Source organism: Gavia stellata, chromosome 14 (assembly GCF_030936135.1).
Source record: "Gavia stellata isolate bGavSte3 chromosome 14, bGavSte3.hap2, whole genome shotgun sequence".
In the NCBI taxonomy this organism is placed as follows: Eukaryota; Metazoa; Chordata; class Aves; order Gaviiformes; family Gaviidae; genus Gavia; species Gavia stellata.
The window spans coordinates 6,074,806-6,218,984 of record NC_082607.1 but is presented as its reverse complement, the minus strand read 5'-3'; positions in this window follow the sequence as shown (position 1 = coordinate 6,218,984).

The following is a 144,179-nucleotide window of genomic DNA, read 5'->3' as shown; positions in this document are numbered from 1 at the left end:
TTTCTCAAGCAATTTGGTTTTTTTCCCCGAAGTTACCAGTTTGTGCAAAAATCACTTTGTCAGAAAGTTCCCTATTAGTCTTAGTTAAAAGAGTTGGCATCCTGCTCTGTTAAGTAATGCATAGCTTTGATCATCGTCTCTCCTAATGTGAAGAGTCTTCACTTAGCTCTTAATCTTTGATATTTTGTGGTGAAGCTTCTGCTATGGCAACGGATAATTAAAATGAAAGAACAATGCCCTGACTAGCTATCACTTCAGTTCTGTTTACAGAACTTTAAATTGTCTTTTCCTAAGGAAAGATTTTGAGTTCCAGTCCTTTAATTAGTTTGCATCTGTGTGTGTATGCACACATGTGTAACAGTAGTAATAGCTGCCAGTATAATAATATTGGCCCTGGAATTTGTAAATGTAATCTTTTGCTATTTACTCTCTGCCATTTACAAGATCTGATCTTTTAATGTCTAATGCGGAGATTTCCAGAACCCTGACCGGTTTTCTTATTGGTTTGGTATGTAAGCTAATGCTTCGATTCCTTGCATGCCTCAGCAGCCACAGGCAGATGATGTTCGTGTTTGTAATGCTTGTGAACAACTTAATTAAGCATTGTGAAGGCTTTTTTTTTTCCCCTTTTTTTTTATTTAAAGAAAGATTGCTGAAATGGCTACGTTTGATGAAGTATCTAACAGTAATGGTGTCATGGTCCCAGGTGGAACGTTCCATAAGCTAGAGACCCGGCAGCGCTTCAGAAATGCTGTGTCCCTGCTGGATTGGAGAGTTTTAACCATTTCTGCGTGGAAAAAGGCAACGCCAGAAAAAACACTATGAACTTTGAAACCAGTTGGAACTTTAAGAGCAATCACAGTGGGCCTCAAAATACTCCGGGGAGGAGGATGAGTTTTTCTGACTGTACAGATGGAAAATAGATGCACAGCAACTTAAGCGACACGCTAAAAAATTAAAGCGTTTGGCCAGGCTGGTTTTGAAGACCTTTCTTCCTCACTCACTGTCATTTGATTTAGTTGTGACCTTTTGTCCTGAAACCTGTGTAAGTGAAAAAGAAACCGCTCTTCTGTCAGAAGCTCTGTAGCCTTGAAAATAACAAGAAACACGGTTGCATTAATTTCTGTATGGTATGGAAAGGAAGTAATTTCTATATGATTAAGTTTCACGGTTAGTTTTGTGGAGTTCTTGATATTTTGAACAGTTTTAGACTCTGCTATTAATTTCTGCGATGATTGCAAGTTAGGTCATTTGAAGATTGCTTCCATTGTTGTAATTGGTAAGAGATTTCTTCACTATTTATTGGCATTTTTAATAGCTTTAATTATTGTGATTTTAGTGAGGACTTGGCAACAGTATCAGAGACAATTAGTATTTGACAGATGGGTGTCCCAGTAATCAGTATGCAAGAGATACCTGGGCAGATAAAAAGAACCTTGTCACATTTAAGCTTGCGTATAGTTTCACTTTACATAAACAGGTAGCAAACGCATTAGAAATCCTACAGGAAGTTTGCTGAGGTAAGACATTATTCCCTGCCAAGTAACACCACTGATATTTGATAATTACAATACAAAGCTTGGTTGTGTCACATTGAGAGAGACATTTTGTCATCAACCTAGTCATTACTATTAATGTGTCTTTGAATGCAGAATAAAATATAAAGCTTTAGCTCAGCTCTAACTGGTTTTGATCTGACACCAGTTTTTGCACGGTATAAATAAATTTTGTATTACTGTTGTTTCTGTGCTCAACACTCCCGTACAGCCAGTCAGTAACAGCAATGCCATTTGGCTTCCTTTTTACTTTAGGAATCATACAGTGTTTTTTCTGCCACCTTAATGTTATGAAGACCTTCCCCTGAGCTTTGGGAGAAACGGATTGTTATTACAGTAATTGGGTAGTCTATGACAACTTGCTATAATTTCTTTATTAATAATGTTTCTTAATATGGAAAAACGACATCTTTGTGTGTTTGAATTCAGCTGCCCTGACAAAGCTAATTGCTCCTCAGGAGATGCCATCCTGGGATGTGCTGGGAGTGTGAAAAAGAACAACTGCTGACTTCAGTAACTTTTTTTTTTTTCCCCAGCAATTTAACATTTTTCATATAATTAGCCCTGGTGGTGTTCTTAGATTAACAGATCCACTAATAATATTGTGCTTTAAAAGCTGCAAACGGAGGAGAACATAACATAGAGTATACTCCGAGGGTGCCAGCACGTTACACTGACAGGTTCGGTAAGTACAACATAGTTAACCTTTAACCTTCACAAATGCTTAAATACATTTCAAATACAGTCTTGATCATATATTGTAATTTTATAGGTTTGTGTTTTACTTGAATAATAGGATAATCTACTGAAATGAGCTTTCTGATGATTTTGATTGCAATCAGATTCTTTCTAAAGAGAAATTATAATTTGTCTGTGTCATCCACTTCATTAATTCAAAATCTAACTAGGGGAAAAAGGGAACACCCCATAAATACATCTGTCTTTATATATATATATATACACACACACACACACAAAAATATATAGAGATTTGGAATGGAGTTTTTCTCATTAGTCCAAATAATGCTTTAAAAGTCTAATGATCCAAATGATCTAATGAATAGAGAAAAGCTCTTTAACAGGGTAGGTAAAGTTATGCAAAATGTTCCAAGTGTCTGTCCCTTTTCTCCGGTGTTCTCTCGCCCTACCAGCAAGCTGTGGGTCGAGAGTTTAGCTCTGCCTCGCGAAGTCCCAAGGGGCCGGCGGGGGTTTACAGGTGAGGCCTTTGCTGAGAGGACGGCAAGGCGGGGATCTCCTTGGCTTGGGGTCTGCCTGGGGCTTTCCGTGTGTGTTTCCTTACCAGTTTCCTTCTCCTTTGTTCCCAGGTGCACGATGGCCTCCGCCCAGCCTCGACCGCGGTGAAGAGCTGTTAGGCAGCACGGGTCCCGGCTTGCCGGGCCACTGCCATAACCAGCGCCCGCAGAGCCTGAGCTGCACCGGGAGTCGCGTGGCTGCCAGGCAAAGGTGACAGCCAAAAAAACCAAAGCCGAGGCCTGAGACCTACCCTGCCTGTCAGGTCAGCAAAGAGCCCATGGCTTTCTGCTTGTACTGGCAAAATCGGATAGGCAGGGCTTATAGCCCTTTTGAGTTTTTCTTGTGTAATTTTCAAAATCCTCAAGAATTACAGTCTATTATACAGGGAAATGCACAGATTAATAAGCTCTTCCAAAGCCCTTGCAGTCCTTGCAAAGCATACTGGAGCTGCGAGGGGAGAGTCTTAGGAAAACCTAACGTACAATAAAGTGAATGAAACTATTCTGAACTTCAGTAAACAGATTTTGGAAATAATAAGCATCAGATGATTTGATGTGTTTGAAGTTACAACAGTCAGAGAAGTAGGAGGCTTAACAGCAAAACAGGTGTAGACTATGCACTAGGAAATGCTAGGGAAGGGATCTGTGTTCAAAAGGGTCTGGCAAGAGCCTGCTTGTAAAAGAGTCACGCTGCAGAAACCAATTACATGATGATTGTGAATAATAAATGAGCTCCCAGACACAGAAGTACGTTTGCTTGCCTTGTGTGAAGAGTTTAGGGGGCCTTAGTAATAAGGAACAAAGATTGAATTGGATTGAATCTTTAATTGGCATTAGCATGTCAGCTCAAATACCTGTTTACAACTTAATACAGACTTCCTTCAGCTCAAAGCAACTATCTTTGTGTTATAACACAGATCTATTAAAATTCATATCTGAAAGTCTTAACCAATTTGCTTTGGTGGAAATCTAGATTTGAAGTAATACAAGCATGGCTAGCAAACCCCACAGGTTTAAGGGGATGTTTACGTAGATGATAAGATGCTAATTTTATCAATGAAATGGAAAATGTAATATAAAACAGTATGAACAAGGTTATTTAGCTCGAAGGAGATGGGCTGGAGCAGACCATAGACCTTATTAACCTTAATTATAAGCCCTTAGGGTGCCCTAAATTCTTAGTCCATTAAGTATAAAATGCTAATCTGCAGGGGCTGTAGACTCATCATGTGCAAAATGATTTGAAAATGCAAATGGGAGTTAGAAGAGAAACATTCATCCACGTCTGATTAATTCTTCACTGCTTCTGTCTCTGTGGATATATGCTCCCTGGTGCCTAACCACTAGCAACTTGCCCACTTTAAGGCTTTGAACTTGTTGAAGGGCTCTGGGTGGTCGGGTGGAGGCTAACGTTCAGACCGTTTGTTGCAAAGAAATACATATGGCAGTGTTTTGGTGAAATTTTACCCCGGTTAGAATAGCAGAGGACTCTCAAGTCATTTCTAGTTCATGATTTGTTCGCTGTGTATCCTGCAGACCTACTTCTGTCTATTCCTGTTTAAAATGACCCAGTACTACCTGGCCGTCCGTATTTTACAACTCTTCAAAAAGTGACTCATTTGTGATGTTCATTTTCCAATTACATATTGTGCTTTCTCAGTGTGTTGTGTTGTGAAGTTTGCTTGTTTTAGTAATGAAAACTCAAAATGCAACATGGAAAGGAACCACACGAAAAAAAGCGCTAGAGAACATTCTCATACTGAAGCACAGAAATGTTGAAAAATGTTTAGTCTATGTTAATCACAGTGGTTTCTATGAAATGAATACTATTGACTTGTGGATGTTTCCCATATGAGAAATACTGAGATTAAGACTACTGTCATGGGCTGTTAGTTCTTAGTTTATGGAAACTGGCTCTGTGTATTGATATAAATGGATTTCAAGCTCTCTGAATATGAAAACATACAAATGGGACATATATCTTCACTGGTACTGACCTTACTATGATGAAAGGTTTGAAAAACTGTTTGACAAATACTGGTTGTCTTTTGTTTTATTTCTGTTGGCTTTTTTACTGAAGTGTCTTCAATGGGCAAGGATTTCTGGATAATAAATTTCAGTGAGTTGCTATTTCTCTGTTGAGGTGAGAGAGGGAAAAAAAACCCACCACACAGTGAAATTAAGATTTATTGCATACAGGCCTGACAAGCCATGATTTTCTTGGCAGTTGGTTACTCTGGTATACCTAATACCTAACATAAACCTGGAATTGTGAAAAAGTGGCACCAATCGGGAATACATTTTGTGTGAAAAGAGTGTGTATTGTCAGTGTTTTACAAATGGAGCATGTGTGTAATTGTTCCGTGGATACTTCTTACTTTGATTGAGAATATAAGGTAGAAAAATAGGGTTTGTAACTTTACAGAAAATCTTTTCCAGTTGGAGAGTACCATTCATACTAAATTAGGAAGGATAGGAAAAGGAAATTGTATCAAATAATACAACAGTTTAATGATGCTATAACAATCATCTTTTTTTTTCTGCAAACATTTACACATTTTGATAACTTCATGTATGTTTTAGATTGCTCAGTGTTCTCAAACACATCCGTCTAAAACTCACATACATAAACTCAAAGGAGATCTGCGAGACAGCAAGACCAACATTGACCTGTGCTTTCTTTTTGCTTTGCTTTTTCCTCAGAGAAAAGTGTACAAGGATGTTTATTTAGGTCCGTGTTTCAAGAAATCAGTCTACCTGTGCTGCAGACCTCATTATGAGTTTACTGAATCTGAGAACTTGGGTTTGCTTCTCAACCATTGGATTTATTTCTGGCTATTCAGATATACATCTAATAATCATTTGGCCCATACAATCAGTGTGTTTTCCATCCTGTGAATCAGACCTTTGTGTACCACTGTTTTAAAAGTGTCTCTAAGATTCCCATTACACCTGAATTTTTAAAACTAAAAATTTTACAAGAGACAAATTATGCTTTATATTTCTTACTTTCACCAGCAGTCCATTGCGAGGACCATTTTATTCTTTTCCTTCAGCAGCACATTCACCACATTGAAACAGTTTTCCTAAGATTTGCTTCTAATACGACCATTTTTTTTGCTAGGAGAATTAGCATTGAAACAATGAGAGTGATTTAATGCTTAAGTTGCACTGATTCTTCTTTAATAAGTGTTTCGTTTTTACCTATTTCAAATTTTCATTTCCTGTCATATTTTTCATATAATACAATAGCCATTTCATATACAACGCCTATCGTATTGATCAGTTCATACTCACTTTCAAAGATGACCTCGTGTAATTTCGTATCTATGAAATAGTTGATTGCATCTGATACTGCGGCTTTGCAGAAATAAGTTGCAGTATGTTTTACTTAGAGCTAGATTGTGACTTTAGCCCATTTCTGAGCTGTAGGTTGGACTAGATGATTTTCAGGGTCCCTTCCAACCCCTAATCGTGTGATTTGTGATGCCCTTGGGAGTCCTCCAGTCGTCTTTGAGCAGGAAATTACTTTTCCAAATTCATGTAGCAGACTTGGGTGTGTTGGCAGCTGGAGTTCAAGGTCTGGCCATTCCTGATCTAAGTCTTTTATTTGCCTTTTGATTTGAACAAAGAAAAGTCTAGAACATAGGAACAGTCATAATGGCTGAGACCAAAGGTCTGTTCTAGCTAGTGCCCTGTCTTAGCTGCGGCCCTGCACAAACGGAAAGCAAGGAAAGAGGACAAAGCATATGCAAATCTTCCTTCAATTATTCTTCCAACCTGCAATTACTTTCAATTCAAAGATCCTGTGTGAGATGGTTTTTTTAGGTAGTATCTTGACAGGGATTTTTCTGCCATGGTGTTTTCCAGTCTTACTTGACATCTTTTGCCATTAGATGAGAAAATACATTCATTGAGCATAAAGTAAGATAAAAGGGTGTTTTATTTTTTAAATTGTAAGAAGTCAGAAAGCTGTAATGCCAGTGGAGGTCTAGCTCTCCTCACATTAGGAAAATACACAGAGGAAAGTAACTTAAGTTGCTGTTTATCAGTTCAGATGTTTAGCTGTGTTTTATATGTAGGTAGTGGAGTTACAGAGATGCCTTTAGCAGTCCACAGTTGAATTGGAACAATTGCCTCTGGTAATAAATTGAGATAAAGGCCAGCTAAAGTGATGTTTGGTGTCCTTGCTTTGGAGTGTGAGGACAGCCAAACTGAGGATGTGGTAGTCATTCTCCTTTCTCAGACTACCCTCAATTGAGTAAGCCCTCAGTTTTTGTTTTTTCTGAATTGCAACCAGATTTGGGAAGAATGGATGCCATTTCAGCATATTTCCCTAAAAATAACAGTCTGAAGGGGGTAAAACACTCCTTTTGCATAGTCAGTGTTGCACATATATATTCAAAATGCAATGTATGGAAGGTGACTTTAGTTATGCGCTGCAAACGATTGGATATCAAGGGTTACTTTTTACCTTTAGAAAAATCTTCATTTATTACATTAAAATTTTAGAAAACTATTTTTTCATGCTGCAATAAGATGTTTAAGATAACTTCTTTTCTTTAGTGTAACTGGTCTGCATTAGAGTTACAACAATGTCATGTGAGTTCTTGAATTAAAATACTTTAGAGCTGTTCTTCAGGGCAACAAAAATTGTGAGGAATTAAGCATGAACTATGTACAGGCCACGTGCTGGCAGTATCTAACTGTTAATACTAGATGAATTGCAATAATACCATGGTTTAGGCAAGTTGATGGGACTATAGCCTTGAAATTGCTAGTGGAATAAAACTTTATATTAGTATAATTTCTTAACTTTCTTAATAGCTTCATTGCCGTCTGCTTTGTTCAGCTTTGTGTTGATTCAAAGTAGTTAGCACACATATATTCGAGTGAAGAAATTAATAAAAATATCTTGCTTTCAAACAATTTTAACAGAATCAAGGATGACCAAGATTAGAACATAGCAGCACCAGGTTAGCTCAAGATACTTGAGAGATTTTTCTGGTTTTGACAATTATAGCAGCCTATGATTGACTTTTGAGATGTGAGGAACAGGATGAACATCTGTAGTCCTGTTGAGCGAAACAGAAATTTTGAAGTTACTTAAGTATAACTCTGATCTTTTGAACTTTCGAGTGATCATCATCACCACTGTAGACATGGTGACCCATGCCTCCAAGCATGAACACTGAAATTCTGTATCCTTCCAGATGTCTAGTGCTCTATGTAAAATCCATTTGTGGTAGAAATACCCTAGAATAGGAAGTGAGATGTGGAACTCTTAAGAGACCAACATTTCTTCCACTATTAGTATTGCCTGCCAAGGTTAAATGATGTTTCTGCTGGTAATCGCTTCTACCTGTTGCTGTGAGACCAAGTCACCCAAGAATTACACAGAACCAAAGAGAGATTATATTATCCTATAAAGTTTATTCCTAGAGGCTGGTTGGCCTTTTTTGTTACTTCGGGTGTCAAAGATTGCCAGTGTGTTAAGTCTGCAAACTCTTCTCTCCTGAAGAATTTATATCCGTAATCTCAGCAAGCGCCTAACTTTACCCAGGTGCATAATCTTAATTAGGCCCAAATATACCACAATAGATGAGTTTTTATAATTTCACAGGCAAGGAATTAAACATATGGAGTCTTAGTATTTTTTTTAATATTTCTCTCTTGGTATTATGATTAGTGATTTCTTTGGGAAATAAAATTTGACTGAACTGCTTAAATAGACGTATTCTTCTTTACTTTCCCAAACCCACGCAAACTAGTTGATGGTTCCATAGGTTTACTTATCTAACAAAATCATGTGTGACAGAATACATGCACATCAGTGCAAGATGTTTTTCCTTGCTTTTTTATTTTAATTGTATCACTTAAAATGTTATTAGCTACTATAAACTTACTATCTGCTGTTATGTTTACAGCTCATTAGAGTGGTGGATAACTTATACATCAGTTTACTGCAAGGATTGTTCCCCCAAAGCTGAAGACTAAATATTTTATGTTGTCATTTTTATCCATGTCAGAGGTGATGCTTAATTATTAAAATAATTGCTTAATTCTTATTTCATTAAAATAGATTATTCTTTTTATGAGACAGGCAATCTGAAACCTTAATTCTCTGTTTTGTTGTGCATTTGGGCTTTTTAACTTGGGCTTTTTTTGCACTTTGTGCAACTTGGGCTGCTGTAATTGTGTGTAATTGTAATTTCAGCATTGTGTTCGATACATTGCCTTTACTGTTCCCCATGGTTTCCTCTACAAACGGTAATAGCCAGGAATTGTAAGAATTTCTCACATATTTCATTTTTGTTGTAAAGGGAAATCTCATTTCAAATTCTAAAAATTTTATGGGAAACTATATTCAGGAAGTATCCTCGTTTCATGGTAGATCATATATAACTAAAGTTGCAAACAGCTAAGGAAATTCATGCATCTGTAGAAATTCTCATCTATAGTATCTCACAACTCTTCTTAATGAAGAGAACTTAGAGAGTTATTTGCAGACAGCTGAGACAATATGAGCTATTGGTAAACACGAGCAGAGATCTGTCTATGTCAGATTTTGGTCTTTGTAACCTCTGTGGTTGTAGAATTGAGATTGTCATTGTAGTGTGCGCTGTATCTGCAATGTAGCTCTGTTGTCAGCCGTGTAGCTTGCACTTGCCTCTTTTTGATTCAAACTGATACTACTACCATGTTGTAGGTGTAAGTTCAGTGTAAGATTAGTTTCTAGGGCTCATCTCTGGATCTCGGTGGAAAGTCTTTTCATAGACCACACCTGAATACCTATGACTCTTCTAGGAATGATCCATTCTAGTTTCCATGGTCAAGTATTGCTTATGTAAGCATCAATGCCGTATTATTTGAGAGCAGCACTAAAATACAACTTTTTATTTTGTATCATTCTTCCCATATTTGAAAAATTGCCATTTCGTGTGTACAATAACAGTTTTTATGACATGTTAGGGCACAAATCAGTGTCTGACCTTATAAAGCAGTTTTATGTTATACACTTTTATAGGTGTAATATAGTATTGGAGACTTTGAATCATAAGAGGCTATGAAACTATGTAAAGAACATTACAACCTATCTCAGGTTTTAGATGGAAAAGATGAGTTGCATAATTATGAAGTTTTCAGTCTTGACACTTTTTGCCGCAAGATACCGTTTATGCGTTTCTCTTCCAAAAGGTTCCTTTGCAAAAACAGTTCAATTCTAAGCAATCAAAAAAACCCCTCAGAAATGTAGGGAAAACATTTTCCACAGATGTTCTATTAGAAAAGCTCATTTCAAGGCAAAATTCATCATTCATAAGCTGCGCAAGTTGAGGCACGGCTTCAAGCTGGCCCATGACTGGCTACAGTGCTTAGCAGGTTGCTTGGCGTGAGTGTACCTCTGCCTGCACGTGCTCTCAGAAGATGCTCAAGGATGGATTGAGCAAAACCGTGGTCAAGGGGCTGTTCCTATGGTCTTAATCGTAAAATTTAATGGGGAAAATGGAACACCCCAAAAATACAGAATTGAGTTCTTGTTGTTTGTCCAAGTAATGCTTCTAAAGCTTAATAATCCAAATTATGTAATTAATAAAGAAAAGCGCACGTGTGGTTGTTACACAAAGCTTTCCTAGTGTCTTCCGCTCTTCTCCTGTAACAGGACTACAGTAGGCAGTATAGACGAGACCATGCTGTTTTGTATGAAGTGGTAGAGGACAAGTTTTGCCATACTGTTTTTCCTCAGTATCAGTAAATGAGTTGTTACTGCCTTTTCTATTTACTGTGTATCTGTCTTCAGCCAGAGAAAAAATCAGTTAGTTTCTCTGAACTACTATTTAACTACTATGAAACAGCATGGAGCTGCTTCTACAGACCAGTCATTCCACAGCCGCTCGTTTGGTGGTCAGAGTATTCATCTGGGACGTGGGAGATGAAAATGTGAAGGCTCAAGAGGTCAGTGTGAAGGGCCTGAAGGAGTGTGCTAACCCATGAACGGCATGGTCAGTCAGGGGCCAGTTCGCTTGAGGGAATTGTGTGATCCTGCCTAATGTAATAGCTAACCTAATAAATAGTAAAGTGTTCATATAAATACAGCTCTGTAAATTTTGCCAGAAATGAGGGATTTTTAAGTAAACCACTTTGACTAATGAGGTTCTCTTGTGTCTTGATGCTATGATGCATAATGAAAATGTGAGAAAACTTCAGTGGGCTATGCAAAATATTTTGTTTTGCAATTGGCTTTTATTATATAAATATTTTGGATGGTAGAAATTTATTAGCATTCCCTCTCTGAAAATAAGATTCCTTTTAAGTTCTCCCACTTACTGTAATTTCTTAGCTATTTTTTAAAATCTTGGCTATAAATACATATATCTTTAGGTAACAATTAAAGTCAGAAGTAGAAGGCAGACAGAACTGCCACAGCCAGTCAAGCATTTTGAAGTATTCAAAAGCAATCCTAGCCAAAATAGTTACTACTGAAACACAACAGCAGGTTGTGCTGTTTTCTTAACCTGTTAAGATTTCATTTTTTCCGCTGGCAGAGCATGCAATGGTAATTTTGCATCAATTTTTTTGTGCACATATGTGGACAGATGTTCATAATTCACAAAGTTTGCTGGCTGTTAGCACAAATGATTTTGTTATGGAAACATATTTTTAGATAAGCAGACACTGAATCATTATGCTATCTTAAAGGCAATTACTCAAATAAGTAATTAGACAAAAAAGCCACAGTACTTTTATTTCCCAATTATAATCAAAGTGAGAGTGACTCAGTAGATATTTACTTTTACTAGGAACAGTGACTATATAGTAAGCCATAGCTTGCGTGATTCAGATTCGTGATTTTTGGCGAATATTTGGAAGTAACAAGTGTTTATTATTATGTTAGAACTGATTTGGTAATTAGTTAATTATGTAAATAAAAACAACAGCAACAACAAAAGCCAGCCTAGAAGTGAGTGGAACACGCAAAATCGTTAACCGCTGGTTTATCACGGCACATTTGTGGATCCCACTGCTTCTGCATGTATGGGAAGGATGAGGTAGAACCAAAATATTGCTGGGACAAAAATTCTTGGATAAGCCCCATGTGACTGCCATATTGTCTAAAGAGAGCTTATTTATTCTCAGCTAAAGTAAACAGCTGTGAATACGCCATGACTCTTGGTTTCTCCAGTTCATCACCTAGTATAATGTAGTTACTGCTCTGGATTTCTAGTTAATATCAACATTAAAAGCATTCAACCAAGATAAACTCTAAACATCGAGAAGTAGTAAACTAATAAATTTGTTTCTTGTGCTTACATTTTAAATCTGGCTCTCTGTTTTATATTTAAATGGACATTTTTGTCTTTGGGTTGGTGTTTTTTGTTCCCAGGACATATTTTTAGGAAACTCTTGGGCTTTCTTAAATACGAAATCCCCAAAGTGTTAGTGTTTTATTAATTTATGTTAGAGGCAACTTCATAGGTTTTTTTTTTTCACCAGAGAGCAGGGAAGACTCATTCCCCTGTAACCATGAAGATGTATTTCTGTGTCATATAGTGGCCTGTTACCTCCTTAAATGCTTCTGGTTTAATGATTATGAGTAAACTTTTACAAATCTCTCAGACAGAATAAATAGGATTTTTATTCAAGTATGCTGGAAGCATTTTTCCGTTAAACTTGTCTAGGTTCATTTGAAAGGGAGGATTGTGGTACTATGCTGTGACTCTTCAGTACTTTTTCCATGTTGAAATACTATTTCTCTGTACTTTTTCCTGATTTTCTTCCCTCTAAAGGTTAGTTTATTAGAGCTGCTTTGAGTGAATAGAAAGCAAATGGTGATATTAATCATATTTATAGTTTTAGGGCATCAGCAAGGCTTCTGTTATACATGTTACCTACTGGAAGTTCTTTTAGAAAGTCTCTATTTCATAGACGTGCAAGGATAAAAAAAACCTCACAAGATAAAGATTCCTGTTAAAAGAAAATACTGTGATTTTCTTTGGTTGCAGTTGTGTTCATATTTATTCAACTTTTTGAGAGCATACCAAGCAAAATAATCTGGAATGTCAGATACACGAGGCAAAAAATATAGAAACTCAGTGTTTCTTCCCCATTCAAACATCAAGTTATTTTAGCTCTGTCTCTGGCACAGTGCTGAAAAAGGGTAGGGGGGAACACCAGAAAAAGTGAAGGGAGAGGAGGGAAAGGGAAAAAAGGGACTGGGAGTGCAGCACCAGGCTTGGTTGATCATGGTACTGATTTCACACATCAAGTAATAAAGACAGCAATGTCTGTCGGAAATGTGAGATGAATCAGTAATTGTTTCATTGTGGCAGAGCATGAACTGATTTGTGGAAATAACAGCAAAACCTCTCATTGTTTCAAGAGGAAAGGTTTGGTTAGTTGGAATGAATGTTTGAGTATAAACAAGGAACCACATAATCCATGTGGAAAATTAACTTTCTTAAAAGGCCAACTTCAAAATTCCGTTGAAATAAGCATCAATGTAAAGAGAGCAATACGTCAGTCTTGAATGTTTCCTTACATACTTTATGGAGCTGTGGTATGTGTCATGCTCCATATCCCTGAATACGCAAAGAGACTTGGAATCTCTACAATACCCAATAACATACCTCTGTCTTCTGTCTGTCTGAATTTCATTAAAAATGAAATTCATTTTTAATCCTTGGAGTCTAGCTTAGAGAACAGAAACCCCCAAAGTACTGCATAAATCATTTGAGGGTGGATACACTGGTAAGACTCGTTATTTCTTGCCATTGTCCTGAAGCATTTTGGAGAAGCAGGTATTGGGCTAGCAGAAAAAAAGTGGATTAGAAACTGATGATGTGATGGGACTCCATCAAAGCCTGAAGCAGGTGTACCTAGTAGCAAGGTTTTAACCAATATATGTAGGCATCTAAATGTGGGTTTGCCTTTAAGAAATAAAGAATCCTTGAGATGTCTTTGCTTTTGGAAGCTGTAATAACCCTCCAAATGTGATTTGTACTTTAAAAGCTTATTTACAGAAGACAGACCACTGTTAATGACATTTGCATGAAAATTTCCCGAATGGATATTTAGAAATATGAAACAGGAATATAGTATGATGTAGTGTATGTAATGGCACAAACATTTCCATATACAGATGTATGATTTTTGTTGAACTCAGCACAGCTGACAAATCTCTTGGGGAAACACCAAACAGCTTATTCCACATACAGATGTCCCTTTGGCATCATATTATAAAGACTTGAAAGCATACTGTTTTACTGGCAGTAAAGCAGCAATAATGTTTTAATAGAATCTGAAAGGATAACTAAGCACCTCAGATGCCTGAAATAAAGGGATAATTGAAGTTCCTTTGGGTTTAAGCCTCAGTAATTTCTTACTTTATAATAACTCAGGTGATTGTTTATATCTAATGAAAGGCAATAAAATAAGAGCACGTTATTGATTGAGGACGTAAACGTTTGCTTGTACCTATAGTGTGTCTCATTGATACACATCATTGTAATGAAGAAACAAATTATTTAAATTATATCTCATTATGCTTAGTACAAGCCAGTAACTCACTTGCACAGAGACTTTTCTTAAACTTTGCAAAAATTCTGATGAGTATGTTGCAAAATAAACCCTCCAAATTATTTGTACTCATAGTTTTCTTAAAGTGTGATTATTGAAATTGTCAGGATTATTTATGTCAAATACTCAGAGCTCTAGAGTGAGGTTTCTACTGTCATATTTAAAAAATAACCTTTATTTTTATTGTTCTGAGTACCGTAGTCTTTATGGTTAGGCTCTTAAGCTTTTCTCTGTAGATGGAGGCCCTTCAAGTATACTGAGGAAGGCAGGCAGTTTCCACCCTAATCCAAGAGCTGACAGATGGTGTTTAAAGAAAAGCAGTGAATGTGATGTGAATAAGGAGCTTGATTTCCAATTTTAAGAACCAATTTTATGCCTTTAGATGTTTTGGTAATGGGTTAGAGTGGAAGCTCTAAAGGTGTCTGGTCATGGTCTGCTGGTCAAAACGTAGGTAGCATCATCTCCATCATCACTATGGAAGTCTGCATTTAAAATTTTTATTGTAGGTATTTAATCTTATCCTGCTGCAGTATAGAGAAACGTGGGATATATTCATTATGGAGTTAATACGGCAGAAGCTCCTTTGTTAGCATTGCCTTTTGGTGGCTGTGCTGCCAGTAATGTGACTAAGGGCAGAGTGTTACATGTGCCCTATCAACATAACGGCCCCATCCAACACCAGCAGAAATTCTCTTATCAGCCCAACTCGTATGAAAGACCTCGTTTTCCAGTTTAGAAAAAAACAAAAAGGCAAATTATTTTTACACTTCTTTGTGAAGTGCTCTCCTACCATTCCCCAAAACCTGAACAACAGAAGTGGTGACGTGCACTCTCCTGCACGCAGTGTCAGTTAGGTCACGAATCGCACTTCTTTAACGTGCCTGTTAGTCTTGAAGGGGTAATTACTACCTTTTTGCTCACAGGTTCTGTTTCTGATGTGGAGTAGTATATACATGAGAAACTTTAGAGAGAGGAACTAGCAGCCCTTAGTCTGTATAAACAATGATTTCAAGCTTTTTAGAGATTTTAATTTTTTTGTTACCTTTCCCAATGTAAATAAAAATCTGTGAACTGGGGCTGTTTTCATGTCTTGACCGTTGCAAATCTCTTGGACTTTTTTACCAAGAGAACAGTGAAATATAGGTGAAGAATCTTGTAGAAAAGGCATCAATATAGCTTGACCATTAGCTCTCTCCATAAAGTTTAGTAAGCAGTGGGTTTTTCAAGGGCGAACTTAATTTTCGGATGTCTGGAATTCCAGCAAATAGAATCCTCCTTCACTTCACTCCTCCTAATAGGGGGGCAAAAAAAAAGCAAGCAGATTCTGTGCTTTTTCATGAAATTTAAATTTTGAGACCGGTGTGTGAAGGGGGGTTAATGGAAAGAAACTGTGCTGAGGCAGCAGGACTGTGGTCAGTTACTGGGGATTCTTTTAAATCATACTGTCTGACCAGGGCTCTGGCAAAATACATTGGCATAATAGCAATGCCAAATTTCTACAGATAACTCAACGTTTAATCAAGCTAAGCTGTTATGACTGATTGAGGAAGAATTTGAGAAGCTATAATCCAAATGCAGCAGAAACACTTTTCAGTATTTTACTTGTGAAATGGTTCTTCACTGGAAAACTATTTCATATAATTGCCATGATATTTTCTGCCATGACAAGTGTGGAATCATTTGTCAAATGTTTGAAAAATAACAATATGAAGTCTTCTTTTGTAGTTAAATTGTATGCGTAAGATAACTGAGAAACAATTTTTTTCTAGAAATTGTTCTTCCCTCATTTGAGTGAAGAAGTATTTAGTTTTAAAATCATCATTTCTTGGCACACTTAACTTCTCTTCCATTCTTTGAATCTTCTAAAAACCATGTTCCCTGAAAGTTGGTCTGTTTATTACTCTATGCTTGATGAATCATACTGTGATGCATCATTTTGGGTTATTTCAGTGATAAGGAGTAGCGCGTAATACAACATTTTGAGTAGTTGGTGGAAAACAGTAGAATTGTTTTACTGAAGATAACAGACAGCAGCTGATAACACAGTTATCCTAGATGGGATTTATTGAAGGAGAAAAATCTTGTAAATAAGAATAGATATTTCAAGCCATAAACTATAACATCTAAGAGTATACAAATAAAGCAGTAGTTGGGTGATCTTAACAAGATATTTCTGCTATAAAATTATAATGAAGTTACATTTTAAGTTACAAACTGAGTTGGAGACAGAAGCCTTAAATGTTCAAATTTTCTCCAGCAGGAATAATTCAATTCTGCTCTTTCCTATTTCCTGAAAGTTCTTTCACTCATCTGGTTTTCCGGAGATGACAGGACAATTGTGGATTAGAGCCAGAAAGGCTACATCTCGGTGTGAATCTGAAGAAGAACCGGTACTGGATTTGCATGTCGGAATCGACTCTGAATGGGCAGTTAATCTGAAGAGGAGGCTTGTTCAGTAGATACTGCAGACCAGTTCCTACTATGTAGATTTAACAGTGGCTTCTGAACAGAAAAGGTAAATTGCTGTGTAAGGACTGCAGGAAAGCAGCTATACAGCTTTAAATACATCTATCTATATATATTTATTCTACACAAACAGTGTCACTAAAATTACGTAACAGTACATGATGGTATGGTATTAAAAAAAAAAAAATCGGGGAAATTTACTATGTATTGCAACTACAATAGCTGACCAGCTCCTGGTGATGAATGTTCTTTTTGTGTCAGTCACCCTGCCAAGCTCTGCAGGGTTTTTTTACTGAATGGACAAAAAATGCTGTGGACCAGATTACAATCAACAAACTTGATTAGACTTGTCCCTAATATAACGGTGATGAGAATCAGTTTCTTGTATGCTTTCTCTGGTGTCTCTTAGTAAATAAGACTAAACCTTACTAGAGTCAGCTGAATTTTTATTCATCATGTTACTCTTATTGCTCTGTATCCAGGGCTGGCACTGTGAATTAATGTAAATCATTCCTCTAGTGTATTGTTACATTTTGAGGTGTTACAGTCACACCCTCTCCCTCTTCTCTTCCCACCCCCCCACCCCCAATGAAATGTTAATTTTCTATCTAAAATACATACCTGTCAGTTGTCCTAGGCAGGCTGAATGCATTCTGAAGTGTGCTTGCCAATGATTTTATGCAACACAAGAAACGTTGCAGCATTAGTTGAATTTTAACACAAAAGTTCTTGGTTTTGAGGGCTCTCTTCTCTTAAGCAAGGTGATAAGCTTTCAAGATTTGCTAACAAAGTCGTCAACTCTATGTTATTAACTTTTATCTGAGAATATTTTAAGTACAATATTTTCTACTTATTAATTTTGATGCAGAAGAGAATTACCCACTATAAAAATAATACTTAAAAAATTCTTCACAGTGAGCAGCAGCAGAGAGTTACTTTCTAAGGAAAGACCTAATTTTTTTAATCACCACTCTTCATGAAGTTGTGGTATCTGTCTGTCCTCCTGAGATCATTGTGTAAGAGATACTCATGATAGTTTTTGGTGAAGAGGCCACCTAATGATATTTTTTCCAAATAGTGTTTGTCCTCATTGTGTATTTGAGAAGAGCAATTGCCTTTTTCCTGTCTTTTTAGTGTGTCACATAAGGGACTTAAAACCTGTAGTTTTAACTTCATAGAAATGTTGATGTCATGGTGTTACCTTAGAGTATCTCAAAAATGAGTGGTAGATATTAGGATAGCTTTCAAGTAACCCACAACACTCTATTTCTAACCTGGTATTGATCCTGATACACAGATGAATGAACATGCATGAATGTAATAAAAAGGTAAAATGTCTTTTCTCACTCGTGTCCGTGGGCTGATCTGTCATCTTCATACCACTGAGCCCAACGCATCTCCCCATCTGTGCAGTATGTGTTGGCATTGGATGGATAACCTGGCCAAAGAGGTTAATGCGGAGGTGGTTGTAACATAAGAGTTGGAAGTTGTGTAGTTGCTAGTCAAGTTAAATCAAATGCTTAGTTTTATCTAGACTGATAATTAAATCAGTCAGCTTTTTTTCCTGACATCAGTCATCATTTGTATCATTTCACTAAACTGAGCCAACAGGAATTCTTGAAGGGAGAATGGGATTGATCTGAATGCCATAAAAAGAGCATTTGCCATGTTGTTTATCCGCCACTCAGTGTCAATATTCAGAACCAAAAAAAAGTCATGATGATGGGATTCAGGCTTCCCAAGCTTGTGTACGAACAGAAAATGAGGCCATAGTTCTGCTCTTGATTTCAACAGAACTCTCTGGTACGGTTCTTGTATTGGTAACACCATCTTTCAGGGAATACTCAGCCACCCTGTGACATCCTGTTGGCTTGTTCAGTACAGTGAATCAAAGGTTGGACAGGAGTGCCTGAAAACTGCCTTGCACAGTGTATTAAATTTAACCATTTTGTCAAAGCGAAGGAAGAAAAGAGCACTCTCAAGGGGAAGTTCTGGTTGATATTTGGTCTGTTTATCAGCCGCTGCCGTGAAGTATGTTACAGGTTCAAGATGTAGTACAAATCACATCTATCCTGTGTATTCGTATAGTCTCAAAGCCACTTTTAACCCCAAATTTTCTTCCTATTGGAATTGTGGTGAAAGCTTCAGCTCGGATTTCTTTAACAGGTGTGTAAGCATGTGCCTCCATGCAGTGTGCCTGCCCCAGCCCTGTCGTGCTGCAGCACGGTTCCACCTCTGTGGGCACAAGCTCAAGGTATTTTTTGGCTGGTGAACTAGCAGTGTCTACTTGCTGCCTGGGTATAGGACACATGTCTATATGCATGTGTCTGGATTCATGTAGTGTGGGCTCAATGAGTATACTCAAGAGTGTAGGTCACATAATACCGTTCAGAAACAGCCATTGTAGAAAAGATTTTCATTAGAAATAATAAAATTATTGGATTTCAGTGGTTGCTGCACTCAGCATTATTGTCATAGTTGAATAAATATAGTTTTGACATCCTTCTTCCTGTCGTCAAGGCATGATATTTTTATTCTAGATAGTCTGGGATGACTGCCTAGAGTAAAATTGTGTTCTCACCTCTCATAAAAATGTAGTCTTAAGGGAGAAACAAGGTTGTGGTTTTAACTTCACTTGCTGGCTGTGGTCTTTGTTATTGAACTTGATCCTATTAGTGTTTTTCAGCCCAGTTTAAGCACAACAGAGCAGTGAGTAAATCCAAATTGAGGAAGTACAGTGAATTTTTCCTACCATGCAGGATTTCTTGAGATTGAGTTGGCAGGTGATGTTTTGTCACCAGAAAACCCAGAAAAAAGACTTAAAAGGCTATAAAAATAATTCCTGCCCAAAGTGTATTTTTGGTGACTGCCCAAATATATACTCCTCAGAGGGTGTCGTGGTTTAACCCCAGCCAGCAACGAAGAACCACACAACTGCTCGCTCCCTCCATCCCGGTGGGATGGGGGAGAGAATTGGAAGAATAAAAGTGAGAAAACTCGTAGGTTGAGATAACAACAGTTTGATAACTGAAATATGATGATGATGTAATGGGAAGGAAAATAACAAAAAGGGAGAGAAGTAAAACCCAAGCCAGACAAGGGATGGAAATGAAAACAATTGCTCACCACCCTCTGACCGATGCCCAGGCTGTCCCCAAGCAGCGGCCCCCGGCCAGCTTTCTCCCCAGATTATATGCTGAGCATGACGCCGTATGGTCTGGAATATCCCTTTGGACAGTGGGGGTCAGCTGTCCCGGCTGTGCCCCCTCCCAGCTTCTTGTGCACCCCCAGCCCACTCGCTGGTGGGGTGGGGTGAGGAGCAGAAAAGGCCTTGACGCTGTGTAAGAGCTTCTCAGCAATAACAAGAACATCCCTGTGTTATCAACACTGTTTCTGTTACCGAAAATCGTAATGAAGAAAACTCCAAACCTAACGCTAGTTTAGAAAGCCGACATTGGTTTATTGTGGCACCGGGTGCATGGGGGATTGCTCCTCCTAACATGCACACCCGGTTAAAATCATGACAGGTATTTCAAACAGTTAACGAAGTTAGTTACGCCTACCGATCCTACCCCTAAATTAACTGTTGGTTAATCCTTTTCCTACTTCATCTTGAATTAAAGAAGAACTATATCTTTACTACACATGTTCAGAGAGCAGGGGGCTTATTTGGGGTGGGGGCTTTTCTAACTAGGAGGTGTGGTTTTTAACATTATAATGAGATTATAATGAGGCAGATTAACCTTAGGGCACTGTTTTGGCACTCTCCTGTTTTTCTAAAATTCGTCCTTGCCTTAATTGTTATTGCTGGTTAGTGGAGAGAGTTTTTGTCTTTAATATGTCTAAATACCAGGTGTATTTGTTATGTAGTATCTTCTTTACATACTTTCCATTCTTTTTCACTTGTTTTTGACCTTGTGTTTCCAGATGTTCTATAATGTTTCCAGCACAAATCCAAAACACAGCCCCATACTAGCTACTATGAAGAAAATTAACTCTATCCCAGCCAAAACCAGTACAGAGAGCATGGAGCTGGACATGACTGAGTCACTCCGTCAGCAATTCCTGTTGGCACCGACTGAAGAAGCTGTTGTTGAAGATAGCCCTTTTTGAACATTCACTCCTTGTTGAAGAAGTATTTTATTTGAGATATGATGACGTTCGTAACAGTTCATTTTCTGAATCGATACACGTTACCTCCTAAATGGGATCATGCCTAGCTCCTTAATGTTTACAACTATCTTACTCATTCTAAACATAGAATGTAAGTTCTTCTGGTGGAAATATATATGTTAAGGTGTAGAGAATAGGTTTTTTTCCTAGCATTAGTGAACAATTAAAAAGTTTTCAAAGCAGTAAATACATTGTTTTCTTTATAGTAAGAAAGTAGAAGGGAGATGAGCAATTTCATTAGAATTTCTAAGCATTAGTTCATTTGGATGAACATGGCATGACTTCATTTGAATATCTGAATGTTAATTGCATTGACATTGTTATTAAAGCAATTAACTTATCAGCTATTTTTGACTATGGCTAATCAACTGCAATAAAGTAGTGTGGCATGAAACTTTATAGAGCTATATTCACAGAATGATGGTCAGAACGATGATCTATTAAAAAAGACAACAGGGATTTATTTATGAATATTAATTTTAATTAGTACATATTTGTTGAGAAGTAATTCGGCAATCATTCTTAATGGTATGTGATCTTGGCTATAAGCTGTCTGTATATACACACACAACTGTATGTAGGCAGAAGGTTTTATTAGAGAAATAAATTAATGTTTTAAGTATTGGTTTTGAAGAATAATTTACTATTTACCCATTAGGGAGAGTTGTTGGTCTATCTTAACACACTGAAAATCTAATTTTCTTTTAAAAAAATATTAATTATTCCTCCTAGCTGAAGAGGACTACATCATTAACCCCAGAGGAATGGTAATAAACAAAAATAGTTTAAAAGCTTTATTAAGTTCAATTAATTGGTTGTAGCAAACTAATTTTGTCATGCTTTGCTAGACAGTGTATTGTAAGTAATTTTGATGATCTCCAATTGAGTCGGGCAAACAAGCCTGCACGCCAAAGCAAAAATTGAATTGTCTTGATAATTACAAAAACCATTGGCCTATTTGGTATTTGTGATAAATGGGTTAATTAGCTACTTTTTTATTACATCTAGACTTTCAGTGCAGTAGAACAATGGTAATTTATTTTGCTGTGTAAACTAGTATAGTCAAAATTCTATTGTTCGGATTTGTTTGGGATAAAAATCTTTAGAGCTACTTGATTTAATATTAGATAAGTATGGCTGTGGATGTAGTTTTCATTATTTGCAGTTGGTTTCCGTAATTTATGGAACTTGTTTTTATGCTAGTCATTTTTCAGTCGTTTGCCTAACGGTAAAGCAAGCTTGGTCTCATTTCAAAGGGCCCATCCAAATGATCCTTAAGAAAAATGAGATACCGATTCTGTAGCTATTAAGTAGATAGCATATACATGGTGGGAGAGAATTTCTGGGAACCGATATGTTACCCTGGGGGGTGAAAAGTTTTAGCTGAGTGGTACTTGTAAGAAATTATCTAAACTGGTAGTCAGGTAAGCTGCTGGTTTCATTTTGTTGTTGTTGTTGAGCTTGAGCTAATTTACAGAGCTTTGAAGCAGATCACATAACAGGAAAGTCGTCATTTGAGCTCGGAGGAAGGTACCGTGTTGATCCAAAGTTTTAGTGGTGGGGTTGGTTTTTTGTTTGGGGTTTTTTTTGGTGTGGTTTGTTTGTTTTTCCAGGTCTCCCTAGAAACTGGTTTAACTTTTTTCCCAAGAAGTTATTCTGTTCTCCAAGGGAGCATATGCTGCTGCACCACCAAAACCACTTCCTTCGGTTCTGCTTAGAGAAAATTTTTAGCTCTGTTCTTGAGAAAAAAAGCATCAGACTGTAAAGGATTTACAAGAGATTTTCTTCTTCCTTTCCCACTTGTAACTGGACTATACTCTGAAGCATTTAGGAGCGTAAGCTAGGTACTCACTGAAAAATCTAGGAAAATGACTTTTTTTAATTTTAAAGTTTAATAGTTTTATTTGATTTGAATCTCTGCTGCTTAGCTGTGGTGATAAGATACACTGATTTTTGCCATAATGAAATGACATTTTTTTATTTTTAATGTTTTCCTTTTCAGTTTCGACTGCTCCCTTCCTAGCCACATCTCTGACTTACTGCTATCATCCATTCTGTTGTCTGTCATTTCCTTCTTCAGCAAAATCACCTTAATCATTGTTTTCTCCTTCTGGTATTTTCATCACTCTAAAATGCCTTGGCATGTAACAATTAGCTCGCTTTCTGGTTTTGTTTCCCAGATAGGAGAATTTGAAACTGAACAATTTTCTTTTTGAGTATACTTTAAAATGAATAGGTAAGGTTGTCATTACAGAACCTCCCCTTTTCCTTATTTGTGTGTTTGATTTGGTTTGTGGTCATTTGTACACACTGACGAAGTGTTTTGAGCAGTCTTGGTATACAGCTCTTCCTCTGACTCATACATAATTTGAAATACAAAAATGATTCATTCAGATTGTAGTTCATTAGAAGTCTAGTAATTAATCATTCTGATTATATGTCATCTTGAATTTGCCAAAATATTATTTCGATCAGTCATTTTGTTTAGTATTTGTTTAACTGTATTGGGCCATTACGAATGTCATATGAATTATAACTTGTTAGCTTGGTATCATCATAATCATTGTTCAGTAATGAATGGTGATCTTGGTCTTAGCAAAATGTTTTGAACGATGAAATAATTTGTGTCTTTCCTGCAATAGAACTTTGATATAAAACTAAAAAGTCGTGCATAATTTTTCATTCTGGAACATTCTGTATGCATACTCTGTTGCTTTTGATGGTTTTATCAGGGGGGGTTAGGGGTTTTGGGGTTTGGGTTTTTGTTGTGGGATTTGTTTTTCTTTTAGGTTCTTATTTTGACAGTAGGTCATGACAGTATGGCAATCTAAAAATAACAGAAAATGGAAAGCAAAAAGAAACATCAGGAGTGCTTGTTGATTTTAGAGGAAACTGTAGTCATTATTTCTTCCCCAGCTTCTTTTTGTCAGTAGGTGACATTATGTTTTCATACATTTGTTTTGATTCAGCGCAGTTCTGCTGAAAGACAGCCAGCGTGTGAAGGAGTGCTACACAGCAGAAAGTGAATTTTCTTAAACAATTTCTAGTGTTACATATAACCTGCTGGATGTGCACCACTGTTCTTTTTTACTTCTGTATGGGGCTGAGACAGTCCTCCAGTGTAAGCAGGTTTTTTTATCATGGCAAAACTTCTTGAGCAAGTCAGAAAATAAGGAGTCTGCCTGGTAGATCCCCACCGCAAGACTGGGAAATTGGGGAACAGAAGGGATGGCATAGCCCGTGTGTGCCACCTGTTTTAGAAGTAACCTGGTTAGAACCTGTGCTTCTTGGTGTACATCGTACATTGAGGAGCAATGGACACAAACAGCCTCTTTTAATCAGTTTCTTGCATACATGTAAAAAAGATGTTCGGTTATTTCATGTGACTGATTTTTCTTTCAATGGGAAGCAGGCTTCTGAAGCCAAGGAGAAATGGCACTTTAGTTTTCCCCTCTCTCTGTACATTCACATACTTCTTTAAAAAAAAAAAAAGTGATGCTACTCTTAGAACATTTATAGGCATTAGTATAGTATTTGTTATAAAGCTCTGAGTGAAAACATTTAATTTTATCAAAAGGTGTTACTTGTTTCAGTTTGGTATATATAGCTGACAACATACAAGTATGTTATGTCTGAATTAAGTTTGCATGCATGTTTATATGAACAAATAATGTGCCTTTTATGGTAGGAAGAGAATAACATCCATTCCCTTGAATATAAAAATTGAAATGGATTTATTGGATAATTTGGTCTGCTATCAAACACATACTATTTAAAAAAACTTCTGTATTTGTCAGGAAGTAATTTGTATTTTGAATATATTGGATAAGGAAAAAATGTTGAAAGGTATTCTCCAATGTTGAATAGAGAATAGTTAGAAATGCAACTCCAGGTAAATAAATTTATTTAATGGTATAGGTAAATCTAATTCTGTATTCTAGGAAATAAGTAGGATTGGGGCATAATTTTTTTTCTAGGGCTTCTTATCGCTACTGTTCTTTTCCAAAAAATTGTAAAAACATCACCGAACTGTTTTAAAAGTTCCTGCTGTGCTCTTAATTAAATGTGGTCTTCTATATTTAGTCACTCTTTCAGGTGTGGATCACATGGGCATATGTTAATGAGGACTCAAATACTTTAATTTGTAAAGACCTGAAGTCTCTCTTTAGTGCACTGTAAAAGCAAAACTGTGATCTTGATCACATTTTAACAGTTGTGTCTAAAAACAGCAGTCCCAGCTGTGACATAGTAAGGGTATTGTTTTCTGAGAAATTTTTACGTTTAGAAGGAATTTATTAGCAAAACAACATCCAAACAACAAAATTAAGGACCTGGATTATTACTTAAAATTTCAGCAACAGAATTCCAGAACACAAAACTCAAATATACAGCACTGTAAGCTAAAAACTTAGAGTATCTGCGGTGGGCTAGATGAAAGCTCTGTGCATTTAGTAGCTTTTCACCAGCAGTGGTCAACAGTAGATGCCTATGGAAGCACGTAAGAACAGGCTAAGCATATTTCCTGCTCTTCCAACTGTCAGGCATTTGTGGCTTAGGGACTTCCCCAACGGGATGTCATTTCTCATAGCATCCCCCGATGCAAAGACTGGCAATACTAGTAATCAGTAAATAAATCAATAGACTTACCTTCACCTGTGTAGGTTGCAGAGAGAGATTGGTTAAATCTCCATCCTTGGAAATAGTCAGAGGTCTGAACAGACTGAACTAACTCTGGAACATGTCTAACTCCGTTTGACATGTTGGTTAACATGATGTTTGCAGACTGCTCTATTGCTCCCTCCATTGTGTCTTTTTTCCCCGGCTGCTTCTTTGTTGTCTGTCTCAATTATAAATTCTCTTTAGCAAGTACTTCCACCGACTGAAATTACAGTGACTACACAACCGAGCCTTTGAAGTCTCAGGGCACTGTGGAGCTTGAACACCAATTAGAAAACTAGCAGACATTAGGCAAGCTTATTTCTACTGCAAATAGTTTTAGAGAAGTTAATATCAAGTTATGTGTCCTAACGCAATTGAATCGTTTGAGCCTGATGGGCATTGCTGAGCTGTGGGACTTTCTGTGGGTGAGTTATCGCGGACTGCGCGAGAGGGGCAGCCCGCTCGCTCTTCCTGCTTTGCCCAGTACATGGAAATGTGTATCGGTAAGAGCTATGAATGGTAACAGAGGCATATGTATATGTGAAAATAGTGTGTAGAAAAGCAACGTTTCTTGGCACGTAATTATTAGTATTCACAAAAAAAAACTGTAAAAGGGGAAAAACCCCACAAAACCTGTTGGTTTTTTAGTGCAGTGTTTATTTGAGCATAGCAACCAGGCGGGCAGTGATGTGTGGAGGTTAATTTTGGGAGGAACACAATGAAAATGGACTGGGCTATTTCCTGTCTTCGGACAGAGATTTGGGGGGAAAAGGTATGGCTCAGGAATTGCTGAACAACTCTTAATCCTTGATCCTGCATATAGTGAAATGTACTCTTCACGGAGGTTAAAGTTACGTAATAGGTTTCAGTTCGTCTAACAGCTCCCCGCTGTGAAAAGCCGCGGTTACGCGGGTCCCTGCCGGCCTTGCCCGCTGTGGCTCTTCCTCTGCGTCTGCTGCCGGCTGTGCAGTTCTGTCTCACCCTTGCACTGACTCTGGTGTTTGTCCATCCCTTCACAAAACCAATTCAGGAGCAACATAGCCTTTTTTTTTTTCCCCCAGGTTAGTTTTCCTGGATAAACGAACTGAATCAGCTTACCAGGGAAGAGCTGAAGTTCTGTTAATAACAAGCAAAAAATTTCATTTCAATTCACCCTGTTCTGATTCTTGTATTATTTCATTGAGCTGTGTTCTAAGAAGTCAAGTAAGATTAAGTCTCTGTTTCTGTTCCTCGCTTGTAACTGACCTATTGAGCTTCCTCTCTCCCACTTTTGATCCGTTCTCCTTGGAACAGGGACTGTTTCTCAGGGGATGTCTGGCACAGTAGGGTCTGGAAGCATTAATTTAGTGTAAATGACTGATTTCAGCAGTGACTGTAGAAAGTTTAGCCTGATGCTTGCAGTTGACAACAAAATAAAATGAACATTCTGTGTCTTTTTTTTTTTTTCTTCTTTTTAGGAGAATTGTGTTTTGAGATAATTAACAAGAAATACATAACCCTCTCCCCCTCCCCCAGAAACCTGTGTGTTCATTAAGTTTAATGGCATTTTTGAAAGTGATAGTATTTCCAGACACTCTGATTCTCTAAGAAATCTAATTACTTCTTTCTCCATTACAACTTTGTAAGGATTATTCAAATACTTTACAGTCCTAACTGCACAGAGCACTTTAATCCTATTGTTTGTAGATTGTCATTCTCCTGCCTTCTTTCTGCTTGCAGTCTCCCATCAGACAGTACAGGCACATCCTGGTAATCTCAAAATCCAGGAAAGTGCTATCTGGCAATCGATGTCTGCCTGCCCCCTCTATTTACTTTCCACTCCTTGCATATTTTAAAATAAAAGAACTAGACTCACAATCTTCTCTCTAGCACAGTACAAACTATGACTTAAGAAAACATATATAATTGCTATCTGTCCTTCGTAGTCCTGAGCTCGTCGATGCCATCTCTTCTCGTGATCCTTTATCTGCCTTCTGATTACTCCAAAGGATTCACCTGTTTGCTTTCAGACAGGCATGCTGCCCTGAAGAAAGTATTAACTGAGTAAAATAAGATTCCAATCTCTTAGCTAAAAGGGAAAAGGATATGAGCATTATCTCCAAGTAACGGGGCCTAAATCACAGCTCCTAAATTTCTGTGTAATGTACTAAAGTGGAAGTGCCGTGAATTTGCAAGAGCAGTAAGTCTCCATTTATTTCTTGCTCCCAGACCTCTCAAGAAGAGGCAAGGTCAGATTCAGAGCGTTCGTGCTCGCAAGTTGAAAGCTGGTTCTTACCACGTCTGGGGTTGTGGGCACTGTAGCCTGTTTGTGCATAATGGTTTGGCTATGGGGCAATACCAGTTATTTCAGGACAGTCCTTTTTTCAAACTTCCACAAGAATCGCAGGACAAGTTCTACTTCTCAAAATGTTCTTGACCCCTGTGCAATTGTTGCTTTTCGTATTTAATACAAGTCTGGAGTTGTGTGGGTACATAAACCTTTATGTTTATGCGTTATGTACATAAGTTACATGTATTTTAGTCTAAGAAAACATTGCCACCGTTTATGAGAACACTAAACAAGTGAAAAGAGATTCATGGAGAGATAGATGCGTAATCTTTTCTCTGAAAGATTATTTTTTTCTTTACAGAGAAAGTGCCATAGTCTGCTAATGATGCCCGTAGATCCTGTGTAGACGGCAGAACGTCTTCCTCTGCAGTAAAATTTACTCCTTTTGGATGTTACCAGTTCTACCAAATGACTCTCTTTATTGTCACCAGCGCTGCTGAACTGGTGCAGGAAATACTTTGGGATTTATGGAAAGTAATAAGGAAGAAGAGTTTCCAGACAAGTATTTGGCATTTTGCAAGCTTCTGTAAAGAAACCGGGAGGTGAGGTATGTAATAGTCACATTGCTCCATTTCTCATGAACTGTTTTGTGCTTCAGGAATCAGAAGTGTGTATTTGCTGTTCAGAGTCATCGTTTGCTGTCGCTGTGGAACTAATTTTCAAGCAGTAAGTGCCTTTCTCTGTTTCAAAGGGGCGTTTGCTCTGTAGCGCCACGTGACTGTTTATCACATGGTTGGGATTCACCGAAGCCTTTTTTGTGCCATCGTTTCTTACTATATTATTATATATAATTTCAGCTCCTGGGGTTTTTACCTGTTCTGCTAGAGCAAATTAAGTAAATCAAATCAAGGAGATCAATCCTCATTTCCTAGCAACCTTTGAAATTTGTTGGGGCTAACTGCCACTTTAGCCATTCTAATTTGCTTCTGTGTTTCTTAACTCCACTGTTCCAAAAGCAAAAGGATCTGGGAGTTAATAGGACTGCACTTTTTATAGTTCCACTGTTCATCAGCTGCATTTTGTAGCATGGCATGTCAAAAATTAACATATTTCTATCTGTGCTTCTGAAAAGAAGTGTTTTAAGCCCAGTGTGTGCTTCCAACTTCTTTCATTGTATGTGAACTTCAACCTCTCCCATTGCTTGACTAATAAACCAGTCTGTTTTTCCAGTTCAACAGATTTGTTTCACAAGTACATTACTGGGTGAGAAGCATTCGCAAGTAGCTTTGCTGACAGGGGAAAAGGCTGCCAGAGCAGATTTTAGAACTGGGGAGCTTTTGCCGCCTGTATTGTTTGGAGATTTAAGCAGCTAACAGACTGGTTAGTTGACTTGTTACAAGGCCTTCTGATTGCCATCTGCCACACACACCTTGCATGATAATTTACCAACAGGGATGAGCTCTCCAAATAGATTTACAGCTGGCATGTACTTTTTTACAAGAACTCACACCAGAAATGCTTTTATTTTATTTAATGTTTTCTTATAAGGCGTGAATCAGTCAAACACCCATAGTTAAATGTGTGATAACAGTGTGACTTGTTCTATGTTATATAAACACTGCACATTCAAACAAGAATCTTGTTTGCTGTGGATTTGATTCTTCCAAACAATGAACCCTTTTCCCGATTCAAAGGAACTTTCGTTTGTCACGGTGTGTACGTACTACTTCTGTCTTTTTTAGGGAATTCAGGTTAGTTGAACTCTTTTGCACTTTCTTTTGCACTTCTTGGGTTTCACCTGTTGTGCTGGACCAAATTAAGTAGGTAAGTTTTTTCTCCAAGCAGCAAAGAGGAAGGATTGTGGTTATCATCCATAATGGGAGAAGCGTTGTGAAGAGGCAGAGCTGCAGTAAATGGACACGTTTCTAGAAGTTAGCCAATCTGGCATCCCCTGTTGTAGCTTGTACTGACCAGTGCTTTTAATGGATGGAAGAAACAAAGATTAAAAAACATTTTCCTACTGAAACACTTTACTTTCATGTACAGATTATTCTCTAGTGGTAACAGAATAATTAAATTCCCTTTGTTATTCATTTTTTCTTACATATTAGTAAAGTATATGAATAGTATCTCGAACATCCCACAAACTTCCAACCTGTCAGACAATGGAGATTTTATTGAATTTATTTTTATTTTAGAAGTACCCTACTTTGGACAAGGGGTAGAAGGAAATGCTGTTACTTAAAAAATAGGGTTATTCTTTCATGGTTATAATTGGATTTTCAGTCCCGTGAATATGTGCTAAAGAATGAATGTTGAAAGACTTGATAGAAGGACAATATTTGGGATGCATTTCTGAACATCATGTATTTTTTGAAATACTACAAAGACACTACGTAAGACAACTTTTGCCTAACTGTTTCACGAGACTGTTGAAGCCTATAAATTCATGGAAGCTTCTAAGTTCAGTGGAGTTGATTTTGGTAAAAAATATGATATTTTATTTTCCCATCAGGACAAGCAACTGTTCCAGTTGTACCACTGAATATTCTTCCTGCAATCAATGTTAAAAGAAGGGATTAATGTTTGCCATTTATTCTGCTCTACTTAGCATAATTCATTATCTATCAGAAATATAGTATCTCTTTTATTTGACATTTTCAATATTTTATGTTGTGACTAGATGTCCGTTGTGCTTGGGTTTCATTGCTGATGTGGGCTACAGAAAGATGAGGAGGCTTGTATAATGGACCGTGTTTAAATTACTCTATACTATAAAGGTAGGTGGGTTTATATACCATAAAGTATAGCTTGCTATCTTTCACGGAATTTCTGATGGGAAAATTAGGTTACCTCAACAAAACCACAACCTAAAATCATGCAGTGTGAATCACATTCTTTGGTAGTTGTGAAGATGGCAATATGAGAAGGTTCCAGGGATGTCAGTGGCCTCATATTTGAGGTACTTGGTAGTATAGTGGTATCATGTAGAATAGAAGGAGTTAGAATTTTTTTCTCATTTTTCCTTTTAAATGAGAAGTGCTAATAATGCTGTAATGCTGCCACACATTTTTTCTACTTCAGTTGCTTCAAGGACATATGTCTGACTATCAAAATCTGTCTTAACCTTTCATTAAGAAAAGAAAAATTGTTTTATAGGAGGCAAGCATCTGGCCTAGAATTTCTTGTGATTAGGAAATAGTCAACATATAGGATTACTGTTTTATTTCTTTCAGTGTCTGTATTTTCTTTTAAAGCTAGATAAACTCATCTATCTGTTCTTCTTTCTTCCTTAGCGTTTTTGTATGATCAGAGCTTTGAAGCTGTCCCTGTGATTCTTTCATTTTTTATTTTCCAGTAAGCTGTAGGGCATAGTAGACTGGTGTGATATTAATGGGCCTAATTGAGATAAAGTTTAATGGTTTTTTTCACACACTTCATCATTAGGCCAGTGGCACATTTTATTGTCATCTTTTCTCTGTGGTCGTTACGTTAGCTGGTCCTAATTATAATTAAATGTTTCAAGGCTAGATAGGATAACACTTTTTTTTTTGATGCCTGAGTTGGTTTTTTGGGTTGGTTTTTTTTTTCCCTCCTTCTTTTTTTCCCCACCATTATAAGGGGTTTAATTCCATCCTGCTTACCATCAGCTGGAACAAAATATTTCTATTTACAAACTGTTTTCATTCATCCAGTTCATGGCTAAACCAATTTGCATATAGCTCATAAAATCTGTTAATCATCTTTGACTAATGTTTAAAACATACTTTAGGCAATCACAGGAATGACTGTCATAAATATATCTCATAGACAATTCTAGCCTCTTAAACCCCGTTATATTGAGGAAGGAATACTTCTTTCATTTCTGAAATGGTCAATCATGACTATAGTGATCCTTAAGATACAGAAATAAAAAATTTTCCTGATTTACCCCCATGCTGCTAATTCTGACTATTTGTATAACAGTATAGCTGTACAAGTTTAGAGAGGATAATACCTCCTAGTGGGTAAATTTACTTTTTAAACCTGCAACTGAATGCATCTTGTGCAGTCAGTCCTGGTTTTCTTGCACTTATGTTGTCTGTGTAGTAGGATGGTTGAATAAAAAATGTGAGGTGTCTGTTTCACAGTAACAGAATTACTTTTCTGGTGAATATTAAGATAATATTAAAAAGGTGCCTTGAGAACAGCTGCTGAATTCATGAGAACTGAAGGGGTTTTTAAGATGCATACTTTTAAAATATTACTGACGTATAGTCATTAGTAGCAGTCTTATGTTAGTTCCATTGTACAGACTGGCCATTCATTGTGGACAGTAATGCAATTCTGTCTTTAAAGCAGATTACTAAATGTATTAAGGATTAAACTTGTCTTTGACCCTATGCAGAAAAAAACAAGTCCAGTGACAGATAATATATGAACATTTAATGAAAACATTAGTAAAGGCTTACCTGTGCCAATATGAGGCATAATGATTATACCTTTCAGTAGACTTGAAGAAATAAATAAAATTACAATCTTAAGAAACTTGCAGGAGTTGTACTGAGTATGTCAGCTGTGTCCTTTAGCTCCCATCATCGTTTGGACGTGTTGCAACAGCCAGACTTTGCAGTGTATCAGAAAGAGTTAAAAGAAGATGAAGAATACAGCCAGAGAAATGCTACTGTATTTCAACACCACAAAGTATTTTTGTGTATTTCCTGTAGTTTACAATTTCAAGACAAGAAATGATGACAAAAGATTTTTGGTCAAATTCTTAAAGAGGCCACATGACCTTACCCCTGTATATCCTATAAGCATATTTATTGTTGCTATCCTGTGTACAAAGACTGCCTTTTAACACATCTAAAGCAAAGCAGCTTTCTCCAGGTTCTATCAAACTCAAGCACTGTGAGTTTATGTTCTATATTTTTATTTGCTAATGCTTAGTTAAGTTCCCCAGCTAGACTGGCATTTGATAGATCCTTCCTCCGATGACAATAGTGGTGATAATGTCAATAATCATTTTAGGGAAGAGTTTATGCTTATAGTATATTAGTGGAGGTAAGGCTGTGTGTGAGTAGTATACAGATATCAATACTGTTGCGGTTCTTCCAGTTGAGTGTAAGTTCATTGTCTCCTTTTTAATTTCTTATTATGGCAAATTATTATTTCTTATTATGGCAAATTATGGTGTGTGAGCAAATACGATAATCCAGTTCTCTTTCTTTTAGTTGTTTTCTTGGCATCCACATGGATTACTGAAAGTTTAATTTAGGCAATACAGTGAAAACTGGAAGTGAAAGTAGTCTTGGAGAGCAAATCTGAAACAGGAGGTGACACTTCTGACAGGTATTCATAGCTCAGATCTAAACTGTAAGCAATGATTCTGTTTTCTTGCACACTTTTTAAAAAATCTGCAGGTATTTCTGGGCAACATTTCCAGGACACAACAGCTAATTATAAATATGTTAAATGTAAAATAAATAGAAGTTAGCTTTTCTGGAATAAAATGTAACAATCAGATTAGATATGGGCATCTTCAGAATATAAAGATGTCTTTTTTGCACTTGGGGTTTTCCACAAATGTAGCTTTGATTTTTAATTCACCACCTTTATTTGTCAGGTTTGTTTGCAGCTGCTGTGTACATATTAAGTCTGAATATGGTGCGTTCCATACTTCCAAAATGCAGTCGTATGCATGGCTTGAAACTTGGTTTCAAAGCGGAAGGTATTGAGGTCTCAGTATTTATCATGGTTCATCTTTTGCAGTGCCATCTGGTGTCAATTAAAAGAATAGTAAATTCCTTGTTTTCCAAGTATTCTAGCTGAAAAATAAAAAGAGAATGAAATACAACTGAAGTTCAGTATAAAACCAGCCTAAATTTTATATTTCTTTGACATGTATTTTAAAAAAAGGAGGACTTGGATTTTAAAATAGTCATGGAAATTTATCATTTGTTACTCTTTTGAAGTATTTGTGGTTAGCCCTATTTTGTGTGACTCATTAGGAAATAACCTGGGAAATACGGTTTGTGGAAGTCAGAAGGCATTTTGGATTTCATTGATAACTTGGCCTGCACATAGCTTCATGGCGCTATAGTAACCGCCTTCAGTTTCTACCTTCCAAAAAATAAAATTTGCTACCTGAAAGAGTGATAAATTTTATCACTTTCCATCTTTACTTTAAATATTAATTAAAAACGAAGGGTTTATTTTGTCCATAAGGTTTTAATATCTATGATGTGAACATCTAGTTGAATTTTTGCATGTGGGAAGACACCTTGGAACTATAATGTATTATTTTGTCTGTTCCTTTGACAGCAAATTTCTCATAAAGAAAAGCATACCTGTGACAGAATTCTTATTATTCCAGAATATTTTTCTCAGATGTAGGTTAAATATAAAGATATCGTGGCGATGCATTGTTAGCTGACATTGGCTAAAGTAGGCTGTACCACCTGATAGCGGTTAGCCAAATGAAGTTCAAATGAGTACGTTGTCTGGAAACTTCCTATTTTGCAAGATTGGAATATTGGTGACTGGGTTGGGGGGGGTAGTACTGAAATTCATGCCAACTTGGATATGCTTGGATATGTATATTGGATATGTATATTTACGGATTTCAACACTAATACCATCTGGGATTTCTGCCTGGAGAGCCTCTTCCTATTTTTTTGTGGCCTCAGAGGAACTTGTTCTTTTGAGGTTAATAAAAACTAAACCAAAATATCTGGTTCCTTGCTGATGATGGAGGTCTTGGTATTGCTTTATTCTCAATCTAGCAGACGGTATTTTAGAGGACAAAAGGACTTGCTGCCTGTGCAAAATCTTGATTTTGGTACAACTCTCACTTGAGCTTACTGTAAAAACTTACTAAGCAGATTATTCTAATTGAACTGATTGACCCAGTCCTTTGTCTCTTTCAATTTATCCTTAATGTAGCCATCAAACTGTGCCTTAGAAAATGTCTAATTCTGAACTGCTAGCACTTGGGAGACATCTACCTTGATTCCTAATACTTCTAAGATTTGTGGTTGGGGTAATTAGATTAACTTAAAATGGTCATTCTTTTTGATTAGTCAGAAACTTAAAAAATAGCACCAAAGAGTAGGACCATTTTCAGAGGTTAAGCATCAACATTAACTGTTTCATTTTGCTTCTCTGGGCTCGATCTAGATTTTATCCATCAACGTCACACACAGATGTTTATATTCTAGCCTGAAATAGGATCAGAACCTATTCCTGCTTCATTTTTCTGACTGTCTTACATCATTAATAGTTACCGTATACGCTTGAGGTCAAGGAGCTAATGAGAGCTGCACGGCTTATGCCATCTATCTGTCTGCTGTTAGTACAAGTCACATCTGCTGCACTGGTGTTATTCTTTTCACCAGCACCTGAATCCTCTTTAGATCTATCTTACAGTCTTCCTTCTATGTAGAGTTTGTAATGGTGTGACTTGACTTGCTGTAAAGGTTTGGGTGGTTGTTCATTTAGATCAGATGCAGAATTCACGAAAAGGAAGATGGAAAAAGCTATGTTTCTGTCAAGGTCAGTGTAATAATGGTGATGATGATAATAAATGCACCTGCTAGGCTACCTAGGTAGAGTTTAGCAAGGCTTTGTGCTTTAAAGTCTGTTGTCTAGGCTTACAAAAACATAGATACCTTGAAAAGCAGGTAGGTAGAGTAATTAACTCCCATTGGAATAAATACAGGCTCGCCATGAAGCTTTAATAGAGAAAGGAGAAGATTGCTGTCTGTATCTTCAGTCTCTTAAAAACTTGACCCTTCCCTTTATTTTTTTTTTTTTTCTCTTGTATTGAGAAAATCTCTTTGAGCATGGTAAGATTTGGGAATTTGGGGAATGTTAACTTTCAACCTGTATCTCACCCTTGTTGTAACCTAAGGTTGTAGCAAGAGGAAAAATACAGTAGACCCAATTATCCAACTGTAATCACATATAATTACGCATTTCATGTAATGTAATCAAGCATTTCATTTTAGCTTTTATTGTTATTTCGTATCAACAAATTGCTTCTTTCCACTCTTTTCTGTTTGCCAAGAGATGGCAGCAAAGGATTGAAAAGTAAATTTAGTTTATGTTGTTCGAACAAATAATTATCTACCAAGGAGCAATCAAATATCACTAAAGGCATGTTTTCTTCATCTCAGCAATATAAGATACATTTTTAAAGATGCTTTTTAGTGATCAGAAAACACAAGAAAAATAAAACTTGTCATTATTTTTCAAGGTTGTTTTTAAGCTCATCTATCTGTTGATGTGTATACTTCAGACTGAAATTCTTTCTAATATAATACATTAAAGAACACTGACATTCTGTCATCAGCATGCACAAGAAATGAATCATACTCTTTGTTTTTTTCACTAACATCTATATTTCAGATAAGCTTATGGCACATGACAGTTTCCATGGAATTTCCTGACATGAAGACCCAAATTCACAAACGCTTCAGGAGCTTGGCTTCCTGCATGAAGTTCCCAGCATATTTTCCCATTCTGCATGGATGCTCAGGAAGGAAATTTGCAGTAGCCAGTATTTTTGATTGGAGAGCCATAGGAGTAGCTGAGAAGAAACAAACAAAAGATACACACGTGAAATCCTGTTACTCTCCAGAACTGAGGTGCCTACCGTCTACCACAGAAGAATTACCTTCACTGCCTGGACAACCTTTGGTGAGAGACTTAAGGCAGCATGAGTAACCAGAGCCTGAAGTTGTAGGTGAATTCCAGTACTGAAAGCGTTGTTGCAGGTTGGCTGATCTGTATAGCTCATACACTCCCTAGCTTGGTGGTGTGCCACGCTGCTGTGGTTGTACTCCTTCCAAACAAAAGCTAGACTTTCTGTAAAATAATGCGTTATTCCATGTGCCTGTGTAAATTTGGACTAGGACTTTTGGACAGCTAGGGATTGCTGCAGGGCTGGGACATACTTTCTGTTGTCCCACAGCCCTTGGAAGACTATGCTGTGCTTTGCTTTCAGACTACAGGGGTAGATGGTGGTGGTTCCAGCTGGGTCTTATGTGATTGCCAAGTTCATCAGTTGCCAATCTGTTTTGGGCTGGTGGAACTACTGCTTAAAGCTGCTTTTGCTCTTTCTCTGATCACTTTTTTCTTTTTCCTCTTTTTTTTTTCATTTTTAATCTCTCCGTACCCAGTGCCTTAACTGCCTTTTCAATCACCCTAGTCTTTCCGTGCTGCCTCTCTGCTTTCCCTCATCACATACTGCTGCTCTCCTGTTTCTGCTGTGTCTTTGTCGCACTCCCAGTGCTGCAAGGAGGCACTAGCAATATTAGAATAATGATGTAATTACCTCTTTAGTTCCCTTTCACATCCTTACAGCTGCCAGCTCCCAAGAGCAGCAGATCTTGCAAGGAACCAGCAAATCATGGTGGTGCTTACTGCCTTGTGCTCTGCCCTTGTGCGGTGCACCAGTAAAATCGGTGTTGGATCTGCTGAGGTACCAGTTAGAACAAATTCCCAGAAGGTGAAAGATTCAGTTTTAAATAGGCTAGGGGCACGCATATTCACATATTCCACCTCCTGGGAGAATGCCCAAGCCATGATTTTAAAGGCTACTGTGTCATTGGTAAAAGAAATGTAATATATTCCTGAGGTGAAAAACAGGGTACGAAAGTAGTGAGAATATATACTTGTACGACAGAATACAGTTCTACTCTGTTCCAGGGTCCATTTCTGTATTTTATCTAGTAGTTGCTTGACTAACCCAACTGGCTGTGATTTAAGTACCAAAGTGTAAGAGTTAGACATGTGATGTCTTTGAGGAGCTGGGCGTTATAGCGGTGTATTATGCAAAAGAGACTGAAATACAAACATGATGTAACTCAGTTAACATCTGTATCCTAAGAAATCTTTTGAAGGTTTGCTTTAAAGGTAAGGCAATGTTAGCTTATATGTCTTCCATGTGTAGATTGTTCTCTATTCAGTTCAACAGAGAGCTGAGAGAGTGGTGTATTTTATATAATTTTCCTTAGTATGCATTTTCCAGTAGCCCGTATAGGACCAGGATAATGGCTTCTAATCGGAATGTTAGCATTGAAATTATTATTGTGCTTGACAGAAAATGAGGACTAATGACTAAAACATTGATAAATTGAATAAACTGATATGTCGTATTTAATTTGCTTACTTGTTATGTCCTGTAGTGAAATAGTCACGTCTGAATTTGTACCATTATGTCTGCAAATTGCTCTTTTTTTTTGGTTATACAAAGTATCTTGCTTTGGAAAGACATGTCATAACATCTGAAAGTTTCATTGCCGTCTAAGCAGATATATACTACTACAGTTATTAAATATGATATTTCAATCTCGCTACTTTGAACGTGGTTCAATTTTCAGAACCACAGAAGACGTTGGGTTTTGTTCACCTTACACAGAGCTGATACTACAGAAGAGAGGGAGGGGTGGGAACTTTCCAGTTGAGTTTGCAAAACAGTGAGTAAGTGGGAGTTGATACAATCTGTTCCAGAGTATTTGTTCATTAGTGTGAATGTTCATAATAGAGGAGATGTCTTTTTTCTCATAATGCAATTCCATCCATAAATGTGTAAACTTGTAATTTCTTAGTTTGTGAGAAAGAGATGCCTTAAATATACTTAGGAAAAAGTTCTGATTGTACTGTGTAATAGATTTACCATTACATGAGGTCTATACATGTGGCTGTATAGACCTACACAGCTATACAGCTGCCAATAGTGCTGTCTTTGAAGGAGGGCTCCAAGAATAAGAAATATGAGGCACATATATAGACATATATTTGAGAGGCCTGATCTAATAGTGAACCACCCAAAATGAGAGTGGCTCATCTTGAAAACCTACTTCAGCCTTAATCATTTTTGCCTGAAAATATGTTGAACAGTAATGTAAACTTATACCAGTTATAACGAAACATCATTTTCTTGGAGATAGAAACAATAATTTAGATAAATGATCTCAAATGTTTTTAACAGTTATTGTTTTTAAAGGTTACAGTAGAAAGAATAAAAGTTGCAGAAAAATATATAGCAAAGTAGGATGAGGGGGGAGGTAACAAAGAGAAGGGAAAGAAACATGACGGCCTGTGTGTGCTGGGTGGGGGTAAGATGCATTTGAATTTCCAACATCCCCAATGGCTTTATTCAGCAGAAATGATCTGCATCTCCTTTGTATAAGTAATATCTCAGTGAGCCTTGGAACAAATCCTCACACCCTACTGACTTTTAATACTTAGCAGAAAATGAGTTGCTGAATAAAAGATGCGACAAGTTAAAAGGGTCTTTTCATTGGGAGTCAAAATAAATGCTGCAGAGAGTTGATGCTTTTGCTGTCAGGAGCAGGTGAATTACATTTCCACTCTCATCCCATCTCATGCAACTGCTTACAGCTTTTCTAACACATACCTGGGGATCTCTCTTCATGTGAAACTTAATCCATTTATGTGGAGGACAGTTAAGAGACTAGTCTGCTGCTCATTAAGGAATGTAAAAGGAAGCCTAGGATAAGGAACACGTTTTAAAACAGTACCCAGGAGAGGACAGAGGTAGGCAGGGGATTGGAGTGTGAGTATTAAAACAGTTTTAACTGTCATTATTTTTTATTAAGCATTGAGAAGTCTGAGGAGACTTTATAATAGTAAAGATGTAATTCTCTATATGGTTTAGGGGCCAAGAGAGAAGATTTGTTTTAAAACACTGGAGTGAAAAAGAGTTGCATCGTGTTTCCAAAGGGATAGAAAAGATACAAAAGGGCGGCTCTGAAAGCTAGTAAAGTCGTTGATTCCTGCCCTATCCCCTCCTTTAAGCAAACATTAACTGAAAGCCCCAGAAAGGCTTTAATATTTTGATAAGGGTAGATCTAGATCAGGGTTCAGCTGTGCTCAACCAGCAGTTGTGCAGAGCTCACCTCATGGAAAACATGCTGGTAAGGTGTCTAGAAAATTCCTTGGAGAAAATGAGTTTCAGAAATCAGTAGTTCACTGAAACTAGATTGTAAACATTTATGACAAGTTAAAAGAGTTTCTATGGCAGGTTGGCAGCCTTATGCCACTGAGTTATTGCATGAAAATAATGCATTCTTTTACTCCTGTAGTAACCTGCAAACACTTCTTTTAAATATGTTTTATTTATTACATCAAATTCTTATTTTCCTAATCCCAAATGCCAGTGTTAGAAGTCTCTTGTGACAAGTATGAATGAAGCATGATCTGCAAAAGAACTAATATTTTTAGTACTTAAAATTACCTTGTATCTGTTGTATGTTGCCATAATGCAACAGTTCACTGCGTCGGCAGTAGTAAATCTGGATATTAAAGACAGCTTTTCGTCCCTGGAATCCAGAACAGATCAGTTTTATTTTAGATAGCACTGATAGCACTTTTCTGGCTAATGAAAAAAAAAACCAAAACCACCTCTAACAAAAACCCCCCATGCTTTATTCAAATTAAATTTAGAAATTAAATTTATATTAGTAGAAGGAAACATAGACAATGACATTTTGTCTTCTCAAAAAATATAATTCCTACAGAACTATTGTTTAACTTTCCTTTAAAAAAAAAAACCAGAGGCTGAAATCTATATGTATGTTATGAAATGCATTTCAATGTGTATGCTTTATCCAGTAGACACTGGAGTCTGTGGCACCCACACCGCGTGGTTGATTTGTGAACATAACTCTAGTATGTTAAAAATGCTTTAGATTTGCATGACCTCAACCCTGTCAGCACAGATTAAGTCTGCTGTGTTTCACATGTGGTTTCATGTCCTGCAGTCAGTATAGCTAACCTGGAGCGTGGGAGGAAGGAGAACACACACAGAGAAGCCATAGAGTCTGATGACTATTGTTGAGGCAAATTCACATTTTAATTGCATAGAAGAAGGACTTAGAAGACCCAATATTTAACAGTAGACTTGGGAAGAGTCAAGTCAACAGCAGAGGCTTCCAGCCTAGACCACCAAAACACTTTGTTGCAGGTTTCTTAGCTTGGCAGGCTCATCCTCAAGGCCTTGCACTGTGAATTTTTTTTCCCCCCAACCTTAGAGTTGCTGCAGGTTAGTGAACAACTTCATTCTTTGTTCCTTTCTTCTTTTCCCTGGGTCTTCCTCTTAGAGTAATTGTCTATAAGTAACAGAGTTTGGTGCCAGATAGCAACAATAGCAGAAAATTTCTAGGAAGTAATTAGCTCAGTAGAGTTTTTTTTCCTCTTCCTGAAAAGACTGACTGTTTCCTTTTTAGATGAGAATTTGCAGATCCAGTTTTGTAGTGGGTAGCAATTCTGAAATAATGTTATAGTTCAGGGATATGTTTTAATTGACCCATGTACAGGAAAAATGAGTGTGAATTCTAGAATCTATTGAAAAGCCATAGACATACAAAATGGAGAGATAATATGGTTGCCATAGACACAATTTCATATTCTGTTCTCTGTTTACTGCATTGATAACTCCTTTATTGAAACCCAGAAAAAAACAACTGTGGATGTTCTGAAAAGTCTGTTGTCCTTGCTATCATAAAGAGACTATTTTCAGAGCTCTTCAAGCCACTAATTACCATAAAGAGATTGTCCCACAGAGCTCCAGTTAAATATTTGCATATGCAAGAATATGTTCAAGATCAATATGTAATAATGATATGCATAGGAAGATTTCATAGTCAAATTTAGTAAAACCAGATGGACTTGCTATATATGGCTAGTAGAGATCTAAAGTTAGTAGGAAAGGTGTAATTTATGTAGATACACAACAAGAATGTAAGATTCCTTATTCTTCCTTATCAGGAAGACAGTATGCTAATTCATCCGAAGTCTGCTGCTTTCTTCTTTTGTACATAATACCTAAAATGTCAGTAAGAGTTGATACATATGTGCATGTGGAATAGAGAAGCTTTTCTCATAGTTTTGCGTGTTATTCTACTAGTAAAATTCTCCATCAAATCACGGAAAGATATAATCTGTTCTCATGCTATTTGGATATCATCACAATATCGACTAAGCCCTAGAAAAAGCCCTTCTGTTTATTGGAAATAGAAGTGAGATAGAGAAAGATTTTTAAAATATCAAAGGGGAGACTTCTTTTTCTCTAATACAAAAAGAGAAAAACAGACCATTCATTTTAAACCTTTGGTAACTGGAAGCTTGCAAGGGTATTATTGCTTAAGAAAAATTTGACAACCCAACATGTAGGGATTTAGTAGGTGACTCCATTAACTCTAACGGGAGCAGTTCAGCTAATCTCTGACATTGCAACTAGACTGCTGACAAGCTCAGCTGTTCTTTCAGATGAGAGAACTGTGGCAACTGAAAAGGTGATAGTCACACAGTGAAAGATGGTGTCTGAAGAAGAGTTAGACAGGATTTTTTCATTAACATTAAAGAGCTCTTGCTATTCATTAGGCAACTTGCTCTCAAGGCCATGTGAGAATTGTCACTCACTATCTTCTCTTAAGAAATGTATGTATCGTATAGAACTGCATTTTATCTGTTTCCTTGGGGAGTTTCTGCACAAAAGCAAAATAAAGGCAGTTTGGAATTTTAAGTAAAATAATTTATTTTATCCTAAGTTTTAAAGTGATTGACTAGAATTCAAAGGCTTTTAACTGTTACACTCAAGTTAGCGTACCATGTCCTGAGCAGTGGTGGTGGCAACATTCATGTATAAGAGGCTGCACCAGATCTCAACAAAAAAGCAGTTTCAACTTTACAAGGCCAGGTTCACCTTCCTGATGCCCTTGCACTATACTGTGTTTTCCTGGCGTTATTCTCCACAGCAGCATCGCTCTGACACGTGGTAGGGTTAGTCCTCGGTTGTAAAACACTCTGTCAAAATAGTAGTGGTTTCTCGTTACACAAGTAATGTTCAGGAGGGCTGAAGATGAGACGCTTATCTCAGCTGTGCAATTAATTATGTGATTGCTCAAGACAGCAGCAGAACAAGCAGCTGGCCAGACAGAAATTTTGTGGCCCAGTTACCAATGTCCAGTCTATGCAGGACTACCGGTCTTCTGCCTTTTGTTTTGACCTCTAACAGGCTGCTGTAGAATATAGGTGGTCAAAGCAGGAAACACTTAAAATACAGAAATCAAATGGGAATGCTTCAAAATACAGACATAAGAAATAGATTGCCTTCCGGTCCTTCTTTAAACTATGGCTAAAATACTTTCCTAATTAAAAATGCGTAATAGATGCTTGATAGAAGATACCAAGTAGATAAAAGGAAGACACTAAGTGGTTATGAATTGAAGCCATCAGTCTTTGCTGTGACTTCAGTAGCAGAACTCCACCATGTGCATTGATCATCAGTACCAGTCTTGTGCTTGACCTTTCTACGTAGAGTTAATAAAGAATTAAGAAATGGTCACAGGGAGAGTGCCTTGTGTGGCCGAAGGAACGGGTGCATCTTCAAGAGAACAACCAAGAGTACAGAGGTATAAAAAAAGATAAAGCCTTTTCTAATTCAGAAGCGTTTTGTTCAGTAAGTTACCGCCCAGATGAGTGAGGGCATGCCATGTTTGCTCAGGATTACATGGCATCACAGAGTTGCACAGTTGCTGTGAGAATTATGCAACACAGAAGTGTTTCTTCTGCTCCTGCTGCTTTAAAGTTTATTTTGAAGTGCACCAAACTTTATTCCTGTCTGAAGTGTTCTTTGGTAATAGCAAAAGGGAAAATACTATTTCTGAACTTTTTTTGTATAGCTTATAATTTTGGAGAAGTCACTAACATTGTCTTGCTTACAAACAACTGTGACCTTTTTATTCTTCTGAAAGTGTTCCTAGCTAATGAGCGGCATTTGTTGTTACCAGTCTCATCTCCTATGCAAACTAGATTATCCTGATGGGATTCTGCTCGGTTTATGCTTTTAAGGAATGAACTTGTAGGAACAGACAAGAGAAATGAAACTGAGAATTAGTTGGTTTTTAGAGATACATTCAGGACTGCGTTTCTTTGGCAAGACCCGATTAAAATTAAAAATGGGGGTTTTCCCCCCCTTGCTTTCTTCCTTTTGGTCCTTCATCGCATTCTTCCTTTTGAAGTGGCAGCTACAATTATAGGGGTGTACATGTAGTCAATATGGAAACTTTCACCAAAATGGAGTCCCAGAATTGGAAGGAATGCAGAAAATCACAGAATCAATCAGGTTGGAAAAGATGTGTATGTCACATTAAAGATGGTCTGGTGCTAATTTTACCATATTTTCATTTTGTTTCAGATATTATTTTGGGTATGTTGCTTGAAGGTTATATAATCATTAAATCTTTCATCTAAAATTGTGATTATCTAGGAGTAGAGTAATAGGAAATTATTCTATCTCAGTAGAATTACATGAATACGTGGATTGCTATTTAATTAAAAAAACGTGTCAAAGATATTCTGCAACGTATAAGCTTATACTTTCAGTGTTTAGGAGAAGTAAAATATCCACTCTTTATGGGGAATAATAAACCTTTATCTAGATACAGATTACTACCCTCCTCCATTAGTCATATCTAAGCTTTTATTTTAATTTCCGTTGTCTTTACCACTGCATTTAAATGTGGAGCTGTACTGTGATGTTCCGTTTGTTTTTTAATTGGCTTTAATTATCTATTGTGTAGGACTTAATCAATTCTATTGGATGTTATCTGCAGGTGCCTACAGTAAGGGCGTATTACATTGATTTTTCATTTTTCACATCAAACCAACTGCATACATATAGTTGTTGCTGTGTTTGCCATTGACAACAGGGTTATTTACAGGCACTCAGTCAAAAATGTAACATGTATCAGGACAATTACTGGACAAAACTCCATAGTATAGATTTATTAGACAGCAAATAAGAAAATAGTAACTTGTAGCAGCTGACTATCCAAGATGAAGGATTCAGAGGGTGTGGAGAGCTTGGGAAAAGCATTCTACATCAGTGTAAGAGTTCTCCAGCTGAAGGCAAATGTCTGCCAAGATACTGTGGTGATGAGTGAGGTATGATGCTGCCTCCCTTTTATGAGTATTCTTACGTGGGCGAGTATTTGATTTTCTCAAACTACAGGTCAACATAAAATCCTTCATGTTGAAAATTCTATAAAACCTGTAAAAACAGTTACATTCCAAAGGTAGGGGACTTTGAAGGTAGATGAAGAAAATGTATCTGAATACTAATCGTAATTTAAAATTTAGTAGTGCGTTTGCACTGCCTGCAAAAAAAAATACTGGGCAATTCATCTTAATTGTGAGGAAAGGTAAAAGAGGTAAACCTGAAAAGGAAGATACAATGTGTAGGCAATCCTAACATCAAATGTAATCCTGTCATCATTCACTGTAGTTTGTCCTCTAGAGCATTGTGTCACAGAACCTTATCTATATTTTCACTTCAGGAATTGCTGATTCAGGTTCAGTTGTCAGTCTGAACAGAGCTTTTTGGGGAGAGAAGTTTTTGCCTACAGTTTGGAATTGGCCACACTTGAAAACTACCCTTGTGTCTAAATTGAATATAACAAGTTCTAAAGAGCCTATTCTAAATTGTGCTTCCTAGTTTCTGTTCCCCCAGAGAGCAGTACTCTATGCAAAATGGATCATTTTTTCTCTTGTGGTAATTGTTTATCAAGGTTTCCAAGGTAATCTTAGAAATCTTAGATTCTCTCTGCAGTCTTTTTTCTGATGGTGTGGTCTATACAGGGAGTTAGGTATTATCAGTTCTGAGATTTTTTTTTTTCCCCCCCTTCATATAGTAGAGGTTAATAAACATCTACAGCCCAATTTTGCACCCGTTTTTTTTCTGTTGGTGAACACGAAGTGGATTGATTAGAGTCACACAACCGTTTGGGAGTGTAGCTGTGTTCTGACTGAAGAAAAGGGCTGTAATCAAGCAGGCTGTCAGTAGACACTAAAGAAATGCTGCAAACAATCCTGTGTTTGTGTCAGATTTTCTTTCTAGGCCTAGCTCTGTTCTTTTAAACCATGAATAACTTCTTTTCTCTTGCTTTAAGTTCTTAACAAACTGTGGAGAGGTTGGAATGGTTTAAAAGCCAGGTTTTACATAAAATCACCTGTTTCAATTGACTATATATAATATAATATCATAAGGAAGAAGATAATTTTGGTAGTATGTAAAGACTTGCTTGGCTTGATTAGGAGTCCAGCAAGGGTTTTTTCTTCTTTGAGATATTTTGGACACCAGTGAATTTCCTTCGAAGGTAGTCAGCGTTGCCTGTGAGTCTATGGAAGTGATTTCCCTTTGTCTTTGAAAACACATCTGTACAGCCAGATGTAGTCTGGCCCATACGCTGAATTGCTGGCTTGCTCGAAGTAGGTTTTACCTTGCATCTTTTAGAGATGCACTAGTTCTACCCGGTCTCTTTGTAGGAGTGCTGAAAAAGAAATCTTTTTTAAGCTCCATTCATTTAGAAAGATCAATGTCGGGGAGATTTCCCTGTCACAGAGAAGCCTCCAGTCTCTGCTCGCTGTATACCCTTGAACAGCGTTAAGTATTAGGTTGCATCAGTATAATGCATTACTCTTTCTGATAAAAAAAGCGGTGCATTTCATTGCTTAAATGGAATTTGAATAACACTGTTGAAATCAATAGTAGCTTCTTATCCATATAAAGATAATTGATCTTTTTGAAGCTCTTTAAATACAATGAGTATTTGATTGTTTCCTTCCATTGTTCAGCTTAACATGTTAACATAGTAAAATTAAATGTTGCTTGTAAAATGACTAACGTTCAGCGGGTTTCACTTTTACAACGCTTCTTTGTGGTCTGTTTTAGCAGATTAGCTGTAAATGAAGGTAAGAGCTGCTGCGTTGAAATGGGCGATATAGCAAGCACTTTTCTTTGCGGTATGCAGAAATCAGTCACTTCTGTGATCTCTGGTCATCCTAGAATATGCACTTCACGCTCCAGCATTACTGTTTTTCTTATTTTCTAATGTTAGTCAGATACCTGCGTTAGTCCCTCTGTGTCTATCTCATCTGAAACTTAAAAGTTTGGGACTGGAGATGCATAGTATCTTTTGTATTTCAAATATATATATATGTACAGCTTAGTCCTGCATTGACCCAGGAATGTACAGTTCACTGCGTAAGTACGTTAGAAGCATGAAGCAGAAGTAACCTAGGAGATTGGTGAGAGCGCAGGTTTTCAGACTCTCTTTTTCCCTGTGATGATACAGTAAAGAAACGGCTTCAGCTAGTGTGTGATGGGTGCCGTCCTCTTCCTACTCATGGCGTTAGTTCCTGCTGGGATGTAATGAAGTACAGAACAAGGATCTGCCTCGTAACATTGCTAAGAGGCACCTTTTCTTACATACCCTATTTCTTTCAAGGTGTTCTATGGATTTTTAACTGTTAAGACAGTTAGAGAAAATCCCACGTCTTGTTTTGTTTTAAGGTCTGAATTTTCATTTAATTTATATTTGTGTATACTGAACAGCGAAGTTTGATGTTGTGTATTAGAGCAGAGGGTAAAGATCTTTGAAATTTTCACAGTGGACCACTTCCCGTAAATAGCTGCCAATGTTAACCCATTCGCAGTTTCCCAAAAGAGTGCTATTTATTTTAATTTATTGTGATCAGTTAACTACACCTCAAACTTCTTGGTTTGCTTTTGCTCTCCGTTTATCTCAATCAATCAGTTGGTTGTTAAACTTAAACAGAATGTACCGTGATCAGAAGTAGAGCTCTATCCATCTGCACTACAACTACTCCGTATTTTGTATCACTTCTTAGGTTTGAAAAATTATATGGCCTTTAGACTAAGGGGGTGAAAATGTTGTTGAAAGTTTTAAATGCGTGTTACAGTCTGGAATGGAAGGGGAAAGGAAGTCTTTTCTATGCCATACATGCTGAAACTTTTATCCAAAGATTTTCTATTTTTATCTAGTACTAATAAATTTTACATTACCTTTCATCCCACTGCAGGTGACAAAATTTATCACATATGCTCTGACAGAGCCTATGGCTGATGAAATGGTCTTGTTACGGAACTATTGATAGCTGATCACTGTTGCCTCACATGTGTTCTGTCAGGGAAGTCATACAGTTACTAGCTGGCCAGTGAAAATACTGCCCTACTTCATTTCCGCACAAACATTTTGAACCAGCATAGCAGCAAATAATTTATGTGTAGAAGACAACAGAGCTTCAGAACATGCTGCAAAATGTATTTGCTTAAGTGCAGAAAGTGTTGGTGAACAAGTAAATATAAAAAAAGAAGCCAAAATTAATTATTCACTGGATGCTGTTCGAGGTCACTGGATATGGGAGCCCGGTGGAGATGAGGTGGGCACAGCTCTCTGTTCCCAGGTCCAGCCAGGAGCGAGGCTGGACGCGTGTTTGCAGGAGGTGCCCAGGCACACACCTTGCCGAGCAGCTCAGCAAAGGCAGAACCATTCGGCACTCACGCAGGCGCAAATAGGATCAAAAGCCTCATCTTGGTCCCTTCTCTGGCTGATCAGGCTGAAGTCTGTTAGTGGGACTGTGACTTTTACATATGTATGTGTACGCTGTGCATCTCTTCCGTTGCTGGCCGTGGTCAGTCCAGCCTGTGGCTGGCCCCTGCACCCTCGGGCTCCCCAGCTGCTGGCGTCTGGGCACATGGGCGCCCGCGGCCCCGCTCCAGTGCCTAGTCCAGAGCCAACTGGTCGTTACAGAAAAATTCCTGTACAACTGAGCAAGCTAAAAGGGAGCTCCAGGCTGGCCAAGAGGCGTTCAAACGAAGGCTGCCAAGCCTGATACCCGAGGCCTTACGAAGTCAGCACACAGCTTGTGGCCTGTAACTAGCAATGGCAATACTGTACTTCCTGGGCTGCAGGGCTGCACGGTACAGTATATACAGGCAAGGTAAGGGGAGCAATAGATCTCAAGATTATAAAAGAATGCCTGTTCTGTTGGAAGTGGGAAATTTTGCCCAGAAGCGTACCAAGCAGCTTAGTAGTTTCAGAGAAGCATATTCAAACATGTACTGCATTTGGCACTGTAATTGACAACAGATTTCACTAAAAACAGATGCTACGCAGCGTACTGCAAACTTGCTGGGGAAGGTAGCGTATTTGTGATAGCATGGTTTAGCAGTGTGGATTATTTGGTCTTTAGAAGTAACCAGAAATGAGCCGGTCCTATTGCAGCTCTTTTTTTCAGCTTGCATTGCAAATCCAGTGTGACCTACGCAGAACAGTTTGCTGGATGATGATGAGCTTTGCTATAAACAGGAAAAAGCAGTGGTTCTGAGGGTTTTTATAATGTTTATCAGTAGGAAAACAGAAGTGGCAATTGCTTTTAATTGCCCAATAATTTTATTATTCAAAAGATGGAATTTACAGGAAGCAGCTGCAGTTGTAACTGAACCAGCTCTTTTAATGTGTTCCTGTTTTTCCTGTATTATATTATCTAATGGCGATAAGCTGCTGGATTCAATCAAATTTTCAAATACAGTAAGAGTTGGATTTATCAAGCCCTCGGATGAATACTCCAGTACTCTCACTGAAAGAGACCTTTCTATATTTGATGGCTCTGAATTGTCTATAGAAATCCCATTCCTTATATTAAATCAACTTTCATTCTTTGTTGTCTCAGTACACAAGAATCTTGAGATTCGTAACCTATTTCTGTTCGGTTTTTCTCCCTTTGTAGTTTTTCCACCCGCCTCTATTTTCTTATTCAGCGTGTAAGAAAATGCAACCCCACAATGAACATGCACTCTGAATTAATCAGCTACTTCCTATAAATACAAATAAAAGACACCAAGATCAAAATGAAAAGCAAAAAGGAGAGGACTAGCTACTGTCACACCTGTAGTGTGAGTGTTCCTAATTTTAAAAGATGTTTTAAAAGGTACTAGAGTTCCTGTACTTCTGAACGATGTCCACTGTCAATGACGCTGCTCTTCATGTGGCAAGGTCCCACACCACCGAGTTGTCTCTGAGGGTCGCGCTGAGCCTAAAGCAGACGTACGGTTTCCTTTAAGCATCAGACCATGTTTGAACGACTGTGAACAGCTATTTAGCTAATATGACTAACAGAATATAACTGACTCATCACAGATGACCAAAATTGTCAGTAGACCACGAATACCCCTCAGCACTTTTGAGATAGTGTTGACTGTAACTTGGCCTGCTCAACAGTGAAGAAACGAGGTGCCGGTTAACGTGCATATTCATAATTCTTTCCCCCCATGACAGCTTTTGTCTAACGTTAGGCAAATGGAAATGCTCCCTGTGTGATCAGGGATGACTATTTGCAAGAGAAGCAGAATTTGGTGGAGCTGGCTTGTTCATTGCAGACTAAGACAAGAGTTTACTGTTCTTGCTACCACGCTTTTCAGGGATTTCTCATAATAGTTCTGATTTGCTGCCCTTGTCTTGGTGAAAATCCCATTTGATACAATCTTAATTCACAGCTGGCAATAGAGGATGGAGAACGGCAATGTAACCTGTTGCACACCAAGCATATACTAAATTTGCAGCTTAAATATAAAAGATGGGAAAAGGAATATTTTAATTTGCTTATCCTCAGGTAGTTACAAGTTTATTTAAAAATAACGGTGTTCATAGTTTACCAAACTTAAAATCTTGTGCGGTGGTATTCTTATGGAATGTGAGAAAGGTAACGGTTAGCATCGTGTGCCATGTTCTTCAAGCAACTTACCTATGTTCCACATTAATATTGAATAGGACTCCAGAGAGATGTGTCTGTGCATTTTGTTAATCTGGACAGGCAGTTATAAAACACTATTGTAATTAAATTTCTCTCTTCATTTGAATGGTGGAATTAAACAAATATTTTCCTTTGGAGAAAAGTAACAATTTGATGTTAATTGCTTCTATGTGTTTCTCAGCATTGTCAAATAACCTATTGTAAAAGCTACTTAATATTTCCAGGGGAATGCCATATATTGCATAACTTATTTCCTTTGCTGGTATTTCATTTGATGGTTAAACGGTAATTGGAATGAAAGGAATAAAGAAGCACTTGTGGGTTGGGAACCGCTCAAGGGATTGAGAATCTAAAGCAGAACAATGATTTAACATTTTTTCTTTTGTTAGGCTTTTTCTTTTCATATGTGAATTACATGCAAGTAAGAGAGATTATAGGGAGAGAAATAAAGGGAGAATGCAGAACTCATTTAGATCAAACTCTCTGTGCCTAATAAGCAGACAGAAAATCTACAAACTGTCTAATCTTTACAGTTTATTCTTAGCTTTCTTAGATGTTGTAGAATTCACAGAATCATTCTGAGAAAGGAAATTAGCCTATTAAAAATGAGAAAGCACAAAAACAAAGCTTCAGCATCATAGAGATGTGGCTTCTAGTTACTGTGGAAGGGGCAATCAATAGAAAAAGCAGGAAAGGAAAGAAAGCATCCGCAGCAGAGATTTCCTGGAATGAAAAATGTGCTTGGATTGTTACTTTATTGAATTTTGCTGCTGTAGGACATATTAAAGGACAAATCAACTCTCAAGCATCCATCCAAAATATACAAGGTATTTGCATGTGAAAAATGTCTGTAAATATATGTTCGTTTCCAAATACCCAGTATCAGGAGAACTTACAGCTTATGTAAGAGGCAGTAGAGCTGATCACTTAAAATATGTATGTATGTCATTTTTTAAAAGGTGTGGCTGGGCAATAGGCAGGAAGGTCTCATTTATCTTGTCCTGGCTGCTGGGTTTTGAGTCAAGGAAGGTGTATTCAGGGGAGAAACTGGTTCTTTCCTGAAAACAGCCAACCATATTTAGCTTGAAGAATTTTCCTGGAGTACAGAATAGAATGGGCAGGGAGACACAGAGTAAATTGTATTCAGGAATCTGGCATCCTAACTAGAAGACCCCTACGAGGATCAGGGCGGTTCCACCTCCAGGCTCTGGGCATTTTGGAACCTGTAGAGAATTCCTGAGCCAGGAGTTACAGGACTATGAATCAAATGTTTTAGTGGAGACATACTCAGCTGTGCCTGTGGCTGTCTTTGAAGGGCAGATGAAATTGTCAATGACGTTAACCTATCTGATTGTTCAGTGTGAGCTGTGAATCAACCAGTGTCACCAGATCTTTTTGAGGTGCAAAGTGAGATTTTTCCCTACCTTTCTGTCACGACTTGAGTCTGTCTTCCCTGCTGAATACATGCTGATTTGTGAAAACAAACCAGCTGTGTTGAAGAAATGAACTACTCCTCTTCCAATTTATCATAAACCCAAAATCATTAACCCTGTTTTTCACTTAGGCAAAAACCATTTCCAGATACTTAGTGGTTAGTTATTTTACATAAAAAATTAAAAGATACTGGTAAAAGTCAAAGAAAGATATTGTTTCAAAGTGGAAAACTGTAGATATCGCACTGCATAATATATTTGAAGTGTGCTCTATCTTTATTTCAGTGTTCTGAAAAAGAATAACCCTGACTTTTTTTGGTGTGAGTTTTTCTATTAACTGAATTCTGTCAATTTGACAAATGAGTGAAATTTTGCTGAGCCAATTTTGCATCTTTCTAACCAATGAAAGATGTGACTGGTTTTCTTTGTCCGCCTTTACTCTTAGTCGGTATGGATTTGGGCAGTACCTGGTTACAGTTCTTATTTCTGACTGCCTTGTGAATATTCCTGGAGGTAGACACTTTTCTGGGGTAGTTGGTTCCTCAGACTAAGTGTTTCAAGCACTGGAGCTATTGCCAGGGCTGCTTTTTTTTTCCAAATTTCACCTCATTCTCAGGACTGAAAACTTCTTGCATGTTTTCTTCAAGGGCAACATGACAAGACAACCATGAATACAGGCTTAGCAAAGGAAGCTCGTCAATACAGGGAGTATGTCAGATCATGATGGAACATGCTTTGAAAAATATTCTTCATAAAACTAGTCATGCTGCTTTTGTTAGTGTTCTTACAACAGACCTTACGTGGTTTTTGACTTGATCTTCTTACATGGTCTGATATATGAAGAGCAGTCAAAAAGCTCTGCTTTATTAAAAGGCAAAGCAAAACAATCCCTACCCTTCCCCATTAAAAAAAAAAAAAGAGAGGAAGAAGCAGCTCTAACTGGCCTGTTTTATATTTCATGTGATTAGCTGGAAGAGCTGTAGGCTGCACCACTCCACAGACTTGTAGCACCAGCTTAGTTTCTGTACAGATTCATCTTTACTTAATATTCATATAAAACCTATCTATGTATGAAAATAGCCAGCCCTGGTGATCCTCGCTGGCATTGTCACAAATCTTCTGGCATAATCTTTCCGAAGTGTCAACTTCTGTCCTAGCAAATGACTAGACTAATTCAGAGAGTGTACGTAAGGATCGCACTGCTCTTCAGAATGTGAAGTCAGAGTTTTTGAAATGCAGTAGTATTCACAAAACACAGGAGCCCACAGTTTGATATGCAAATATGTGTCTGGTAGGCTGGGATTCCATTTTTCTTCTTCTTTGATATGGAAAGTTGCTTTTAACTTAAATGATACTATTTATTTACTCGATAACCTCCAATTTCTGAATGCCTAAGTGGATCACAGAGAGACATCTTTGCTTCGGCGAAATGGAAGGAGGCATACCTCAAACTGGGGCATTACTGGCCTGCATGCAAATCTCCACATTATTCTTGGCATATTTTATGTGAGAACTGAGAAAAATTAGATATGTTGGAGCATTTCTTCTCCTTCATTAAAAAAAATACACATTGAAATACTTTTAAGGATTTCAATTAAGTATATTTAGACTTAAATTGAAATGTTGCTATTGTATTTTCCCTCCGTATTCACCTTTTAATTGGATATAAGAAGCGTATACATATTTAATCATATACCTTATTTTAGTAAGAGTATTTTCCAGAGAATTTTTTTTTATCACCACTTCTGTCACTTTAAAGCCTTTAAGTCCATCAGGTATTTAGAATACTTAACTTGTTTTTCTGTCTTTTAGTGTTCTAGTAACATAACTAAATACCCACCAGATGTTCATTTGCACCTTAAAGTGAGCGTGGATACAGAGCCAGAAAGGTAAGAGCCGGGAACATAACCCTCTGTGCTTGGATTTCACTCGCTCACGCAGTGAACTCATGTAGCTTTCATCGCCGGCTTGTACTTTTCAGTCTCGCAGTTGTTATTTCATTAGCAAAGGTTATTTTTCTTCAAAGCTTTACCCTGCTCAGTGCGTTTTTTACAAATTATTATCTAGACTGCTGCACCTTTTACAAATAAATACTCAAGTCTAAAAATATAGGTTAGCAATTAAAGAATTAAGTGTGGTTTACAGTTTCCTTTTAGGTCTTTATCCCAGTATGTCTGAAAGCTTTTTTGTGCTACAGCCAAATTTGGAATAGCTCAGTCACCCATTGTATGTAACAAGTAAGAAATTTGAAAACGGAAAAACTCTGAATAGATTGCAGTAGGTCAGACTAGTTGTACCTGGAACCATTATGCAGATAACTGTGTGGCCACGACTTCCTCATCTCAGAGCAAACAAAGACTTGGTCAGAACTTCTCTGTGAAGCAGGAGGAACGATGAGGAGGAACGATGAGGAAAAGATTTACAAAAGCTGGTTTATGAAGTTCTGTGCCTTTGGAAATGAATAGCTTGGGTTTTTCCAATATTTTTCAAAATAATTGTAATTGGCGTTTGGAACAACAATTCCTCTCTCAAATAGGTTAGGGCATTCTTGGTCTTTGATACAGCCGTAGCCGTACCCTCACAACTGGTAATGTGGATCAGATCATTAGGTAGAAGCAGGAGGTACTGAGGCCGCTACGACAACTCTAAACGCAGTTCAGGGTTTCACTGTGTTCCCGCGGCGCAGCAGCCCCATCGTGCATGTGGTTCAAAGCCGTGACGGACCTGTTACTGAGGTGGATCCTTATGTTCCCACAGAGCCCACGAGTCGGGGAGTTCCGTTCGGCTCCTTTGGATGGCACTTTGCATGCCCCAAACCCACCGCGTGACCTCACCTAACACACGGGAGTCAGAACCATCAGGGATTTTCTTAAAAACCGCCATACTGCTCTCAGCCGATATATTGGTATAAACACAGCCGTATCCTTACAGATGTTCTGTGTAACGTTGAGCATGGACAGGGCAGACTGAATTTATATGGGACGCAACATCCTCTTTCTTTCCTAGCAAACCTTATCTAGAAGCTGCCTGCTTCTTGGTGAAAGGAGTCCATTTGGGTTTACACCCGTCTTTAGGTGAGGCCAAGCCTTTTATGTTTTATACATTTTTCTTAAAATTCAAAACCGTATTGGATGTGGGTAGATTTCAAGGGGGGCTGTAGAAACAGTTTGGTTTGTGAAAGAATTAGTTCTTTTCTGCTTTGATATTTTATTTGCCTTGGTGGGATGGATCTGTGTTCTTGTTTTGACATTTTACAACTAATTCATTAAGAAGTAATGTAACTTGTAAAAAACCACAGTAACTTGTAAAATTGGCAGATTCCCTGCTATAGAAATAGGTATTGTGCCCTAATGGAACTGAAGACCTTCATATAACTGCTTACGCATGTGGTGGAAAATGAATGATGGAAATGTATTTGAGCCTTTGTAACTACAACATCTAAATGTGGGGTTATATTAAAATACCCTCCATTTTGCAGTAAGACTGTTGTAGTCATGTAGTTGAAGTATTCTTTTATAGGCTTGTTTTTTCTACAGACATTTCTTGAGCAGCTTTATCTATTCATTTAAGGATAGCATGAGCAAGAATTTGGGCTGCTGTACCTGGAGGCAGGAGCAAGAACTGGGATTCAAAATTGACCAGGCAGGAAGCAAGACGGGAGGAGTCGTCTTTGATGGAAGCAGAAATCAAGATGGGCAGTGGTTCAGAGTGGAGCTGAAGCAAAGATAGGACACCGAATACTGACTGTTTGGCCTCAGGGCTCCTCCATACTACAGAGGTTCCCCTGCAGGAGACCATCTGACTCACGCTCTGAACACAAATCTATGCTGATCACTGCACGTCATTGAAGGCAATAATATATATACGTGTGTGTGTGTGTGTATATATATATATATATATATATAACCTGTCAGCGATAAGGCATTATGTGAGTACTACAGGAGGAAGTCTTTGCACTGGAAGGAGAAATCTCTTTTAAAAAGTAAATACTTAAGAAATCGTGTTACTTCAAAAGTAGGATACTTGAATGCTTCAGATGTAGGATAACGGCAACACTGGACATTGCTCTGAGTCTAATCCTGAAGGAGAGCAAACACAAAGTGTGCAGGAGTTTGTGTCAGGAATTGGCCCAATCAGGTGAGAATAGACCTTGGGTCACCTTGCTGTTTTGGTTTTTTAAACACGCTTGTGGGTTGATCACACCTATTGCTAACTAGGTTAATAGGAGTTGAGAACAGTAATAGGAAAATAATCCTATACCCGCCTGATCAAAGGAGACAGTAAACTAGCACACTCTTTCAAAAGTAACACATTTAAGCTTCAGGTGCTGGAAGATGTCCAGCAGCAGAGGGGGATTCTCCGTCTGTTGCGACGCGTGGAATTACCTGCCCAGAGGGTGCGTGTGGCGCAGGCGCTAACAGAAGAGGTTCATTCTCTGGCGGAAAGAGTGGCTGAAGTGGAGCAGCTAGGGAATTAGAAGCTCTTTACAGGGATGTTGTGGATATGAAGATACTGTGTGTGAAGAATTTGTATCTTCTAATACTAAAAAAATCAAAATCCTCCCGTATTGTCTGTAAGTTGTATCTAAGTTCCCTTCACTGTCTGTAACATTCAGTTGTCTGACTTCAGCTGGCGGCTGCCTCTTTTGCAGGGCTTTCAGGTTTCACAGGAGCTGCATTTGTGCCCTCCTTTGCGTTTCGAGATTGGGAGAGGGATTTGGGTACAGCTTCTGAAATAGGTGATTGAACTAGCAATGTGAGAATGGGCTGAAACTGAAGAACAAGAGTAGCTCCTGGAATCTAATAGTTTTGCCAGTCTTGAGCTGGAAACTGAATTTTGACTTTATAGCTGAAGTTGCTTTGAGATAAGTCTTTCAATCTTCCTTTAAGAAAATTGGACTACCAAAATCTCACTGTCGAAGTCCTTCCCCTCTACCAAGGGTGTGTGCTACATGTTTTAAGTAAAGGGTTTCAAATTTTTTTTGTAAAGTCTCATAAATGTTCCATATGTCACTTTCTCTAAAATTATAATCTATTATCTCACTCAAGTGGAATAATAATGCATTGAAAAAACTAAATTTGTCCCAGGTGCCCCAGCAGGTTGATTCTTCATTACGTGTTAATCGTTAATGGCAATTTTCCATGGAGCATCTGCCAGTTCTAGTGAGCAGAGCTTCCAGAGATGATATTTTAATTTTAAGCATAGGTGCTAACAGAAGATAAAGAGTGGGGTTTTTTTTAATCAATACTTACTGTATGAGTATGTGTATAAACTAGCTGGGCATAGATGTTATTTCGAGCAACAGTACAAAATACTTTGATTTATAGACCTTAATTAGAACAGCACAAGAACAATTTTTTAACTTAGTGGAATGCTTATATTTCTGAAGTACTGAGTCTTCGCTACACTATGGGTAAGGCAATGACAATTATCAGCTGAGATACTGTACTAGTATTTTCATGTATATGTATATACTCATTAGTAATATAGTAATACTATACAGTATTAGGGTTAGGATTAGGATTAAGTTCAACTGGCGTTGAGGAATTTCACTGTGCCACTTTGCTATGACATGTTATAAGCTTGTATTTCAGTTCTTGGTTCAAGGTAAAAGAACTGGTGAAAAAAATACTAAAGTAGGATAAAAATTAAAATACTCTTCAGTTTTTTGAGCTGTGCTATTCAGCACCATCCACACTGTAGATTTAAATGAACTTGGTTAAGGTGACTGCATGTATGCCTTCACTTTGTCCCATGAATTTCAATTGGCAGTTACAGTATATTTTATAAGTACATAAATGGATAATGGTAAGTAATAATTGTTTTGAGAACATAAAAATAATTGAGGTTTACTGCATTTCTGAGTCCCTCTGGGATCTGTCTTTGGGCTATGTCTATATTGTGATCTGTTCAAGTTCTTTATGCTCTCACATCTGAGTGTGTCTTTGGCTGTGTCTGAATTCCATCTCATTTAAGAAGATTTGAGTGGGCAAGGTGGGAGGAAGCAGTCATTCTGTCTGTCCTGAGCCCTGACCTGTACAGTTATGTGACCAAAATCACAGCAGGCCAAGGCATAATCTTCATGTCTCAGCATGCCCTCTGCTTTCCTTGGGATGAGAGTTCATGCTACAGGACTAGTATCTATCTGAATGTTGTGAAAAAGTATACTCCAAGAACGTATTAGCAAAAAATATATCTTATTTTCATTATATTATTAAAAAATGCTATACCTGTATTAAACAATGGCATTATAGCAGATACATTTACCACGCATATTAAAACTGTTTTTTAAATTATGTCCAACTAATTACCCAGGTAAGGAACAAAAGGAGCAGTGGGTTCAGGATGGTAATTCCAGTGTTGTGCTAACTACTTTCCAAATACATGGAAACAAACACAAATTATTTTCTTGATGGTCTTCAGTCTAAATGGGCAAAGCAAATAGCAGATTGGAAATATGGATCTAAGAGAGATGGAGAGCAACATGGTATGATGGCTTGTATTGATGGGAGACATTGAGTCTGTGGTTACCGTCTTCAAGTAAGGCTCACTTGCTGATTATTTTTTTTTTTCCGCCGTAGAAAGCTGACTCATTGCATAGACAAAGGTAAGGGCACCCACAGATGAGCAGTTAAAGTAGTAGCACTGAATAGAGCCAACATCTGATAGGGATTTGAGGAAATGTGAATAAGCAGTTATGGGCAGCAGCTTTTCTGTCGCAGTTCTTTTGTAGAATAAATTTTAAGTGGAGGACAATAAAACAACTGAAAAATTAAGATACATTTAAAAATGTGATATCTTTTTCTGTGTAATCTAACATATATATAAAGGTGCATAAAATAAAATAAAATTTTTTTTTAAAAAAAAATTACTTGAAGAGGCTCCTGATGAAAAGAGTATAACGATGTTACTTGATAAAAATTCAAACTTGGTTCCTGATTGTGTCATCGAAGCATGTTCTATTTTCCAGTACTACATTTCTTTTACATCTTTCATGTTCAGCATCAACTTCTGCTGTGAACCTTGTTTATATTGTAGAATTTATAAGCAAGCTTTGCTGTTTAAATGACCCAAATAATCAGGAAACTGGTTATGTAGAACATGTTAAAGATGATGGGAAGAAAAAGCAGAATATATTAGTCCCTGTTTGTAAACTTCTACGTGTTTTTTTTAATGATAAATGCGTATTTGAGTTGAATGTGATTCAACCTGTGATAAATATGGTAGTATTTTCTTCATACATGGCCAATTTCCCTTGAAAGTCAGGAAAGCAGTGTAGTTTTCTCAAGCAAATACTTTTGTCTTGTAAAATCTTTTTTTCACGTGAACGCAATCCAGACTAGTGAATTAGAGCCATATTAAAAAAAATGGGCATTCAGTCTGCAGGTGTTAACAGTTCAGTTTTCACACTGTCTGAATAGAGGAAGAAAGGCTCTTCATTATAAGATAATAAATACCTTAAGATTTTCAAATAATTATTCTGCTGAAACCCAACACAAAATTTTGGGAAGGCATCCATGACAAAAACTATCAGTTCCCTTTTTCCTATTTGCTATATAATTAAATGCGTATGATTTTATCCTGTCAGGAAGACAGCAGCCAGTTTGTTCCCAAGTTCTGAATGTTTGTTTTTGATACTCAAATTAATCATTGGGTTTGGCTTTTCGCAGTCTGGTTGAAAAGAATCTGATAGGTATCTAGAGCGTGTATTTATGCAAATCATATTTATGCAAAAAAACCTGATTCTGTTTCTGGTTCATGCAGTTTTGTTATGTTTGTAAGGAACGGGACAAAGAAGCGGTATAACCAAAGAGAATCAACTGTGGGAATATAGAAGTTATCAAGATGAGCTGTTCAGGATAGATCTCAGAGCAATCATATCTCAGATAATGAAGCTACGTTTTAATTCAGATTTCCAAGAGTGGCTTCCAAGAGTGGATTTCCAGGGTAGAACCTGACCATGGGGAGTACTCTATGCAGTCAGGCTTCTGGATTCCTATTTTTGTAAGCTTTTATAGGAAAAATGCTGGAAGATCTTGTAATTTGTACCTCAGTTTGGCTGTTCAGGTGAAAATGCTGAATATAATGTCATGATTAATAGGAGGGGCTATAATGGTAAGAATTATGCATGTGCATGTGGCAGTGGTGGGGAGTCTGGAGGGAGTTGTTTTTCTCTTCAGTAGTCCAATTAGTTGTTTTGGAAGGCAGATTCTTAAAAGTAGCATTACTTTTATTGGTCAATTAAACTGTTTGTTTGCTATAAAATTGCAGGATATAATAGCAACTCTTTGCTGTCAAATCCTAATTCAGAATTGAATACCTCACAGGACTCGAACTCTAGGAAGAGTCCTGCATGTAATGTGAAGCTAATGGTGTCTGATGGTTTGATAGTCTTCTATGATTTTGCCAGTATATTTATTTCTCTAAGTAAGTGAGCAGTTTAAAAACATTGTAGAAAAGTCTGTTGTCCACTGTTAAAACTACAAAGGTCTAGTAATACGAAGGGCATGGTATGATTATGATAGTGATTGCTTGGTCTCTGAGCTTTCTTTTCAAGCAAAGTTTGAGCTTGTGACATTTCCACATTATCAATTAAGAAATAGACTGTACAGATGCAAATAGAATAACAGCCTTACTGAAGAACTGGACAGGTATTTAAAGAATACTTAGATATGTTGATTCTCTGTTGAGTAAGAAGGTGCTTTTATAGGGGGAAGGCTTAGGATTTCTGAGGTATCAAACAGTTGCTTACACAGTTACTCTAAAATGTTGACAAACTTCCAAGGCAGTTTTTGCATTTGGCTGTAAACTGGAAACTGAATTTAAAGTAAGAAAAATCAACATGGAAAAAATTAACCCTTTGAATTCCAAATGATGATGTCACAGTTACTATGAATTTATCATTTGGCAAACCCTACGGTGGGAAAATACAGTGCAGTGTTTCCCACCAGCTCTACTGCTGCTGTGCTCATGGAGGATGAACACTGCAGTAGTAATTGGGTTTGTGCAGGGACTCCAAACGTGTCAACAAAATTGCAACTAGTCATGTTGCTTTACTTAGTTTTGCTGAGTACTGAGTTACAACTTTATTATCTTAAGTTCTAAAATGCTTAATACTACAATATTTTTATTTACATTGGTGTCCCTGACTAGAAAATGTCATCAGCTCTTTTGCAGTCCTGAAGTCATTACATGTCTGTAATGCAGAAGAGACTAGAGTAAACCTAGATTAATCACGAACAAAAGGGATGATGCTCATGTTTAAAAAGAAAAAACAAAAGCCGAGTACAAAAGTTAGAACTGTTTTGGCTACATCCTTGTGCAGAATACATGAGTCCTGAGAAAGGAGCCTGCTGTCTTCCATTGACATCGTGAACTAAAGCGATGTACACTCCAATTTCTTTGTGTTCCAGGAGTTTTATGGATTCATAAAGTTCTTTCATAGAATAAGCAGCTTAATGGAATATTACCTGAGAATGTTTCTCAGGTTTATGAGACACACAATATGTTTATGTGTTTCTCTAATGTTTCAAAGATCATTTGGGTTCTCATACAAAAGGTATTATATTTTTGAAATATTTTTCCATATACTTTTTGGTATTTCAACAATGGCCATTTCTTGTGAAATTTCCTGTCAAAACCTGGAGGCGTCAGATGTTTGTATAAATAATCAGACTAAGAGGAAAACTAAGGAAGGAGACTTTCTTCTATGAAAGAAACTTTATTCTGCCAATGGCGTTTTTAGCCCAACGAACATGAGATGTGTTTTATTTTGTTTTCAATATTCTCTTTCTCTCTGTACTGATGAAGTAATTTTATTTTCCAGACAATGTTGTGGACAGTAGTGTTTGAAGTCTAGATGAGCACTCTCTTGAGTTCTTGTTTAGAAAAACTGGATTCCTTTGTGGACATGGTCTAAAATAGAATTAATAGGCTGAAGTCTTGTTGAAACTGCTGAATTCCTCTTCCACGAGATTTTGCAGGTTAGCTGCAATGGCTTTAGAAGCAATAGCTTTTTTTTTTCTCCATTTACCAATATAGTATCCAGATACAGTTGCTAATGATTTTGTGTGTGTCAAAGACTGTATCTATTTCAGGTTTTTTTTAATATTTACCTTGCTTTTTGAAAAGTACATGATTATCCTTGGCTCATTTTCAAATCCACTGTATTATTCTTGCATAATAATTAATCATTTTTGTTCTCTGATTTTCGGTCAGTGTTTGCAGGTTGCTGTTTGATATTCTTTACTGTATGTACCCTTTTTAAGTATCATATAATGTGACAGTGATAATAGGTTCTGAACAGGAGTAAGTGGTGGCAATCCATTTTGAAAGATTTCTAGCACAATGGGAGATGATCTCTACTAATCATGGAGGGCCACACTTCAAATAATTTTGTTCACCAGGGGTGACTATTTATTTTCAATCTTGTAGTGGCTGGAGCTATTTATCATTTTAAAAATGTTTCCATCATAGTATTGGTCTCCTGCTGTTGATCCAACAGATCAAATTGAAGACCTCCTGTATTTTTTGCATTTAAAGTAAATTCAGTAGGAAGGAGACAAAAAAGATTCTGTAGTCTTCAATGAAAAACTGTATGTAAGTAGACCATATCCTTATAAAAAGTAATCTTCAAAATTAAAGAGGCTAGAGCCTTTAAGACCTATAAAAATATTTTTTAAAAGATGAGTTGTGGAATTTATGGAATACATCCTGATGAGCTTGAAATCACTCTTTGACTTTTTTTAACTAAAAATATCAAAATCTCAACCTCTCTGAATGGAATTCATTATATAGTGTAAATCAATGCATTTTTACACATCACTAGATCATTCTGCACTCAATGCGCAGAGGTTTCTGAGACCAACTCTTACCAGTTCTCCTGGGAATTAAGTGAAGTTCCAAATACAAAGAGTAGTTCCTAATACAGATGTATCTTTTCCAGGTTGCAAATACAACTATCCTCTCTACATCAAGAAGGAAACTCACCAGGGTACCCTGTGCGGATAGCAAGGCGCAGGCTTTTCAAATCCATTTAATGAAATATGTTTGTCCCAAATTCCATGTCATTTGTTCAATCCGTCTTTGTAGAGATACACTCTTATTGCCTTTGTTTAAGAGAAGAACCACTCCATGTAAAGATTTGTGTATATATACATTATGCAACATCTTTGTATTTTATTAGCAATACAGTTTTCATATGGCAAAAACACTGATCTGGGTAGTAAGTAATATATTGAGACTAGGAAATGCAACATTTACTTAGCCACTTCAAGTTTTAAAAAAGAAGTCTCTCTTTTTGTAATTAGTAATTTAGTAATCTCAAATTTACACTTCATTGCTAATTGCAACAATGTTTTCTTTCCCTGCACTGCATTTGTGCACACACCAATAAGTCTACCAAAACATCAGTTTTCAGTGAGTTACATGCTGCTTGGCATTTTCTGAAAAACCTTTTCTTTCCATTTAGCTCAAATACATTTTACAAATAACTCACCATAATTTTGTGAGCCCTTTTTTACATTCAACTTCACTGGCTACCAATTTAATACTCAAGGATTTTTAGTTCTTCTTTTATTATTTCTACCAATAAAATAAGTAACGTTACCTTTTCACAACACCGTTTCTAGTATTGTCATTCTGTTCCTGAGATGTTGATGCTGATTTTCAGGGTCTCCTAGGTTAACTTACACTGGGAAAAAGAGTGATGCACTAGCTAACTTGTACTGTCTTCAGTGTACCCAAGCCTTAGAACAGAATTGGCAAACAAAATCCCATTTTATCAAATTTCCACCCCTCATTAGTATTAAATTCTAAGGAAGCTGTTCTGTCTGAAATGTTGATAGTAGTTGAACAGATTTTTAAAAAGGGAAGAAAAAAAAGTAAAACACCACCCTCCCTGTTGCTCAGCAGAACTTTGTTCTTTGTTTTCATAATTTAACAATACATTCAAGCATTGTAAGCTTAAAAATCACTTATCTGCCAGCTTAGAAGACTATATACAATAGTGTTTCTTGGTATGATCTCTGAAGTCAGCATCTCCTATGCTTTTTCTCCACCATCTAACCTAGGAAGCTTGGAGATTCTCTTCTCCCCAGCTGTTCAGACACACTGTTAAGGTTTTTTTATCCATTTTTCGGTTTCTTTTCTTGCACAGTACATCGGTTCTGCATCATTTCTGAGCCATTTCTATGACGCTCTATCCATTTTTTTCATCTAGTCTTAGTTTGTCTCTTAGAAACCAGATTCTTTTTAGAAAATGTTATGCTCAGCTCATATTGTACAATTCTAATAAGTATTTCTAGATTCTTGCATTCAAATATTAGTTGAAGCCAGATCCACAGGGCATTTTGTGATTGGGAGGCAGAAATGGAAAACAGTCTGCCGGATAGTAATCAAACACTTTGCTTTCTTCCCTGTCTGTTCAAATAAGGAGCAAAAAGCAACATACTACATTGTCTACTGAGCAAAATGTACAATAGTCCCAGCCTGTGAAGTGAAGCCTCGCAGTGGGTCGCTCTTAAAAGAGAACCCCTATGCCTGTGCTACAGAATATAGAGTCTCTGCCATCAGATACAAATTCATAGACTCCTGCCAACAGTACAGGTTATTTAGGAAAAAAAAGAAAAAAAAAAAACCCTGATAAAGAATGAAAACATCCAGAAATCACAATGATGTTACAACTCTAAAGCAAGAAAGAGTTCATATACTTGATGTGCTTTAGAATAAAATGCAGTAGATGATAACACAGTAAACTTGTTTCTGCACAGAGGAGGAAAATTGAAAGATATTCCCAATAAACATTTGAGTTCTTGAGGTATAAAGCAATATGTTGAACAAATATAAGGCTTGTTCATACATCATAAATATGAACTCTAAATATAATCTACGCTCACAAGCTACCTGATGTGGTAAGAGTAGCAAGTAGGTCTGGTGGTCGGTAGAGACAAATTAGTACTAAAGTGTTATTCCTTTGAATTAATTAGCTTGTTGCATTAGTTAACTTGGAACGTCATGGGGGATAAGTTGTAAACTAAGGTTTCTGTAGAACAGAATATCTCCAACACTCTCAGCTCTTTATAAAGCAGAGCCTGGGAATCCTTCAGGAAAACTCTCATGATGTGTCTGGGGAACAGAGCTTGTTTTTATCTGCCCTCATTCCACTTCCAGGAGTGATTCGACACCCTCTGTCCATACAGCTGCCTTTTGGCTCAGACCTGCTTTCCTTGTTACTATTTTATTTACTCATTCCTAACCCCCCCCCCCCCTCCTCCCATGTCTTGTAAAGTTTTGGTTCGTTTCTAAACCTTAAAACAACAGCATACAGATCTAAAGGGAACTGGATCAGTAAAGAAAGAATCCTTGAAACGGAGGAAGAACAGAGGAGGCCAAAATGAAAAATTACTTTAGAACTTGCCAAACCAGAATTTGGAAATCTGGAAAAGAGTTACCTAAGAGGGATATAGAGACAATCACAGAATCTACATGTTTTTTGAACACCTCCAGTGATGGTGACTCCATGATAACATTAAGGTTGGTATAAAATAGTGAATTATCCTCTACATCCTCTAATCCAATAAAGGCATCCACTATTAGCCCCACAAGAAGCAGGATAATGTGCTAGACTGATCTTGGTCTCACACAGTGTGACTCTTTTAATGATTTATTCATTACTTGCTCACTCTCATTCCATTCATTTGTCTCTGTTTAAAAGCTACAGTAACACCACCAAAAAAAGTAACAACAAATAAATCATGGAGAGGTAAGGGTACAATCAGGGTATTAGGTTGAGGTTTTTGCATAAGGAACCTTTAAGAATCCACTTGGATATTATTTACAGAATTGAGAACGGGTTATCATTCAAGCTATTTCAGTGTAAAGGCTTTCAAAATGTTTATCGCTCATGTCTAATGAATCTTAAGATTTTTTTTTTTTTATTAGGACTCCATCCACGGCATGTAAGTCCAGCATTTGTAGTTTCTTTGAGAGAAAGAAACTACTTTGCCATCTGTATGTGAAGTATTCAGAGCAGCAGCCTGTTACCCTAGCCATGCTTCTACTTCAAGCACTGGAATTTCTTCCTTTGGCTGTGGCTGCATTACATGTCCACCTCAGCATGCCAGGTAAGTGCTTGCAGCTCAGTAGAACTGGAATATTTATTAACTGGCTGTGGAAGAAAAATGCTCATTTGTCTTGATAATTCCATCAGACGTATCTTTTATCCTTGCTACAGATTCAGAACTGAATTATTGAGGGATCTGAATGGTGCCTCAGCTCTACTCTTGGAACAGGGCAGAAGATAGTCAAAATGTACGTGGAGATCCAGTGGGCAGGATCTAGATCTTCATGGGATTTGTGAGTAGAGAGAGAAGACTGTCTGTACATGAACAAGACATGTAAAACAGTAGTAAAAATCATAATGAATAACAATTTCATTTGCCCTCTGTCACCTCATAAGATTATAACCAAGGTACTGTGTGTAGATCGTAGTGCTATGCTGGTATTAGCCATGGATAGCCAAGGAAAGAGTAAATCCGCTTTGTGGCATCCAAGCATAGAAGTAAATGTCTGAACTATGAAACAGTGACACATGGTGAGAAACATGTTGCTTGGGGTTGCCTAGCAATAATTCATTATGGCTACTAATAGAATGATAGCTTTGCTATGAAGAGCTTTAAGAAAGGGAGGTGGGTAGATGCAATGGTATAGTATAACATAGGGAAATTAAAAGGAAAAATAATCTTTATCAAAAATGACAGGACTAAGCAGAGAAAGCCTATTGCAGTGGGATGCTGTAAAATAATATAATCACAAGTTTAGCATAGGAATTTGCCTCGGGGCAATTACTGTTCAGTCTAGTTGCATAGGAATAACTGGCTTTAACCCTAGAATTTAACCCGAATTACAATGAAAAGTGAAAATGCTTCATTATTCATATTAGCTTAAAGTAAGGCATTTTGAATGAAGTAGTTTTCATCTGTATTACCCAGCTTAAATGCCCAGTTTACACGCGTAAGAGAAATTAGTAAGTTATGAACAATGGTTAATTATCGTATCTTGCACATTACCTGAAGCTGGAATAAAGGCTGCGTGTATGTGCGCTCTTATAGACAATAAAGCGTATGTATAGGCTCGCGGAGGTGCCATTCTATCATTTTGTCACAACTTCGTGCTCAACTACATTTTTTTCCTGCTTTATGCAATGTGGAGCACTTACTGTTTCAAACTGTTTTCATTAAGTATCTGCTGTGTTTCCTTCCTGAGAGAATGGCATTTCAGTTCCTGAAGTGGTACCGGTACAGATAAAGTGCTTTAGTATCCTGTGGAATAAAGCATGTTTTACAAACATGAAATGGTAATTAAAGACCACTGGTAACTTAATGGTGACCATTAACTTAGTGCATAGTAGTGAGCCACACGGGAGTCTTTTATATCTGCCTCTTTTCAATTTTTATTTGATTTGTGTTTTTATTTGGTGTTCCAGAAAGAATCTGAAAACAGGCCTCTGCTCTGAGGCTGGTCTGGAACCATACTGGCGGTTCCCACTCTAGAAGTAACAAAAACATATACGACGTTCCAGGCTTCATGCTCAATTAACTATTGCTCCTGCGATGTGGGGTTTTTTGGGGGTGTGTTGGGCTTTTTCTTTTTGTTTTGTTTTTTTTTTCCATAGGCGATGGTCACAGCAGGATTTTCATTTAATACTGAGAATACTTTAGAAGAGAAATCATAAATAAATGAGTGGTCTAAAAATCCTAAAGCGCTTCAAGAGGTGTTAAGAGTTTTGAGGGGTCTTTGCGACATCCTGTAGTTGTGTTTTAATTTTTCCAACCTTTATGTTTCTCTTACCTCTTTCTTTCAGTATATGAGCTCTCTACTACAAGTGTTTATGTATCTCATAATTTTTCAGAGTATTTTAAGTTCCCTAATAATCTACAGTATAAACTATCAATATAACACTATATTAAAATTTCCCTCAAGTATCTTTATATGTGAATATATTATCTATTTATATGCATTGCGTGTATTAAAATTCATATATTTGTATAATGGACCATGCATGGAGTGCTACCATCTACTGGAGTGCTGGAATTGCAGGGCGGATGTAGACTCGGACACCTGAAATCTCTATGAACTCTCAAGAGTTTCCAAAAAACGTAACTTGTAATCTTTCCATGTTATCAGCGCAGTTAGGTCGTGCTGTCATTTTAAACTGTGCTTTCAGAGAACACCTTTGTTTGCTGAAGCAAAAATAGTATTTCATGGATTTTTGGACTGTCCACGGGAAAAGCTAGATCATACGGCAATTCAAATTAGCTTTAATTTACACAGTATTGTGTAAACATAGATCCACATACAGTCGTGTCCAGTCATTTGCATGTTCCCCTTCCTCTGCAACTATATGTCTTGATCAGAACATGTTAAATTGCTGCCTATCTGTTTCAGTTTGCTGGGAGGGAGTGGTGATAGTCTTTGCTGTTTAAGATGGATGGTTCACTTGTTGTTCACAGGAGGAGAAAAAATTTCCAATCATTCTGCACCACTGGAGTCTGGCATGAGCTGCTGAGAAAAAGGAGGATAAATGCCATCAGAAAAAAGGCAGATGTGAGGGTGCTTCCCAATGTAGAAACTTACTTTTACTAAAACAGGTGGCTAAAATGCACAAAATGCCAACCTGAAAGTGATATGGCTTAGAGACTTTACCTTGTTTTAAATAATCATTACGAATAATTTAGCACAACTGACACATTTAGGTTTTTTCCAAACCCCTCACATATTGAAGTCATTCAGTCATAGCAGTCTCAAGGTATGTAATAGTTTATTTTCTGCTCATTATGGTTTTTTTTCACTGCTTGGAGAAGTGCTCTTCTGTGATCATATGTTAAGTAGTGCCATGAAATTATTTTGGGTTAGTTGTTGCCATAAATGTAAAAATTTCAATTCCAGGGCAGCACAACTTTTCCTGTCTTCCATGCTTCTTGTAGAGAAAGCTCTGAGGATGTGGGCGAGTGGTTTGGGCAAAAAAATGCAGTGTTGTAGCAGGCTTTAATCTCTATTTTCTGGCTCTAGCCATGATTTTGTGAGTGACTTGTGGCAAGCTGTATCTGTTTTCTGTGGCTGAAGTTGTTTGCTGCAGAGCAGGAGGAAGGGGGCAATAGTTTTCCCTCTTTTATTAGAGTGCATACTACTCTGCTCCTGATAAGGCATTGTTATTAATATTATTGTCTAATTCACCAGTTCAGTCCAAGGATTAAATCTTGATCAAAATGAACTGTATCAATATGTATGCAAGAGAAGCATTTTAATTACTTGAAAATACGACGAGAAGCTTCAGGGTTGCCATTTCCTTTGTCATTATAGGACAGTGCTTCTTTAATCGTCTTCCTCCTCCTTCCCTTCAGCTACTTGAGGTTGCACTTCTACATCCTGACTTACGATGAAGTATTTTACACAGTGTACTGTGTCTCAACCAGAAGAGGAAAGGCTTAGATCTGGGGTTAGTGGTTTCCCAAATAGTACTGATATGTGTGTCTGTCTGGGGGAGAAACAGTCAAACTAATGAAATCTGGTTTTGCTATTTCTTTCCAGTTTTACTGTTCTAGTGAATGTAGTGTTTGTTGCTTCTTGTATGTCTACGTCTTCTACCAGATGCTGTTGCTAAGAAACAGTGCTATTATAAGTGATCCAAATAAAAGAACAAATTCCTATTAAATTCACTGTCAAAAAGGAGGGGTTATGTGCATGGTATCAGGATTCTTGTTTCATTAAATACACCAGATCGTTAGCTTAGCTTTCAATTTATATGTTCTTGATATAACGGTAGATGAAATCTACAATGTTGAGTGTTTGGGAGAAGATCCCAACTCAACGTATGTGAATGATCCCTCCAGCTGAAAAGCCCATGATATGCTTTAAAGAGTTTATAGCTGTCTGCTGGGGAAACAAAGCCTCGTATGAGTTACAGAACAGCAGAACTCTGTGAATAACTGCTTCTTTTGGTTCCTTAGCTGAAGCAAAATAAAAGAAAACAGGAATGGTCCAATGTGACCTGAACCTTGAAAAGGGTGGAGAAGTTGACATTTAAAAAAAGAAAAATATTTTGGCTCAAGTTTAATGTTTTGAATGTTTTTTCCTCAAAATCAAAAGAAAAACTGCATGCCAAAACAAAATATCACAAAAACAAATCAGCACATCACGAAAATATAGGAAATGTGTTTTTCCAGGTAAATCTCCTTGGCAGAGTTGTCATTAATTAGCAAAGAAAAAAATTGTTTAGCATTAAATGAATGTCTAATTAAATAAGTGCTACCCTGAAACATCTTCTGAATAAGGGAGAGTGCCTAGTTCTTAGAGATCTTCTGAATGCTCACCTCAAATCCTCAGATTGTGGCTTAGTGCGTGGATGGCAGCAATGCTTTTGGAGCCAAAAATGATGTCAGTGATTTCTCCAGAGAACTTGATTACAGAGTTCCATAGTATTTTCCAAGGCATAGGTAATAAATTACAGTATTCATATATTAATGAAATTTTGTAGCATTGCTATAAAGTATTTTTTGCTGTAATTTCTGTTTGACTTGGATTGAGCCTGAACTGTCTATAGTGAAATGGAATAGACTATGTGCAGATGAAGCTAATTAAATACTAGCTGTCGTTCTTCGTTTTGAAGCCCTGAGGCTTTTTTTCAGCTTGCTGTCTCAACTTTGATTATTAAAATACGTATGGTAGTTCTCACCCCACGTTACCTGTGAGTGTTTGTCCTCTTTACTAATTAGATGTCAGGATGTCAGTGATTAATGTAAAATCATGAATAAATTACAAATTAAAGCCATACATATGTATAGAGCCATTTAACTAATTAAAATGCCATGCAGCACGAAGTACACTAGTGATAACCACTTCTGACCTTTGAGTTGGAGCTTCATTTGCCTGGAATTTCACTGATTGATTAGGTAGATGATAATAGTCAAGTCAGAGTCATAGCTGTAAAACTCATTTGTCACAACAAAGCAAAAGACAATCTCCATCTGTCATTACTGAAGAGAGTTCAACAGATTTGATCTATTTTTCAGTCCCGTACCTATTTGTCATTCAGCATTTACATAATAGGGGAAAATATGATTAAGACTGTAGTCCCAAATAGTGATTAAGACTTAATCATGACAAAAACAAATGGGTGAAAAATAGAGATAGATCTGGGAAAATCGTGCATTCTTGCTTAAATATGCCTACCTACTTTTTTTTATTTTTTCATAGGAAGGAGGTGATGAGAGATGGACAGAATGCAGTTGTAATCATTCCTGGTATACCTGAATTAGAAGGAAAAGTAACTTAGGAAAGAAACTGTTGCCAGTGCTTAGGTAGATGCATCTCTGGGCTTTCTTAATGTCCTGGAGGGTTTTTGAGCCGCACCCAAGTGCAGTGGCAGTGGCTGAAGCCTAGGCAAATTGATGATTAACAGCTATGGGTCATAGAATCCAGTCAGAGCTACATATTCCTATGCTACTTTTGCTAGGTAGCACCACTGTCATCTTGTCTACTTAGCCATTCTGCAACTTCAGGGAGCACAGATCTCATGTCATGGGTTTTTTTGAGGGCTTTTCCCTGAACGGGTGACTGTTGTTTCCACTTTGTCTCATCTATTCTTTATCAGAGCCATTATGATTTTTTTATCTTGTGAGTTATGTTTTGGGTATTTTAAGAAAGGGGGAGATTTTGCTCAGAGGCCAACCTAAAGCATTTTGATGTTTCTGTTTCTTTTGAATGAGAGATTAAAAAAAAAGAAGCAGCCAACATCAAAAACACCCCTATCCCCCAAACTCAGGAAATAAAATACATAGCTTCCAAACAATATGGGCTCTCTCCGTACCCCAGCTGCTCTGTAAAATTGTTTTTTTGTTTGTTTCTACCCGAATATCAATTTCCCTGAGCAGATGCAGGGCTTTCAGGATCTGTGCCTTATGGCTGCTCTGCCACCCAGACGCTACAGGACCCGGGAACCCAGCCCAGAACTTCCAGGCTTCCAGCTCTGCAGCAGGGAAGCCCCAGGAGTCCTGGATTCGACCCATAGTTTCAAGGTTTACAGGTTTTCCACTGCCAACAGAGAAATAGATAGAGCAATGGCTTCCCAGGCTCTTGGCCGTTGGGTTCCAGGGTGGGGAACTTGGGGAACCGCAACCAGTTCAAGGGAGCGCAGCACAGGAGCACCTCAGACGGCTGTAGCTGTGGAGTAGCCATCAGCCCTGATCTGACCATGCGTCGCTAGCAAAACCTTGGTATCGGGTGGGAGTACTGAGCATCTCTTTCCTGAATTCAGTTCCGCTCTAGGTGCCTAACAGCTTCTGTAGATCTGTCCTTCAGTGGTTCCCACTTAGTCTCGTGGCAGGGCTGCTACGTAACAGACCGGTTGCATAAGTCCAGGTCCCTATATCACCTTGACTGGTCCCATATCTGGTGGGTGCTACAGCTCCCTTGCAACCCAAAAATGGGGCATTGCAGAGGTAGGGGAGGCTATGTATACTCTGATGTGGGTTCAGTTAGGAGTCTGCGCCTAATTTTACCAGTATAATTTTATAGAGGTGCTTTTTGTCAGATTCATGAGGGATCAGTGTCTCCTTAAGAAATAATCTGTTGGAGAATCATGGTTCTTTGTTAAAACACAGAGCTCTCAGACACACAAAAACCTTCCCAGTACCAGATCCAGGATTTTCCAAACGTCTGGTCGGTCAGCAGAGCTATGAGAAATGAAATAAGTAATATAAATAAATTGAAATAAATCTCTATTACAGATCTGTCTGAAACTTAAGAGTCCAAGATGAATGGATTTAATTAGCTCGGGACACTTTGGTTTTCCTATAACTCACATGTGTCAACTTTACAACATGCAGGCCCTGAGGCCATCGTTTGAAGTGAGTCATCTTTATTTTACAGTGTTTAAGCTGGGCATATATTCTGGGTTTTGTGATACTCTGTAAAATCTGACGGATTGTGACCGGGGGCTTTGTTTTCATACCTGTAAATAAACGAAGAATTGTTTTACAATATTCCAATAAGTCTATTTTACGATCAGTCATGAAAAAGCCCAGAGAACCATTTTTAGAACAGGCTGAGGCTCTGCATTTTTATGCTTTCAGTTAAGGTAATGGGAATTCAATAGAGTCCTGTCTGAAAGGATATATCCTACCGGTGGTGTAAGTGCAATAAGGATCAATTTGATAGGCTTTAATTACTTTAGTGCTCATCTGGTGAAATTATTTTTTTTATTCTTATTGTGAACTGTGTATTACAGATCTAGTGCGTACGCACAAACCTAGACCTCTTTCCTCTTTCAGGCTTTTAAATAGTGCTACAGCACAGAAGGTGCATCCAGCAGGGTGGGGCGTGGGAAGACACACGGCGTTGCTGGGAACTTTGAGTTCAGGTCATCCCCACTTGGGATTATTTACTTTTTCTTCCTCCAGGATTATGTCACAAGCGCTTTCCCTTAAGAGGACAGGGCTTGCAACAGATTTCAATATTGATGTGAATCTCAAAATGCATGAAATGAAGACATCAGCCGGGGCCAGTTACATTGCACGCTATCAAATGGTACTGAGAAGACCTGAGCTTCCCATTCAGAAATGATATTAAGAATCCCACTTGTGAGAATATTTGATTTGCTTTATAAAAGGCTGTTCAGAAAAAGAAAAAGACAAGATAAATTGCTAGTTTTATATAGCTGTATAGACAAATTAAAGCAATAGATTCTAGGGGGCTGGAAAATTGTCCTTGCTCTTTGGCTTCTGTCCACGTATATTCTTTGAGATCTTGTTTATACTGGGGATTTGCTTCCACTTCAGTCAAGGACAAACTGCTGTCAGAATAGGTAATCTGTTGTAAATGCCAGCCTGTGTAGGGTGTCCCATTACCACAGTCTGTCCTCTAACTTACTGTGGTTTCAGGGAGGAGACATTTGTGCCAGTCCAAGTAGCAAACTTCATTACCTGCACTGAGACTGGGGTCAGCGGGAGGTTCTGAGCTGGGTAAAAATATTGCTGCTTACGGCTGTTTGTCACTGCTCTGTCTCAGCTCTGCCCTGGAAATGAGTCAATGAGTCCCCTCTCTCTCTCCTCCCGTTCAGCTCTGCTGGTGTAGCAGCACGTGTGGCGGTTCCCTAGCTGGGACGCACGCAGCTGCGCGGGTATATTTGCAGGAGTGGCATTCTACCACGGGAGAGGAGCGATGGCAACGAGACGCTTGGGGTGGCTAGTAGGCTCAGCTGCAGGCAGGACTGCTTACAGTCCAACCCAGTCCAAAACTGCGTCGTACAAATAACCCGCTAGCTGCTAGCTATGGAGCCTAGCAGTATTCTTCCTAATAAAGGCTTTTTAGAGGCAGCAAAGGAAACTGTTGCTTGTGCCTGCATCAGTATTTTAAAGGAGTCAGAATGAACAACTGTGAGCAAATAATCTTACGGTAATCTGAAACACTTCTCGGATGATATCCCTTCTTGTCTGTTTGCAGAGCAGAACACCAGGCTTCTGAAATGGGCACTTTCATTGTCTCTAGTAAGGAGTAACATCTTCAAAGTGATGAGCTTTTGCAGAGGCTTCCTATAGAAGAATTCAGTTTGCCACATTCATTCTTTTTGGTGTTAATTTGTTTCTTTCCTCTTTGCCAAAAAGCGTGCATAACAGCTTGGAACGCTGGAACCAAAGAACAGATAACTTTGAGGAGGTATAAAATGTTTTCATTCTCCTGGTTCAGATGTATAAACCAAGCTTCCCTTGGGGGGGTGTTTTTCCTTGTTAACTCATTTATAAGATAACTGAAGCTACAGGTGTTCAGCTTTAATAAGGCATTAGTGAACAATTATATAAGACACTAAAAATAAAGCCAGAGTCTTTGCAGGAAGGAAATGAAGACTGAGTGAAAAAATACTTCACAGCAAAACTGCACAATCAAATAAGGGAGACTTTTAGAAAGTAAAATTGTTGGATAAAATCTCCAATACATATAGAAAGGATGTTGTTGAAAGAAGGAAGGACTGACTATATATTTTTACGTGCAAGATATGAAAAGACACCGATAATATATAAAAGAATAACTGGTGCTAACAGTACTGATAAAATCATTTTCTGCTTGTATTAAAATGTTCTTTAAAATATTGCTTTAAAATAGTGCAGAGCCAGCTTTCCGCTAACAGGGAATATTGTATTCCCTTGATTTATGAAATCTCATTTCAATTGCAAACCACTGGCTCTTCTGTGTTTGTGCCTGAGCACTGTATAATTCTGCAGACAGCTCAACTAGCCACATTGCTAAGAGAAAGAGGAAATTAGATGTATTAAACCTGAAGAATCAGTGACATTCAAATAAGGATTTTGCTCTTGTATTTCTCATTTGTTAGAAGGCAGTTCCTAATAAAAATTCTAACATGTCTTAGCCTTGGAAACAATGATCAGTTTTATTAACCACAACAGAACAAATTTAGGACAGAGGTTCTGACACTTTCTTAATTATAAGAAGATACCTGGTGAAGTGCTTGGCTCCCATTTGTCTTTATCTGAACGTACCTTTTTACTCTTCATAGTTGTATCACACTCCATCTCAACTTCAACTTTAATAAGAAATGGTAAATTGGACCAATGGTCATCTCTCATATGAAATTCCTTTTAGAATTTGTTTTGTAGTGATACAAAGTTAAGACAGAAGGAGGTGGGAACTTTAACAGTGTTTACTGTCATACAAGTGCAAGTCCTACCTGTGGGATAACTTGTGCTCGTAAGCCACTAAATAAGTTTGTAAAGTCATCCGTAAATACCATACCCAAGATCACATAAGATGCTGTACCTCAGTAGTTTATTCATGGGACTGTAGTTAGGTAACGAAGTGGGTTCGAAGTGGCTTACCACTTATCTATTAGATGCTTTCAGGCAAAGTTAAGGACTGTGTAACAGGGGCATGAGTTGTGCAAGACGACTGAAACTCTTCAACGTATCTACACGGCTCTGAAGACAAGAGAATGAGTCATTGTAACGAGTTAGTGCACATCATTGTCCAGAGTTGTGAATACAGTCTGCAGCTGTGGGAATACCTCTGCGGTGCTGCTAACAAAAGGGCTTTGTGGTAATTTAAGAATAGAAGGCATTGCAGTTTAAGATGAGTGGACAAGTGCAACATTTGCTATGTTTCTTAGTCATTCCCTAGCACAATAGAGAAAAAATGGTTGATCTTTGTAGGTCTGTGAGAACTACTGATACTGGACTTAATACCTGTCTGTTATTACAACAGACGCGAGGCATTGTCCAAATGTTACAGTTATTAATTGGACTAAATTGTAGTAAATTTTGATGGTTTACTTCTGTTTAAGTTAGCCTTGCCATGTGTTTTAATGCAGGCATATATTTATATTCCTCTACCTGTATTTATGTATATGTAAGTAGAAATAATATATATATGTGTGTGTGTGTGGACACAGATGCACAAACACACACACACAGAAGTTTCTCTTTTTGATTTTGCAGAAGATGCATCTACTTCTTGTTAATACTAGAGACTGTATGGTAATAAAGCTTTTTTTCTTTTTTAAAAAATGTTGAAGGCTGGAATTGGGCCACTGTTTTTTACGTAAGTCTCTTTCAGAGGCAGTCAAACTTAGAAATATTTGGCGGCTGTACTTGTCTCTCTTTGAGAAGGTAGGAATCACATTATTTCCCTTAAAAACTGGTTGTGGTTTTTGTTTTTGCTGGCTAAGTTCTTAACTTGGCAAGCTAATATTTCCTGTGTTAATTCTGAAAATTTGTTCTAGGGTATTCTTTGTAATTTTCATATTTAATGCCATTTGTAGATACGCAGTTTCATTACGGAAACAGAATACCTTTTCTTTTTCCCCGCCTCCCCCCCCATACCCTCCTGCAAGTTTGTTAAAAGCTTGGATATATTCTAGGATTATTAATAGCTTTGTATTACTCCCTGTAAGTCATAGCCAAACTGAGAAAATTCAGGCAGCTTGAAATAAGCGTGAGAACCTGGAGGTAGTGTTAGGTACACAGGTATTTTTAAAAGGTAAGTTAGGTTTGGATGAACATCTAAGATAGTTACATTACACTGGGAACAGAAAAGCAATCTGTTAACTGTTACTTATGTCGTGATCCCCTCCTCTTCTGTAAAACCTGGAATTCTGTGGAATTCCGTTTTATATTCTGTGGGTTTCTCTTCATTTCTCTTCATTCTTCATTCATTTCTCTTCATTCTGTGGGTTTAATCTTCATGAATGTAAAATCTCAGCTGTCTCTGTTGCATGGGAGAAGGGCTTTAAACCCACACTCCTCATTGAGAAATTGAAAATTAATTGTGTTTGGCCAATTTACACCTGCACGTGTTTTTCTATGGCATGTTAATGCTCTAATATGTATTCCTTTCTGGTTTTCCTTTCACTTTTTCATTAGGTTTGTGTCTATTAAATTATTTATCTTATAAAGTTTGTATTAAGTATATGCAATTTGTGGTGTCACTATAGTAACAAATCTGACAGATCCTTAAATTGTGGAATTTCTTACTTCTGTGTCTCTGCTTATTGCAATTAGAACTTTCTGTAGCTAATGAAACATATGTGATTTGTTTGTTTATGCCTGAGGACTGAATTTGTTGCTGAATAATGCAAAAACATATGCAAGGACAAGTATAGTAAATGGAATTAGGAATGTGTGCATAGAGGATGTGTGAGCAAAGTCAATTGAAAGAGATGTTAAAGCTTTGGCTCCAGCTCTACCTGCTCAGTGCAGGTGGAAGCATGTTTATGTTAATACTTGTGCGCCTGTACCAGAGCGGAACTTCACCAGAGGCTGCACAGGAATGGCTAATGTTATTTGACAAAAAATTAGTACCTCATACGGGTTTTTACCTTAAACGGAATTAAAAGCAGCGATCCGAACGGCTCAGACATCGATGGGCTATTTGGCAAGGTACGAACATGTGCTTTCCTGCCCCGTGCGTGCTGTGCTGGCAGATTCTGAGCAGAGTACTCTCTATATGGCTATCTAGAAAAGACAGCAAATGAACATTCACATTTCGCTTTCAAGTCTGTTAATATTTGAAACCAGGCCTACAGCATAAATATTTCGCTAAAGTCTGTTTTGTGAGACTTCAAGGCAGCTTCTTGTTTAGGAAAAGGCTAATATAATTCTACCCAGGATCAACAATTTGAATTTCTTTCCCTGACACATCTAATCATTACTAGTCCACGTGTGATAATAGTAATCTCCTTTTCTAAAACCTGATATTTTTCAAGCAGTACAGATAAGAAGAAGGGAAATCCAGTTTGTTTAATTAAAAGGTATCAAAATGCTGCAGACTTATGTTAGTGGATTAGATTTTCTCCCAGAAATAACTTCAGTGGAATTGCATCGTGAATGAATGTGGTCCAGTTCATTTTGTAATTATATTTTGAAGGGAGTGTAGAAGTAGGGAAGAATGGAGTCTTCTATCCATCTCGTATAAAAAATTCTGCCTTTGATGTTTCTTTGATTGAGAAACTGCTCTGAGTTTTAGAGCAGCATAGTGGTGCAGAAGTTGCATTTCCTTCATCCACAACACCTGCTTCTCTCCGGCATCTGTAGTGATGTGCGGTGTCAATACAGTTTTGCTCTTAAACTTTGACAGATTCAGTATATAATCTCTGCCCCTGCAGACAGTCTTCAGCTCTGCTGTCCATGTTGAGGAATTAATGCCACACAGCTCGAAAATTTGCCTTGAGCGTGTCCTGGTAATATTTGACTGGCCTGTCTCTCAGTCATGCGCAGGATTTTAAATGGCCATATAGAGATAGCTCTGAGCAGCGTTTATCCGACATATGCATTGAATGCCCACACCAGCACAACTAAGCTTGAAGGATCACTGGTTCAATGCTTAATATTTTACTGTGAGTTTAATTTTACATTGGCTATAATATCAGCCAGGTATCCTCCATGGGGATTGTATTGTTCAGCTAATCAACTAGCAGAAATTAATTGAAAGACTTTGTGCATGGTTATGGATACAGAGTGATTTTTCTTGCAATAAGGAGTTCAGCTAAGTTCTGGAGTACAATGTAGCTCCTGTTCATTTAGAAAGGCACTCTCCTAAAGTATCCTGAAGTCTTCATTCTCTTATACAGCACCTCGTTATATATTTACGCACAAAAAAAATCAATGCCCCTGGTTTTACAGATGCAAACCTACCTTCTGTATTTGAAGAAACTTCAACTGATGCATATGCTTTCCAAAAACAACCTAATGAAAAAAACCCAAACAAGCTTTTAAGAGCCTATTCATAAAATTATTCATATGAATACATAATACTACTGATCATGGGGTCTGATGAATAGATTGTTTCCCTAAGAAAGTATGATTAAAAACAGTGCACATTGGACAGTATGTATTTGTAAACAATAGCTTTGATGAGATGTTAATGCTGTCTGTAAAGAAAAGGTCAGTGGCTTTTTAATGCCAGTTTCCCAGAGGAATGGAAGTCCTGCCTTGCACAGTTCAAATCTTTTGTCTCATAATTTAATGTCTAAGTTCTTATTAAGGAGGAAGAGTACCTCCTTACAGTCTCTTTTCATCAAACTTGGAAAACACAGAATTATTTAGGTACTGAAAATGGGTCCTTATTGCTAGGAAACATCTTTGCTCAATAAATTAATTGTATCTTATATTTATTAATAATATAGGCAATATGCATTACATGGAGAAAATGGAAGAAAAATAATTATGAGCTCCAGATGTCTCACAGAGATAATAAAAAGGGCAGGGCAGCCCGCTGATACCCACTAGGTATCTATTACCTTGTTTTAATAACAACCGGGTATTTTCTTCCAATACAAGTGACCTGGAGGGGAAGGCCTTTTCCTAATGGGTAGCAGATATACTTACCAGAAACTAAAAAATTATTGCAATTGAATTGCTTTGAGAAACTTGCTTTCTGATTTGTGAAAGTGATATTTGTCTGATAATAATCTCTGTTTCAGTGACCTCACCTCAAACAAACAGAAGTAGTATGTGAAAATATTCATTACTTTCAGGCAGGTTTCTACTGCTAGGATGTTTGCGGAATGAAATAAAATTAACTATGATGGATGCTTCTGTGTATGATGACAAACTTCTCTACATTAGTGAAAGTAAGTTGGCTGATACCTAGTGAAATGCCTATTCTAGATATATCACTGTTTCATTGCTAAGAAATAATACTTCTTTAATAGTTTTAGTGGGTTTGTGCCATTAGTGTCTTGTGCTGGTGACTACTTTAATGCAAAGGATTTGTCTTCCTTCCTGCCTTTTTTCTATTGTTTTCTCTGAGGGAAAAATAGAGAAGAATCGAAAATAAAAGGCTGGGGTTTTTTCTTAAGGAAATCCACAGATACACATTTCACAGTAAACCAGTCTATCCAGGTTATTTTTTTATTTGCATAGAAGATCACGCTGGTGAGTGTGCATGTATATTTATGCATGTACGTATGTTTGTATTTTAACATGGATTATGAAGGAGAATGTAGTAGTTGGTGCCCCATTGCCTGGGAAGGGAGTTACTCAGAGTAGGTATCCCCTAAGCCATAAAGTTGTATCTGCACTTGTTTCACCAGTTAAGTCCAAGTATCTGAGACCTTCTCAAAAGAAAAGTGTTTACTGGTTTTGTTTTTTAACTGGGACTATTTTATGCTTTATTATTTTAGAGGGCAAGCGTGCCTCTGATCACATGCCTTGTCTCCCGTTCTGGCTGATTTCCCTTGTCTGTGCGTTGCCCGAGGCTATTCTACCCCAGGTGGGCGTCAGATGTTGAGGTTGCCTTTGAGTTTCAGTATTACCATGCATCAGATCACAGAGTCCTCATCTACTGTGGCATGGAAGGCAGTTACTTTCCATCCTGAATTAAGACAGCTTGCATATGCTTTGAGCTTTAATTATTTGAGTCATATTGAAGTCATTAAGAAGATGTAGCCTGAAGTTTTATATGCATATGTGGGCAAATGTTTGCAAAATCAGATTCTAATTTCACAAATGAGTTTTTTGGTGAGACTTAAGAGACAGGCAGTTTTATAGATTGAGGGGAAGGTGGAAAAAAGAACAGGTTTTCGACAAAACAAAAGATTAATAGAAACCATATGTAGGACTCTCTAAGTGATTCAGCAGGGTCTAGACAGTTGCCCTTTCTTTCTGTTCTAATGTCATGTGCAACAATGACAGAAGCCATATGTGAGCAGCAAATAAACCCATCCGAACTCATGTCTTCTCTGTTTAAAGTTTAATCAGTCTGCTTTAGCTGAAAGAAGATGAGTATTTAGGAGTGAAAATGTCACACAAGCAGCATATCAGCATCCTATACCGCGAGGTATGTTATGAAACTCAAATCATATTGTGTGTGTTAATTCCTTAATGAAACTGGGTGAAAACAGCAACTCCAAAATCTCTAGCTATCTTATGATGGGTACATCTCAGTATTAATTATTCCATATCCTAACCTCTCCCTGTATTCTGATTTTACTTCATACATTCCATGGTTTTTTGACTGGATGTATTTCCTCGTCTTTTGTTTCTTTTTAACATCTTCCTGTCGGTTTTTTTCAGCATGCTTTTTCCCATTAACTTCTGTTATTGCTGATAGTTAGACAATTGGGTGTGTTTCTCAATGCTTTGTCTGCCTGCCTCTTTTTTACATGCTAATCTCAAATTTTAAAGGAAAACAGAAAAACTTTACTGCCTGTTTAAAAAATTGCCATGAACAGTTACAATTCAGGAAGACATAAACTTGTTAGGAGCTTCGATTCCATTTTCAAGACTGATTTCAGCATGAAGAAACCCATCTTTGCTACTTAATTTTTCCTGATTAGACTGTTCTTTTAGGTAACATTTGAGAAAGACTGTAGGTTTGAAAATCTGTTGCAAAGGATCGAAAAAGAAAGAAGGAAAAAAAATAAATCATTAATTCCTCAAAGTTCATACAATGATGCCATGATTATTATTTAAAAGGGAGGGACATAGAAGAAAGAACAGAAAAAGTACTCGTTCTCCTATGAGTTGTGTCCAGTACCAAGTTCTCAGTCTTTAAATGGCCTGGTTTGGCCTTCAGTTTCTCATGATCACAAAATCTGGTCTTCAGTTGCCTGCCTGCCGTACAGAACTGTGAATACTTTCTTTATCCTGGAGTGCTGCTTTCGCAGAAACTTTCTGGCATGGGTTTTTGCATTTCCTGTTAGTATCATGCCGATATCCTTGCGCCTTTGTCAAATGAGGTGAGTGATGTTTTCTGGCAGACCGGAGTAGTAATATAATGCAATTATAACTCATACTTTGATATTTCCAAACTATTACAATTATGTTCGCTAGTTAACACTATTTTTTTTAACAGTGGTGGAGAAAAGTAAGAGGTAAGTGAGGTGAAGAACGTTGTTCTTAATAGTGCTGTGAAATTTTAGGTGCATGAAATGGAAATACCATATTTGGGGGGGGAAAAAAAAATCTTTGAAATGACTGTGGGGTTTTTTCTGAAAAACTGCATTATGGAGCGTTGGATGCCATCAGGGAAAACTGTTTTTTTAATTAGCATCAGGTTTTATAGATCTTGCCAGAACTAACAGTTTGTCAGTCAGTAAATAAATATTTGACTCAAATGTAATCAGTGACTTCAGTGTTTACACATTGTATAGCTGTCATAATATTGGGAAATTAGATTTTTCCTAGGCCAGTGCAAGCCTTAATGTTCAATCCGTCACAAAGCTTAGGTAGGTCCTGACACGCTTTTAAAGATTTATACTGTAACAGTACATTTAGTAATGGTAATAAACTGACTAAATATTATATTTCACTGTAATGTGCATTTGCAAGGAGTTATACGTTATTCAGTCACTACGTAAAGAAAACACGCATAGATAGCAAGACATGAGATCTCTGAATTGGTCTCACTTTTAAATCAAATTATGTGCTATGTTAACAAATGGCAGTATTAACTGAGGCAGAGCAGAATAATTCTGCCAAAGTAAATGCTCTAAGAGCTGAACTGTTTTCCTTTGTATCATTGCACCTTTTTGTGTAACTGGTCTAAAGAGCAAGGAGACTTTCTGCTCCTTGGCTTTGTGGATATAGTTCCATTTCCTTGGGATTTATAATTGATCCAGCTTTTCACTGCAAAGTATTAAGAAATTCAATTAATCGTAAACAACTATAAAAATACTTTCTTATTGGAATAAGTTTCTTGGTTTTATTACCGAGATTTGGAGCTCGACTCTAAGGACACACCACAAGACAAAGCACTGAACTAATCCTCGCTATTGGGGAACTGTTTCCTTACCTAATGGCAGAAAAGTTCTGCCACAGCCTGAGGTGGACTTTCACACTTCTGCAATATTGTATATGTCATGTTAGGTGGCTGTCGTTCCAAAAAGTGTCAGTAGTTTTCATAACAACTACTTCCAACTTTTGGGAAATAATCTTTTGGACTTCTTGAAAGCCTGGCTTTCAGTAACTGAGCTTACTAATCGAATATACATTTTAAAACACTTATGCAAGTGAACAGTACTGCTGAAATAAAGTTTGTCAAAAGACTAAGTAAATCTGTCAATTTAGAACAAAGAAAAATGTCCAAGAAACTACAGAAGACGATTTTTCCCTTAACACTCTAAAAGGGTTTTATTATCATATGGAAAATATTTTTTTTTCCCCAAAGCTAAAGAAGTGCCTCATTTCTGTGGATTGTTTGTCTATACTGCCTATATCCTTCTTTCTCCTGATGAAATTTCCTGCAAGTTATGCATATTCTTATTAAATGTGTGATCAGACCCTAATATTTATTTCAGGTAATGGAAAAAGTAGCTGGAAATTGGATTTCTGTATTTTGCAAAACACACAGAAAATAAATTATCCTCTAACTTATTCTAATCTTTGAGCACTAACCTTTATATTATTTACAATTCAGGAATGTTCCAAAAAATCTCATTTAGTGAATGAAATTATTTTTGAGAGGTTTATTGTCAGTTGCCTTGCTGCTTGCTTGGGTAGCTCATGTCAGCTCCACTTTCTGTCTATAAAGGCTTCAAAACTAGAACTTTGATTTTCTCAAAGGACTTCAGAAGTCTTTTAGAAAAGTTTACATTTTCTGTTGAAAATAATAATCAGGTAAGTTTTATTTTAAAAAACCCCTTTGAACACATTTGACTCTGCCTGTTTCCCCAGGACAGTATATGGTAGAAATTGTGAAAAGGAGTCTGTAGATATCTGCTGCCTAATGCTACTGAGGAGCCTAGCTTTGCTTAGTAAGCTGCCAGTCCAAGAACAGTCCAGGGCCCTGCAATTTACTTTAAAATAAAATACATTTCTCTTGATATCTGTACCATTTTTTTGGTGGTGAAAACCATCAACTATAAACTTTGTCTTGGACATATGAATAAGTAGTACTTCACTAATTTTCTTCAAAGAGTTGAAGACAACTGATTTTAAGCAAGTCAATATTTTTGTGTAGTGTTAATATAAACCAATAAAGTAAGCTAGCCTTTTGTTATCAAGAATGGGTAACTAGGGCCTTTGAAAAAATCTCATATGCCGTGAGATGAGAAGACTGGGACTGTTTATCTTATGGAAAGAATGAATAAGAGGGGGCACACTAAAAGAAATCACAATAAATAACTGTGTGCCTAGGTAGATGAGTTTATTTGTTTAGGGCTTTATTCACTCTTTCTAACAAAATAAGGCATCCAATCAATTTGAAGTATACGAATGAAAGTAATTTCTTTACCATTTCCAATTAACACATTGAATTCAGTGCTGACAGAAACAAAATGGGGACTGTTTCTTAAGATTCAGGAATGGGAGTTGACACAGGGCAATGCTAACATCTGCATTTCCCACCTCACAAAATGTCTAGTACTTCTACAGTATGATTAATCCTGTTATAGAAAAGTATTTTACAGGAAATATATTTTCTCGCTACATAAGCAATGAAAAACTGAGGCAAAGAAAAGTATAGAGACTTCTCTTTAGCAGTTCAGCTTTTACCTGACTTGACAGAAGTCCCAGGCCCTGAGATCTAGTCTGGTATTTTCCCCATTGATTTGGGAGAAATATGGACACTCTGCTTCAGAAAACAGCGTAACATCTCACCAGTGTTGGCTGGAAGGAATGTATAAATGGAGCAACTTAACTTGGAACAATCTGAACACTGTGAACTTTCCTTGGAGACATCTGCGGTCGCCTGGTTTCCCCAAAGTCAAATGGATCCTGGAGGACCACCACTGGTTGGTGGTTGGGAGTGGTGGGACTGTGCTACTAAGCTTGGGAAAAACCCACCGAGCAAAACCCCACCTTGTTACTACTGCAAATAACGGTACTATGTCCATTTCCACATGCTCTTTCAAGGCCTGGTATCGTTAAATATACCGTGTGCCAGCTGGTCTAAAGGGGGCATTTTGTACCTCACTGATGCATTATCTTTTCTTTTTTCCATCTGGTAAGAAATCCTTTGTCTTCTTTTTTCTCCTTCTGTCCCCTTCTTTTAAGTAACATTTTAATTTGATTTTTCAGTCTAATTGCTTCAAAAAATTGAGCCGTTTTCTTCAGAATTGTAGTTCAGTTGTGTCGTTTTGCTATGCTACTCTGTTTATCCAAGAAGTTCGGTAATAGGGATTGAAATTGTGTGAGATGGAGTTGGAGGCAAGAAAAGCAGAGTGCTGAGCAGCCAAGTAAGTCAGCTGAGAATAAGGCATAATAAACTAGGAAAACTTAGAGTGAGGAAAGAGGAAATAAAAAGGGAATTAGAGGAGTTAGTTGTGATGGAAGACAACAGTGAAGAAGATAGAGAAGCAAACAAGAGGCAGTCAAACACACTGGCATGGGTAAAGAAAGTATTTAACATCCTTTGTCCAGCAAATATTTGCTGGTGTATTAAGAAGGCCAGAAGATAAAACGGCTAACAAATCTGAACTCCCAAAACATCCTGTAGCCATAGAAAAAGAGAATGTAGTCTGGATCAATGCTGGTAGGTGGATACCATATTTTCCTGCCAAAACCATAATCACAGGCTCTGTCTTTATTCCCTTTTCTCCCTTTTGTGTTATGAATGGCTGGCAAGTATGTTTTATACTTAAGATGTTTTTAGAAGGCAGCAAAAGCCCTCTTTAGTTTATGTTTTATTTTGCTGATCACGCACAGTGTATCTTAGCGTGGCAATATTCTCTTCCTGTGAATGGTTATTGTGAACAATTATACACCTAATCATTAATTGCTGTCTTTAAACTGCACTTTAATTAGTAGGTTTCACTGATAGTTTTACGTTCCCTAGATTTGTTCCTTGATATCAGTAGTGACTGAGTCCTAAATGGCATCTGTAACTGGGACACTTAAACACACTGGGCTCCCATTCTGCTTCCGAAATTGAGCTCTTTGTTTCTCACTGTGCATTTGTATAGGTGGTGACTTATCTTACTTGTTAATGCAGAAGGCTGATAGAGCTTAAGATAGTCATAATATTTCTCAAGATGCTGCTGCAGTTCAGTGGAAACAAATGCAGTAATCTATCAGGAGGCCAGACTATCTTGTTTTCATAAGCCAGGATCACTACTGAGTCATCTCACCTATATGTTCATTTATCATTGCCTTTAACATTCCCTTTGTTAAAACAGAAATTAAACATCATTAACGCATTAAGTGCTGTAACGTGAATGAAAACTCTCTGCAATGTAGATAAGATTGGGGAGAAATAAAAGGAAATCAGTGTGTGGTGTCTGATGAGAGCAGACAATGGAGCCTAAACATGCAAGACAGAAAGCTAAGCTTAAGCAAAGACAAAAGAACCAAGCCCATGGTTGCAGTTCAAAGCACTGGATGCAAATTCAGGCATCCTACAAAATGACGAAATTATATTATTGTGTCTGGAAAGCAGCCAGCAGTATTCTGCAGTTGTTGGAAAGGAGATGAAGTAATCCCTGACTAAGGATTGCAAGAGTCTCTCTATGAACATTGAACCATGCAGGGGAAGAAAAAAAAAAAGAAATTGAATTCAGAGTCAAGGCCACACTGTCCTGTACTTGGTTTTATTCTATATGTAGTAAGGGATATCAAAAAAGAGATTTTCATCTATGTTTGTAAGATAGCCTTCCTGGAACATTAAAAAGACACAAAAAATTGACATGTATGAGAATGCCCTATACACCTCTATGATCTAAACCTGGGAGATCTGTATTAATGGTTTTTTCTCAAATACAGTGTTAAAACTCAAGGAGACAAATCTTGTGCTCTGACTGCTGCTTTAGCTACCTAAATCCAAAAATTGTATACCTCCACTGCCAGCAGTAAAGTCCCCTTGATCTCCAAATTGTCCTTCTTAAATCTTACCAATGTCAGAAGCTAGGTGACTCTCTCAGACTTCAACCCCCAGTTCCTTTGTCACTAATACAGAACACAGGAGCAATTTAGCAAATATATTGATGAAGTATATATAAAAATAATAAAGAACAAAAGAAAACTGTTTTTGTTAAAATTAAGGAAAAGTGCCAATGAAAACATTTTGGATACGTCTAGCCAAGTTAAAGATAAATTTGTGCCTTAGCGTGTAATAAATTGTGTGTCATATAGCGGGGCACAGGAGGAGTAGTCACTTGTATATATCTACATTGGGTTTTGTACTTTTTCTTTGATGTATACACAAGCAGGTTTTTTTATCAGTCTCAGGTCTGCAGCAGCAAACTATTTTGTATAAGAAAGAATAATTCTGTTCAGCTTTCAGCGTTATGATGGTGGGAGGCGCAGGTTACAGAATACATCCGTTATTTCAGCAGGTTTAGCATTTTGTCATTGAGCAATGGTTATCACGTAATGCTAGCTTATTTACCGTATTTTTCATTTACAGTGTTTAACTTTTTTTTTCCTCTGGCACCGCTTAAATGGCATTAATTTTAAGACAACCTGAATATCTACTAGTGAAGACTTCATATTAGCATGTAACATACCAGTGATGTGAGGAAAATTTGATTGAAGTTTCTACTGCTACCTTCAATGAGGTAGGAAAATTCAGAAATCCAGATTATGCAATGTTACGTAGACAAAACAAAAAAAAAAAAAGTAATATTAGTAAGGAAAATCTTAAATATTTTTTTCAAACAAGTGCAATGGAGAAATTAGAGGAAGTTTACTACCTCTGTTTGACCACAGTGTGTGTGAGAACACAATGTGAACTGAAGTATCTGCACTGAATCATCCTGCAGTTTCAATTACTTCAGCTCCTTGGTCGTAGATGGGAGTTGAGACTTTAGGATCTGACGACGTTCAAACCCACATGAGTTTTACCACTTGACTATATGAACCAGTTAATCCAATATATCTTATGGTGTAGCTTTACAAAGCAAAAGCTAATCTGTAGTAGTTGCCATTGTGTTGCTTTTACTCCACAGGAAAGAGCAGATAATCGATCGCTCAGAGTAGGTGGTGTGCCTTGCATTTACTGCATGAGAACAAAATGCATATGGGCAGTTACTGTAGGGTGGTTAGTGCCCCATGTATCCGCATTTTGCATTTTGGCTATTTTAATGGTAACTGAGTATGTAATGCTTCCAATTACACTAGGGAATGCCTAGATTCCTTAGGTTCAAAAATGAGAAGTCCTTTACAAAGGTCTCTAGTTGTTGGTTCTGTTACATAGGTACTCATGGACCAAGTGCTTATTTGAAAAAAAAAAATATTATTTGGATCTTAGCATCGGGTAATATTTGCATGGGGGATAGAATCTCTTGAACAGGGTTGTTGGTTGCTGTCTGGGTGGTAACAGAAGTCTCTGTTGCAGGGGTCCTTGCAATGACATGTTCAGCTCAGTTGTTCTGCTGAATCCTTTTATTCAGCTGGCCAGTCATCCTACATACCAATCCAGCACATGCATGATCTGTAGCTATTGATTAGCTTAAACTGCAAACTAAACATCTAGCTATCTGAGCCATATGCAAAAAGACTGTTTTACTATTTCTGCATCTGTGAAACACTTTCTGCTGTTTACAGATGTCTAACCTATGTACCGTCTGATCAGTTTTGCAGTGGGAAGTTTCTGGAAGGGCCAGACGCTCCATCAAGGGTGTTAATCAACACATCAAAGCATGGAAATTTGTGTGGGCCCAGCAGAAGCTGCAGGAGGGAATCTTCATTACTGACCGAAATTCCCAACTGGAGAGCTGCTTCACCTATTACTCAAATACTTAGTGCTGAAGGTGGTTAGGAGTTCACTCAAGCGTCTGGTTTGGAGGTGATCCATTGGCTCACCTATGCAGGCAACTGGCCTGGGGGTTCCGGCTAGTTACAGCTCTAGGACAAACTTGAGTTTCATACTTAAATCTCACTGACAACTTCCATTCTGTAGCTCTGGCCACAGTTATGTTGAACTTCCCTGGAATTTGGAGATCATACGTGTTAATGCAGAAAGTAATTTACAGACTGCTGAACTGTTTTCATTCACTGCCTGTACATTCATTCTCTTTTCATTCGCTACCTGTATATTCATTCTCTTGTCATTCACTACCTGTATATTCATTCTCTTCTGATCCGTATCACATCAGCAATGCTGTCTTTGGGAAATGATTGTATAGAGAAAAGTTGATTGTACTTACAATAATTACGTGTCCAATGTCTGTTGTTATTAATGCAAGTAATTTTCATAACTCACCATGCATCGTACTGAAAACGCGCACCTCAATGTCATCCTAACAAAGATCTGTGATAGGGTGAGGCTTTTCAATTCTGCCGATGATGTTTGTTAAATTAAAGTTTGTATTTCAGCTCGAAGTTAGTTGGCGCATAGTGACACTGAAGACCAATTACTGTTGGAGTTCCTGTTGTGATGTTTTGTTTCTTAGCCTCTGAAAGAGTGAAAAGAAAAAAATAGTAATTAGTTTTATAAGTGTCATCGTCCATTTCTTTCTTAGCTTGATCAGTCAGAAAAAAGAAAACAAATTAAGTAGGAAGAGAGATGAAATTAGGGAGAAGGCACTATTGACATAAAAGGGGACATGGAGTATTATCTTCTGTGTTTCCTTTGCTAGGCAGTTAGTGGTACTACAGTACAGTATCACAGCTAGTAGCAGGGGTTTTGGTGGTGGTTTTTTTTTCCAGTCATTACATTAAACCAGTTTGTTTCTACAATAAAAATGATAAATAATAGCAGAACCCAATATTGCTTTATAACCAATCCTCACATGCTGTAAATGCACAGATATTTCAACTATTGTGATTTGCTGGCCAAGCAAACATATATTGCAGCTTGGAAGATTTCTTTGTTTTATTATTTTCAAGCACATTTATCAGGCATCTTTAGGCAAGGTATTATCACTTGTCTGTGGCTTACTGATGAGATTATCGTAATTGTCCTTTTTGACAGTTGCTCTGTTGGCCTCATACATTATACCTGATTCTGAAATTAATTTGTCTTGCCATGCCCAGGACAAGATTGGGCATAGTTTAACTGAAAGTCTTAACAACTGAACTTAACGGCATGTAACATATTACTATTATTATTATTATCATCATCATCATCACTAGCATTTGTCTTTCTTTCATATGAGATAATATATCTAGAATTGATTAGTATTTTGTAGTGTAAGAATGGACATACCTGTATCTCTTTTCATGTCTGTCAAGGAAAATATCTGTGTGTGTTTCTTCCTGAAGCCCATACGGCTTTTATCTAATGGTTTCATTTACAGCAATGCGTTGCTTGGAGAATTTCACTATTACTGATAGCTCTTTCATAAATCCAAAATAGGTATTTCTTTTTTCTTTTGGAAATAGTGATTTGCATCTTTGTTTTCAAAGATTAATAAAGCAGAAAACGTAGCAAGAATGTTTATAAAGCAAAAGCACTAGAGCTTGTAAGTGATTGGGAAAGGATAGAGTTGCAGGGGTGGAGTACTGCTTCACCAGGGGAAGATCGTTTACTTAATCCTGTGCTCCTAGTCTGCTTTAGTGACTGAAAGTTGAGGTTTTGAACAGGCATATGGAGCCAAAGGCAAAGTGTGACCAAACATCACACTGCAGAGGTGTAGTCGTAGATATTTGTGAGCTTTCCTGCAGGCAGCTTTTCTTCTCCTGAACCCGATGCCACGGGCTCAGGGTCTTTCTGCTGACTCTGTGTAATTAGTCTTTCCTTGGTTTTGAGAGAGCAGGATCTGTTTCACAGATTTTCTCTTAAAAGCTTAGCTAAAATGATTTCTGGTTTGGTTTTTTTGATACAACTTAAGGGGAATGCTGGATGTTATCTCTGATGCAAGTTTTCTTGTTTGGGCTGAAGTGACACCATCCTGGCTCTGAGAAAATTGGCATCAAGATATTCCAGAGCTTCTCTGAACTTCACTCTCTTTCCCCTATGTTTGATTCCTCCTGCAGTCCTGGCATTTACTGAACTTCTAACTGAGAAACAGCTTCATGTGACTAAAATCCAATCTTGTATTCATTCACTGTACAGCTCAAAGTGCAAGCGGTCAGCTCAGCCCATCAGTTGGTTTTGCCCTCTATCTCTTGTCAGCATTGCCGTCTGTCAGGGGGTCACCTCCCAGTCCCTGAGGAGCAAAGTGCCCTCTGTTAGCTCTGCTGGCCTGTCAGATTTAGTCACTGGGCTCTTTGCAGTAAGTTGGAGTGAATTTGCATAAATATTCTTTGTCAGGTTCTTTGTTTTCTCTTGATGAGTTGAAAAAGATGTTTGTGGCAGGGCTCTCACCTGAAGATATTTTCTTCTTAGTGCAAAAGCCACCGCATATCTCCAAATGTTTGTAGTCCCTGTGAGTATTTGGACTTTTCCCATGCTAGCACATTTGTCTTGGCCCAGAAGAGCTCATTGCAGCCTCTTAGCACACATGTGGAAACTGAGGGAAGTGAAATGAATTGGTTAAAGTCATGCAGGAGGCTGTCATAAAGCAAGTCTTCCAGATTTCTAATTTTCACACTAATGTTCTGAGTTGGTGGATGCTCCTCTCCTCCCTTGTGTATTTTCTAAGCAAACCTCCTCTTTTAAGCTATTTCCAAAATATCCTTTATTGCATGTACAGGAACCCCTTCTGTAACCAAGCTGACAAAGTATCTTCTTTCCTGGCTAACAGTTAAGGTCATTTGTATATTTGTTCTGTCCCAGTTGAAACTAATATCCTTTTCCCCCCACTACTCTTCTTGCCGGCATCTGTCTTTCCTGGCTGCAGTCCTTCTGGATTCTAATTAGGCTTCCAATGGCTTGGCTCAGGGTGTAACCATAACCAATTTATCATTCTTTTCATCTCCCTCCTGGACATTCATTGAAAGAACAGTACCTGAATATTTCCCCTTTGTCTACAATTTCCAGTCTATATCAAACATGAAATCTTGACAGATGGAGTCCAATCTGTCACAGTGAGTTAGGGTATTTTTCTTCTGATTGAATTTATTTATTGCGCAAAGAAATATGGAAAATTTGTAGGGGTTGAGTATTTAAAATTTGGGATAGAGAATGATGGGTTGGGTTGGGCGTTTCTTTTGGTAGTTTATTTTTTTTACATCTGAGCATCTGCATTATGTTAGGTGAATGAGAAAACGATGTGAGACTTATTTTTGTTGTGATAAGAGGAGGGACAGATCTGGTCATAACAAAAACAGATGTAATGTGCAAAGCCATAACGTAGTCCCTCATGTTATCTACTACACACTCTCACGCTGACCAGCAAAGAGTGCAAGGAAACATTCTGCCTTCTGCCAATAGAGCCTCTGCCAGCGGATCAGTGGGTAAGAGAGTTCCTGAAATACATTCTGCCGTAGAAAAGTGTGATAAAAAATTATTCTGCCAAAGTGCTGGGCCAATCAATCAAGTGTTAATGATGGATCATGAAACCCATTTGTTGACAAATAAAACCTTGTGTGCTGTGCCAGTGAAACCAACTGTGTCACCCGTCTCCCAGTGACTGCCTGAAATATCATTTGCAGAAGCAGAATTTATTGATACTTTAGCTAGCCCATCCAACTGAATTTGCAGGTGCATTGTAGTCTTAACTCTTAATGGTGCTTGGCCCCACAGAGGATATTGGAGTGTTCCCTAGACCAAGGGTTCTGCGGGAGGGAATGGACCAAGACCAAGTATAACACAGGCTCATTCATTTAGACCTCGCAGCTGGTTTCAGTATTTTGACCACGTGATGCAGATAGTATGGCTGCAGGCTCAAACAGGAATAGTAAATGAAGTGTTTTATTCTGGGAGGCAGCAGAGCTGAGCAATTATGTTTAAAACCTCAGAGGTTCTCCAGTCGAGATGAGGGCTGGAATTCCTTCTATTGCCATGCCTACAAGCAGGGTTGGGAAGCTTTCGTGGAGAGACTGAGTCAGCTGGCTATCAGTATGTTGATCCTCTTTGCTGCTCATGAATAGTTTTTTCTTTTCCAGCGCTTAGCTGACAGGAGCAAGGAATATCTGACTGTCCAAATAACTCTGAGTGATGCTGTGTGAGATTGCCAGTGTAGGAAAGGGAGGATTTGACCAAAGGGTTGCTGAGGTGTGTATTCAAGCATCCCTGGCTCTCTACCTGCCTCTACATGCTAAAGCAGTAATGCTTTATTCAAAGAAGTTGCGGCAGGAAATTGTGATATAAACCTTGTCACTATTTGTTACTTCATATTTTCAACTACTTTGACCCAGCCTACGCAGAAGCAAAAGACTAAGTTCTTGAGGAACTTTAATGTTCAATTGTAAACCACCTAAGAAATAGCATTGTTACCCCCAGTATAGTAGGTGATGACTGGATGTTCTGGATTGTGGTACCTAAAGACCTCTGTATAATGACATTCATTTCTTTGTTTTATCCCATAGTTTCTGCTGATGATCTGTTTGTTTTTCTGTGCTGTGTTTTACCTTAAAAGCATAGTAGCATAAGCCCTACCATTGAAAGAAATCGTATTTCATATTGCCTTCCTATTCAAAAGGACTGTTGGGATGAAACGTTTCCTGGGAGAGAGATTTCTCAGGAGAATTTTTGAGCTCTCAGGGTTCCTTAAATGATGTGAAAACCCTTTGAGTAATGAAGTGGAATTTGTTGTAGTGCCCTTGTGCCAAAGAATCACAAAAGGCACTCGTTAATAATACCTAATGTTAGGAGAACTAAAAGGGCAATCTTTCAGCCTTCAGTATTATTACAGATTTTGAATTCCCTTAGCAAAGGGCAGAAGCTACCTTCTAATGGAGAGCTTGGGTGGACGTTGAGATTTCGAGGTTTATGTGCCAAATTTTTGATCTGGCATTTGCAATTCTTTTTCTGTAAAAGACACGCAACCTTTCTCCCCCCCTCAGTTTCCCCCTGCCCCCTTTCTTAGCTTTGAGACTATTTTGTTAGTATCTATTATGCTATATGCTATCTGGCTTTAAAATGGTTAAGGAAATAAGAAACTGAAACTTAAAGGTCCAAATTCTTCCAGAAGTGGCAAGTAATTTTTCTAAAATAATGCATGTCTTCTGCAGTCCAGAAAGTATTTGACTGATTTGTACTGGACTCTCACGAAATATTCTTTTCTTGCTTGCAGTGAAGCATGAGAATTTCATTTCAAAAGATTTGATTTATTCAGCACAGTGTTCAGTGATTGATGTCATATTCTGGCATAAACAAAAATATTGATTATAACTTAAATAGGAAGCCAAAAGCTCCAGTTGTGAAGATGAGATCCCTTTGTCATGCTTTTCACAGGCAGATATAAGCGGCTGCAAGAAGCCCCTGTTGGAGGTATTGACGCTCACCATGCTGAATCCTCCAACATGCTATTTGATATGAAGGACACTGGGTAATATGTAAGAGTTCACTTCGCTGACCGACTCGCTTGCTTTTGAAAAAAAGAAATCCACACTTTGTCGTGCATTCAAATGTTGCCTGCGGTTTTGGACACAGAAAGACCATCATATGCTGCAGCAGTCTGTGCTCTTCCTTGCACAGCACAATCCCTCCTCTCTCTCTCTGTCTCATAATCTCTTATGTTAGAGCAACAGCTCCCCAATCATTTACAGGCTCATAAACACAATCCAGCAGCATCCGTCTGCCCAACAGACCAGGGAAACAGCTCAGAAATGGAAGCCAAATAAAACAATAACTCACGGCAAACAAACAGGCAACTACAACAATCAGATCATGCTGCAGGAGCTGTTCCAACTACCCAGACACTTCATTAGGCATGGAATAACAAAGGAAAATAGACCAGAGTCATCTCATTTAACTCTCTTAGGCAAGTTACCTCTCTCAATTTTTTTCCCCCCAACTCCTATTTATTCTTATATTCTGCTTGAGGTAAGGAAATGCAACTTGCATCTGGAGATGGAATGAGCTGTGTTTTGCAGCCACAGGACTGGGGAGTGAAGAGCTCTTGACCTCTAGTTTTGCTCTTTCATTGACATTTTTCATAGTCTTTGGCATTTCAGTAATTTTCAAGCTCTTTTTTTCTTTCTTAATATATACTGTGCTTTCCTAATATATATTCAGAGCTTTAAATCCATAGTAGAACTACATAAAAGAGAGAGAATTGTCCTTCACCATGTATCAGTTACGGACAAAATGCTTTCTGTCTCTCCTAATATTTTACCTGGGCTTTATTTGACTCATTTGAATTATGCACATCTTTAAATTACAAACCATTTGAAACTAATGTTTACCCTTGTCCAGAGGGGGGTTACAAGGTTAAATCACTTAATGATTGTATATTATTTTGCTGATATGAATTTCAGTTGAAACAATTATCAGATCTGCAGTGCCTTCTTCTTCTAATGAACTTTTCATATTTCATTTCATATGTTGGGGGGTTTTCATTCATGAATGCTGTGTTTTGTGGCAGCCTCTCCTTTACAGAGCTGGTTCAGAGTCTAGGAAGTTGGTTGTTGCTGCTGGCCCCAGAGAAGCTCTGTGGCCTGTTCCCTCCCTTCTCTCCTCTTCCCACGTACTTGGGTGCGCACTCTCATTCCCTTCAGACTTCTCAGACTGAGAGGCTGTTGGGCCTCAGGTGTGCAGCGGGGACTACCTGGCAACACAAACAGATAATGTCTAAAGTTTTGATCCTTGAAAACCCCTCCTCACATGCTACCTGAATACTGGAGACAATCAAACTGGTTTTTAGGAACCTCACTTATTTTTTTTTTTAACTTAAAAGCTAAGAGTTTATTAAGTGGTCCAAACCTGACAATCATGAGTACTTAGGTGTACCTAGCACAATGTACCCTAAAAATGCCAAATGTTCAACATGCCAATAGTTTAGTAAGAGACAAGTATTTTAAGTCTCCTAAGGGAAAATAACTGATGAAACCAAGACGTGGACTAAGGTTGCAACGCTGATGCTTGTACCAATACCAATATACATCATATGTGGAAAAACCTTTCATCTTGTTATTGAATAGAGACATTGTAAACCACAGATATTCTAAACTTTGGAAAAGGTCACAAACATCTACCTCCTTCCAGTGGTTTGTTGAACAGGTGGGTGGAATAGGGATTCTGTGAGGTACTTAAAGCAGTACTAAACCTGTGAGGTGCTAAAGCTGATTTCCTTACCCCAGAGGGAGCTTCAGATCTGTGAAAAGCAATTTGGAGCCTGGGGCTTTGGAATATCCACTGCTGCAAAGAGACAATTTTTATTAAAGAAAAAATAACAAATACAATCTTTCGATCTTCCCAGTCTGTTGTTAGGCTCTTTCTCGTTGGGTGACTGATCTAAACACCCTTCCATCATTTAATCAAAGCTGACAAGCTTAACCAATGTTGTTGATCAGAGAACAGCTTTTCCCAGTATTATGCGAACTGGGATTTTTCCACAAGATATCCATGTGACACTTTCCGTGACTTGTTTGTGAAGAGGAGCGTTTTGCATGCCCTGGTTATTGAATTGACACTCGTGGCATTTGATACTGCAAGCGCTGGCTGATAAAGACGGCACTTCTGGGGGTTTTTAAGGCAGTTTTGGCTGGCGCATCGCAGCTGCAGTGCTGAACAGGCCCCGCTGAGCCAGGTCATTGCACTGGTAGGCATGTCATTAGATAAGGAGATATTAAGGGAGAAACCGAACAGCAGAAGCTAACTTCAGTCTCTTTCCGTGGTCCTTGTTGAACACGTAGCTGGTAGGCTTTGCAGCAAGCGGTTCAGGTATGGCGAAAGAATCGTGCCGGTTTTGAATGATCCGATTTAGACCAAAGTCAGTATCGCCGGTATGCAGCGTTCAGCTGGTAACGTCTCTCCATATGTGGAAATTTAGGGTAATTTTTATTAGTTTTGTGACTGGTTGCCTATCAGTTAGTAAAATGCTAAAGTTCTTCTACACTGACATCAGTTGCATGTACAAATGTGAGATGTTGCGCTAGGTAATCAGTGTGAATATTTTTCCGTTTTGTACCTGTTAATTTGTCAATATGCTGATTTTTAAAGTAGACAACAAAAATGCATCATTTCAGCTTTAGAAAAAAGCTGTTCTACTAAAATGCTCAATGCCTGTATGTAATAGTTCATTCCCAGATCTATTCTATCCCTTAAATGTGTCAAAGTAGGAAATGTTCTGTACGTTATGCATATTTATTTCCTTGGAGAATGCTAACTTACATGCTGTGTAACAGTAAATTGTTGACCTGAATCCTAGCATTCAAATGTGGATCATTTCTTATGAAGATCTCAAAAACTGTATGCCTGGGAAGCATCCTGACTCAAGGTCATGGAGCAGACCATGTCAGTGGCAGAGACAAGGACGCTCTGATGGAAATCAGACTGATGAAACTGTAGCATTAGCCAACACTATACAAAACTCTTGCATATGTGGAAAAATAAAACAGTATAGCTAGATTTCCGGGGTGTATTTGATGTATCAGGTGTGCAAGGGAAGGGTATTTTTGTGTGAATGAAAGCACTGCATTCTCCTCCCTCCCTCCGCAGAGGCTCAGCTGGGCGGCGGTGAAGGTGCCCTACCTGCCACCTCTTTAGCATTTTGTTGCTGTGTTTTGTTGAGAGAGACCCAAGTGAAAACGCAGCCTCTGCTCAACACCTTTCTGGAAACAGGACGAACTACTGCTTTACGCAAAATGGGAAACCCTCAGCTCAGGAGGAAATCCCTTGGGAGCCTATTTCTGAGGACTTTAAATGTTTAGTTTAATAGTCAGGGACCTGATTAATCATTCCCTATTGTTCCCTGCCAAACTTCTGTATCCCGTACTGAGCAAAACTGCCCGTGTCGCTTGGTGTTCAGGTGCTCTGCTGACCGGGTTCTTCTTATCTCTTTCCACAGACCAGTCAAATTCTCTGCAATATGAAAAATGTTTTCTTCATCCTCTCGCCAGCTAGATTTCTGGCTATCATCATTCATGTGAATGAAGGCAATCTTTCTTTTAGTTTTTGGACTGAAAGCCACTCTGTTCCAGCTCAGGGATGAGCAATCCCTTACCTTTATTTATCTTCCCCGGTGAAAATCCATTGGCCTTTTACGCAGGCACTCTTGCATAAGCCGCCGCTTTCGCAGGCGGCGTTGTGCCTGCCCGGTTTGCAACACCGGCCAGCTCTCGCACCGGCACGGTTCAAGGTTCAGGGACACCTTAGGGTGCTGCTGTTAACTGTGGTCTTGTTTACAGTCTGTCCTGCTAATTTCGTTCTAGCAGCTAGATGTCTCTCTTTCCTCCGGTATTAAGAAATTATAGTAGGTGAGCTGCTGTTGCCTTTGGAAAAGACTTGTTGCCCTCCATCATTTGTCCGTTTTAGAGGCAAATTTAAGATCTGGATTTGGCTATAAATCTGTAACTCAGTGAGCATGTGGCTTGATTTTGCACATAGCTTTTTCAGATCATTGATTGTTTCCCTCTATTAATCTGTTCTGGCCTGAGGCTGGCCTCTGTTTGCGCTTTTCATGTTCCTCTGTGCTTTCCAGGCAGGACTGTCGATCAAGACACTTTCTGCCTGTGGCATTCTTCTTCTCTCTTAATCACAGCTGTTTTCCACCTCATGTAATAGTTTGCATTTTGTGATATGTTTTAAGTCAGAAATACTGTCCTGCTACAAGAACCAAAATCTTCGGTGTAAGCGGTGGATTGTGTGTGCGCGGTTCTGGAGAGCGATTCCTTTCGCGTAATCCGCTGTACGTGCTGCAGGGCCATCGCTGCTCCTGGGTTTAGTGAAGGCGAGTGGAATGTCTGAAGTCTGGGGAGGGCCTGGCATTTTTTGCCGTAAAGTGGAAATCTGTGGGGTTTTATTTTAGCAGATCTTTGCCCTTGCTTATGCTTCCTCTTGCATTTCTTGTGTCACCTTTTCTTTATTCAGGGTGTCCTCGGATTGTTCCTGCACGTGTGGAATCACTGACAGAAACCAAAGGAAAGGTTTCTGTTTCATTCTGTTATGTAGTGAAAAATTATACGGTTCCTCTCATGTCTTTCTCTGAGCTCTTAACTCCAAGGCCAAAATACCTACCGCTATTCTAGCCCAGCCCGTCAATCAACACTTGTAATTAGTAAAGTCTGTGGCTGTTGCCCTCATCTGAAAATGAGACAGCACAGATATAAAACTTTTTTTGAAAAAATCTCTATTTGTATTTTTAAATTATTTTCATAAAACCCATTTTCTTCAAAGGGCATTCAGAGGTGGACCAAGGAACATTGTTAATTGTTATTAAAAGAGAATGATTTTTCAGAGCACGGGAAAACTTAATACACTGTTGTTTGCTATTCCACCTACAATGCTAGAAATAGCATTTTAAAAATATCAAGGGTCTTGGCATTTAAAACAATTTTTCAAATTTTTAGTATAATTAACATCATACTTTTCAAATTCTGAAGGTGTTATAACGCAAAAATAACTCTGTGTAAGAATATACGTCTCCAGCGTAAAATAGCACTTGTCACACCAATAGAAAGTAATAGATAAACTAGATAATAGATAAAGTAGATAAACACTTGTTTCATTACAGGTAGTGATGCTGGTATGTGGTGTGCTTATATATTGTATTTATACTAGGTCTTGGCTAATAAATTTTATGAAACTTTTAGGATAATATACACTTTTGATTGTAATATGGCTGTATGTCTTCAATACCTAGGCTGTATCTAAAGCTACATCCTGAATCTCATTGATTTTATATTTGAAGTTGATATGGGTAGTCTAAGCATATGAATTGCTTGTTTCAGGATCAAGACATAACTGTTTATATAGTTGTATTTTAATTCTAAATATAATTCAGCAGCTGATTAGTTGCTTATGCTCTAAATTGAAATATGTACACATACATATGATGTATTTAATATATAATAAATATGTAAATAATATTTATCAAGTCACATGATTATATGATGCATTTATACATTTATATTATTGCATATTACATGTTGCATAAAATGCGTATAACATGTATTTATATGAAATATGTGCTGATAGCATTTATTAACATATTATTGACATGAATACATGTATCTATGCCCGTATGCTGTGGTATTGATATCTATATGAATATATATTAAAATTTTGTTACGCACGCAGTGCTATGTCAGTGTAAGCATATGGTACTGTTTTGCATGTTTGCAAATGAAATTCCATCCTTGCAATTAAACATTAAGCTTTTCTGAAAATTTCTGAGTATATTGTACTTTACTGGAGGAAAGAAGAAAAACAGACGCAGCATTTCTAAATGCTGAATTAATAGTTTGGCCCAGGAGCTTAGAACTGGAAGTCATTTTTTCTAGTGTTTAAAGTTTGGAGGTATGTGGCTATGTGGGCAGATATGTGGAATGTATTGTAAGTGTGTAAAGTAAACTGTATTTGTCACACTTGGATGTTCACTTTTGTAAATGGTTTTTAGCCCTTCTTTTTTGTTAGTTAGCAAATAATGCTTAAAAGTAGTCATTTGTCTAAATAACAGTATTCTAAATGTGTTACTCATTCAGAGAAGGAAACCAGCATGTATTTGGTAAGAAGGTATCAGAATTTATTAATATCTTATTCATGGAAAATACAGACCTGTAAGTTGTGTGAACCCAGCTTTCCAGTCAAAGTCTTATATTAGAGACTGTTTTAAAGACAAACATTACTCTCTGCCCGTGCACTCAGCTTTGGTTGAAGAAGCCGGCTGCGCTCAGCACCGTGCCTAAGCCAGAACCAAGGCTGGTGAGCGCTCTACGCTGCACAAGGGGTGCCTCGAATAGCATCAGGCTGAAGCAGAGGCAGAGTGAGCTCACACCTACCTCTATCCCTCCATATCCATACGTGTCCGAGGAGGGTTTTACGCAAGCGCGTTTCAGACAGCGATGCAGTGAAATCAGTCACTGGGGTCAGGAGCGGGAGGGGAAGCATCTTCAAGGACAGGGGTGAGTTCTCTGCCCTGCGTGGACTGACATCCATGGGAGCTTAAGAGTCGCACGCTAACAGCTTATGTTTTTGAGAATGTGTTCGCTATGTTTATGGAAGTTGGACTCCTAGCATACATGCTGTATGCGTGCTGGGCAGCAAACCTTTGTACCTTTGAAAATTTCATCCCAGTATCTTCTGCCTGCTCTGTTGCAACCTACAATAATAACCCATTAATCAAGTGTCACCCTTCCTAATACAGAGGAGTTCTCTTTTTATTGCCTTCATTTATAATAATTTAGTTTATACTTTACAATGTTATTGATTTTATGAAATGGCTCATTACATTTACACAAAGCTAAATCATTCAATTAGATGCTTTACATTAAGTCATATAAATTTCTTATTAGATTTATTGTTGGATTGAATTGGAAATCAAGCCCTAAGAAATTATTTTTTTAAATAATTATTGAGAAGACATTCTTACTTATGTTATAGGCTAGCAAAAGAATATAAATTGCTCAGCAAGTTTTGTTTAAATTATTAAATCCTAGATGCCCTTTTGTAAACTGCTGGGTGGCATAAGCAGTGGAAAGTTTGCTTGACTTCCTCTGTATGAACTTGAAAGGGGAAAATCACCATCAAAGGGGCTTTTCTGCAGGTTCAGGTGAGTGAAAAAAAGCAGTATTCTGGAAAATGGTCGGTCAGTCAGCCCTTCATATAAAGACATATGCATAGAAACTGAAAAGACAGGGAAGAAGGGTCTATGTGTAAGACCTTGGCCTCCTCATGCCTTCTGTGCTGTCCTGTGAAGAAGGGGTGAAAGCTGGTCTGCTTATTTCAACGGGAAGAAATCAGTCCAAAACGCCTATGAATGTCAATGCCATTCACGAATGAATTCAATGTTTTTAAAAATGTAGGGTTTTTTCAGTTTTTCCTCTTTCCTCACTGTTGATGCTATTATGGAAGTTTTTACAATATAAGTATTTAAGAAAATGAAACATTTTTTTCACTTTTTAAAAACTCAAATAAAGAGGAATGTGCATTAGAGGAACACAGCCACATTGGAGGCAAGTCTATTCTGAAACACCTAAGTGAGTTTGGAGCGCTGTTCTTGTCATCGCTCATCTTAAATAACACAGTGCTTTTGAACAAAGTAATCTTCAGTTTAGAAGCAGAGAGAAAAACACATTGTAGTTAAAATCTCAATAACTAAACCCGTAATTATTTGTAATTCAAAAGTTATTTCCCTTCTATTCAAACTTGTCAAATTTTTCCAAAGGGAATTCACTTTAAAGTTGTATTTGTCCTAAATCATCTATGACCAAATCATGGGGATAGAATTTGAAGATGAGGTGGCTTATTTTTAGTTAAGTTACTACTTTTTCTCCATTAGCTTTTCCAAAACTTTTTTCTTATTCGCACCTGGAGTCCTGTGCCCAGTTCTGGGCTCCCCCGTTCAAGAAGGACGGGGAGCTGCTGGAGAGGGTACAGCAAAGGGCTACGAAGATGATTGGGGACTGGAACGTCTTTCTTATGAGGAAAGGCTGAGGCACTTGGGTCTTTTTAGTCTGGGGAAGAGAAGACTGAGGGGGGATCTTATTAATGCTTCTAAATACCTCAGGGGTGGGTGCCAGGAGGACGGGGCCACTCTTTTTTCAGCAGTGCCCAGTGACAGGACGAGAGGTAACGGGCACAAACTTGGTCACAGGAAGTTCCATCTCAACATGAGGAGGAACCTCTTTCCTTTGAGGGTGGCAGAGCACTGGAACAGGCTGCCCAGAGAGGCTGTGGAGTCTCCTTCTCTGGAGATACTCCAAACTCGCCTGGACGCATTCCTGCGCAACTGCTCTGGGTGACCCTGCTCCGGCGGGGGGTTGGACTACATGATCTCCTGAGGTCCCTTCCAAACCCTGTCATTCTGTGGTTCTGTGATTCCAAACCTGTTAATTTTACAATTTTCTTGGCAAGGAGTTCCTTTTATATTGTCTGAAGAAAGCCAAAGGATGCAAGTCCTTTCCTTGCATTTGTTCCTAAAGCTGTTTTTTCATTCTTTCTGCCTTTGGGACGGATTCCCACAGACCGCCTCTTCCCTTTGCGAACATTTCTCTGGTGGACAAAAGGAATTGTGAAACTGCAGAGTTAAAAAAAAAAAAAGCTAGTAAAACAGCAGTGCTGGTAATAACAACAGTAACTAGTGATAGATATTGTTGTTAGGGTAAATGGTGGGGAACAGGGGTGACTACCTCACGGCAGTGGCAAAAAACATTTGCCACAGTGAGAGACAGTGCAAGAGTTTGTCCTTTAAAGCCCAGCAGCCGAGATTAGGGCCATTGCTGAGTAGATGTTGTGGATTTAATGCGCTGGCCAGGCACTGGCACCTCCCAGTCACCTTCTACCACATTAGCCCTGCAAAATATGCATTTTGTTTATATTCCTGTGTCATCCTGACTCTTTCTTTCTCAGTTTTATGTCTTTGTTTTTCTCCATTTTCTTTAGTCGTCTTTGTCTTTTTTTGATGCTAGCTGCAGCGCTGGTTTAACAATTTGCCTTTTTATTCCCTTTGGAACAGTTTGTCTTGCTGATCTTCCCTCTGCTTCTCTTTGTCAAAGATGACAGGCTTACCATCTTTAATTTTTTTGAATAATTAAAAGCCTTGAATCTTTGGTTACCCTCTGCTGGACTGTCAGGATTTGTAGCTTTAAAAAAAAATAATTAGATGCTCTGAGCTCTTCAAAGTATTCCAAAGGTTTCCTCTCACTGGTAATAAAAGTAGCTCTTTGAATTAGAAGGGACTCTATCTATTCATCACAAGAAATGATATTTTGTGTGTGCGTGTAGTTTCTAGGGGATATTTTTAATTCTTAATATGTACTAAGTGCACCTTTTTTCATTTTGCCTTCATTTTTACTTGTTTCCAGTGTGGTACATCACATGGCTACTGAAGAATTGCCTCTTTTCATTCCATTGTCTTATGTTATAAATTATCGTTATTTATGTTTACTGTTCTCCTATATTTATTCAATATTGCCTAGATGCTCTGGAAAAATGTTTTCTTTCTTTCTTTAACCTTTCTCTTTTTTTTTTTTAATGTGTCTCTTGCCTCGTCCTTAGCAAGCCTTTTCACTGTGTCACCTTAGAATCAACTGTTCAATCTCTAATCACATTTCCGAATTTAAAAAGACACTTCTTTTTTTTATTATGTTAAAGATTCTCCCCTTCAGTGCCTTTCTTCACAGTGTGATGTCCCATCACCAGTGCTTGACCCATTTCTGCTGCCTGTGGTGCAGTTCTCTTCAGCCTGTCAGCTACAAACACAGAAGACCTTAAATTTGATCAAGTCCTGCACCCCCGTCCTCTTCTGTTGTCAAATCAACTTTGGGACAGTGACATCGATGCCCTTGCTACGACAGAGCCCCTTGGCTGGGAGATCAGCAGAAGTACCATGGACGGTCTCTTCTTCTGCTTCTCTATTTTGGCTGAAAATGGCAACATGGCTTAACCCCCCACGTCACGGTGCTGCCTGCGGCGTTGCAAAGGGCTCTTGGGTATTTCTGAGAACTCAGCACAGGTGAGTTGGCACTGCTTTGCCAAAATCTGAACTTCATGGACAACACAAAAACAGTAAGATGGGGACGCGCTGGGTGGAAATGGCTTCTAAAATGCATCTGAGTTAAAGTTGTCAGTATTCCAGTCAATGGAGAAAGGGAATTGCATACAGGGACTAAGCAAAGAAGGAAAGAGATCAAAATCACCTGTTTGGTTTTGTTTGTTATTAGCTTACTTCACGTGTGCTATCTGGTTCAAGCAAGCGTCTTATCCCATCCTACACTAGAGGGAAAAGGATAAAGCTCTTTGGATTATTTTGCAGTTTTTCTCAGGTTTTGATTATTTCAACCCCAAAGTCTCTGTTAAGAATTAGATTAGAAGTCTCTCACATCCCAGTAGCTAGCATCACGCTGTATTGCTACTCTGAAGTTGGTCCTTTTCATAGTTTTTTGTTATCGTTGTTCCACTGTATATAAAGTAATTAAATATTTGTTGATTTAGAGCTTTTAATCTGGGTCTCCCACAACCCATCTTGAGAGTCTTTACCAGCAAGACAGTTAGCATCTTTCCTCTTGGTCCCCCCACTGAATTTGTAATTATTTATTCAAAAAGCAGTCGTTAGAAATCAAGAAACATCTACTCAGAATAACCAAGGAATTGGTGGGGAGAGTAATCACCTAGGAAAAGGCGGTGGGCAGCCTAACTGAATTGCCTACCGAGAGGGAGACTTCAGCCCCTTTGTTTCACAGGTGAGCTCAGAGTGATGCAAGGAATTTGCAGTGGGTGAAATCCTCCTTTATCCTCTCTCTCCACATGCCCTTTCCTCTTCTATGCAATTGAAAAAGAGACTTTTGACACGAAGTAGTACATAACATTTTTTTTGTTTCTCAACAAAAAAAAATATTTATGGTGAATAGCTTGCTGAGAGGTAGAGAAGAATGAAAAACATTTATGTAGCAAATAAATCACATAGCAAATAAGTAGTTTTGGAACATTGCATTTCATTTGCCTGTGGGGCATTAATGGCAATCCTAGAGGATGCAACAAAAAGAATAAAATTGAGTTAAATAAAACCGAAGTGTTTAGCCTTACAAACTCACCAGCAGCCACCAGTGCCAAGCATTAATTCCTTTCCTGCTGGCAGCAGGAAGGTGGGTGAGACAATACCATCGGTTGCACAAATTAAGTCACTGTGGCAGAAACACAACACAAATAAATAGGAAAAACAATGCAAAGAAAAACAGACTGTTGTTGCTGCATAAACCTTCTTCCAAGCTGGAGGTGCAGAAAAAAGGCAATGTAATGACTTGGTGCATGTCATCTTGTAGCCTGACAAGCCCTTTCAGAATGGAAAAAGAGTGTAAGGTGCCAGGAGAGGTCTCGCTGCACGTTCTGATAGAGAAAAGGGGCTTGTGGGTAGCGGAAGGAATCCCCTTTTCAGCAGACTGAGCAATAGAACAAGTCAGCTGTGCTGAGCCCTGGAAAGCTAAACGGAAACCCTAATCAGGATTAAGCTGAAAGAGAGGAAAGATATGTGATAAGGACACACTGGGTTTATTTACTCACTGTCATTTAACTGCCATAATATTACAGGCCCAACTTCCAAGACCCCTTTTAACAAAGAAAAAAAAAAAATCCATATTTAACAAAAAGATCTAGAAGTTCTCTCCCATCTAACAACATAGAAGCTACTTTTTCTCTTCTTCTATCAAATCATAAATTTATGGGGGGAAAATATATTTTCAATCACTTTTTATCTTTAATCATCATATTTCTATACATTAAAGTTATCTGTCAAATTTAAGTTTGGTTTTTTTGACAGTTTTAGCACCTTCCACACGTGATCCTGTTTCTTTTGTTATATTCCCCACTCAGCTGTTTTCAGTGTGTTCCATTGTGGGGCTGCAAAAGAGGTTGAGGATAGAAATAACATCAAAGAAAAGGGACTGAGTACATGTCCCACGTGCTTCTCGCAACAAGGGACTGAGAAATTACTGTGGATCAACTGTAATTCTTATAATAATTTGGAAGTCCACACTTGTATGGTATTCGTTATCTCTTCTATTCCTAAACTAATTCAATCTAGCTATACGGATTTGAAAGTAATGCATAAAATCCAGTACCCAAAGCAATCTGTTTGCTTGCTAACTAAAAACGTACTTCAGTAGTCCAAATCAATGTCTCTTCTGTAACCGGCACTCCAGACTGACAGAAGCAGAGAGGACTGGGATGTTGCCACTTCCATTAGCTAAATGTAGTACTTGGAGAAGAGAGAACGTAGTGAGAGAATAGCGATGTGCATATCCTCACTGGGTAACACTGGTTTTAAGCTCTTCAGTTAGTAGATGTCAAAAAAATTCATGTCACAATAAACAAGTAACTGGTGATACAGAAAACACATTTCTTGGGATGTGTGTATTCTGCCTTAAGAGCTAAGATTGTACATGGGCTTACGTGTGCTGGAATGCTGATCCCATGTGCTTTTGTCTCTGCTCTCCACGTGAGCAGCTTGCCTAGCTGGGTCTGAGCCGCCTGTGGTTGGGGCAAAACTCAAACTTTTCAACTCATCTCATCTCACACATATTTTGTCTCCCACCCACAGCAAAGTGTGGGTGACATGGGAGTGAGCACAGATTACCTTTACTGCATGAATCCCTATTGTGGTGCTACATTAAGGCCAGGATAGGTAGGAGTGAGACCTGAGAACGTGAGCAAGATTGTCGAACTGCGTGGCTTGGTTTGGAAAGAATGAGCCAGGCCAGTGACTGCATCCACAGAGCTTCTGGGGCAGCAGTAATTTCACACCAGTTGTTTTCCACTTGGTGTGTAAAAGTTTCCCCAGCTGATGATCCAGCTGTCTCATTCCAACTTGTGCTGAACTTAAACAAAGGGGCTGTCAAAAATTTTGCTTTCTAGTGTGAGCTCAAACTGCGAGCCAAAGTAAGGGTACAGATATCCCCTTTCGTCTTGACTGAATTTATACTGTAACAGCGCTTGCTGTGAGGTGCTGGAGGTGATCACGCTTTTTTGAATATGATTAAGTATATCATCTTGTTTCTGCTTCACTGTCATCTCTGAAGACCCTATCTACTCAGCACACAGCCCCAAAGTCTAAGAGGTCATAAGGTCTTCCTAGCTGAAAAAGGTCATTATTTTATAATGCCAGTTGGTAGCTGACATCCAAAGTTTATATTTATAGCCATGTTTTCTTATGAAGTGTTCTTGTCCTACAGGTCTAGTTGAAGACAATAAAAGCTCCGGCTTTGAGGATTCCATATATTAACAAATTAAATTGTTCAGGTCATTAATTTTACTGTAAGGCAGGCAAATCATTTTTCTAGGAGATCAGAGGAAGATTTAGTTCTTATACACTTAACAACTGGTTCTGGAGAATGTTTTTCATCCCATCCCCAAGAAAAGGATATTGATACCACCCTAAATGCAGCAAGAATATTATCTCCAAAATAAGAAAAAGGCACCTAAGTATATTTTTTAATTTGGGACCTAGTGCTCCAGGAATTCCCAAACAAATATGCTTGGAATTATGGAGTTTCATCTCTTAATGAACTTTTGAGAATACTGTAGTCTTAGGCTTGCAATTCAATGGTTTCATAGTTATTACATTTGCTTTTAAGTTCACCTTATAGATAACCTTGAAAAGGAGAGATGGCTGGTGCAGAGGCTGATGAAGAAGTGACTTGCACAAAGGGCATAGGGGGCTTTGAGAAGCTGAGAAATGGGGAGGAGGGAACCTGAAATGGGAATGGATATCACAAGTGGGGATGTGATACCTTTTGATATCACATACTCTAATCCTGTACACATTTTTGGGGTACCACTGTAGTATTTTAATCCTACCAAGTTGAAATGTTCTGCACATAAGGCTTCTTTTTCTTTTCCTCTCTCCCCAGAAAGGAACTATTTTAAGAATTTACTTCAGTCCTTTCCATCCATAAGTACATGCTTATGGAACATGTTTTTTAACCACTATTAGCTTGGGCAGCTGTTTGATTTGCCAGTCCGAACCCTTTGACAGCAAATATTATTCTAATGAATGCTTTGAATTTTTAATTCTTTTTTATAATTCACTATGTTTGTTTGACTCTCTTTTCATCAAAGATATTAATGGAGTTAATTTAACCATAATTCGCCTCATTTAAGGAAGAATTCTTTTTCAACTTGCTTTACAGTAAACAAGTAAATAAGCATTTAATTTGTAAGCTGCCTATTTTAATCTAGTTTATCTTGTTTGAAGGTGAAGATTTATTAGCTTCTCTCATGTGTAACTGGATAGAAAGTACATGTTTAACAGTACTCATCGATGAGAAAAATAGGTTCTCACTGGACCGCTTGTATTTAAAGTTACTTGAAGTATAAATCTAAACAGTTGTTATTTATTTATGAGAACTGAAACTGAAGTCTATTCGAAGTGCCTCTGTTAGGTACTGATATTCTAAGTTTATATTGGTTAGTGATGCACGGACAAACAGGGACTTCATCAAATGAGCAGAGAAGGAAAATGCTATAAATCAAATATTTATATGTATGTATATGTATTCCTTCATATGTATTATAAGGGCATTTAGAATTCAGAAATTAACAAATAATTTTGAGTGATTAATTATTCATATTGTACCAGCATACAGAAAATAAGGCTATAAGATTCACTTCATAATTTTTTCAATAATTTTTCATAAGCTGTCATGACAAATTTCAGGGAAAGCATCCAAATGTTTTAGTATATATTTAAATTAAATTGTGGAATATATTAACCTAGGCATGTGTATAAAAATCAATAATTGTGATATGCTGGTAAGAAAGTTACCTTCTCTCTGTTAATAGAAAATAATGACAAATTTCAACAGCAAGCAAATCTGTAATAATAATAATTCAATTAAGCTAGTTCTTAGCTTAATCTTTCCATTAATAAATGCTTTTGGGTTAGTAATTGCCAATTAGAAAATTAATTAAAAAGCATTGTCTGATATTGAAATGGTGGTAATATACTGCATGAAAAAAAAGCATGCGAAAATATATTCTCAATGCTACATTTCACTTTTACATATTAAAAAAAAAAAAATTGGTCTCTAAGAAGCTACAAAAGGCTCTTAAAGACAAGGTTAAAACTTGTACAAATATACGGGAAGAAAAAAAGAGGCATTCCTTGCCATTATGTGACAGCTTCATGAGCAAATTTGTGAAGAATACAGACAGGACCACTGGGGTTTCCTTCCTCTCACGTTAGTTTTGCAATAAGCTCTGCCAAGAATCGTGTTTGTTAAATAGGAATTAGAAGTCCAGGCTTCTGATCAGCATTTTTGGTGCTAATTAGTAAATTTCAAGCCTGCAGGAAGTGAGTGGTTCTTTTCATATCAGGATATGATTTATTTTGGCAAATTACTATCCCAGATCTCAAGTTACATCACTGGAGTATGGTGGGACATCAGCCCTATGCGAGAATAAGCAGGGATTTACTTTCTAAATAGAGAAGAAAAAAAAAAAAAGACAAGCAGTGTGAACATATTTCTTAGAAACACTTCCTAACTACAGGCAAAAAGCAATATCCAAACTAACTGCCCCAGTATTATCCACGAGATGCAGGTACCACTGTAGCAACCAGTTTTTACAGCTGATTTACCTGCAAAATTCTTCAGCGTTATATCACGTTCATTGGAAATTTGGGGTTCGTTCAAACCAGTCTGAATGTGAACTCGTTTTAGGAGTGGTCCCTGCTTTAATTTGTGGGCAGGGTGAAAGGGGCATCCTCTGGTTCTAGAGAAGCAAAGGGGATGAGTTAATGTCCGGGTTACCAAAACTGTGTGAACGTATTGGAGGGTGGGGTGTATGAATGGTAGCTCAATTTTTGTGGTTTTCTGTCCTTTCTTAAGAAAAAGGAGAACGAGTTTGTGCAGCTAGCTCATTCTTATCTCTTTGAAGAGGAAGAGTGTGTGTGTGTGTGCGTGCACCTGAAATCCGGACAATCAAGCAGTATTCCCGAGTTTTCAATCAGCACGAAGCAGTGCATAATTAGTCTTCTGCAGTTATTGCTGTGATCTTCCTCAAATCTTAGTTCAGTAATCATAAAAACTCAATGTTTAGCATTTGCTTGTCAGCCTACTTTTAAATGCCTTCCTCTGCTATTTATTTGTATGACTAATATATATAAAAGGGTATCGCATGGCACTTTGCATGAAAATTAATGTCACTCAGTGTGGTCGGGTGGTAAGGTTGCAGGTTTTGGCAGAACTTGATGATCTTACAGGTCTTTTCCAACCTTAATGATTCTGTGATTCTGTGAACTGTCTGAAACAATATTCCCAGGTAGCTGCAAGAACTGCAGTTCCCAAGAATCTGAAATCATAAATGGCAGTCTGTCTTTCCCAAGGGCATTTCAGGAATATTTAGCATGTGAACACATATGAAAACTACAGTGGGCTGAAAAGAGTACTGATTTGTACTCAACATTATTGAAACTGAAAGGCGGCGAGGAGGTGTAGAAATGAATGGGCTCCTAGAGGCTTTTTTATAGATTATGGGGGGAGGATGTGTTATAATAAAAGGTAATAAGAGCTTTCCTGCCTCCGATAGACTCTACCTTCAACTGACCTACAGCTATCAGGAGTCAGTAATCCATGTTGGATAAAGAGACTTTGAGGAGCAATTTTACTCTATTGGAATGCACCAGTTTGCACAATGGATTTGTTCGCTTTTTGCAGGCAGCCTTCCCGAGAGACAATATTTCTGAAGCTCCGCAAAGCGCTTTTTCTGTTTTCATTCTGCAGTTCTTTAATTGGATGAATGGGCTGCAGGGGCCTACAAGTTGGACTGCGTAAAATTTTCACTCTTTAGAAAACCAGCCAAACAAAACACGTCAAGCAGTTTCACATGACACTAGGATAAAATGAACATAAAAGGAAAGCCTATTTAAAGAACAGTGCATTAATGTTTTAGTGCTGTTCACTTCAGGCCGGTACTTTTTACATGAGTCTTTTTCCCTTGTGGGAAAGTAATATGCTCCAAGTTGACTAAGTGCAAATCCTCTTCATAAGAGGTTGAAGGAATAGGCATTGGGAATGCAGCAACAGTGGTGCACTGAACACAGAATTGGGATATAATGCCATAAGGCTAATTAACATCATGTACTCCCATTGTGTTCCCTTAGGGGGAATCGTGGTTTCAAATGATAAGTATGTAGATTGAGACATTCTTAATCTAGGCAAGTGGTGCAGTAAAACATTACTCTACTCACTGAATAACAAAAGGAATACAAAATTGAGTATGGGCGGTGTATTTCAAATAAAGTGCGTGCTTTTCATTGTGTTTAGTATCACTGCTTTATTCACTGAATAAAAGATGGAAGATGTACTATTTTAGACTTGGAGTATTGGGTTTGTTTTATTGCATTCTATAAAGAATTTTGACTTCTGATGGGTTTGGCCTTTGGAATATTTTTCCTCTGGTGCAATCTCGATGTTCAGCAATGGCAGGAAAAGTCAGGCAGAATCTTTTTGAAGGGTCAATAGAAATAAGTCCTTCAAGAAGCATTGATTTGCAAGTTTTTTCCTCACATGTGTTAGATGCTCCAGAACATCCCTTATGGGTTACGACTGTATCAGACTCTGTAATGCAGCCAATATCTCCTGCTACTTCTGGGAGTTCCTACTTTTGGGGTACTAGGTAGAAAAATACTTGCAGAGACATGGTATCTTTTCTTTCCTCGTCTCTTGTGTTCCATGTGGCACCCAGAACTTTTCAAAAGAGTCAAGCTGAACAACTGACATAGGATAAAGATTTCCTGTAACCCATTATGACTCTGAGTAATTTATCCTTTTATTAAAGACTTCCCTGGAGCACTTTTGCTCAATGTAAAGAAACAAATCGTGACTCTAGATGTACACATGCATGCGTTCAAATAGAGTACCATCATCTTCAGAGTTGGCAATAGAAAAATATTTATACATGGATTTAGTGATGGAACTTGTTACGGACAGCAGTATTTGCAACTTTTGCTGGCCACTAATGTCATCCTCATAACTGAATGGATTTGCGCATCATCTGTGAAGAATTCTGTTCATTGAGTGAATATATTCAAATATGTGGTGAGAGAAACGCCTCACCTATGCACAGCAAATGATTGAAAAGTCACAAGTGAGGTGGGGAACCATTCCTTCTGGAGGGCTGGTTAGTAGGCTGAGACGTTAGCAAGATGCTAAATGTGGCTGCAAAAAGGGAAGGAGAAGGTGCATTTTCTGGGGAGACGCGAGAGATCCATTCTGGAAAAAAGGGAGACTGTGAGTGTAGCAAACTGCTTCAGGGAGAATCTGGGAATCAGACTGGGAATAGGAACGAGAAAGGTCAGGGAATACATCATTCTTTTAAGGGTAAAATATTTGGAAGCTGCACAGGTAAAACAGGCATTTGCATGGGAAAGAGGCTGAGTAGATGAATGAGCACAGCTGCTGAGCTGTGCTGGTGTGGTGAGGAGATGAGAATACATTGCTATTTGGATTGTTCATAGGCTTTATGGCTTCGTAGGACTTCTTCGTCTTGAACAACGTTCTGTCCTATTTTTGAATTAGGCAGAATCCATGTACCTCTAGCAGAGCTGAATTTTGTGACATATCTAGGAATAGCAACAATTGTAGGTCTGAATCCAATGATTTTGAGCTGTGGTTCAAACTTCAAGTGTAGTGCAGATCACAGTTTAAAATACCTGACAGTTTTTGATTTGTCTTCTGTCACTGAAGGAGAGAGCGAGTTAAATGGTCTGTAGTAAAAAGCGATTGAACAAACCGTTTTAAAAAAAGAACAAGAATGTATTTCTTTTTCTGCTTGGTTACTAACAGTAGCTTTTGGGTATTTTCAAAAATTTGTGTTTTGTAACAAAAAAAAAGGAGCACTATCTATTTAAAAAGCTGTTCATATTTATGTTTATATATATATATGCCTGTATATGTGTTTGGCTTATGTAAAATATTTTCAACTTTTTCTTCATTTTCCCCACTCTTTCAGAAGACTGAAAACAGAAAGCTGCCATTTTTTCAAGTGATGGATAAATACATGTAAGAACAAAAATTATTGCATCTCTCAATTTTTTTTTTTTTTTTTTCCTGTAGAGCAGCTCTTATCATATGGGGAAAACAATATGTTTAGGGTTTGTAAAAGTATTATCATTCAAGAGCATTCAAGAGTATTAGCATTCAAGAGCACATATGATCTGTCTCAGCCACAAAAAGGCGTATGGTTTGGAGATCGCTTCTCAGTGCTTGTAAACAAAGCATATATGACAGGGACAAATTAAAACTCGTGCATTTTATTGAGTGATGGGGTTTTTTAGATTATATTGACTGAAGGCTGACTACTTGCTTTTAGCTTTTTTTCTGAAAGAAACAGTTGTGTGGAGCTTTTTTTTATCTCTTTGTTAGGATTGAGGTTTTGGTCATTCCTACTACCACCCCTTCTTTTCCCCTTCCTTTTCTATGCAGGATGTAAATACTTGTTCTCTGAATCATGCTGGGACATGTTTTGGGAATTCATGGGATTATCACCAGGGCTACTGCTATCAGGCAGAACACATGCACATTTTATTATCTCATCCAACAGGTTTTCATTTTCTATGCACATTGAGTCAGCATAGAGGGGGAAACACGCTGCCATTACTACTGGCAGAACTCGATAAATATTGTAACGGTCTTTTCAGTGCTGCAGAAGCTCATTCTGTCATGATAATTCAAAATTTAAAGATTTCTTATAGTCCTTATTCCCTGCCTCTTCCTTTCTTTCATCTGCCCTTCCAAAATGGACAGCAGCCTGACCCTGAGCAGCCTAAGAGACGGTGCGCATTACTAGGCTATGAATTGATTCAATTAGTCAAATGAATTTGCGGAGCCTATGAAATGTAAACATGCAGCTGCAACCAGCGTCCGCTTTTGGGAACCGTGATCTCTGACGGTCAGTTTGGAAGATAAGACAGGCACATTAAGTGAAAATGCCTATTGAAGAAACTAGTTACATTAGTTTTCTGGTACCCTGAAGAACATCAGTCTGGTAGTTTAATGATCTACTTGGACTGAATTATAATTTGTTGCATATATACAGACTGCATAGGGTGTGGACCTCTATTTTGAGGTGACTAGCTCAGTAAAGTCTGGTGGGGTTTGTGAGGAAAATACAGGAGACGAGACAAGGTCAGCTCATCACAGAAACCGTATCCACACGAAGTTACTGTAGGACAGTCTTTGTATAAACGTACGCTTCTCCCGTGATGCAGAGTGTGGCCCCAGACTACTGCTATGTACCAGCAGGCATCAGCAACTCACATCTTTTTCTCTTCGCTTGGGCTTTTCCCTGTTCTTCCCTTCCCCAGCAGGAAAAAAGAAAATAAAATCAAGCTTTTCTGGCAGAATTTTGTCAGTATGGCTGCACATACCCTAAATACAGCTGACTGCTCACAGATCACCATTCCACATGCTCCTGACCAGGTTGCTTCTCCTGCACAGCCTGAGGCTTTGCGATGGGAATCGGCACCGCACCGTCCGGTGAGCGAGAACGGGTTGTGCTCTGGCAGAATTACCTACCAAAAGGGTAATTCCCCCTCATGCAGTCTGCCTCTGCCAGTGCCTTTGGAAGTTCGTTGTGTAGATGTGGTTTAGTATTTTAAACAGACATTTCCTTCTAACGTATTTATTAGAGGTGATGTAACTCTGTTGCTGTAAGGATAAAAATTGCTTCTGTGATTATCAACATCTCTGCACATCTGAAAGTTAAGGCTTAGAACTCTTGGTGTGGCACGCAGTGTAACCTGTCCAATTCACTTAATGTTTTTGTTTTGACACAAAAGTGCCTTTTTTCCTTTTCCTATTACAATTCCTTTCCTTTGTATGTGACTTCTGGGTCTTGGAGGAAATGTTTATATTTTTGTGCGTTTCCTTTGATGCTCGTTTTTTCTGGATGTATTTTCATAACCACTTACACCACTCCTTTTCTACCCATTTGGAGTGCGCGATCCTTTTTTGCATGAGTTTTTTCTCTGTCTTCCTACTTACACCCCTGTCACCATGTGCCATTTTCAACTCTTTTGCCTTTTTTGAAAGTTAATCCACTGTTCACAGTTCTCTTTTTACAAATCTTCACATTCAAACATATGCACAAAGAGTTTGGAATTTCTGCCTGTTCTAGTTATACAGGACAGAAGTTAGGTTTGGACTTTGTATCTCTCCTTGACAAACTTTGAGGAAGGTGTTCTGAAACCTCTCATTGCGTTAGAGATAATAATTCCGTCTCTGTCTATTTCAAAGGGGAAAAAAGAGCATTTAACTAGTTGGATCATCTTTTCGCAATCAGAAACCAGCCCATCTGCAACAAAGTTAATTGGAAATACTTTGCAGTTTAGGGCAAACCCCAAAAGCAATCATTTCATTGAAAACTGAAAATGAAGCATTCAGGTATAAGTTAACGCTGGCAGTAGGAACGAGGCACATAGGTAGGGAAGAGGAACTGTGCTCGTAATTCAAGGGCATTATGGTAACAAGTTGAGAAATCTATTTTTTTAATTATGCAGAATATTTTTAAAAAAAAGCATATACTTTCTTCTACAGCACCTACCTCTGATGGCTTAATCAATGACAGCACTGTGAGAGCAAGCCTTTATTATCCCTGATCATGCCTTTCTTGGGTTTACAGTAACAAGACCCAGATTCTAACTCTGTGTTCAGGCACTCTAATTGACGCTTCCCGAGCAAGTACATGTTCACCCTGTGCATTTCTATAAGGTAGGCCTTGAAATGAAATGCAGGATTTTGAAGACATAGCTTTTAGCTTGCTTTCCCCTGTGCTGGAAGTATTTGTCTTGAATGTATAAGAAGAATTGCTCTGATGTGGGACAGTCAGAAAGTACAAAGTGTTCCTCTTCAGCTGGTTGGAATAGGTTGAAGCTCTCTGCCCAGCATACAGCTGGGAGTGTGCAGAGAATCCATGACCCCCCCATAACCCTCTAGGTAGTGAAAAACCTGAATTTTTTCCTTTTCCAGCTGTGCCCTTCTCTGTTTATGTTTTTTCTTTTATGAACCTCATCATAGGTCTTTAAATATGGGATGTTGTTTGCTAAGAAACCACTCCATTATTCCAGGAACATATGTTCGTGACAAGTACAAGTCATGAACATTTGAATAGTCTCCATCTGGCATGAATTAATAGTATCATAATAAATGAGAAGTGTTAATACTAAGAAGCTTCTCTGGGAATTCTAGATTTAACCAATATTTATAGTTACGTATATGGAATTTGATTTTGGTTTTGCTTTGAAGAGCATAGATAAAAGTATGATTTACCATATCAGAACTGACTGCAAGCCATGGGATGCCTCCAGTAGGGTAATTCTTGAAATAACCTGATTATAAAGTAAAGTTTCTGTGAAATCCCCAGCTGCTTTTTAGCTCTTAAAAATACTTCTAAGGAAAATAATAAATGAAAAAATAGAATATATTACTGTATGCTGTAGTGAAGACAGCAATGCATGGGTGCCAACTCAGCATTATTTGTTAACATATGTACTTTAAACCCTTCAATGCCCCTTGAGTATGTAACATATATCTAGCATCCATATGGCCATATGGAGACACTGCACTCATTTAAATAACAAGTGCACAGTAAAATTATCCTGGCCCCAGAGTGCATGTTGTTTATAAAAGGGAGTTACTCTTACTTCCTAAATTAAACAAAGAAGAAAAAAAGATTTTTTTTCTGCTGAGCCATAAGCCTAAACTATCCACCAATAGAAATTTTGAGACAAGATGAACTCTTACCATAATATAACAGGCACTGGTCTTTACTCACTACTGTGTAGTCTGTAGAACAGCCAGATGTATTTTAAAAAGTCAACGTTCTCACTGCAACTTTGTCTATTTTGAGTATATTTAAAGTTTTACTGTGCACTTCTGCAGTCTTGGTAAAGCTTCCTCTGTTCTGTTTTCAGTTTGTTTTAATAATCATGCACTATTTTTGAATGCATGGAAAAGGTAGTCAACATAATACTATAGCCCTGCCACGCTTGAGTTAGACATGCTTTTTTTTTTCTAGCAAGCTTTCCTTTTCTGGTTTTATTCCATTTAAAGTGGAATTTCCTCTAGTACTCAGACTGTGTCTTGTGCCTTGCGTACACCTTGTGCTTTGTCCTTGTGCCATGCGTACACCTTCCTTACTGCCTGAAGTGGAATAATTTACAGTAAGAAAATGATTCTTTCTTTGGTATATCTTTAAAAGGAAGTGAAAAGGCAAAATTATAAGGTAAAAATCTTATGACATTCAATGTAAAAATGTTCAGAAAAGAATATTAAGATCAGCTGTGGCCCATGGAGCATTCATAAATGATAAAAGTGTTGGGTAGGACTTCTGAAAGTGCCAGAAAGATTTAAGCCAAAAGACAAAACACAGTTTCATCTAGTGACTGGGGTAAAGTTTCCCCAAAAGGGCAATGAGCAAACAAAAAGTTATCTTTAGTCCCAAAGGAGCAAAACCAGTGTAAGGAGGAGGGAGGGAATTGTTTCGCTTTTGTTTAATCTTCCTTGGTTCTGCTTTACAACACTTGATAATATCTCAGCTGAAACATAACATCCATTGTTGCAGGCTGTCCTGCAGTGTCTTGGTTAGTTGCCATACAACAATACAGTGATGTATTAAGTTGCCGACTTGGAGTGTCCACAACTGAGAGCAAATTACACCTCTCTATAGCGCGTTTTTCCAATGTGTATTCATTCTGTATAGTATGGTATTGTCCAGCTGGTTAAAAAAAATAAATTACAAAATACGTTAACTGAGCCCAAAAGTACTTCAGTAGGTGATTCAGGCATTCACCTATTCATTTTTTTTATTCATTCTCTCTAGTTTTGGCTAAAAGGGCAGACAGTAATGTTCCAAATTCCTTCCAAATCTTTGTTTTGCTGTACGTCTTTGGAAATGAATGCTTCTTGGAATAGTACTGGAGTCTGGAACATCTTGTTAGACACAGATAACATTCCCAGGATGTGACCAAAATTAAACTGTGGGTATGTTTACAGGCCCAAGGCAGCCTCAGGTGGAGAGCTCAGCTGAGGAGTCCTGGAACCCTTTACCAGCTCATTCTCCAGCCCATGTTTTTGTCATGTTCCACTGCAGCAATTTCCCCGTGGTACTCCATGGTGTAGTGCTTGTGAGGAGATGCACCTTCATTAGGAGACATCCCTTTGGATTCTTTGCACTTGGCTAAGTTATTCTCTACAATGACTTTGATTCTGAGGAAAATCAGAAAATGTGCTGGCATGAGGAGTTGAAGAAATAGAAATACATGGAGCCATGAATTTTCTAAGACTTTTCAACAGCAACTCGTGTATTTCGGCTAAACGTCCTGGGAAAGGCTCTTGAAGAGAAGCAGGGCTTTTTCCCTTCCTCTAGATGCGAGTATGACACTATGTTAGAGTCAGTAGTAGGAAAGGGGCAGAGTCTGGCAAATTGCATAATTCAAGTCCTGTTTTTAATAAAGGTCCTAGGATTTGGCAGTGTGGAAGAAGCAGATGGGTAGTGAGATAGCAGTCTCGGCTGGCTGCCACCCACAAGTAACATACAGCCTCCTTGTTTAGTGTGTCTGGGCGTAATTTTCACTGACATACAAAGAAGTATTTTTAGGAGTGATGTCAGTTCATTGGCTGAACAGCATTGTTTGGCTTGCTGAAATGATTCCCAAAAGCACTCACTGCTTTTGAGAATGGCACTTTCCTCTTTGCAGAATGTCATTATTCTGCATGGTAATGACTGTTTTGAAGGGCAGGTCAGGTAGTCAAATAAATGTGTGGTTGGTGCTTTCTGATTGTTTCTAAAATAGGCAGGCCAATTTCTGCTGAAGGAGAGTGAGTCTGAAGTGTGCCAAAAATCATTCTGATTTGCTAGAGAAATTCCAATAGCTGTAAGCACAGCCAGGGGAGCCGGGCTAATGTGCGCAGCAAAAATGATCATGTAACATTCACAATGTGGTCATCTTATCTTTGTGCCTCTGTGCAGCTCATACAACAGGGACAAACAGGGCGAAGAAGCAAAACTGGCTCTGAGTTGTGACCCGAAAACATCAGCGTAGAAATCACAAATAATTGTGTTTGTGATGCGAATGCTGCTTGTGTAGGAATGTGTGCAGTGTTTAGTGACACCGGACAGGAAAAAGAATTCTTTTGGTTTATATTCCATTTATATCAATAAGAAATGTCAGACATTTTAAATAAGGATGATTCCTATTTTTGAAACTGTGTGGACTGAGAGGCTGCATTACAAAAAACCCTAGCCAAATACCTGCGAGACTCTTTAAAACTTTTCTGAACAATTGAGAAACAGGTTTGTCTGGATTTCTGAGTGAATTACTTTCCTAAGTCACTAAAGCAATCTACAAAATTCCATCCATAATTACTGAACACGGTCAAAGAGTGAGGAATAATAAGAGGAAAATATGCTGAAAGTTGTTGCTCTCTGACAGTGTATAATGAGCATGTCAGGTAATACAGCTATTCTGTATGGCAAAGTACAATCTTTCATCCTGTGTCAAAAAGCTTCTCTAAAGTGCTTTTCATATTAAAAGTGTCAGATAGATATCAAGTTTTTTCTCAATTTTATGAGGCAGAAAGTGAAGAATGAGTTAGTGATTTGCTAAGATCACTAAGAAATCAAAACCAGAATGAGGAGCTCAATTCTTCTTTCAGTCCCTTCCTTTACTCTCATGACATTTTAGGAGTTTTTCTTTTTAAATAGTTTTAGAAATGTAGGAATGATACATTTAAAGACACTAGGTATTACATCCAAGCCAGTGGGGTTAATTCATTTCAGCATGTGCCTGTCATTTTGTGCCACTGAATGCGAAGCCCTCGTTTTACAATTCATCTAAATGGATTTGTTCCCAGCTTCCCAGTAAATCTATTTTATAAGAAGTTCTGAGCTCTCAGCAGTATTCTTGACAAGAATCAGGATGAAACCAAGATATTTTGGGTTATACTGTGAGAACTGAAAGAGATAAAGCCAGTGGTTGAGTTGTCTCAGAGCAGTGCCAGCCATGAGTTTTCTCTCCCTTGTTTGGTTTTGGTTTCTTTTATGAGCGTTGTTCCATGGAGGAGGTGGTGGTGGTGTGTTGTTGTGGCTAAAGATGAAGGTTCTTTTATCTTATCTTTCATCAGACCAAAACTATTGTTGAAAACGAGGTGGTGAGCTTCAGTGCAAATGAGGTCATCTTCACATCTGACACGGAGCTGGGAACTCTGAAATGGGCTGGGAACCGCAGTTCAGGGCTTGGCTGCTGAAAGTTGTGCTTCCCGCGGAGTTTGAGAGCATGGCCTGCTCGTTTCTTACCTTCTTACCACCCTTCGATTTTCAACACATGTTCACATATATCTGTTTCTCTTCATCCCATGGAGGCTAGCAATTTTAACTAGTCATATTAATCAACTGTTAAAAGATAAAAGCAGTTTGTATTTTACAGCAATAAGGGATATGATCAAGGGAATTGATGCTGACCTTGTTCCTCTTGACAGTTGTTCCCAACCGGTGTTTCAATGAAGTTCGCTTTTTTTGTTTCATTTCCCTAGAAGAGCTTGTGTGCCTGAAATAATGAATTGTTCAAATAGCAATTTTAACCTAGGTCTTGAAGCGTGAAATTTCATGACACCTTGGAGTTCATCTAACAGCTTGCTGCTTCCTACTGGGCTTCCTTTCTCTCATCCTGTAGTCCAGGCACTCCTCCTGCTTCTCCTGTGCCAGCTCCAATACTTGTCACTTTTTTTTTTTTCCTCCTGAATTATTATTTTGCTGGCAAAAAGCTCAACCGCTTCCCTGAGAGGTCAGATGAGCACGTGGCCAGGGCAAGAGAAGCTGGGAACGGCGGGACTGCCCCTTTTGACATTAGCAAGCCCTTTGATCTTCTCAAATGTCTCATGGGGTCCACCACAAGGTCTGTTCTGGCAAAGGCTTGAAGCTGCTGCCAACGGCAGTCCCGCTGCCTCCTGCCCCAGGTAGCTCGTTCCCTCCCGTGTCCCAGTCCTAGAGGCCCTGGTATGGTCCCTCCTGAACTGAATGGAGGAACTGATGGGGTTTAACTAGTGAGTTGAAAAAAAAGAAGTAATTTTGCTGGAGTAGTTCTCCTACCTATTTCACAGCAAGACTCAACAAATAGTTACTCTGGTGTCGCAGCTCCTGGTGTACCTGGGGTTTCTGCTGACTGAGGGGCAGTTTGATGAGATGTTTTCATTACTACCACCTAGGCTCTGCTGATGTAGATGTTTGTGGAACTATTCTGGAATATCCAAGCAAAAAAGTGACATTTTTTAAACTTCTGAACCAAATCTGACATTTTTTAACCCAATCAGTTTCAGTTATTTGCCATAACCATGAGAAGTAGTGAGCTGCAGCCTAAGACAAGAAATTCTTAAGCAGCTGTGTAACTGAGGAAAATAAATCATCGAACTACAGAGTAAACTAAAGTAAATTGACCCATTGTAATTGTAAACAGACCTGAGAAATTCTACTTAAAGGTAGTGTATTCTGCACTATTAGAAAAATCAAGATCTGCATTTTCTATGCCCCCCCCTGCATTCCCTCCCCTGACTAAGCAGAAAATTCCCAACTACTCCCAAGTACTATTGCCTACTCACAGAACATGTTTACTGCTTTTATGATTTTCCAATCAGTTCTACCAAGTGAATTGATCATATTAATGTAAGAAATAACTGTGCTAGTTGAAATTTTGGAAGCTTTTGAGTAAATTAGAGGATTGCGGTATTTGACTCGTATCCAGTTTATTAGGATTTCTTCTACCCAGCAGTTAGAGCCTCAATCCATTTAAGCAGCCCTTTGCTGAAAGCACGTACTTGCAGAAGGCGGCAAGAGGTCTGCGCGCCAGTGGTGCCCGTGGCTTCACCTTTTCTCGCAGCAGTAGTAATGTTGTTACTAACTGGCAACCAAAACAGCTGATGTTGGCAGAAAAGAGTTTGCAAACTTGACTAAATGGGATTTAACAAATTAGATTGAATCGGGTTATGTTGCAACTTAACTTTGTTTTGCATTTTAAAAGTTGTCCTGTAGTGATACTGAGACACAATGCACTATTATATTAATGCATTATCATATTAAGGCTTCTGAATGTGTCTCTTAATTTTATAAAAACTGGGTAACAGCTTGATGGAGTGCGGATTCTGCAGTTGTTACTGATTCTGAAATGCATTTACCTGGCTTTTTTCTATTCAAGATGGTAAATTTAATTTATTTTATTTCTCTTATATATTTAATTTAGAAAATGAAACTATTTGTGCTAGAGCTTTTTGAATCTGTGCAGAAAAAAAAGAAGTTCAACTGTATCACAAAAATCCGAGTTCCAAGTGTTTTTATCATAAGCTAAAATTTTTGAAATTTTAGCAGTGCATCGTTTTGTAATTTTACGGGTGTTTGGTATAAATCTACTCTTAAGTCTTAAGTTTTTCATTAACTAACTTGTATCCTGAGTATTCCTTTATTTTGCCCCCCTCTTTTCCTAATAAGACCTTATGGTGTTGATATGAAAATGCCTTTTCTTCTATGTTGAATTGCTTGAACAAGTTTGTTCTGGATTTATATGTCAAGTGCAGAGGGTCTGCCCAACAACATTCCTTCTACCTAATTCTGTTCGCAGTGTTTGACAATCACAGCGACAAGTAACCTTCAATAGAAACATAAAGAGGTTTTAGACTTTAAAGAGGCTGTTCCAGTGATTTGCACTTCTATACAGCTTTGTGCTGTTTGTGCTACTCTGTATTTGTTGACCTACATATAAATGAAATGAACCTGTGTTTTGTAGATAGCTGTTTTGATATATCATAGTTTTCATTGCAAAATATGGAATAGAGGATGAGCTCTAGAACCCCTCTTGCAAAATAAAATTTTTATAATTTGGACTGGATATGTATGAAGCATTCCTGCCTCCTTGGTTATCTGTACCTGCACAGTGTAATGTGGGCTTTCTGGGTGTGTTTTTCCAGAGAAGACAAAGACTTCCCCTCCCAAGTTGGTCACAGAACTCAACTGTGCATGGTGCACAGAGTTTGTGTAGGAACTGGTTTGAGATTTAGGGAAAAAATATTTGAGTTGTCAATAGAGATGTAATGAGCCACCTGAAGCCTTAATGCTCAAACTGCTTACTTTATCAGCCAGGCTTGTAACTGCCAGGAAAATGTTCTTCAGCTATATTTATGTAGAGCATCCAGATGTCAGTTAGCTAAATCACAGTCACATATTCTCTAGAGAGATTTTAGGTCTTGTTTCTAGTTAAGCGATACAGCAGGTGGTAATCAGAATTCAGATCAGATGTCAACTACAGTAGAAGTTTTCATCATCTCACTCTCCCCCCGTTTTTGTGCATGTTTTCACACGATGTGGACAGCGGAAAACATAAAGTAAAGTGCGATAATACTTTGATAGCTGCAGTAACAGAAATTTTACTATAAGGAAAAATAGGGAGATGCTAATCACATTTCTTAGCAGTTTATTTTGGTTTTCTTAGTTTGAAGAACCAACTCAATAACATGTTTTAATAACTAATACATTGTGAAATCTAAAGTGAAGAATTAGAAAAATTTTAAGGTATGCGTATAAAATATTTTAGATGAAATTAATTTACTTTGTTGTTCTGAATTTTATAGAGAAGCAGCAAATTGAATTCTCTCTTTCTCCTTCACTGATACTACTTTTTCATTACAAGTGTATAGTTCTGTACTTTACCCTTATTTTTTCCTGAAGCCACCATTACTTTTTGAATAGATAATTTTTAATTTAATCATAACTAAATCTGAATATTTCATATGTTTGAAGTCTTCATAGTTATTCAAAATCTGTGAGTGTGGCTTGATTGGGAATATTTGGTGGTTTAACAGGTCATAGGTTTTTTCATTTCATTCGGTCTTTGGTAGAAACCTCTTTCCTTGTAATTCTTGGTTATCAATTAAATTTAATCATTAACCAATGTTTTATATGAAAACTCTATATCTTTGTTGCTCTTTTGCATAATAAGACGGTTGGAAAACCATAGAATTATGCTTTTGTTGATACACAGCACTATTGATTAATAAACACAAAATATTGATGTTATCACAAAGACTTCAATGTTTTTTGTTGGAATTCAGAGGTAGCTCAGAGGAATCTTGGTTAGTCACTTTAAAAAAGGCCTGAGTGTACTAAGTGTCCATATGTTATATTGAAATGTTCGTGAACTGCTGGACTGGACATCTGGCCAGCCCTGTGTAGTCCACCATTTCACACAGATAAGGAAGACCTCCTGGTCTGTGGTTCCTGCTAGATGGTCCCTGACATCTCCCATGTCAAAGGTATTTGGGTTTAGTAGGATGCAGCATGCCGGCTGGATCTCAGGACAGCAGCAGTCTTCAGACTGCTCTGAGAATTGGCCAGCTCAGGTAAAGAACATAATTTGCCCGACATCATTGAGGACAGCTGCATCTCGAATACAGATTATTTTATTCTTGCATAAGCTAGTCAAGATTTTTATACTTTTCAAGTATTGTCAGTGGAGTAAAGAAAACTTTAATGTTCTCTGGGCTGCATTACCTCCCGGGATAGAATTTCTTCTCTGATCATTGCCTAAAAATCTTTTTTGTCTAGGTCTGTGTCCTTTAGTGGATTACCCTGCTATGCAAGATTGTTTTTACTGCATGACCACATGTAGGCAAGAGTAGCAAATGAGGATACTGTCAAATAAGAAGCTGGAGTCTTGCTATTTGGAAAAAGGAAAAAAGGCAGAAAATCAGACGTACTTATTTCAAAACTTTTAGACCAGTTTTGTTTCTGGTGCACATGACACAAGGAGTGTGAGCCCCAAGAAACAAAAGAACACTTTGTTTCAAAAGAAAGAAGCTATTGCTCATTAGATGCAATGCATGCATTCCTGGGAAAAACAAAACAAAACAAAACAAAACAAAGCAAAAAAACTCCACAACCTTTTTTTTTTAAAGGTAGTGCATAACTTAAGGCTGTCCCTTGATGGCAGTAACTTTTGAACTGAAAATTTATATACAATCCACGTGCTTATTTTCCTCTGCAGTTCATGAATAAATGAACTGGTAGTGCAACAACAATATTATAGCTCAGTGTACTGCAGTTTTCATAGACTGTCAAGTAGATGCTTTATGCCAAACCAGTGTGGTGCGTAAGCTGTATCAGTGTCGTGGTCACCTGAAGATGGATATTGATAAGCCTCAAATGCTATAGCAGTCAATTTTGTATAATTTTCTCTTTTATCCGATCTATTAATTTTTAGAAGAGGAAAGGAAAGAAAAGGAATAGTGCTGCTGCCTGATTTTGCATCTTTCTCTCTCCTTAATCCTGTTGACATCACACTACTGTGCGTTATTTTCCATTAATATAATAGCAGGGCCTCCAGCTCATCATAAACCTTTGAGCTCAGCAGTTCAGCCAGTTTTTAATCTGCTTCACTGTCTACTTCTCTGGTTCATGCCTTGTCAGTTTGTCTACGAGGGTATTATGGGAGACAGCATTGAAAGCCTTGTTAAAGTCAAAATACACATCATCACGGCTCTCCCATCATCCACCGAGCACGTCTTCTCACAAGAGAAGACTACTCCCAATCGTCATCATGTTTTTATTTCATTATTTCCAGTACTATGATGAAAGTGAGTCTTTGTCAGAAGAAGTTAAGACTAGAAAACGAATAAGTTACATTTTGTCTTAATGCCTTAGAGAAGTCGTATTCTGCTGTAATATAACCTGTATATTAATAATAACCTGTATATATAATAACACAGCTGTGATTTTCAAAATTGGAGGTGTAAATAAATATGGTCATAAATCTTCATCTTCAAATGTTATTTTTAACAACGTTTATTGTCACACAAATAGTGTAAATACATATATTTCCAATATCTGAAACAAATTGTCATGGTTAGGTACTGTGTTTGGTTCCATAGGTCTGGTTCAGCTGGAGATCCCCTTAAAGTGTAAAACCACATTTCTCTTAGTTTTCCGCATTTCTATCAGGGCTGGAGTTGCAGAGTTGGTATGGTTTTTTTCTGGTATCAACAGGACAGAAAAAGTAGCATTTTTCCCTGTTTACAAAGGTTGTTATTTAAGTATGCTAATTGGCCATTTCCACCCTATTTATTATTAACAGCTTGACAAGTTTAGAAAAACTTTTCAGGATCTGTAACAGTAGCTGTTTCTGAGTTTTGCTAATTAATAGTGTCCAATGCATTAATTATTTATTTTCAAGAATGTTTAAAATGCCCCAAGGATTTCTTGTTGAAAAGCGGGATAATTCATGCTGCCCAAAATTAATGTGAAGATATTACAAGACTGAAGATAGCCAGAAGCAAGCTATTTGACAAGGCCGGCAAATCTCATGTGTGTGTGCGAACTTCAGTGCTTCCACGTATTGCTTGGTGCTCCTGCCTTTATTAATATAATTGTCTGTATTAAGGGAATCTGTATTCAGGGGGTTTTTTTCCCCTAAAGAAATTCTGATTAGTGGGTATTTCATGAGTTTTTGTACTGTCAACTAAACAAAAGTAAATTGTAGTCATATTTTTGTACATTGTGACTCAGAAATGCATTAAAATGTTTGTTGCAGTAGATTGATTGGTAGAGGTAAAATTTTAAAAATAAAATCCTCACAAAGCCCGTGTCTTTTATCGGAAGCAGAAAATACACTATGCTAAAAAAAGCACTGAGAAAAATGCCTGTGGTGAGCTATGGCAAGGAAAAAAGGATTTGAATATTACAAAGTGATTAGTCTAAGCCAATACAGTGTGTGAGGCTACTTACAACCGCATTGGAGATAAAAGATTGTATCGCAGGTGTTTCAGCAACAAATACAAGAAAGATCATTGTCAAAACCTGATGATGATTTTGTGCTAATAAATATCTTTTGAAGCAATTGGACAGAGACTGGTCTATAGGCGTTAAGGGGTGGCTGTTGTTCTCCAAAGCAAAAGGGAGTGAGTGGATCCTGCCCTCTCTCATTTAGAGGGGAAAGGAGTTTTCTGTCACATAGTGACAATAAAAAAGGCAAACAGAACCAATGAGGAAAAACATAATCTTATGCAGTTTTTTGTTTTCTGCAGATGAATTAATGTCTTTTGTTCTCCTTTCTCGTTGTACACAGGGCCTGTGAAAGGCTTTGCCTTTTCCCCAGGATGTGTTTTTGGGGAGCAGGACTCATTTTCCATACAGACAGTGATATTCTAGCACTGTCACTACCTTTTTTGTTTTCCTAATTATGCATCTATTCATTTTTAAAGAGTTTTTAATAAATTTTGCCCCACTCAATTTGGAAATTACCCTGAGCAGTACTCCTTTCTTTTTTGAATCCAACTTCTTTTTTTCTTTATGCTGTTGTTTATCATCCTACAAAATCCAATTTTCTTATGAAAAAATATGTTTCAAATTCCAGGTACATTGAAAACGGGCATTGATACTTTTCAGCTCCATAATGTTTGTTGGAGTAGTCTCTGTCCACATACATGGCACTGACAGCATTTTTTAATTTACTTTTAGAAGTTGTTGAACTATCTTTCCCTGTCTTTAGTGTGGCCATTCAAAACCAGCTAAGCCCTCTGTCTTTTAACTTACTAATTTTGTTTGTTTCTGAGGCTGCTAAAATGGTCTTTAATACAAACGTTCTGGTTTTTTAAGGCACATCCTAAAGTAAGGGGCTTGAATGGAAACAGAATAATGGTTCGGTGTTGGTTCTCTGCCAAATACAGAGCTTCTCTGTGTTCAGCGCTCTCAGCCCTGGCCCCAAAGCCTCTATCCTAGTCATGAATGATGTATTTATGTTACTGTTAAAGAAATATGGACAAAGGTGGTGACATGTGTTCCCCTACTTTGATATCAACCAGAATAATTTTGTATGCTTTTGTATAACAGGGTATGGACGGCCCATGTAATTGTAGCCATGACATTTATAGTTAGTGAAAAATAACTATGCGAAATGTTTTAAATTTGCCAATTCATGAAAGAATCCCAAATGACTAATGGGACAAAAAAAAGGGAGGGCTTGCACCAAGAGGACAAGAAGCATGAATTACTGTAATAGTACCCCTGCAGTGACTCTTGTTACTTGTGATAGTTAGATTCTCAGACGGAGTGTTCAATGTTTGATGCATATACACTTGTGTTTTTTGCTTATTGTGATACTGCAGTTGAATAGTCTTTTCTTATTTCAATTCTGAAGTAAGTATATATATCTATAAAACTAATAAGCATCATATTTAGACAGTAGGAGAAAAATTACCATGTATCTTAGTTAGTCTTCAGAAAGAGCCACTAATTTTCTCTGTTTCATTACTGTTAAGTCACAGAGGTGTGCTTTTCTCCTGTGCCTGTTGAGCTATATTTACTATAGTTGTACCTGGATAGATAATGAAGTGTTGCACTGAATTTGAATATTGGCTTATGTTGACTTTTGTTTGGAGTGCATTAAACATTGTGATCTTGAATTGTAGCCCAGATTTTACTGGCACTTAATGAGGTTGATGGATTCTGGAGAAAACTCTGCTCTCAGTCTTTAAAAAGTGCAATTAGTAATAGTTGGAATGCAGATTAAAATCTATTTCCTAATGGGTTTAAACACTGTACTTAATCAGGAGATGCCTATACCTTAAGATACATTAGGAATTTATTTGACTCTAAGATTTGTGTTCAAAATTAATTTCTCTTGCAACAGTGAAAACATAACAAAGAATGTAATGCAGACCCAATACAATGTAACACAGACTGTAATTTACCTGTTATCCTGTCGTCCACTGACTTAAACTATGTCATTTGAAAATTGGTTGACATCGAGGTTTTTTTTAAGATCTCAGCAAAAAATGAAAAAATTAATGACCCCCAAATACTTTTTTTCCATAGGTATTATATTTTAAAATTATTTCTGTTGCATATATAAAAATAAGTACATCCTTAAAATGTAAATTCTAGCCTTGTACATCGTCTATAGACAGTATGCCTATATGAATATATGGAAATACAAATGTCAGCATTTGCACAATCGGTTTTTAGGCTGAAAACTTGAAGAAATTCATTCTTTTTCATGGAAAATTCACAAACCTTCCATTTGTTAGGTACATTAAAGTTCCACAGTTGACTATAGATCCACAAAAGTTATATTTACAAATTATCCAGAGGTTTTCTGGCTTTTTCTTTCAGTTATAAGTTATTTTTCTTTTTAATATTTTTTAACAGTGTGATAAATTCGGAATAATTTCTGGGATAACAAAGAAGTGAAGAAAAAAGATAACAGAAAAATAGAAAAAAAATCTTAGAAATCATACAGTTTGTAAGCTTTCAAAAATAAAAGATAATATAAAAAAGAAGCATTGGGAAAGAAGAGTAAACGTATTTTGGAAAACCAAAAGAGAAATATTCAGTTCAAATTTAATTTTTTTAGACTTAGGCAAAAGTTTGTTAAAATAATTTCTACTTTTATTCTTGTTTCATTTAGACCCTATTTTGGCAAAGAAAGTATTTCATTGACGTGGAGTAAGAATATAACTGTATTCTTGTTGTTTCGGAACTTAACTACTGCTTTCAATAGCTACCAAAACTTCTGACCTTACAGATTTTCCTGTTATCTGTCAATACTGGGGTGCTGGACTAGTAGATGGTACTTATTGCTCTGAAGCAACATTTTAATGTGTGAAGATACAATACAGTGATCTACGGTTGTTCATATTTCCTCAATCACAGCTACCGAGCTGTAGATGTCAGAGTGATGTTTTGGAGGTAAGAACATGGATTTGAGGTCTTGTTTTTACCGTGGAAATAAACTAATCTTAGTTATAATATTTACGTGCATAATATATTACATGCATCTGTGAAGCTTTTATATAGTTAAATAACTTGAGATCTGTATCTACAGCTGTCTTTTTAACACTATTTCACACTGGCAAACTCAGTTACACAATGGTTCAAGGTATTTATGTATGAAACAGAATACAATAGACATTTCAATCTTAATTGAAATGTTTTAGAAGATTGTTTTGAAAAGTGGTCGAGTTTTTATGAAAAATCAACTGTGGATTTACAGCAAATTATTGTCTGTAAATATGTTTGTTTCAGGAGGTTTGTGTCCTTTCTTATCACAGGGTAAGAACTTGCCAAGATAAAATGATATGCTCATTTATCTGATATGGGCATCTCCATATTTTTTATTGGAAAACGGGAATTTTTAAGCTGATAGACCTCTACTTTTGTAGAATTGTGGTAGATGCTGAAGCTCATAAAGTACAAAATTGCTTCTTACTTTAGGACTATAGCATCTATACCCTACTATATGGGAATAAATCCTTGTGTGAAGTTCATCAAGCATTCAGGTGTCAAGTCTGGCAACAGGAAAGAAATACCACTTGAATTGCATATATCGTCAGCTCAGACATCCTTTTCAAACCTGAAGTCCAGTCTGAATACAGATGTATCAATGCTGTGTCCCATTCTCACAAACTAGTGTTCAAGAGATTTGCTTTTGTCCCTGTGTAAACACTCAAAACTCTGTCAAATGTGCATGTTTTGAAAACTCCTAAATCACCGTAGAATTGAATTTCACCTTTTGCTCAGCTGTAGTCAATTGATTTACATAGGTTTCAAAATGTAGATAATCAGTTTTCAGGGCTCTGAGAATGCTCCTAATGCATCAATTGTTGGTGAACCTGATCCATTTGCAGTGTTTGCATCAAATGTCTCTATTACTATAATATTCTAAATGATTTTAAAATAATGATCACTTAAACTTTCTCTTAACGCAGTTCCAATGGAATGAGGATATAAAGTTCTCTACAAAAGTAAGATTTTTTCTTTTTCTCTCTGCCTTAAACCTGCTTTTCAGAGGGTTTTAGAAATCTGTGCGATGTGTCTGTAAGGACATAGGCATTCAGTTTTACCATGCTTTCTGGAGAGTAATCAGTGCGGACTTTTATCTTTTGATTGGTCCAAATACATTTCTATCTCTCTCTTTGGGGGAAAAAAGGTGATCTACTATTTACTCAAACCTGTTTTATAGAAGTTTTCTGTTTAATATCATCCTGGTATTCCTGAAACTCTTTTGTATCTCTTAAAGTGATGATACTTCACCTTGGATTTTCCATCTTTCAGACACTGCATTTGGAAACTGCTACATACCTTCTTACTTCATACTTGTTTGAATTACATGTGCCTAAACTTGCTCTTTTGTCCTTGACTTATCATCTTTATTGGTTCTTTGCGCTCTCTCCGATGAGTTTGATTGCTGGTAGTGAAGCAGAGCGCAAGCCAAGAACTTATTCTGTAAAACTTGACAAACAAGTTAAACAGATTATGACTTTTGATGGATACTTTTGACATTGTAATTTGGTAGTACAGTCACTATATTTTTGTCTAGCCTCTCTTCCAGACCAGCCAGCCTGAATATTCTGAACTGCCCAAGGACTCATTTTATCCTACAAATGTTTATGCAAATGTGTTCTGTACAAGTTAACTTATTACATAAACGTGAGTTTTATTCTCAAGCTTAGCATTTCATTTTATCAGTCTGTCATTAAAAATAGCCAGTTGCAAATTAGCAGTGCTAGCTGACTCTCTTTAATCAATTTCCTTAGCGATTGTGAGGTTCAGAATTACTTTCAGAAGCATTTAATAATGCCAGTGTTACATTTATATGGCATCTCAGGACAAAGGAGTTAATCATGACACAGAATCTAAACTGCAGATTGACAGAAATAAATCTGATGAGGGAGAAGAATTCCCACCAATATTATTTCACAAATGGTGGCATCTAATTGCCTTCCGTGTGTTCACCAGGACTGCTCTGAATCTTGTTTCTGAATGATTGATTGCTCAGCTCAGCTGTTAAACTGGATTTGCAGTTTATCGAAGGCTGTTGTGAAGTGAGTAAGCCTTGAAAATGAGTTGAACGGCATCATACATTACTGTTGGCTGCTGTGTTGGTTAATGCTGCGCATCTAGCCCTCTGACATTATCACAGACATTATAATCTTCTATTACTGCAGGGGAATGGCCTGCTATCAGTAATGTGTTCAGTCCTTGAAAGATGCAATATCAAAAGCCATTTACTTCTGTAGGATTGCAAGTTTGTTCTATGGATTCCTATTGCCTTATAAAGGCATATACGAGTTGTTTGGCCACTGTGTTCAGCTGGAGTAGCTTGAGTAGTTACTGCTGTATATACATCTAGCATTTAGCTTTGACATTCTAAATGCTGCTGGCCCCGTACGTAATCTGTGTATGTTTATATCGAATGACTTACTGTATCTTTTGCTTTTTCCTCTCCTCCTCTACAACAGTGATAACCCTGTCTCACCATTATCCAAAGGTCTCCAAGGGCAGGCAGTAAGCTCCGGAGTGCAAAGCGCATCCCTGGTCTTCAGTTGTACACTCGTGGAAAAAAAAATACTGGACAGTACTATGGAACCACAGAGACAAAGCAGTGACAGAGAAGCTTGAAAAGTTTAAGGTTTGGTTCAGAGCGTACCACTATTCAAACACTGGAGAAGGGGCAAAATTTTTTCATGATCATTCAAGCTGACTGAGAAATTAACTGTACAATATGGTATCTTGCTTTTCAGTCTAGGATTAGCTTGATGAAAAGTAATGCTATGTTTCAAATGGCTTGTTTTAGGTGTTTCCCAAGTATGAATGTTATATAGGAGTGAAATATCAACTGAACACAGCCGCAGTCACAGATTTGAGCTGCAGTATGCAGTATATTTTGAGTCCAGCTGGTAGGACTAATAAAGAATACTTGTCACCCTGTCTTATTTTTATTTAGAGAGAAAAAAATATAAAAGATTTAATATATGTGTATAATATACAAATATATATTTATGAAGAGACAGGGTGGTTTTACAGTAGAAGTCAAACATTGTCCAATTTCTCATGAATTTGCTCTGTCCAACATTTACCTGTGTTCTTATGGTTGCTTCTAGTGCTTGCTATTGGCTATTCTGATGTCTCCTACTATGGATAAAGTATTATTCAATGTCATTTTAGGTCACTTTCACAGAAGAGCAGCACAATCATGTAGTGTGGACTATATGCGCTGGCAGCTTGCCCAGCAACAAACCCAAAATATTAACTGGGAAGCAGAAGTGCAGATGGGGAATACTGTGGGCACTCATTCATTCTGCAGATCAAATGGGAGGTTTTGATTTCAAGAAGGATTTATTTTTTTCCTTGAATATCTCAGGATCCTGCTTACTTTAGTTTGATGCAATCTTGTTAAAATATTTTCTGCATGATTCTACATTAAAATTTAAATTACTTTTCTTTCTGTAGTCATTGCTTATGGGCATCATTTAAAGAAGCTGATTAATTTCACCATCTTTTGTACGTAAATCAATAATGGACACTAGGAAGATTAATGTTTGTAAAAGAAAAGATGATATAACAGTAATAAATCTTTCGTGGGAGTCATATGTCTTCTTCAGTTACCAGTACGGAAATGATCAAGTTAAACCTGGCGCATAACAAAGATTGCCTGTTGGTCATGGGGCATTACCCAGCGATGGTGGGAGAGGCAGGTGCGGTCTTTTTGCTGACATTGGGTGGCCCCAGTTCTGCAGCAGAGCTCTTGGCATTCCTTCCTTGACGTCGTGTTCAGGACATGGTCTTGAAGAATTCACTCAGGACTCTTAAAAGCTCCGTAGAAGTAAAATAACTTTCATGTTTTCATTGGCTTTTTTGTCACCAAACTCACATAAAATTAAATTAAAAAAAAAAAGAAAAAAGAAAAGCCTCTCTGAAGTAATGTTTTGAAGAACGTGTCCCTTTCCTATTCCTTTATCATAATTGGCAGGCCATAGAAACTCATCTCCCAAATGTTTCATGAAAAATGTTTTGCCAGGACGGCTGAGCAAGCTACACTGAAAGCAAGTCCCAGCTGACATGTGAATAATCTCCACCCTGAACAATTTGGAGCTGTAGTGAGAGTGGTGTCTGATAACAGATGGGTGAGTCCATGCCACAGCAGCTGAGGGAGCTGCAAGAAATGTCATGTGGCTGGATTTTATTTATTTTTTTTTCCAAAGCCTCTCTGTCGCTTCCTTGCCACAGAAACCTATTCCCTCAGCTTTCAAAGTGAGAAGGAAATTTTATTGTCTCCTTAATCTCAAAGTCCTTTTCCACCAGTAGTACCTAGAGAGCAAGGGGACAAGATCTATGCTGAGACACAGCAAAGCAGTTTTCCTTCACTCAAGAGGTTTCATGTGCAAAGTAAAACATCCATCATAAAGGTCATTTTTACCCCAATGGTTCTGACTCCCTCCTTCTGAACAGGTAACAATGTCAGCTAAACCCAGCTGCACAGAGCAATTCAGATCCTCCTTGTGAGGTACTGCACTCATGTCGCTCTTTCAGGAGTCACAGAGGTTGTTCTTTGGCCATAGTTTTCCATGTGAAAAAAGATACAGACTCTATGGACTATGAAGCTCGATTTTTATCCTTCAGTTTCCCCTTTGTAACATCCCTATAGGCTCTCTTTAGGGGTTATCCTGACAAACACTTAAAAGAGATGACAAAAAAAACAAAGCAAAGAAGAAGTAAGTCAAAACAAAGATACTCATGAGAGAATTGTCTCTGGAGTGGGGACTCCCCATGGCATATCACAGGTTCTCAACCAGCCTTCCTAAAATTAACACCAAAGGGAGATGGTTTTATTCTGAACCGAAACACCAGAAAAAGCCTTAGAAAGTTGAATTTCAGAATTCTAACTCTTCCTTGAGCTGATACATGCGAGTGTCATTAAGCCAACGGGGCAATTGATGAGCTAGAAGGTGAGCTGTTCAGTGCTCCTTGTTTACAGCAGCCTGCCGTGGGGAACTGGGCAAGTGATAGGCTTCTGGTAAGAAAAGGTGTTCGCTAAGACCAAAGTTGGATATTTCAGGTTAATTCCTGAGAGTATGGCCTGAAGTGTTTCTCGTACATGAGCAACTCTCAGATTGCTGTGAGGGTGCGCAGTATTTGGCATAAGTAAAATCTATGTTGGGTTTCTTTAGCAGATTTTTAATTTTTTTGGGGGGGGGGGTGTGCGTGTTTCTGTAATCCTGGGACCATTGTCCACTCATAGTCTTCCAAGGAGCTGCTACATGACATTGGCATTGAGCGCTGCACTCGGGTGGTGTTTATGGATGTGGGTGGGTAGGTGGGGGCAATGCCAGGGTGGTCTGGAAACTTGAGTTTCAAGCGCTTCATCTGAGTCTGGGTTTCCCGAGCCTTGGCATCTGCTTTTCTTGAGAGACCTCTCAGAATTGAGGATACCAAAGAGTCACATGTACCTCCTTGGATGCTTTTTTAAGTTAGACTCTTTTTCATGGAGCACATACTCATTTACTTTAGAATTTAAATAGATCTGTTAACAACAGGTGGGTTATTTCTGTGGATTATTTCTGTCCTCAGCCATGACTGCACTGAAATGCATTGCTGGATGGAGACAATTGCAAACTGTAGATTGCTGGTTATATACTGGAGATACTTTTCTTTGTGTGAGAAAAAAGTTTTTATTTCTAAATTCAGCCTGCTAGCAAACGTGAGATTAACTGTTCAAAGTTTCCATTGGACTTTGCAAGAAGATTAAGTTGGTTCAAATGAATTATCTAACATCAGTTATATCATGTTAATGCTGTTTTAAGGAAGAGCTTTTAAGCTTTTTGCAAATGGAATTTGGTTGAATTTGTGTAGCTTTATAATTTATTGACCATTTTTATCCACGTTCATATTTTTCTCCTTTTGTGGTGTAACAAAAATACTATTGAAATAATTAGTGAAAGTCTATCATCTGAAAGCTTTGTGGATCTCTGGTGCCACTAGAAGCTCTCTTTGAAGAGGAGCGAAATGTCTTTACATATTTTCTTTTTCATTGATTCACAAAATCAGCGGTGCCTTTGTTTCATTCTCACTGTGCTATGGTGTTGTAAGCAGCAGCTCCTCACATTTTCAACCTGAAAAAGTACTATAACATTTTAGTGTGAAGCATTAGGCAATTGTAACCTTAATTATTGGGAATCTCCAGCTTCATAGCTGTAATCTTGAAATATAAATGAAATAGAAGCATTAATATTTATTTATTGGTATTATTCATAAAGTGCAACACAGATTTATGTGTCCAGGGATTTCTTTCCATTTTTAATATATACTTTTAAAACAGGACAAAATTAATAATTAAAAAATTCCTCACACATCTAAATTACACTAGATAACATAAAGATGCACATTGTAGTAGCTCACAAGAGAATACAGTTTGAGAAAATTGTCAACATAAATTTGTCTGATAAGGTCAAAGTAATGCTACTGACAGTAGAATAAGGAAGAGAAAATATTTTACTGCTTCCAGGCATCTTCATGTTAAGTCAAGTAAAGAATAAAAAGAACAACTGGAGATGTATAAGGAAAAAATTTCACTCAAAGGAAAAACATAGAAAATGTTTTTGTATTGTTAGTACCCTTACAACACTCTGCATAAATGAAGTGCTGTAGCACATGTACATTGTTTTTCATGCGAGCTGAGACTGAGTTAGGCAGTAGATTTAGTTACGTCTGGATCAGGCAAATGCATCCTTTGCAAGCCAAAATCACGATCAGAGGAAAGGTCCTGACAGTCAATCTTATGATTTAAATTCACTTTCATATTTGCATTCAACCGTGGACAAATCTTAATACTGTGAAAACAAGTTGGAGGTGTGGTTTTTTTCCTTAGCATACCCAGTAAGAACAGAATTAGGAAACTACCCTTGTGCTTTTTGACGTTCTGTAAATGCAGATCAGATCTAATCTTTGCTTGCCTCTTGTGACTTGTATATGAACAGTTTTTAAAAACTATATAAACATCTAAATATAGACATAAGAATCTATAAAAGAATTTACGTGGCAGATACGAATATTCACTCACTTGTTCCTAATTTCTGGACTGCTTGCTGTGTTTGTATGTGTTATACTGTACATGCTTCACAGTTTCAATGTTTTTCTTCTAGAAATATAAGATGGCATTTTTAGGCACATTCTGCAAAGCACTAATTGTGTTCTCATCGACATTAATCAAGCGGTTAGCTCGCTGTGGAGCCCTGGTGCTGCTCCTTGTATGTTTAAGAGTAGAACCAGGATTTCATTTCTTAGTTCTTTGCAAAGGATGTTATGTCAGATTAACCTCAGTCTATTCACCTAAATGTATCCCCTCTGTGTCTGTCTGAATAGGTGTTTAGATTATTTGTGTCAAAGCTGCTGTAGTCTATTTGTTCCATTTTTGTTATAATTTTAGTTGTGGTGAATTAATGGTTTTCTTTGATTAATTTTAGCTAAAGAGCTCTGTTTTCTTTTCCAAAATTGCTTGCGGTTTCTGGTCATATATATATATTTTTTTCCCCTGATCAGATGTCTCACATAACCTTAGACGATATATAAGAAAGCAGAACATTTTTTTGCTTTTTAAAAGTGGAGTGCAACGTGGAGAAATAATACCTTCCAAGAGTATTGATTCTGTACATATTTTCTGTGCATATTTTTTTAAGGGTGCTTGCAGTGGCATATAACTTTCACATGTTATAGAGAATTATTTAAAAGCCTATAGAAAACTAATTGCAAGAATGTTTCCCTTTGTTAACAATGTAAGATGTTCTCTTTTTACCTTTATAATTATTTGATATAATGTATACATGAGGGATGTTGTCCCTCTCTTTCCCCCAGCATGTGTAGCCACGGTGATGATTGGTCTTGGTTCCCGAGAAATAAGCTTATCCTGCTCCTCTTTTGGCATATTTTTCAGCAAATGCAACCCTTCCTGAGGCATGAGTTGCAGGCTGTAGGGATACTTTTTCAAGTTTCTCCCACCACAGAGATTGCTTTTCTTATTCTTACAGTACATTAGATACTTTTCACTTTCAGAATCTGTTTATATTTCATTATTTTTGGCTGTATTTCCTTCTGGTTTGTATGTACTTGTATGCATATTTCAGGGTGGTTTTCATATTATACGTGAAAATACCTCTACTTATTTCCTGCACCTAATTTTGTGGTATGGCATATTGATTATTGTTTTGGGTGCTTTCAGTCCCTGTTACAGGGACTTATGTACAGGCAAGCTGAACTGAATTTAGTAAGAAAGGTTTATGAAAGAGTGTATCTATTGGATTACTGTAATTGTTTGTTAAGAGATTAGACAGATTTTTCTTTTACTGGGGGTAATTCAGTTCAATTCTGTGCCTGACATTGTATGTTAATTACAAATTTTGAGAGTCTTTTGCTGAAGCCTAATGCATGTATTGCTACACAGCAACTCAGTCTGGAAGATCACAGTTATTCCTTTCAGTCTGAAATATCAGTGTTTCAGCCAAAGCTGTAACACTCTTATTGAAAACTTTCTGTTTGAAACTTAGAATTCTGCAATAAAACAGTGGTCTCAAAAAAGTAAACCATGAGAAAAGTGTAGGTTGTAGTCTTCAATATTCAAGTAGCGTTTTGTATATCTAAGCCATTTCAGACTGAGTTTAATCCTCTAGCAATCCCTAGGCCAGGGAGGCTCGTGGTTTACTGGTTGAAGCATGTGGAAGGATCCCAAGGGATAATCCAGGACTCAAGTGATTTGCACGAGATTACATATAACAGGTTTATGTACTGAGAGATAGTTACTGTGAGGTGTGCTACAAAATAAGTAAAAACCCGATTACTTATTCTCACTAGCTTCTCTGGACTGCATTTGGAGTAAGTAACTTATTTGGTACTGCCCACTGGTGAAACCCATGGGGCTGGATTATCCACTAGGCAAAGCCCGCTACCACTAGGCAGTATCACAGAATCACTAAGGTTGGAAAAGACCTGTAAGATCATCAAGTCCAACCATCAAACAAAAAAACCCACCCCCATGCCCATTAAGCCATGTCCCACAATGCCACATCCACACATTCCTTGAACACCTCCAGGGATGGTGACTCCACCACTTCCCTGGGCAGTTTATTCCAGTGTGTCACCACTCTCTCAGTAAAGAAATTTTTCCTAATATCGAGTCTAAACCTCCCCTGGTGCAACTTGAGGCCATTTCCTCTTGTTCTGTCACTCGTCACTTGGGAGAAGAGACCAACACCCACCTCTCTGCAACCCCCTTTCAGGCAGTTGTAGGGAGCGAGAAGGTCTCCCCTCAGCCTCCTCTTCTCCGGACTGAACACCCCCAGCTCCCTCAGCCGCTCCTCATCAGACTTGTGCTCCAGAAGTAGGAGTAGCCCAGTAGTAGGGCTTCATTCATTTAAAGTATGTTCCCAGAGAGGAGTTAATGATCTTGAACCTCTCTGGTTTCAGTACTGTTGGGGATTGATCTTTTAAGGGGCAGAAGGGAGAAAACTAGTTGCTAGCTGGAGCAGGCACCACTACTCTCCACCTTTCTTCATTCACATAAAACCTCATTGTACAGAAAATCCTAATTTGAATGCAGATTAAACCCACTATGTACATCCCTATCTCTGTGTAGCAGAGAGATGTGCAAGCAATATCACAAAGCTGAGTGCAGTTTTTGTTCACTCTACACCGCAGGGTTCGTACATGCCAAATCCTCTCAATTCTTGGCAAGAAACAGAGGGCTGAGTCTCCTGCCTAGATGTCATTGGAGAAAGAAGCATGCTGGTTTGCCCTTGACTTTGAAATTCTGAAAACTTTAGGTGAAGTTCTGAGAGTCTCAGTGTGAAATACAAGCAGAAGACTAACTTGTTGGGCTTTTTGGTTTGTTTGGGGTTTTTTATAACCAAGAAGGTGGAGATCAGTTATCATTTCCTATAGGACACTATAGGAGTAACTTGTAGAGATTGTTAAGAAACTAATAATAGCTCAAGGTCTTTTAGGTAATAGAAGATTGAATGATACCCTTTTCATTTTGGATTACAGTAATTTATGTAGTGTCAGACCCGACAGCGTAGGCTGTCAAACCTACTATCTCAAGAATTTATCACTTTTTATTTAAGATTTATTCTTTAAAGTTGAATCATAAAGGTCTTTGTTTTCCCATGACTCAGATTGTATGTTAGGATTCCTGCTATTTGTCAACATTTTTAAACTTCTGATTGAGACATGTATCTCTTCATTTATGCTTATTTTTCCATGAAACATTTTTCCTCAGTTTGATAAGAATAGATGTGCTTACCTATTTTCATTAAATATGAGAAACTTTCTAGATGGTTCTCACCATGATGAAAATATTAAATTAATATTAGCTTTAAAAACTCTAGATTTTTAAAAAAAATTAATAATTGAGGGGAAAAAATTATCAATGTATTTTATTTGCCCTCTTCAATGCTAGACAGACAGAAAAAATCCAAAATATTTAACTTCGTTACTCTAGTCTTAATATAGATCATATATTGACCAAATATTGTTTCTTTTTTTGTGAGCTGAAATAAATTGCTATGAATGGCTTTTCTGTTTAGAAAAATAATGAGCAAACAAAGTAATTCAGCATGGTTATAGTCCTATGAATTTTCACATTGAGGTATGAATATTAACAATGCTAAGAATGTGCTCAGCAAAAATAGGTGTCTGATATACAGAAACTGAAAACCACATGTGTGCATCACACTGTTACTGTATGCAGTACAGTTGCTTATTCAGCCCCATGTATCAGCATTTTAAATTTGTCATCCTTAGTACTTATGTTTTGCTTATCTTTTCACTTGATATCACAATATAAACTTCTATTTGCTGGAACAATCAGTTAAAGAAAATAACTGCATCACTGCAGTAATAGTAAGTTTTTTTATTCATGCATGAAAAAGTAAGCTCTGCAGTACTGAACTAAGAATGAAAAAAGTATGCCTGTCATCTGTGGGTTGTAATAGCGAATACATTGAAATCTAATGAAGTTTGCTAGTGAATGTTTAATGTGTGTGTTTGGGTAATGTTAGTGGACAAAAATATATGGCACTTAATTCTTTGCTTGTAGTAATCAGCAGTCTCACTGGAAGTGTTTGCAGATCAATAGGGGACCAAAACCACACGAGACTATGTGTACTTCTTTGGTGCAGTCATCGCTGAAGTATGCTGTGTGAAGTATGGCCAAACCGCTTGTGGAACATCGACCAGTGGTGGGCAAGCTGATAGGTTTTGCTTTTGCTAAGAAAAATACCACCTTTAGTCTTGAAGTAAAGAGAATGGCAATTGCAAGACCACATAGAAATTTAAAACATATTTTCTGCTTCACTCACAGTTTAAGATAACTTATTTCAACTAATTGTAACAAACCTTTTTTAATAAACAGGGATTACCATTAGCACATACCATTTTCCATTTCCATTATGCCTCCATGGAAGGTATTTGTTCTGTGTCCAACAGCATGATGGCAGCAAGTAAACACATTAGAAAACTGTCATTCAGCCTGGTACATTAAGTAATGAAATCAGAAGGCAAGAGAAAGAGATTTTGTGTGTTTGTCAACCTCTGACAATTCAAAAATCAATAAGAATTTGATAATGTTGAACTATACTCAAGGATAATTTCCTAGCTGATTTTTCCCCAGCCATACTGCTTTAGCAATACTTTCTTTTACTTCTCAGCTGAAAAAAGAGATATGAAACACAGGGTATATTGGGAGAATGAATAAAATATAGTGTATTGAGTGGGATAAATATAATGAGAAACAAATTATCTTGTTTATAGCTCGCACTGTCCAAAACCAAATGTATTTTACTGGCACTCTTGCAAAGCTAAATTCCTTTACATTTCTCAGTGGAGCCTGCCTCATGTGAGGTATAAAATTAAGTAAGAGATTGCGTTTTAAAATAAAAGTAGGTCAGTAGTACTGTTTAGTACGTAGATGTCATTTTATCAGCTTTTGTGGTACAAAATGCACCAATGCTTTGGGAAATTCGCATAAAACAAAGAGAAGTTATAAAACTCTATAGGTTTAGAGTTAAAATAGGTAGTAATAAATGTAGGAACCGTGTGCTAATTCATATGTTAAATTATATTTTTGATGGCTATGCTATGTACCTAGGTGTTTGCTCCTTTTTATTAGGGGCATCTTTTGTCAGAGGAATCCCTTTGAGTGCTTTACATCTCAGGAGTCCTTAATAATGCATTAAATTAAAACAACACACCACATTGCCACCTTTTGAGAATGAAGTGTCACACAAGACAGGATGCATGTGGTGTTATTTATGGTTATCTGACATTTACGTAAAATGTTTTAAAAAATATATTCAATTTGCATGTATTCCTGACAGGGAAAGAAAAATTATTAGCACTTCAAGTATAAAAATAGATAATTTTTTAGGATTTCTAGAGCAACTATTTGTAATTTTTTCAATCTCTGTGCTTTTCTGCTACTCAAGGAAGTCATACACAGTGACCTCAGCTAAGCGCAGTAGCACTTTCGAAGGAACTTGCTTAGCGAGTGAGAAGAACAGAAGGATCTGAGGATGTGAATTCCCCTGAAAAGGGAAAGATATTTTAAAATGAAATATATTTAACAAGAAGTAGTCTTGCTCCTTCTGATTGTTTATAATTAGAAATTACTTGATATTCTCACTTTGATGTTCAACTAAAGAGCAAGACACTTTTCAAATAGCGAGTGTTGATGACTAGAATGGTAAAGTTTGATGAATCTATTTCATGGCAAGGTAATATTAAAAATAAAGGAGTTTGTGAAGGATTAGAGTTAATTCCTTAATTATGTTCCTTTTTGTAGTCCAGGCCTTGGACAAAAGCAGACCTGTTACTGTTTGTGAAAACCTTCTGGCTTGCTCAGCAGTATCTATGCCAGGCTTGATGAAATGGTGAAGCCATCACTCTTTGGTTTAGACTAAAAAAGGGGATGTAAGATTAAACTTTAGCCTCTTGATTAACAGAATTAATTATGGCAATGCGAATACAGTGAGCCCATTAAAGGGAACCTTTGCTCTCTGTGGAAGCAAGTGCACTATATACGCGCTTTCTTTGTCGAAATAAAAAATGTTCCCATCTGTTTTGCTGATGTGAGGACAGCTGTAAAGTTCCCCAAAGGGAGAGAGTAGTTACAGAGAACTGAAGTCATGGATCTGCAGGTTTGGTGCCCAGCATCGCTGGTAATTCTGTGAAGTTCTGCAAATCAGCCTTTGGAAAATAGATTTTGATAATACAACTTGTAAGATTGTAAGGTCGCAGACCTGCTTGAAAATTATGGTAATGGTCTAGAACACAAGTCTACTTTATAAAGAACAACTCTGTAAATCTTGATTTTTCTTTTTCATGTGCTCATTTGTTTGGAGCTACTAGTTGGCATACATGTTCTGTTCGTAGAGGTAATGGAATTAGTTTTCTTCTTTTCTTGATGATCTTACAGGTCTTTTCCAACCTTAGTGATTCTGTGATTCTT